The following is a 144179-nucleotide window of genomic DNA, read 5'->3' on the forward strand; positions in this document are numbered from 1 at the left end:
CTCCGGAGTGGGGGATAGCTGGCCACTCTCCGGATCGGATCGAGCCCCACGCGGTGTATCAGCTGCCTCCTTCCCCACCGCTGGCTTTGTTAACACACGCGCTCTGACAACAGGCCACCAGCTGGCACGACGCGGAGGGAAGCGTGAAGGTTCTGGCAGGCGAGTGACCGGAAGCATCCTGGTCCGCATCTCAGTCTCTGGACCATGTCAGGGAGAAGCCTAAAACACGCGGAGCCGCCAGCCGCATCACCAAGATGCGCCTCCCAACCGCTCCCAGCTGGCTTCCTTACCAGACATAGTCTGTCCTGAGGAACTCGACCCCTCGTATAGGAACTCAGCAGTTTCGGCGTTGTAAGGACACACACACACCCATATACACACATATGCATGTATGTATACACCAACACACACGTCCACATGCACACACGCCGACACGCCCACCCCTGCGCGAACACAAGTCCACGTACCCAGACACAGAGCCCTCTCCAGGGTTAGGATATACTCGGCCTCACTTGCCCCATGCCACCGTCCCTCTGTCCCTCCAATTTATCCATCCACTCATTTCTTGGTTTCTCAGTTTGTGTAACGATTCCGCCAAAACCACAGGCAGAAGGTGTGGGTGGTTGGGGAGGGGGTGTGGAAGCGGAGGGGCGGACCGAGGTCCAGGGCGCCGAGAAGGGGGCGGGGACGGGGCGGGCTCCGGGAGGCGGCGGGCGGCGCTCCCAGCACTCCAGCGCGCCCGGCGGCCGCGGCTCTCGGCAGATGCGCTCGCCCCAGCCAGGGGCAGCTGAACGCCTTTCCTCGGAATCTCCCGGACGTTCCGAGGAGGAGGCAGGGGCTGCGCCAGAGCGCAGCCAGAGGACAGCGCCCCCGGGATCCGGCGCCCAAAGGTGGGTGTCCAAGCTGGGGCGCGGCGGCCTCAGACACCTAGTCCCGGGGCGCCCTCCTGGTGTTGGGGCCTCTGGCGCGGGGATAGGGTGGCTCGGGAGGGACTGGTGATCTGGAAAGCCCTTGGATGCACCGAGGACTTTAAAGGGCTTTTATGGTCCTTGCCTAGTGGAGCGTGTGCGGAGAGGGGGCCTGCCTTTCTTGGAAAGGGCTGTGACCATGTGGCTTTGAATTCCTAGGTTTGGGGGAGGGCCAGCGTTTGGCTGCTTTATTCAATACTTATTCACTTATTTATGTTAAAAAAAAAATAATGTTAGGAATCCCTCCTCACACTCCCTCCGCCAAACACAAGCAGAGCCGCGCTGTACAGGAAAGGCAGAGAAAAATCAAAGGGCCGTAGCCGCCTCTCCAAACCTGGGAGCAGCGGTGGATGGAGCCGCTGGTTCCAGCTCGAGAGGAAGGCGCGGGTCCTGACTCCTTAGATGGCAGCACTGGGTGCGTTTTCGGAAGTCAGGAGCTTTGTAGCGAGACCGAGGCCGAAAACGGCCGGGTCTCCAACCAGCCGGAGTCTTTGGGGCACGCCTTCTGGGAAGACGCTGCCGGAGAAGGGAGCAGCCGTCGGCGCGCGGAAGGAGGGGAATCGAGTCTGAGCTGAGCCTGGAAGTTTGGTCTGAGGCCAGGGCCCCAGCTATTAGGATGTGGTGTTTTATGCCGGATAAAGCTGGAGACTATGTCTTTGCCCCCTTCGTGGGGACACTGTGGGGGAGTCGTGGGGGCGGGTCGTGGTGGCGAGCGCTGGACAAAGTGTTCTGTTATCGCGGTGGAAAAGAGAAGGCGCGCCTCCCGGGATAGGAGCTAGGAGATACTGGCAGCCCTGAGAAATTCTAGAGAAACGTAGTGGAGAACATGGGACTGAATGGTAGTCTGGGAGAGCGGGCGGTCTGGGAGCCCGTGGCGGGAGGCGGGGCGGGCGGGGAGCGTCGGCTCTGGTGGTGGGTGAGCGCGGAAGACGAAGCGGTGGCTGCGGGTGGTGGGGGACCAGGCGGCGGGTGGACCAGCGGGAGCAGACCTCGCAAGGTGGTTTCTGAGCTTCCCCTGCTCGGATGCCACATGAGCAGCCTTGGGGAATCTCTCCCCAATCCGCAAAAATGGAGCATCTGGGAGCGAAGTGACTCGTTTGGAGCGATTGTGGATTATTTCTCCAGACCCAGTAAAGCCAGTTTCCGCGTGAGTCAATAATTGGTACTGATAGGCTTTGTGGTGAGACATTGGCAAATCTGTACCCTTGCCTGGAGCAGTTTTAAGTGCAGCACCGTTAATTTGGGCGAACTTGCAGACCCTCCCCCCCCCCCCCGCCCGCCCGCTTCCAGGTCAAAGTATGTACCTTCGAAAAGACTGCGCGCACTCACAGATATACGCATCTATATGGTATAGACGAGTCAGCAAACAACTCCTAGGGAGCACCCTTCCATCTTAACCCCCGGTCACTGGCACCTGGTGGCTGAATTAGTACAAACCCACCACTCACTGGTGTAATCTCAGGGGATTTGTTTATTTGGTTTGCTCTAGTTGAAGGGAGTTCATTTAAGCATCACATTTTTCTTCCTGGAAATGTTCCCAATTTAATTAAACACTCTCCTACTTCTGGCAGCCTCCTCAAATTTGATCAATAAAATTTCAGAGTAACAGGTCTAGAAATGAGGCATATTTAGTAAATGAGACATATTTAGTAAGGAGTCCACTGCTTCTTTAAACATAGAGTCTTATAAGAATTGAAACTGCCTTAAAGCCCCTTCTTAATGACTGTTCGCTGCCAGCCCCCTCCCGAGTTTTGACATAGATTCTTTGCTTAAAGGGCATCTTCTCCTTTGAGTGGGCACACCATGGGTCTTGAGGGCCCAGCAGTTACTCTGAGCTGCACCAATAAAATTAGTCATGAGCCAGGAGAAACGAAAGTAATAGGACTTGAGTCTCTAGATTCCTTACTAACAGTCTGGGCAGTTAAGTGTTGAGATGTTTCTCTGGCAGTGGAATTCATTTTCAACTTCTTTCTGGGATGCCAAGATGCTAGTGTGAGATTGGGCTTTGAGATGGGACAAATATTTTGAAATACCCATTATCTCATAGTTCTGGCATGACAGTTGAAACGGCTTCCTGCCTGCAGAATTTAGGGTAGTGTTGTCAGAATTTATTTCACTTTCATAAGTGGCTCCTTCTGACTCACTAGCCTCAGGATCTCTGGCTAATAAAATCAGAACAGATTGTCTTAATTTAGTTATCAAGTGAGGGGGAAGTGATCCACTGGTGGTTTTATTTCTAAACCTTTCAGTATTTTAATGTAGAAATTACACTATTAAATGTTATTTTTAAAAAAATGCTAATACCCCAGACTTTCTAATTAATTATTACAATTATTGTCTAGATTCTACTGTCTTTATAGATTTGGTGGACTCTTAAAGCACCCATGTCCTAGATTTCTATCAAGGTTGTCATCACAAGTCTCTACTTAACAGGACAATGAGAAATGTTTCAGATAAAGATGAAATTGAACTTGGATGGGAGTTGTGTTGAGGGATTTTAATGATGAAAACAGGAGCATGTTGAAAAACAGTTCTAGTTTTTAATTTTATCCATTTATCAACTCTGGTATGATCTCACATGAATTAGCCTCTGGAATGGCTGTCCTTTGGATCTTGAGACACGTGGGAGGCACCATTTGCTTAGATTATTGGTCTGACATCCTGTGCAAGCTATTGAAAATTTCAAGGAATTGATTAATACACTTAGCAGTTTCAACAAGTTTAATAAGTTTTGCTAAAAGATTGATTTTTTTTTTTTACTGTGTAAACTTGACACCCAGAGGCAGATTTTTTGTGATGCTAAAAAAGCTTAAGCTTCGGCCGCACTAGCACCAGCCTCATCCAGGAGCACTTTGGGTGGCTTGGGCCTGACAAAGGCAGTGTCTCCTTGAACCATCATGGGAAACAGATGGAGGAGAGGGAGAGACAGAAATATCTTTGTTAGAGAATCACCTCCTAAGAATTTATGACTGTTGTTGAGTTTTGGACATATGTCCTTCAAACACATTTTCCAGAAATGTATCATAGAAAGTGGAAAGCATCTCTTTTCTAACAGGAAAAACAACTACAGGTTTCTCCCACTTTCTGAAAGTTGGAATTATTACCACTTAGCTTTTACCCAGGATCTACATCTCACTCACTGAAAGAAATCCAAAGATTTTCATTTTTATGAAAAAACTATTATCAAATTAGAACATGAGTCTTTCATAGAAGTGAAATGCCTGCTGTAATGTGAAGTCAGGGATTCTCTTTACTTTATGCCATTTCAGTTTACCAAAAGTTTCATAGGAATAATCTACTTTCAGATATTGGGGCAAACCTATATTTTGCTCAAAAAGAAAGTTATAGAGTATGTTTATGTGATTTAAATAGGACTTGATTAATAAGAATACTTATTAATATTAACTAATAGGTAACTAAAGTTTAAAACCAAGTCTTAAAAATTTTTTCCAACTGTTGTTGATGAAGATGTTTGTAGGATGTATTAAATGACTACCCCACTTTGACCACTTTCTGCCTTAATGAGTTTACCTTGGTGCATATACTGTTGTCTTCCTTTTGACCATTCAGGATTTTGTAGTCTTGGTGTGATGTTAGCATAGATATGAATTATAATTTATAGGAGGGCAGAAGTATAATTGCCAAACCTAGTCCATGACAGGCTCTAGAGGCTGGCTTTTGGGAAAAAAAACAAAACAAAACAGAAATCCCAATACAAATATAATTCCTGTTCTTTGCCCCAGTCTATGAAAGCTGAGCACCAGAACAATGAGTTAATCAAGACCTTGCCTTCTTCCTACAGTAAAGCAGGATGCGCTTTTTCCAGGGTTCAGCCAGAGGTTCTTTTTGCCTTTTGAAGTGAATTCTGAGATTGAGGAGGTCCAGAAGAGGACAGACAGCATAGGCAGAGGGACTGAGAGCATCCTTGGGCCCATTGACTTCTTTCTCTTTGGAACTTATCTTCCAAATCTAAGAACAAGGAGTGTTACCAGGATGTGGGGGGACATGTTGGAGTAGGATCAAAGGACATGTAAGTGGCATTTGTTCCCTTCTTGGTTGGAATCTCAGAAAGACCCCATGGGCCATGTGATTGGAAAAGATACCCTTGGGAGGTAGCATGCTGAGGGTTTCCTTATTCAGGCAGAGGATGGGGTGGGGATGAAATGATGGAGCTTCCCATAGGTGGTTTCTTTGCCTTGGAGGATCCGTGTCTGAGTTGAGGCAGTCATGGCATGAATGCCAGGGAAGGGGACAAAGCCGTAGAACTTGGTAGGGATTTCACTGTCCTTTGAGCTCCTCCTTTCAGGGATTTCATGGTTGGTTTGATGTTTGACTAGAGCAGATGGGGTGAGCAGAGCCAAATATTCATATACTACACCACCCCAGTTATCCAGAGTCATGGCAGGGCTCACATTCATTGGGTGGTGGTGGTGGTGTAATCGCTAAGTTGCATCCGACTCTTGCAGCCCTGTGCACTGTAGCCCCCCAGGCTCCTCTCTGTCCAAGGGATTTTTCAGGCAAGAATACTGGTGTGGGATGCCATTTCCTTCTCCAGCGGATCTTCCCCACAGGGATTGAACCTTCATTTTCTGCATTGCTGGAGGATTCTTTACCACTGAGTCACCAGGGATTCATTAGTGTGTTGGCCAAATTCTCTGTGAGATCTAGAGCATATCACATAAACTGAGTCTTAGTTCTTCATCTATAAAATATGAGGGTACCCAAACCTACCTACCTCAAAACTTGCGTTAAATGAGATAGAAATGGAAGCACCTTGCACGTGTATTCCTCCCCAAGTTGGTTGTTTTCTTAAATTAACCAGAGTCGTCTTTCATTTTTGTGGCAGATACAAATAAGTAAACAGTTTTTAAAGTTAACTTTAAAACTTCCAGCAATTGTGTAGCAGATCAATTGTTCATCCCTTACACTGATCAGATAAAGAATGTTTACCTCCATGCCACCCACAGCCCCTCCTTTTGACTTGGAGAATCTCACTGACATCCCTCTCCTTCCCTTCCCCACAAAGCACTTGCACTATTGTATTGAGACTTCTTCCAGTCATCTTGGCTTGCTCCCTTGTGATGTTTTGAGTAGATCAGAAGTTGTTTCTCAATCGGAAAATGGACCCAAATGTTTAGGACCAGAATCCTAGGCTTTCAGCTTACCCGGTGACTAGCAGTGGGATGCGGGTCACTGAGATCCCCCTTCACCAACTCCTGGAAGATTTTTTGTCAGCTCTAATGAGCTTACTCTGTCATATGGAGGAATGTGGATGAATGTATTAAGTAAAGATTTGCCATGAGGGTTAAAATAAAAAAGGTTTTCAGAAGAGTCTGGGAAGCCGAGTAAATTCAGTCCTTTTTGTCTTACCATTGAACTTCTCATGGTTTGCAGTAGAGTTGGCTGTTTGGATAGATGATTATCTAGTACCTGGAAGAGGTGGACACACCAGAGACATCATTTTGAGTTAATTCTTAAGTGCTACGAATCGTTCTTTGAAACAAACCCACATAAAAGGTGGGTTCCTTTCCCAGGGCAAAGGAAACCATAAACAAAATGAGAAGACAACCCATGGAATGGGAGAAAGTATTTGCAGATGAAGGAACTGACAAATAATTCATCTCCAAAATATACAAACACCTCATGCAGCTCAATAACAACAACAACAGAAAACAACCCAATTAAAAAAAAATGTGTATATGTGCTGTGTGCTAAGTTGCTCAGTTGTGCCTGACTCTTTGCAGCCCCCTGGACTGTAGCCCACCAGGTTCATCTGTCCATGCGGTTCTCTAGGCAAGAATACTGGAATGGGTTGCCATTTCCTCCTCCAGGAAATCTTCCCAAGTCAGGGATCAAACCCACGTCGCTTATACCTCATGCATTGTCAGGCAGGTTCTTTATCACTAGGGCCACCTTGGAAGTCCCAATCAAAAAAATTGGCAGCTCTACATAGATATTTCTTTAAAAAAAAATGCAGATGGTTAAAAAAGCACATGAAAAGATGCTCAACATCACTAATTATTAGAGAAATATAGATCAAAACTAGAATGAGATATCACTTCACACAAGTCCAAATGGCCATCATCAAAAGATCTACAAACAGTAAATGCTAGAGAGGGTGTGGAAAAAAGGGACCGCTCCTATGTTGTTGGTGGGAATGTAAATTGGTACAGCCACTATGGAGAACAGCATGGAGATTCCTTAAAAAACTAAAAATAGAGCTGTCATATGATCTAGCAATCCCACTTCTAGGTATATTTCTGGAGAAAATCATCATTCCCAAACATCCATGCACCCCAGTATTCATAGCAGCACTGTTGACTATCCAGGACATGGAAGCAACCTAAATATCCATTGACAGATGAATGGATAAAGAAGATGTGTTATGTATGCAGAATGGAATACTCAGTTCAGTTCATTTGCTCAGTCGTGTCCAACTCTTTGCGACCCCATGAACTGCAGCACTCCAGGCCTCCCTGTCCATCACCAAGTCCCAGAGCCTACCCAAACTGATGTCCATTGAGTCAGTGAGGCCATCCAACCATCTCATCCTCTGTTGTCCCGTTCTCCTGCCCTCCATCTTTCCAGCATCAGGGTCTTTTCAAATGAGTCAGCTCTTCGCATCAGGTGGCCAAAGTGTTGGAGTTTCAGCTTCAACATCAGTCCTTCCAGTGAACACCCAGGACTGATCTCCTTTAGGATGGACTGGTTGGATCTCCTTGCAATCCAAGGGACTCTCAAGAGTCTTCTCCAACACCACGGTTCAAAAGCATCAATTCTTCAGCACTCAGCTTTCTTTATAGTCCAGCTCTCACATCCATACATGACTACTGGAAAAACCATAGCCTTGACTAGACAGACCTTTTGTTGGCAAAGTAATGTCTCTGTTTTTTAATATGCTGTCTAGGTTAGTCATAACTTTCCTCCCAAGGAGTAAGCGTCTTTTAATTTCATGGCTGCAATCACCATCTGCAATGATTTTGGAGCCCCAGAAGATAAAGCCAGCCACTGTTTCCACTGTTTCCCCATTTATTTGCCATGAAGTGATGGGACTGGATGCATGATCTTAGTTTTCTGAATGTTGAGCTTTAAGCCAACTTTTTCACTCTCCTCTCACTTTCATCAAGAGGCTCTTTAGTTCTTCTTCACTTTCTGCCATAAGGGTGGTGTCATCTCCATATCTGAGGTTATTGATATTTCTCCCGGCAATCTTGATTCCAGCTTGGGCTTCTTCCAGCCCAGCGTTTCTCATGATGTACTCTGCATATAAGTTAAATAAGCAGGGTGACAATATACAGCCTTGACGGACTCCTTTTCCTATTTGGAACCAGTCTGTTGTTCCATGTCCAGTTCTAACTGTTGCTTCCTGACCTGCATATAGGTTTCTAAAGAGGCAGGTCAGGTGGTCTGGAATTCCCATCTCTTTAAGAATTTTCCACAGTTTATTGTGATCCAGAGAGTCAAAGGCTTTGGCACAGTCAATAAAGCAGAAATAGATGTTTTTCTGGAACTCTCTTGCTTTTTCAATGATCCAGCAGATGTTGGCAATTTGATCTCTGGTTCTCTTGTCTTTTTTAAAACCAGCTTGAACATCTGGAAGTTCACGGTTCATGTATTGCTAAAGCCTGGCTTGGAGAATTTTGAGCATTACTTTACTAGCGTGTGAGATGAGTACAATTGTGCAGTAGTTTGAGCATTCTTCGGCATTGCCTTTCTTTGGAATTGGAATGAAAACTGACCTTTTCTAGTCCTGTGGCCACAGCTGAGTTTTCCAAATTTGCTGACATATTGAGTGCAGCACTTTCACACCATCATCTTTTAGGATCTGAAATAGCTCAATTGGAATTCCATCACTTCCACTAGCTTTGTTCATAGTGATGCTTCCTACGGCCCACTTGACTTCACATTCCAAGATGTCTGGCTCTAGATGAGTGATCACACCATCGTGATTATCTGGGTCATGAAGCTCTTTTTTATACAGTTCTTCTGTGTATTCTTGCCAACTCTTCTTAATATCTTCTGCTTCTGTTAGGTCCATACCTTTATCGAGCCCATCTTTGCATGAAATGTTCCCTTGGTATCTCTAATCTTCTTGAAGAGATCTCTAGTCTTTCCCATTCTGTTGTTTTCCTCTATTTCTTTGCATTGATCACTGAAGAAGGCTTTCTTATCTCTCCTTGCTATTCTTTGGAACTCTGCATTCAGATGGAACACTACTCAGTCATAAAAAAGAAAGAAACAACGCCATCTACTACAACATAGATGAGCTTAGAGACTGTCATGCTGAGTGAAGTAAGGCAGGCAGAGAAGGACAAATGTGCTGCTAATATGTGGGTTCTTAGAAAAAAAAATGGTACAAATGAACTTATTTACAAAACAGAATAGAGTCACAGATGTAGAAAACAATCTTGTGGTTACCAGGAGTGAAAGGGTAGGGAGGGATAATTTGGAAAATTGGGATTGACATATACACACTACTATATAAAACAGATAACTAATAAGGACCTACTACATAGTACAGGGAATTCTACTCAGCACTCTATAATGACCTATATGGGAAAAGAGTGGATATATGTTTATGTATAGCTAATTCACTTTGCTCTACACGCCAAACTAACACAACATTGTAAGTCAACTAGACTCCAATAAGAGTTGTAAAATAAATAAAAGGTAACCTTCACCCTTGGTCCAGACTTTTCTACCAAATTCAGGGTGCCAGCCAGCATTGGGGGCCTGGACTGGAATAAGCCTGTATGTATTTAAGGAAGTGAATCAGTTAGAAAAAAGCAGTTGGGGATTCACAAAAAACATGATTAAAAAAGCAGAACATTGTAGCACCTAACCCAGTTTACAGTGCCCCTGTGAAGTTTGGTTTTTAGTCACTGTCTACTGGAGGGAAGTCCCTCCTCAAAACATCTCTGGAGTTGGGGACTGTCCACCTCAGGGCCAGTGACTGTCCAGTGTCTATCCTTTGCCTAGGGGCCTCAGCCCTGCATAAAGGCCGTTTCCTAGGAATTTGCCTGTTACACTTGAGCAGTATATCTGGACGTGTGATTCCTTAGCCAGGTGTCCATGGAGGGGCAGAGAGTGTCTATGTGATACAAACTGTCAGCATCATCCCTGTGGGAGGAGCCTGGATGCTGCCTTTTAAACCGGTTCCGCTGGTGATGCCAAGAGCAGATGATGATGGCAGTCCTGGGGCTCCATCAACAGAATTCTACGTGAGCATTCTATTCTGGTGAGTGCCCCAAACTCGGTATCTGCTAGATAGGCTTGGTGAGCAATCAAATCAGTGTATACCAGTGCCAGCCCGGAACTGTTAAGCTCTCGTCTCAGATGTTTTTTTCATAAGCTCTATCTATGATTTAGTGAGGAAGCCTTGGAAAGGATGATTACTGTGCTGAGCAAGGATTAACGGTGATGCTAGTTTTTCCTGGGTTGTCAAAGGAGACTGGGTTGAACGTTACCCCATGGGTCTTAGAATGCCCTGGGTTAGCGAGGTTTAGAGAATTTTGCCAGGCCTTCCAGGGGGTTTTCGTTTTTTCTTGGTTAGAAGGAGCGCATGTGTGTGGACCGGGTTGCCCATACCATTCCAAGTTCTGTGAAGAGAGAGGAGTTCTTTAGGTGGCTGTCTGTCCATCCCTGTGATTTCTCCAAGGTGTGCGTGCTGATCCTGGGGGTCCAGGGCTGAAGCTGGGGTTTCCTTTAGCAGAGACCAGCCCTGCAGACTCTGGGGGAAGCCCTAACCCCCAGATAGAAGAGAGGGAAGGACGCCTGCTTGCCTTTCTTCCCCACCAGCCTGACCAGGCTCGAATGCAGAGCTATGCCAGGGCTGACTAAGCCCTGCACCTGGGTGTAAGTATGAGGAAGGCCAAACCACACTTTCCTGTAGGCAGTTAACTACCGGGGCAGCTGACTTTCTCAGCTTCTATTTGCATGATGTCATTTGTACAGTGGAATAATGCAGAAACTTACTTTGTTTGGAGTGATGCCTCACATACTTTTTTTTTTTTTTTTATACAGCCTACAAATAGAGAGACACTATTGTTGAGACTTTTTCATATGTGTGGGGGGCAGGAGGGTGGTTGAGGGAATGATTTTCCCAAAGGAATTCATCTTAGTTAATATTCTAGAAAAATCTACACAACTCTGAATTCAAAAGCTCTCTCTGTATGTGTGTTAAAATCAAGGTCCATGTGCCATGTGCTCTGTGAACCCAAAAGGCTATATTTAGCCTGGTAGAGTAGTATTTTTGCATCAGAACATTTTATCCTTACTAAGGATAGCAAGGATTCTCCCTGGACACAATTACAGATGAGTAGACTTCATTCATTTGGGGAGGAATATGCACAAATGGTTTTGGAAATTTTGATCCGATCCAAAGCACATTCCTGTTTGAGATCAATTTTTCCTTTTGAGAAGAGTTTAAATCAGTGTTAAATGCAGCTCGGAGATGGGCCCAGAGAGTGGGAGAGATTGCTTTTGCATGAAATCACAATGTGTACATTGTTTTTAAATATTCTTTTCATCGTATGCTTCATTACGAAAACAGTTCAACAATTCACAGCCTCCTAAGGGTGACAGATGTTATGGTGTAACCAACAGAGAGAGTGTAAGCTGGAAGAAAGAAAAGGGAAGAAGTCCCTCCCTCGCCAACCACCACTCAGGATGGAATTGAGTTTTTTCTTCTAGGGGAATTCCCTGTAATCCCCAGGGATGCCTTGACCTTGAGGTTTCTAGGCACGGTGCTGGGAGGAGCTCAGAGAAAGGGGGAGGGAATTCACATTTTCCGAGTGCCAGATGCCAAACCAGTTGCTTTGTCTGCACTCTGTTACTTAATGCTTGCAGTCACCCTGGCTTTTCAAGTGAGGGTGCTGAGGCACTGAGAGGTTACCCAGTAACCAGCCAAGTTATGGGATGTCAGCCAGTTTTCCTATGCTGCTCCCTCCTCCTGTGACTAAACCAGTGCTAAGGGGCCTGGGTGCTCTGAGTGTGGTTTGAGGACCTGAAGCATCAGCACCACCCAGGGGCTATGTTGAAACTAGAGTATCCTTAGCTCCATCCCAGACCTGCCAGTCGGAATCTGCATTTGTAACAAAAACCCCAGGGATTTGTGTGCACATTACAGTGTATGAAGCTCTGCAACCCTGGACCTGGGGGAGGAAGGTCTGGTGGATACCATTGTGAAAACTAACCAAGCCTCAGGACAGCAATCAGGAGGCTGACTTGAGGGCTTGTCTCTCTGGAGGGGGAATGGGTGCAACTAGAATCTAGCAGGATGCATTGTAAACATTGTAAACCACGCAGGACGCTCCACCTCCCCTCGCAAGGAGGAATTATCCTGCCCCACCCGGCCATAGTGCTGATGCTGAGAAACTCCGATCTAGTTGTCCAGATCTGGAATTCACGTCCTATAGAGATGTTTTCATAGCCTCAGAGGCACAGTGGAGCTTTCTAGCAAGCCTAACTTAAATGAGATGATACTGATTGCATTTTGCTTTGCAGATGTGATTCTCTTCACTGGCATTTGCAAAGAGTGAATTTCATGCTGCAATTGCAGCATGATAGATTTCCATTAGGGTTTTGACAGTGGTACCCAGGATGCAGTGGAAATGTTTCTGAACAGGTGTTGAGTGTGCCGTACTGGGGGTCACACTCCCACTCCCCAGTCCTGCCTGGCAACTGCGTTTTGCTTCTTTGTTTTACAGGCCTCTGTTCTAGCTCACAGCCCCCAGGCGTGCTGTGTTTGTTCTGCTGTGCCACCTGGAGGCCAGGGGAGGAAAGGGAATAAACAGCAAGATTGGTGAAGGGAGGCAAAGCCTCTTGCCCATCACCTTGCCTCCCAGCCTCCTGAGATTTACTCACCTCCCCCATTCCTGGGTTCTGTCCCTGGGTTGGGGAGATCCCCTGAAGGATGGCAGTAGCAACCCACTTCAGTATTCTTGCCTGGAGAATCCCTTGGGCAAAGGAGCCTGGCGGGCTACAGTCCATAGGGTTGAAAAGAGTTAGACACCATTGAAGCAACTCATTTCTTATATTCGCCCTCAGCTCCTGTAATTCCAGCACCTCCACTGACAAACTGTCCCCTCTCCTCCCCTTTCTCTCTCTCCCTCTCTAGATTCTTGGCCCAGAACATCTGGAACTCTTTCCCCTCCATCCCCTCTGCCTCCCTTCCTTCTTTTCTCTCTGTTCTCCATTTATCAGCTGAAAATCAGCCTGAACCATGACTGGGGAAGTGAAACTAGCATGTCCAATGTGTAATAAGGGGGAAATAAGTTATGAATTGGAGTTCTATCCAGTAACGAATCCCTGTCATTCATCTCCTTCAGAATAGCTATGAACACCTCTACCTACTCTCTTGTTTTATGCTCATTAAACTTGCTTTTTTTTTGAGCTCTAGAATTGGAAAACAGAGTTCTTTATGGGTTTTGGTGTGTTTTCCAATTTTCTTTCACTGTTGGTATTATAACACTCATTTTCCTGTTCTTTTTAATAAACATAATCCATGAGGTAGGTTGTTTTCTACAAGTTTTGGAACCAAACTGGAGTTATCACCAAGGCATTCCAAGGAGAAGACAACATCTTTGCAACTTCTGTGTGCCTTCTTTTTGTGACTCTTGTGATCCTTTGCAAATGAAAAGGCAGAGGGCCTTGGGGAGTGACCAGTGGGCTACACAGAATGTCCAGCTCCAGCATTTGGACCCAGACGCCAGGGCAGATGAAGCTGGGCCTCCAACCAGAGTGGAATGCATCTTCCCAGTATTGGGATGCCTGTGTTTTTTCCAGTAGACCACCTGATCTGCTCCAGCAGGCTTTAAATTGGGAAATGTGGAATTACAGGGAATACTGGAAATCAGAGAACAGGAGATCAGTTTACTGTGGAGGATTATCAGTTATGTCACAAAAAGGGGAGATCTGACACTTGGTAACTGATTCCTAGCAATTGTTTTGAGGAAATGATTGGGAAATCAGCATTAGAAACAAACTTGTCTTTAAGACCAGTCTTAAAGGTATATAATTGAGAGGAAGAAAACCGTAGAGTCCTTTGTCCTCTGAGCTGCCCCTCCTGACTCCAGCACACACCCTCTTAGTGTGCGGTCACATCTCATGAACGCCTCCAGTGCCCTCTTGGGTTTGATAATGTATGCCATCTTTTGCAAGAAACTCTTTGGGCTACAGTTTACGCCTTTCACAAATTGATCTGGAAACTGCTAGTAAGAATCATCACAGAATTGACTACTGCAAATCCTTGGACCCTTTCAAAGTAACAGTTACTGGCACTTTATGAAGAATAGCTCCAAACCAAGGGCAGAGTTGGTAAGAACAGAGGAAGACATAATTCACGTACAATTGAATAAAACCTTCAACCTTTAACATGGACCCATTTTCATCCACAAATTGGAACGAACCTTCTTTCCAAAGAGTATAACTTTAAAAAGCTCAAATTTTCGTATTTCTTTAGTGAGTTGAATCTTCCATAAGAGCAGCTACTCTGAGATCATGATCATGAATATTTAATCTTGTCAGTAGCTTGTTGTTGTTGTTCACTCACTAATTCCCATCTGACTCTTTGCAACCTCATGAACTGCAGCATGTCAGGCTTCCCTGCCCTTCACTGTCTCCCAGAGTCTGCTCAAACTCATGTCCATTTAGTCAGTGATGCCATCCAACTATCTCAACCTCTGTCGCTCCCTTCTCCTGCTGCCCTCAATCTTTCTCAGCATCAGGGTCTTTTCCAGTGAGTTGGCTCTTTGCACCAAGTGGCCAAAATATTGGAGCTTCAGCTGCTGCATCAGTTCTTCCAGTGAATATTCAGGGTTGATTTCCTTTAGGATTGACTGGTTTGCTCTCCTTGCAGTCGAAGGGACTCCCAAGAGTCTCCTTCAACACCACAGTTGGAAAGCATCAGTTCTTCGACACTCAGCCTTCCTTATGGTCTAACTCTCACATCCATACATGACTATTGGAAAAACCATAGCTTTGACTAGATAGACCTTCGTCGGCCATGTAATGTCTCTGCTTTTAATATGTTGAGTTTGTTACAGCCTTTTTACAAAAGCCAGGAAGAACCTTGACTCCTTGACACCAGATCCCCAAAGCAAAGCATCCTCCTGGCAGCCTGCCTGCCTAAGCGGAAGGAAGGTGGAGAGAAAGTAAAAGGAGAAGCTATTTGTTAAGATCTTAGAAATATGACTAGAGTGGTGGTTGCCAGGAGCTGGGAGCTAGAAGGAAGGAGGAATGGAGAGTTAGTGTTAAATGGGTACAATTTCATTTTTGAAAAATGAAAAGTGTTCTCTGGAGGGATGGTGGTGTTGGTAGCTAAAAATGTGAGTATACTTAGTGCCCCTGACTGTACAGTTAAAAATGGTTAAAATGGTAAATTTTATGTTTGTATATTTTACCACAGTAAATCAGGCATCCACAGAGAAATTTTGTTTCATTTGTATTAACTTTACCTTAAAAAAAAAAAGTCAAAAAATAAATCCAAATGGCAGAAATAGAAGATAAATGTCACCACCACCACCACCACCAAAAAGATTGTGAAAATCTGTCTTTTGAAAGCCAAAGGAGAACCTTGGTCTTGAAGACAGTGGGACCTAAACACTCAGTGAGTTGACTCAGGGAGGGTTGGAAGGTCCACGTGGTTTGAGGGTCCAAGCATTTCCTTGGTGAACACTCTGGGATGGACCTGTGGTTCATGGCGCCCTCATCGGAGGCCACAGGACTGATTTGAAGAGGAAGACTTGAGCTGAGCTGTGTTTTCCTACTGTCTGGGCTGCCCTTTGGCCCTGGGACGAGGACACCTCCATAATTACCACCCCTCTGTCATCCAAGGAATCCCGAGCCGTCACATTTTTCAGTATTGTTTTCTTTGCAGTTTAACCCTGGCTTGTCACATTGCCAAGGTGAAAACTATGCCCGCCCCCCCCCCCCCCCTTATTTTTCCCACCCTGGCTCCACGTGGAGGGAAACGATGGATGCCTGGACTTGTCTTCCGGCATAAGGGCACCGCATGCCTGCGCCTACACCGGCCCCGTCTCTGAAACAGGAAGAGGTGCCTGCTGAGGTCTCAGAGACACATGTTCTTAGAGTTGCTGTTTCCTCACGCTTCCCTGGCTGTCGGAGGGGCATGTTCCAAGAGTGAGCCGGGGGTTGCGAGGCTGTGGAAACACTCTGGGGGCAGCCCTGGACGGCGCTTCCCTGTCAGTGGGCTTCAGTGTCACCCCAGCAGGGTGACTTCCAGGCGGAGGGCCAGCTCCCTGACGCTCATCACAGCACGTCCCTTCTGCCTGCCGGGCCCAGAAGTATATGCTGCAGGCGTTTCTGTGATGGACACTCCTAGCTCTTCCTCTTGTTTGCTTGTTTCTCATTTTCATGGTAGTAAAATACACAGAACATAAAATTGACCATCTTGGGATTTCCCTGGTGGTCCAGGGGCTAAGACTCCATGCTCCCAGTGCAGGCAGGCCGGTCTGAACCCTGGTCAGGGAACTAGGTCCCAAAGGCCACAACTAGGAATTCGCATGCTACAACTAAAGACCTCACATGCTGCAACTAAGACCCAGCACGACCAAGTAAATAAATTTCTTTAAACCTTAAAAAAAAATAAAAATACTAAAGTAAAAAGATTTAAAAAAAAAAATTGACCATCTTAACCATGTTCAGTGACAAGAAGTACATTCACATTGTTGTGATACTATCTTTATCCATCCATCCACAGAACTTTTTCATCTTGTAAAACTAAAAGCCTTTACCTGTTAAACACCAGCTTCTCTTTCCCCTCTACCTTCCAGCTTCTGACAACCACTGTCTACTTTCTGTCCCTCTTAGATTGACTGCTCTAGGTAACCCATCTAAGTGAAATAACACAGTATTTCTCCTTTGTGACTGGCAGTTTCACTTAGCATAATGTCCTTAATGGACATGAGTTTGAGCAAACTCCGGGAGACAGTGAAGGACAGGGAATCTCAGTGTGTGGCAGGCCATGAAGTTGTGAAGAGTTGGGCGTGACTCAGCAACTGAACAACAACAATGTCCTCAAGATTCCCCCATGTTGTGGCAGGTACTAGGATTTCCATCCTTTTTAATATCGGTGAATTATATTCCAGAATATGTCTATACTGCATTTTGTTGATCCACCATCCATTGATGGACACCTGGGGTCCTGCTTTCCCCTTTTCTCTCACTCTTGTTGTTGAGAAGCATTATCTACCTGTGAAGTCCTCTAGAGAGCAAAAGAATTCCCTAGTCCCTACTTTCAAGGAGTTCACTTCTCTAGCAAGTGCTGAAGTACAACTACAGGAAAAAGGAAATCAGAGAGCAAAAGTCATATAACATGAGACATCCGACTAGGATGTGTCGTAAGTGGATGTGGATTTGTACAACAGATGGCTTAGAGGGAGTATAAGCTAGAGTATGGATTCCAGAGGTAGATAGCCTGAGCCCCGATCCTGGCTTTGTCCATAGCAACCATGTCACCTCGGGTGAATTGTTGAATCTCTAAGCTTCTGTTTCCTATAAAACAGGGATAATAGTACTTTCCCCATAGAATTGTTGGGAGGATTACATGGGAAAACATTGAAAGAGAGTTTAACAGAGAGCATGACATGCGATTAGCATTCAAGACTAACATACGTGTTACCCACTAGTGCCAGTCAGTTATTTTTAATATATTGTTCTTGTTCTTTTAATATGACTAAATACTGGTATCTGCATTTGCCACAGTTTTGCAAATATTTGTGGTTCCTATCCTGTCTTTCCTCTTCACTTCCCTTTAAGATTATGATCGTTTGCATGGTAATTGATTTTAGAGATTCTCAGATTATTGAGTAAGAATAAACTGTTTTTATCAGATAACTGATAATAAAAGTGGATGTGGCCTGGCTTTCGTATCCACAGGAGGATATAGAATGAGGAAAGGAAAGACCGTTAGTAGATAACCTTCATCTAACTGGTGAGGAAGTTGGCTTTCTCTATCTCTGGACCTGTTAGAAGGGAAGGCTAGGTTCCATCTCTTGGTAATGTAGGTCTGATAGATAACGTTGCCCATGTAGATAATGCTATTGTGGCTATTTTCACAATTAAAAAATTCATGTTTAGATTATTTTCATCTTGAATATTGAAATGCTCTCATTTTTTCTAGTAATGCTTAAAATTTGGGAGCTTCCCACGTGGCACTAGTGGTAAAGAAACCTCCTGCCAATGCAGGAGATGGAAGAGATGCAGGCTCAAGATCCCTGGGTCGAGAAGATCCTCTGGAGAAAGAAACGGCAACTCACTCCAGTATTCTTGCCTAGGAAATCTCTGTGGACAGAGGAGCCTGGCGGGCTGCAGTCCATGGGGTAGCAAAGAGTTGGACACAGCTGAGCACAAGAAAACTTTAAAAAATCAAATTGATAGCTTTGCTAAGTTAAATATTTTTCTATACGGAGGTGCCCTAAGGTATTCTAGAATGTAGGTCTAGGACACATCTGGCTGCTGCATTACTCTGTTCCTGTTTGTCTGCTTGGTATTTCCTACCCAGAGGTCCATGGACTTCAAGGCAATTGAATCCATTATTACCCATGAGAAAAAAAAAAAACCTGAGTCTGCCTTGCTCCAACAATAGATTTCTCTTTTAAAAAAAAAAAAAGGCATTTGAGAGGAGTGGGTGCGAACATAGGAATTTCCTCCTCCACCCTCGCTGTTGCTAAGCTGTAAGCTAATATTGTGAGAGAGAAAAACAGTCAAGGTCTCAGCTTTCCTTGCCATGCCATTTTGTAGTTTTGTTTACTAGTGTTAATGAAGCTTTCCCTCCATCATATGCTGGGGTTAAAGCTGACCGGTTTGTCCTTAGGTTGCCGACTAGGGAGCTTTGCTTCAATTAGCTAAAGGTGCCCAGGCTTCTCCACCCCTCCTGGAGTTCTGTTTACTCCATGGTGTCTTTCGATCAGCTTTTCTGATCGAGAATTTATTTATTTACTCGGTCTGCTTATTTATTTACTTACTGATTTATTCAGTCTGCTGGGGTGGGTAAAGGAATATTGTGCTGCCTTTAAATGTACTCATCTATTTGCCATTACAAGTGAAAATCAAACTTGGAGATTGCTTTTCTTTATTTAAATTTGGAGGCTTTTCTTTTTGCCAAAATCTCTGGAGAAGGATAAGGCCGTGGTGGTTGAAATACTTTTGTGGCTTTTACCGAGGGAGGATTTAGCAAGTGCATTTCCCAGGTTGGGTTTAGAATCATATTTGTTTATGTTCCAAATTTTTCCCCCCTGTAATACCATAATTTTGAGTATCAGCAGAACTGGGGGCAGATTGTATTTCATGGAATGTGTAATCCTTTGGGGTTGTATATTTTACTCAAATAAACTTTCATGATGGGTTGTCCAAATAGGATGAAGTCTCCAGCAGGTTTCACTTGGCTAATTTTGTTCTTTTCTTGCTTTCCTGATCAGACTTCTGTCCAACACCCCTTGAAGTGGGCAACTGAATAGGGTGAAAGTAAAGATTTGGAGTGGTGGTGCAGTTACTGAGAGGTATTTTGGGCTTGATACTATCTGATGGTAATACTAAAGTGATATAGGAACCCCTACTCGAGCTGCCCCAGCTGTGGGTCTGGGGTTTTCTCCAGTGGTGGAGAGTACTCCTCTCTTGGCTGTCTCACTTCTGGGCACCAGAAATATCAGCCCTTGGTTAACAGAGTGTAGGACAGCCCACCATGGAAGGCCTTAGGGTACACAAACGAGAATAGAGTGTAGGAAGGAAGCTGACAGTTTTCAGGGACAGCTCAACCTAATTTGCAAACTGTTATGTTCTCTAAAGCCATAGAGTAATCCACAGACTAGTAATCCACTAGTAATCCTAGTCAAAGGGCTAGGTTGTAGGGAAAGAATCCTGTAGACCTGAGGCGTTCAGAACAACTTGATCAAGTTACTGTACCTCCCGAAGCCTTGGTTTTGCAAACTGCAAAATGGGGCTAGTGATACGTATGATTAGTGGTTTCTGTGCAGGAACCAGTCCAGAGTAGCTGGTGTATTGTCAATACTATGTTTTTAATAAATGTAAATTTCTCCCCTTCAATCATTCAGGATCAAGTAAGTTGCCATGTAGAAGTGTTTTGGAAACTGTGGATATTAATTATTATTTGACTCTTAGTTGACTTAAACATTTGTTTGTCCCAGGAATAGAGAAAAATGTCCTTTGATCATGAGACAGGTGCATTTTTAGTATGTTAAATCCACTGCCTGTCTTTCTTGTGGCTTATTAATGTGGGTGGTTTCAACCCTTCCATATTCTCAATGTCACAGAACCTTCAGCTCTTTTAATCAAGTAGGTTCTTAGATTATCTTTACGAGGTAATCATGTGAGTGGGTCTCTATCAGCTCCAAGTTAAATGATGTGTGCGTCTTCTTTCTGGCTTAACTCTAAAGCTGTAGGATGACTGGGAGGCACTGATGAACTCACAGCTTCCAAACAGCCTATTGGCCTCACAGAACCTGTGGCTCTGGGAAGGCAAGTGAGGCAGACCTAGAACCATAATGGCGTGACTCCCCGTGGTCCCCTCACACTCACTGCTTTCCACCTAGTCTGATTTATCAGGGATGATGTGAACATGATTCAGAAATGGTTTTATGAGAATTTTTTTTGTGGTTGAATCATACCTGGTGGCTTTTTCCATTTTTCTAATGTTATCTGATTAGCTCAGGGAAGCCAAACTTTATTGTCCTGACTCATTGAGGGAAGCTGCTTGCTCATGAATGGGGAGACCCTGGGGAGGAAGAGGATTGGCAGGCATTCCCACCTGATGGGTATCCTGGCAAATTCCAGGGAGGGGAGCATGTGACACGACTTCCAGCGAAGTCTTAATAAAACCTTGCAGGAGGCCCGTTGTGGAAACACTTTCACTTGCATTAATACACCTGCGTTAATACACTCCTCTTCCCCTGAGAGGAGGCCGAGCTGACATCACCCTGTCCCATTTTACACAATAAGAAACTGAGTCTCAGAGATGCTAAGGGAATGGGTTAGCATCCCACACTTAGATCTGATTATATTTCAGATGGATACAGAGCACCAAAGTTAGAGGAGAATGGGAAATTTAGAAAGAGGTTCTCTTTCTACTTTAAACTTTTCTCTATTGGCTGGATAGCTTCCAAAGAGTTACGATAATTGTTTTAAAAACTAAAAATGTGTTATGTTTATTAGTCAACTTTTAAGGCAATGAAAAAGGACCTAATCAATCCTTTAGTTCAGTTCAGTCGCTCAGTCATGTCCAACTCTTTGCAACCCCACGGACTGCCGCATGCCAGGCTTCCCTGTCCATTATGAACTCCCAGAGCTTACTCAAACTCGTGTCCATCGAGTTGGTGATGCCATCCAACCATTTCATCTTCTGTCGTCCCCTTCTCCTCCTGCCCTCAATCTTTCCCAGCATCAGGGTCTTTTCAAATGAGTCAGTTCTTCACATCAGGTGGCCAAAGTTTTGGAGTTTCAGCTTCAGCATCAGTCCTTCCAATGAATATTCAGGACTGATTTTCTTTAGGATTGACTGGCTAGATCTCCTTGCAGTCCAAGGGACTCTCCAGAGTCGTCTCCAACACCACAGTTCAAAAGCATCAATTCTTTGGCGCTCAGCTTTCTTTGCAGTCCAACTCTCACATCCATACATGACTATTGGAAAAACCATAGCTTTGACTAGATGGACCTTTGTCAGTAAAGTAATGTCTCTGCTTTTTAGTATGCTGTCTAGGTTGGTCATAGCTTTTCTTCGAAGGAGCAAGTGTCTTTTAATTTCATGGCTGCAATCACCATCTGCAGTGATTTTGGAGCCCTAAAAGAAAAAGTCTGTCACTGTTTCCATTGTTTCCCCATCTATTTGCCGTGAAGTGATGGGACCGAATGCCACGATCTTCGTTTTCTGAATGTTGAACTTGAAGCCAACTTTTTCACTCTCTTCTTTCACTTTCATCAAGAAGCTCTTTAGTTCCTCTTTGCTTTCTGCCACATAGGTGGTATCATGTGCATATCTGAGGTTATTGATATTTCTCCCGGCAATCTTGATTCCAGCTTTTGCTTTATCCAGCCTGGCATTTCTCATGATGTACTCTGCATATAGGTTAAATAAGCAGGGTGACAATATACAGCCTTGACGTACTCCTTTCCTAGTTTGAAACCAGTCTGTTCCATGTCTGGTTCTAACTGTTGCTTTGTGACCTGCATACAGATTTCTCAGGAGACAGGTAAAGTGGTCTGGTATTCCCATCTCTTTAACAATGTCCACAGTCAAAGGCTTTGGTGTATTCAATAAAGTAGAAATAAATGTTTTTCTGGAATTCTCTTGCTTTTTCAATGATCTAATGGATGTTGGGAATTTGATCTCTGGTTCCTCTGCCTTTTCTAAATCCCAGCTTGAACATCTGGAAGTTCATGGTTAACGTTCTGTTGAAGCCTGGCTTGGAGAATTTTGAGCATTACTTTGCAAGTGTGTGAGATGAGTGCAATTGTGTGGTAGTTTGAGCATTCTTTGGCATTGCCTTTCTTTGGGATTGCAATGAAAACTGACCTTTTCCAGTCCTGTGGCCACTGCTGAGTTTTCCAAATTTGCTGACATACTGAGTGCAGCACTTTCACAGCATCATCTTTTAGGATTTGAAATAGCTCAACTGGAATTGCATCACTCTCACTAGCTTTATTCTTAGGGATGCTTCCTAAGGCCCACTTGACTTTGCATTCCAGGATGTCTGCCTCTAGGTGAGTGATCACACCATCGTGGTTATCTGGGTCATGAGGATCTTTTTTGTATAGTTCTTTCGTGTATTGTTGCCGCCTCTTCTTGATATCTTCTGCTTCTATTAGGTCCATACCTTTTCTATCCTTTATGTGCCTTTATTAGTTCAGTCCTCTCATTTTTACAGATCAGAAGACTTGTGTTGTTAAGTAATTTGCTCAGGGTGTTTGTTACATAAACTGACATGTGGTACAAAGTATATTTCAAAAACTTGGTAGACTAAGTGTGATTATTTAAGCTCTGTGTTCTACTAAATGCATGTTTAACTGCCTGGACTAGCCCAGATAACTCTGGCTGTACTGTTGACAGAAGGCTCCTCACCTTTGGCTTTGGGGTCTGTGAGACCCGGGTGGGAACTTGGTGTTTCTTGGTACCCTCATGACCTTGGGGCACATGACCCTTCTTCCTTATATCTATTTCTTCATCTGCAAATGGGAATTATAATTCCCATCTTGCAAGGTTTGAATTAGATATTAGATGCAGTGAATTAGTAGAATCCACTGGAAATTACCATTTTTATAGATTAAGATGGTCAGGTATTAGAAATTTCATATAGTTTAATCTAAAATATAAAGGGGGCTTCGCTGATGGCTCAGTGGTGAATAACCTGCCTGCCAATGCAGGAGACTCGGGTTCAATCCCTGGATCGGGAAGATCCCCTGGAGAAGGAAATGGCAACTCACTGCAGTATGCTTGCCTGGGAAATCCAACGAACAGAGGAGCCTGGCAGACTACAATCCATGGGGTCACAAAAGAGTTGGACATGACTTAGAGACTGAAATACAACAAGAAAATATAAAGAGTCTAATAGATACTCGGTAAATAGTGTCTGTTCAACTTGCAATACAGGATGAAATAGAATTTTTATGGACATTATGGAGTGGTCCCAAATATTTTCTTTTCTCAAGGAAACTATAAAGATGAAAATGACTCTGCATTTTCTTAAATTTTACAAGTGCCTTTGGAAAGCCTTCTTACTTGAGCACCGCCCCCACCCCCAGCTCCCCCTCCCAGGACGTGTTTCATCTTTTGATGTCTTTGGCAGTTCATGGCTCAGTTGACTTTCTTCTGTTGCTCCTGGGGTCAGGTCCTATATAATTCCTCCTTCTGGTTTTCTTTCATTGATGATCAATTATTTTTAGGTTAGAAACTTTTCTGCACAACAACTGCCCCGCCTCACTGATGCATGGAAAATGAGTATACTCTCAGGGTTTTTGGTCCTGTTATTGTCTCTTATTGGGTAAATTTTGGCTAAAACTCTATAAAATTCACTCAGATGCAGTAGTATTATGGAGTTCTAAGAACCTGTGGATGACTTTTGGGATACCTGTGTTCTGGATATCACTGTGATATTGACTGTTTTGCCTTGGACTCCATATGATTCATTTAATAATATATAAGATCTATAAGATCATTGTAAGTAAGAAAATGCTTGCTTATGATTTTTTCTTGTCAGTATACATAGTGCAGAGAGTGGGTGGTAGGGAAACACTGAGGGCTGAGTTATTATTAGGTCATATTATTATTTCATTGTATTGTAGTCCAGTTTTTTATTATCATAAATTTTCTCTGAACCAATATAACACTACATTCAGGGAAGTGTATTGCTTAATCCAGTTGATAAAAGAACTTTTAACCATGTTTCATTATAAAACCATTGACATGGGTGTGGGGCGGGGTGTGTGGAGAAATAGAAAAGAAAAATGAGAAAATCTTAATCTTCATCATTTTCCATAGACTTCAACCCAGTTTTCTACTCCCTAAAGTGACAGGCTATGCCTTTTTGTTTATTGTCTTTTGGATGATTAAGAAAAAGGAAGCTGATATTTGTGTAAAATTTAACTCAGTCAACAACTTCAGATGCCTGGGTGATACACGTCACTCTGCACACATTTTCAAGATTTATCTTGTTTCATTAAAACTGTAGACATGTCATCTGTTTTACTTGTCTATGTAGTTTTTTTTTAATTTAAATTCATTTATTTTAATTGGAGGCCAATTACTTTACAATATTGTATTGGTTTTGCCATACGTCAACATAAATCCGCCATGGGTATACACATGTTCCTTATTATTAGGCAACTTAGTAGTCTTATAATCTAGGTAAAAACAAGAAATAGAAGAAGTGGGAAAATTGGAAGAATAAATTCCACCACCTCCAGTGCAGCAGTAGCTGTCAGTAATACTGAAATATGAAAGGATCAAGCTGATTGAGAGCAACATGGGTTGAGAGAGAATTAGGAAATTATCATCCTTATGTGCATGCATTTAGATGCCCTATTAAGAAACCACATCTAAGGTAGTAACATTCAAACTTTTTTCTAAAAGTTTCATCATTTAGTTACATTTCCCAGGTGGCCACTAGAGAATGGGTTTGGGGGTGCTTGCCGGTGGTCCAAGGCCAGTGAGGACTTCTGAGGGCAGTGGTGGAGGGGGCAACAAAGAAGAGACATCTGTTCTCCCCTGACCTTTCACGTGACCCCTCCTTGGCTCCCTTCCCACCCTTCCTCCTTTTGTCTTTTTCTCCGCTGTGAGCGAGGGCAGGATTCTATGGCAGTCTTTCAAGATATGCCCTTAGCTTATGCTCTGGGAATTAACCCAGTGAATTCTTGCTTCTCGTAAATAGTAACCCATGCCCATCAGCCAGGGTGGCACATAAGAGAAACAGGCTGGGATGTCCAGGACCAGGCTGCTAGCACTGAATCAGGGCTCATTGTAGCCCCGCACTTTCTGCCTGTGTGTGAAGGACGGAGGAGAGCTGAGCTTAGACCACGAGGGCCAAAGGAGCCTCTCCATACACCATGCAGCCATGCTGGGATGGTTTGGAGTGATGAACTCACTCTGGACCAGCTCCACATCTTGCCCGGTCACCAAGCAGAACGGGACAGTCCCTGATTGATCAGCGGTCTCCCAAAACTGTCTTCTGCTAATTTTGGACTGTTCTAAAATCATGCCGGTGACAGAATTTGCCTATGGTGTCATTTGTGAAAAAGGAAAAAAAAAAAAAAAAAACTGAACGTGGACCTGAGAGACGTGAGCTGTCCTGGGTCCTCCGTGGTCTGAGAATGGCACTAAGGGTTTGAAGGAAGGGAGGGGGATGAGGATGCGGAGGACATTGGTTGACAGAATTAGGAAACAGTCGTCCTTATGTGCAGGAGCCATGCCTTGTTTGGGGAAGCAGTGTTTATATAGCGTAAGTGCTCTAGAGGTATACGGACCACCAGGAGGCATAATCCTCCATGTTGATGCCTGCCCAGATAGCCCACCTCAGAGAGCAGCCAGCCCTTAGACCTACACTTTGATTCAATGACTCTTCCTTAAATCTTGCTCTCACCTCGTGGGCTGCTTAATTCAGTTCCCCTCTAGAGTTTGGCCCCAACTCCACCTTGGTCGATACCACAAATGACCCTCTTTCCTGGGCTCACCCAGCTGGCTTTCCGCTTTCATTCCTTGCTTAACTTAGCATGTCGACTTCAATGTGAGACTCTAGGAGCATTTCATTAGAAAATGGAAATCAGAGACAATCAGGAAGAGTAGAAATACATCCCTGTTTATCCTTAGGTCCAAGAATTCACACAGCAACCAATGCAAACTGTTAAGTATTGCCTTAGGAAAGATTCTACCACTGTGCTTGCCAGGTACAAGAAAGGAAAATTACAATTGATTCTGCATTGCTCTCAGAATATCCTCATTGTAAATTTTCAAGCACAGAGTGAGCCTTTGTGTAAAACTCCAAAACTTCTATCTCTATCTGCAAGTCCATCTTAATGACAGATTCTCTGTTCTGAGCAAGAATGCGTCATCGCTGGTCTTATGTCTTCAGATAAACACAAAGCTTTGGTGGGGGGACATGCTTAAGTAAAAAGACTAAGGGTTGATCTCCCATGGGAGTTCCTGAAGCCCCTCTCAACTGAAACATTTGAAACAAGTCTCGTGACCTGGCCTAAGCATTGCCATGGCTGACACATTTAGTGTGTTCTACAAAGACCTATTTGTGATCCACAGACTTCGGTCACGGTTAGCCTAGCCTGCTTTATCTCAGTTAAAAGACTTTTGTGGAAAGAACAAACAAGGAAGTTCACATGAGTCTAGAATGTATTTTAGTAAAGAAGATGTGGTACATGTATATAATGGAATACTCAGTTCAGTTGAGTTCAGTCACTCAGTCGTGATCAGTCGCTCAGTCGTGTCTGACTCTTTGCGACCCAATGGACTGCCAGGCCTCCCTGTCCATCACCACCTCCCAGAGCTTGCTCAAACTCACGTCCAGTCCACCGAGTGAGTGATGTCATCCAACCATCTCATCCTCTGTCGTACCCTTTTCCTCCCACCTTCAATCTTGGCCAGCATCAGGGTCTTTTCCAGTGACTCAGTTCTTCACATCAGGTGGCCAAAGTATTGGAGCTTCAGCATCAGTCCTTCCAATGAATACTCAGGACTGATTTCCTTTAGGATGGACTGGTTGGATCTCCTTGCAGTCCAAGGGACTCTCAAGAGTCTTCTCCAACATCACAGTTCAAAAGCATCAGTTCTTCAGCGCTCAGCTTTCTTTATGGTCCAACTCTCACATCCATACATGACAACTGGAAAAACCATTGCTTTGACTACATGGACCTTTGTCAGTAAAGTAATGTCTCTCTTTTTTAATATGCTGTGTTGGTTGGTCATAGCTTTTCTTCCAAGGAGCAAGCATCTTTTAATTTCATGGCTGCAGTCACCATCTGCAGTCATTTTGGAGCCCCCCCCCAAAATAAAGTGTGTCACTGTTTCCATTGTTTCCCCATCTATTTGCCCTGAAGTGATGGGGCCGGATGCCATGATCTTTTTTTAAAAATTAATTTATTTTTTAATTGAAAGATAATGACTGTACAGAATTTTGTGTTTTCTGTCAAACCTAGAAATGTGGAAAGCTTCACGAACTTGCATGTCATCTTTGTGCAGGGGCCTCACTAATCTTCTCTGTATTCCAATTTAGTATATGTGTTGCACGGTCTTCATTTTCTGAATGTTGAGCTTTAAGCCAACTTTTTCACTCTCCTCTTTCACTTTCATCAAGAGACTCTTTAGTTCCTCTTCACTTTCAGCTATAAGAGTGATATCACCTGCATATCTAAGGTTATTGATATTTCTCCCAGCAGTCTTGATTCCAGCTTGTGCTTCATTCAGTCGGACGTTTTGCATGATGTACTCTGCATATAAGTTAAATAAGCAAGGTGACAATATACAGCCTTGGTGTGCTCCTTTCCCAATGTGGAACCAGTCTGTTGTTCCATGTCTGGTTCTAACTGGAGTGGAATATTTCTCAGTTATTAAAGAGAGGGCTTTCCTGGTGGCTCAGATGGTAAAGAATCTATCTGCAATGCAGGAGACCCAGGTTTGATCCCTGGGTTGGGAAGATCTCCTGGAGAAGGGAATGGCTAACCACTCCAATATTTCTGCATGGAGAATTCCATGGACAGAGGAGCCTGGCAGGCTGTAGTCCATGGGGTCACAAAAAGCTGGACATGACTGAGCTACTAACACATTAAAAAGAATGAGGTAATGCTATTTGCATGCTGCATGGATGGACCTAGAGATCATCATACTAAATGAAATAAGTCAGAGGAGAAAAACAAATACCATATGATATCACTTATATGTGGAATCTAAAGTACAACACAAATTGAGCCTATCTATGAAACAAAAATAGACTCCCCGATGTAGAGAACAGATTTGTGCTTGCCGCTGGGGATGGAAATGGAGGAGGGAATGATTGGGACTTGGGATTCAGCTCAGTTCTGTTCAGTCGCTCAGTCGTGTCCAACTCTTTGCGACCCTATGAACCGCAGCATGCCAGGCCTCCCTGTCCATCACCAGCTCATGTCCATTGAGTCGGTGATGCCATCCAACCATCTCATCCTCTGTCTGGGATTAGCGGATGCAAACTATTATATATAGGAAGGATAAACAAGGTCCTAAAGTATAGCTCAGGGAATTATATTCAGTATTCTGTGATAAACTATAATGGAAAAGAATATGAAAAAGAATGTGTCTAACTGAGTCACTTTGCTGTGCAGCAGCATCAGAAATTAACACAGCATTGTAAATCAACTATATTTCAATAAAAAAATTTTTTTTTCAAAAAGAATGTATTTTAGATGCCAGCTCCAAGGATAAAACTAAAGGGCAAATAATATTAAGTATTCACAATTTCTCCAGGGACTCAGGTTCACAACCAGACATCATCACTTCTATATAAAAAATTTTCCTTAAAGGTCTTTTCTCTGTGTAGATCCTGTAAACAATTTGGGGGGCAGGTACTATATTTCTTAAATGTAACTAGCAAATATATTATATAGATGTATTAACTTTTTTCTGAAGGGAAAATTGATTGCTACTCAGCTTAAACTTTTAACTGTCCTATTGTTCCATCAAGATGTTGATATAGCTTCATGTATCTCTCCACAAAATACATATTAATTACAGAGGGAACAGAGTAAATACAAAGTGGAGGAACCTGGCAGACACCACCATAGTCACAAATTAAAATTTAACACCATCAGTAATTAGACAAGCTGACATTGATCACCATCCAATGAGATGAGCAAGAGAAAAACAGCATCCCTTCTGTGCTCTTCCTACAAAAACCAGTGATTTGGATCTAACCATGAGAAAATATCAGATAGTGTCAAACTGAAGAGCATTCAACAAGATAACTGGCTTGTAATTTTTTTTTAAGCATCAAGATTATGAAAAACCAAGAAAGTGCCCCGAATTGAAGGAGACTGAAGAAGCATGAGAATTAATGCCACATGGGACCCTAGATTGAACCATTTTGTTGATAACAACATCACTGAGATAACTGTTAAAGTTTAGATGGTGGGATTCTGTCAGTGTTGATTCCATGATTTGGAAGCTGTACTGTGGCTAGGTAGGTTAAAAAAAGACAAAGCCCTTATTTTTAGGAAATGTACACTGATGTATTAGGAATAATGAGCCTTAGGTTTACAATTGGCTCCAGTGGTTTAGAAAAAAAATTACATACACATGCATTCTAGTAATGTCTTAAGGTAACAGACATTATTGCAGGAGACGAGCTAGAAGGGGACAGTGATTTCTGCTGTCAGTCTCACAAGCTTGAGAAAGTTCTAGCTGACGCTGGGAGTGCCAGTGTTTGCATGTACCGATCCTGTAGTCTGCCCCCGCTTTTCTGAGATTTTGGTGGGAAGTAACTTCAAATATGTTGTGAAATTTACTAGTGTGAAATTGCTGCTGTAAACAGTATTTAATCTGTTTAGGTCTTATCTTCAAATTCCTCTGACATGAAGTATTAAGCCTGTACGTAGAAGTCTTTGAAGACTAAATTAGATGTGTATGTAATTCATATAAGCTTATAATTTACCTATAATACTTGTTCTCCTGATTATCAAAATACTACTATAAAAACTGTAGATACACAAGAAGTATAAAACAATAAGAAGAAAATAAAGTTCAGTACAATATCACCACTCAGAAACCACAGGCCACTGGTAATATTTAGGCTTATTGATTTCTAATATATATATTTTTTAACTGTACCCATTCTTGAGATGTCTTCCTGAATATATAGTTTTTACTACAAATTCAAAAATATTAAATACCAAAAAATACTAGTTTTATATCCTAGTGTTTTTATTCATTTTAGCATGAGCAATTTCTCATTAACAAAATTTCAGACATTTAAAAATTTTATTTATTTTTTAATTGAAGGATAATTGCTTTATAGAATTTTGTTGTTTTCTGTCAAAACTCAGGTTTGTCAGACATTTTTAAGTTTTTCATTTTAAAATAATTTTCAGCTTAGAAAATAGTTGCAAGACTAATATAAAGAGTTTTCATGTTGCACTCACCAGTTGTGAACATTTCTCATAGTTCAGTTCAGTTCAGTTGCTCAGTCGTGTCCAACTCTTTGTGACCCCATGAATCACAGCACGCCAGGGCTCCCTGTCCATCACCAGCTCCCAGAGTTTACTCAAACTCATGTCCATCAAGTTGGTGATGCCATCCAGCCATCTCGTCCTCTGTTGTTCCCTTCTCCTCCTTCCCCTGATCCCTCCCAGCATCAGGGTCTTTTCCAGTGAGTCAGCTCTTTGCATCAGGTGGCCAAAGTATTGGAGTTTCAGCTTCACCATCCATCCTTCCAATGAACACCCAGGACTAATCTCCTTTAGAATGGACTGGTTGGATCTCCTTGTAGTCCAGGGGACTCTCAAGAGTCTTCTCCAACACCACAGATCAAAAACATCAATTCTTCGGTGCTCAGCTTTCTTCACAGTCCAACTCTCACAACCATACGTGACCACTGGAAAAACCATAGCTTTAACTAGATGGACCTTTGTTGGCAAAATAATGTCTCTGCTTTTGAATATGCTGTCTAGGTTGGTCATAACTTTCCTTCCAAGGAGTAAGCACCTTTTAATTTCATGGCTGCAATCACCATCTGCAGTGATTTTGGAGCCCCCCCCAAAAAAGTCTGACACTGTTTCCCCATCTATTTGCCATGAAGTGATGGGACCAGATGCCATGATCTTAGTTTTCTGAATGTTGAGCTTTAAGCCAACTTTTTCCTAGTTACTTGGTCTTCATATTCATGTATATGTGAATTTACATATATAATGTATTATTATACATATTTGGGAGTTTGTGGCTTGGATGGTAAAGAATATGCCGGTCTATGGGGGAGATACAGGTTCTATTCCTGGATCAGGAAGATCCCTTGGAGAAGGAAATGGCAATCCACTCCAGTATTCTTGCCTAAAGAATTCCATGGACAGATCAGCCTGGTGGCTATAGTCCACGGGGTCGCAAAGAGACATGACTGAGTGACTATTTTTTTAACACAGATTTAGATATTAGTTTTAATATTCCTTTTTCTGAACCATTTAAAAATAAGTTGCAGACCTCATGCTCTTTTATGCTATTTTATATAATCAAAGTTTGAAAATTCAGGAAATTTGATATTGATACAAACTAATATATAAACTCCATTTTTATATATTCTTAATTTTTCCTCCAAAATGCCCTTAATAGCAATATTTTTTTTACCTCAAAACCAGGATCCAATTCAGGGTCATTTAGATGTCGTGTTGCCTTAGCCTCTTTTAATCAAGAAAAGTTTTTCAGCCCTTTGCTTGACATTGACACTTGTGAAGAGTACAGGCAGTATCCCCTACACATGGTCACAGTACAAAACATTCTGTTGAAATTTATTTAGATAATGGTTTATGTTGGGTGGTTTGGTGGCTTCCAGATGTTTGCCTTTATAAATAATATTGCAGTGAACAGCCTTATACGTAAAGCTTTTGTAAGCATTCCTCATTATTTTTGTCTAATGAAATCCTGGAAATGAACATGCTGGGTAAATTACCCTCTAATAAGAAAAAAAATAAAACTGCTTGGTTTCTTTTTTTAATAAATGAAAAGAAAATGCTGGGTAAATTGGCTTGGGTATGAACGTGTTTCCAAATTGCTTTTCAGAAGAGTGAAAAGGGCAATAAAAACCCACATGGGTACCTATGGAATATATTTTATGTTGTTAATGTTTTTTAAGTTTTCTCTTACATTTCTGTTAGATGGGCTGTGTTACATAAGAATGCAAGGTACTAAATTATGCGCACATGTTTAGAAGTATAGAGAAGACAGCGTCACCAAAGCTGCTTCTGAGTGTGTAGGCAAGCTGTTGTTCTGGGTTGCTTGTTCATTTGAAACTGATCATGGCTTCTGTTGAGGTAAGATACCTGTATCTTTGTTGGGCCTCCCTTCCACTACCTGTATAGATAAAGCTTGAATGTTTATTGTATGGGCAGTTCTTAACATTTAGCACATGAGTAAGGTGAAGAATCCGCCTGCAGTGTGGGAGATCTGGGTCTGATCCCTGGGTTGGGAAGATCTCTTAGAGAAAGGAAGGGCTACCCACTTCAGTATTCCGGCCTGGAGAATTCCATGGACTGGTGCATGGGGTCGCAGCGAGTCAGACACGACTGAGCTTCACTTGCACTTTCAAGGCAGTCCTACAGACAGTATGATGGCACTTGTCTCAGAAATAAGGCTGCTGGGCCTTTGTTCTGTGAAGTGGATAGATTTGGTGGCGAGCCCTCCATCAGTTTTGAGAAACAGTGTTCTTGGTAATTAACAACATAAACTCTGGAGTCTGATGCTTGGGTTTGAGTCTTACCTTACCACTTACTGTGTGACAATGGGCAATCCCTTAACCTCTCTGAGCCTTGATTCCTTTGTCTGTAAGGGGGATCATAGTGGTACCCATCTAATAGGGTTGTTGTGCGGACTAGATGAAATAACACATAGAAAGCTCCTAGCGGGGCTCATTCTAAGCCCGAATTCAGTGTTCACTTTTATGTTTATTGTGACCTTACGTTCACCTTGCGGCTGTGCTATGCAGTGGCAAAATCACTTTCACATCTTGTGAAGTAGGTAAGGCAGGTATTAATTCTTCCCTTAGATAGATGGGAAATCCCAGGCTTAGAAACTGAGCTGTGAGCTGCCAAAGCTGTGTGTGTGAGGCTGGGAGGACATCTCTGTTCTCTCACTCACAGTTCAGGGCCCTTGTTCCTGAGATCTGCTTACTGTTTCATAACTCTACCCGGAAGTCCAAACGTGTTTGGGCAAATGTTGAATCAACCCCAGGATATGTCTTGATATAGCCCAGGCACCAGCAAACGTTTCTGTAAAGAGCAGGCAGTAAATATTTTAGGTTTTGCTGGCCATGTGGTCCATGTTGCAATTACAGACCTCTGCTCTGCCTTTAGAACTTGAAAACTGCCACAGACAATATGTAAATAAAAGGGCGTGGCTTTGTTCCAATAAAATGGTGTTTACAAGAACCCGTGGCAGCCAGATTTAGTTCCTGCATGGGCAGTTTTTTCTTAATCAACCCCTGATTTAGACAGTCAGTATACTTCTGGAGATGGTGGTAGGGGAAGGGGATTTCATTATGTTGGCCACATAAGAATCTTCTTTGAATCCTTGGATATCTTGAGAAAGGCACCAGTGGCTTAGGCCTGGCACTTAGTAGGTACATGAGTGCATGTGTGCAAACGTGCTAAGTTGCTTCAGTTTTGTCTGACTCTTTGAGACCCCGTGGACTACAGCCCACCAGGCTCCTCTGTCCATGGGATTCTCCAAGGAAGAATACTGGAGTGGGTTGGCATGCCCTCCTCCAGGGGCCAGGGATGGCACCTGAGAGATCTTTACCACTAGGGCCACCACTGCTTGGCAAATACAATGAGAATTTCTTCTATCAGTTCATATTTCCTGTGGAGAGTTTTTTTAAAGTTGTATATGCCTATATTTTTAAAAAGATAATGGTATATTTAGCATCTGTGAATTTTTAATTTTGTTTTTGCAGCATGTCATTCTGAAATGACATAAAAAGCAGATTGGGAAAAGAATTCTTATCTGCAAATTTATACAAAAATTTTTTTAGATGTTCATAGTATTAGGTATCAGTTGGCTGTTTGATTTTCATTCTCTTGCAGTGATGGTGAGTTTTAATAAAAACTTTCCTTGGGGATTTAGACTGCTTTTGTTTTAATTAGAAGACTATCTCATTTGCACTATTGTTGACTCAAATAATTTAAAAAGTAAGGGCTGAAGACACATTTGTTCTTTCAAAAGTAAACAACTACTCTGTGACAGAGATAATGAACCAGCTTGTGGATACACATGGGGTTTGCTCCAAGAATATTTCTTGTGGTGTGGAAAATGGTAGTGGCGGCCTCTTGACCCTCAGGCCAGTGCATTTATTTGTATTTGATCCATGAAAGCAACCCCTTATGACAACTTGTTTTAGGAAATTTGCGTACTTAATTTGAAATATTTCCCTGGGCAGTCCAACCATGGCTGAATAAAGAGGTTTGCTTTTAAAATCAGTGCTTTGTTGCCTTCAATGATTATTCTGTATCAGCCTGCCAAGATTTATTATTTCCCGTCTGTAGAATTTGATGGCAGTCTCACAGAATCTCCTGGCTGCGGTCAGCATTTCATCTGAAAGGCAGCGAATAATACCTTCCTGTTGTATAGCAGGGAGTGAAAACATGTAGCTTTTTAAAATTTTATTTTTGGCCATGTGACTTGTGGGATCTTAGTTCCCTGACTGGGCTTAAACCTGTGCCCCCTGCAGTGGAAGCTTAAAGTCCTAGACTTTAAGCCACTAGACTGCCAGGAAATTCCTCTGTGTAGCTTATTTTAATCTTCACACTGAGATGTTAGGTTAATTATCAGTTTCTTTTGGTTTTCCCGCGAGGAATCGTATGGAAAAGACTTGGACAGAATCATTGTGGTCCGGCTGTTGGATGGACAGCTCGTCCTGCTCCATTTTAGGGGGACGCACAGCACTGATCTGTGCGTGTCTCTGTTCTTGTTGCCTACGGGGAGAGATAGATGGCGACTTGGATTGGGAGGTTGAGGTTCCCTATCTCAAAAGTCCCTTTCGTCTCCCTCTCTTCGTCATTCAGTTTCATGAACCTAACATTCTGACAGCTACCATATGGAAGGCATTGTGCTAGGCAGCCCTGGGGATAGAAGCACGTAATTCATCACTAGTGTTAACCTGCTGCGTCCCAGAAGGGAGACCAGTGGTAGTCACTGGCATACTGGCAGGCAAGGTCTTCAGCGGCTTCTGTTTTTAGAAAAGAAAAAGACAAGTGGGGGGGTGGGTGGGGAAGTCATGTAATCCATCAGTTTTCATTTTTACATTTTATACCATTAAGAAAAGGTTCTGTAGAAGTTGCCAAGAAGATTGACAGTTTCAGATAATCAAAATCATAGAGATGTGATGTCAGCTAGAGTAAGAGATGGGAGCGCAGTGTAGCCTGTCTGCTTAGCACACACAGTGGTTATGATTGCATGTGGGAAGCCTGTATTTAGAGCACTGTCTTCCCCAGTCATTTTTCTGATCCCTCTGTCTGCAAAAGCTGTGCTCGCTGGTAACTTAGATCAAATCGCATAGGCTGAATATTGAGAGTATTTTGAGCTCAGGAAACCAGTAAACAGAAAGTTTAAGAGTCTGTGGTTGTGTTATTTTGTATCTTTCCAGAGATGAAATGGAAGGTACATTGAAAAAAGAAGTGACTGCAACCTGCTGTATAGCACAAGGAATTATACTCAATATTTTATAACTTATAAGGGAAAAGAATCTGAAAGCTTTTATATTTATTTATGTATCTGAATCACTGCTGTACACCTGAAACTAACAGGACTTCGCAGTAGAAGTGCAGAGACCTAATCACTGAACTGCCAGGAAGTTCTTCGTATATAACACTGTAACTCAATTATACTTCAGTTTTTAAAAGGGATTAAAATTTAAAAAATAACTGAAAAATAAAGTGAATGCAGTAAGTAGAAAGAAATACTGCTTCAACCCGGTAACATGCAGAAAGTGCTTTGGGAGTGTTGCAGAAAGACTGTGTACCTTTTAATAAATAAGAAAAGGTGATTCTTGCGACACTCTATTTAGTTACTTTTCCAAAGCCTTCTAGAAGATATCTGTTTTGGAAAATCAACCATACTAGCTTAGGTTGAAGGTTTTCCTCTTGATGGAAAGTAATGAAGCCAGTGATACTTTTCTTAGGGGAAACATTGATTACTTGCATGAGAGAATTTCATCGAGAATTACTGTCATTTGCGTTTGGAGGTTCACATTGTCAAAAAGAGAAATTTTGGAAAGGCAAGGGTGGACTAGAACTGCGGCTTGTATGTTGCCTGTAATCATATATTCCTTTTCTTAGGAACCTGTTTTTCTTAGTGGATTATGTTCTTAAAATAGAGCACACCACATTTACTACCTGGCTTGGTGGGGCACAGCATTTGTTTACAGTTTGGGCTTATGGTCTGTGGACATGAACCTTTTCACAGACAATCCCAGGACTGAAAGGGCTCTTAAAGGTCAGCTAGTCCAGTCCCAGCATCCCCTTCCCAAGCGGTCTCTCTGCCAACAACCGGAGCCTGATTTTCCAGTGGTCATCCAGGCTTTATTTGGACAGTGCCCTGGTGACAGAAAATCCTCCCCTGTATGAACCGGAACCTCACATTGGCTTCTCTTCTTGTGCTTCATCAGTGTGGGGAGTTTCACCGAGTCTGTGCAGTTCGGGTATGAGAGATCTGAAGGAACGTTTTCACGTTCGCACTACCTCAACCCACCCAGCCTTCTCCATCATGGCCCCCTTCTTCCATCTGTATTTCATTTGGTAGCTAAAGCCCTCTGCCACCAACCTTAACCTTCTTAACATATGGAATCAAGAAAGGAACCTGTGTCCTACTCTCGAATATCACTTCTCTGGCTCTTGGTTTTACGCTTTTGTTAGTACGGCTGAAGGTAATATCATAATATGGGAGGGTCAGACTCTAAAGGGAGGAGCATTGTGTGGTAAATAAGGAACCCCTGGAATCACTCATGAAGTACAATCTATAGAAGAAACACCAGGCTTTGTGTCTGTAGCCCTTAAAATAATTCTTATTATCCTAAGGTTTGAAACTGCTGATCTGCCCTAAAGAATGGAATTGTTAAAAAAAAAAAAAAAAATCTTATCTGCAAAAGACTTCTGCATAACAAGAGGGGATTGAACTCCCGCATCGCCTTTGCTCCCAACCAAACAAAACCTTTCAAAGGGAGATATTATTGTACTTTATTGTGGTAAAATGTGTAACATCAAATTTCCCATGTTAACCATTTTGAAGTGTACAGTTTAGTAGTAAATACATTCTCATTGTTATACAAGCATCACTACCATCCTTTTCTAGAACTTTCTCATCTATTCAAACTGAAGCTCTGTATCCATTATATTCAGATTCCCCATCCCTCTCTCCCTCCAGCCCCTGGCAACCATCAGCTCCTTTCTGTGCCCTATGAGTTTGACTCCTCCAAGTCCCTCGTGTAGCTAGAATCACTGGTATTTGTCCTTTTGTGGCTGGCTTCTTTAACTTAAGGCAATTTTTGTGAAGGCATAAATCCACAAGCATGAGGACAACAGGGAAGGAAACGATAGAAATACAGTTTTGGGCACCAAGGTGAAGGAGACGTATAGTTAAAATAGGAGGCCTGGTCTGTTTTGCAGTCTTCATATGAATTGTTTGGCTCTCAGCCTTCCCCAAAGACAGCTTAGGATCCTGTCAGGTCTGCAGAGTTTTGTGTTTTTTTACTACTTATGTGTCTGCTTTCGGTCCTCCAGAGTTTTATTTAAGAATTCATTGGTGGCAAAGAGAATCCTATCGTCTTCCAGGGGTTAAAAAAAAGTTGATCACACGCAAAGATCAGGGATGGGTCTTCGCATTTCAACAGCAATGCTGGCAGTTAGAAGGCTATGGAGCACTGCCTTCAATAGTCTGGAGGAAAATAAAAGCTAGAACTGTCTATCCAGCCAAACTCTGAATCAAGTGTGAGAGTAGAATAATGACATTGTCAGACACACATGTTTTTCAGGAACCAGCTGGAGGGAGGTGGTTCACTGCAATAAAAGAGTAAACCAGGATAGAAAACTACAAGTGAAGCAGGAAATAGGAGATCCGGCATGAACGAGGCAAAGGAAGTTTCTAGAAGCTGCCTGTGGGAACTCGCAGCTCTGCTCCCAAAATGTGTCAGCAGACTCAGGAAGTGATTTCTTTCTCAAGGTGGAATTAATAGAATATCTGATAAAGATATGGTTAAAATTTGGGGCTTGAACTACTGAGAAATATATAAAATACTAAGTAAAGGGGGCAAAGGATTATTATCAATTTTGGAGAAAATGGTAAGATATTCAGAAAAGTCAGCATACTTTACCACATGGCTCACCTAAAAGTAGTGTTATGTAATCATGATAATATTGACCTTTAAAATTTTCAGTATAATTATACTGGAAGGATGGGCTTCCCTGATGGCTTAGATGGTAAAAAATCCACATGCCAATGCAGGAGAGACAGGAGACATGGGTTTGACCCCTGGGTCTCGGGAAGATCCCCTGGAGAAGGTAAGGGCAACCCACTCCCGTATTCTCACCTATAAAATCCCATAGATAGAGGAGCCTGGCAGGCTGTAGTTCATGAGGTCGCAAAGAGTCAGACACCGACTGATCAACTGAGCGCATAGTAGGAAAGCAGGGACATGGGAAAGGTACACTTATGTGGTGGGGACATAGATCCTTATTTTCTATGTCGGGAAGTCAATAAATAGTGCCAGCAACTGAGAAACTGCAAAGAAGCTGTCTAAAATTGTTACCGAAAATTATCTAAAAGAAGTTAAAACATTTACTTCTTGGGAGAAAGAATTAGAGGGGAGTGGAGGGATGGAGTTAAGGCATTGAATAAAATCCATAGAACTATTAGGCACTTTAAATCATGTGCTTATATAACTGTAATAAAATAGTGACTAAAATTATAGTGAGTATGGAGAGAGGTACGGGAGGATATGCTCCAGTAAAACGAGGGAGCAAATTAAAAAAGCGGGCAGCGTACAAAAAACCAGGGATCCTGCAAGGTGAAGTCTAGCCATCAACCAGGCAAGAGAGGAGCAGGAGGTTGAAGAGCTGTGGAACACAGTGAAGTGGATACATTTTCTGATCCACTCAGCTGTTTAGCAGATGCTATTGGGAGGCTTTACAGAACTTCTGGAATTGTGGGAAGAGTTCCACATTTCACATGACTCTAGTAATGTGAAGACTGAGGAAGGATTAAACAAAATTTGTGAAGTAAATAAAAATATCGGGAGACCAAGTACGAGGGAAGTCAATGGATGTTTAAAACTGATAAATAAGCAAACTAAGGGGTGGGATATGGGAGGGAAATTCAAGAGGGAGGGGGCACATGTATACCTATGGCTGATGCATAGTAATGTAAAGCAGAGGCCAACACAATATTGTCAAGCAGTTATCCTCCAACTGAAAATAAATTTAAATATAAAACAGCAACATAAGATAAACATAGAGAAAAGTTTGGCAAATAACGTAAGAAATAACTCTAAAGAGTTGACAGTCATACAAGACTAAGGGATGGGAGGCAGTGAATCAACTTTTTGAACTTTAAAAACCATGTGCCTGCTCTGTGCCTTTTTATCTAATGAAGATAAAAAATATTTAAAAATAGCAAAAAGGAAAGCAATCACTATGCAGCTGTGTGGGCAGTATAAAGGATCTTTAGTCTTGTTAAGAGGTGTGTTTATTATTGTGACTATTGAAGGAGATTGTGTTTGGAAGAGTACCTAGCACACAGTCAGCTCTCAATAAGTAGATCTATTTATCTACGTAGACGAATTTGCATCTGAAGCAACCAGTCCCACTTAGAGACAGTCCCTTGCAAAGCTCTAGAGAATAACTTGGCCATTTCTTGACCTTCCAAGGTGGTGCTTCTTGCTGGGCGGATTATCCCTGTCGTACCATGGTCAGGCCCGTGACCCCCTTAGATGTGTGTGTTTGCATGCACATGCGTTAGGCTGTAAAGTCAGTCCAAAGGCTGTGACTGCATCAGCCTGCCTTGGCCGCCTGTCTTTTGGCCCACTAGACAGTATCAGGCTTCTGGACACACTGGCAGTATTTTCCATACCCTGTGCTACATAGTATATATGTATCAAGTGTCGCACTCCTTTCCGATTCCTTCACTACCAATACATCTCTAGGATCATGAAGATCATTAAAGAGCAGATAGTCATTTCATCCTTCTCCTTGAAGTCCCTTGCCCATTGCCCTAAGAATAAAACCCAATCCTGGGCATTCAAGGCCTGTGTGATCTGTGATGTCATCCTCCACCCATTTCTCTAGTCTTATTTCTTGTTACCCTTTACACACCAGTAAAACTAGAGTGTTTACAGCTCTGTAACAATAGTTTGCCATTGCACACCGAAGTATCTTGGCTCTTGCTATTCTTCCTGCCTGGAATAGCCATTCCCCAGTAACCTGTTACATCTAACTAACCCATACCACTATGGCACCCCTAACTCTATCCCCCTCAAGATTTAGATTAATCAAATCTTCTTCCAGGAAGCCTTCCCTGACTACCCCAGACTGAGTGAAGTGTCTCCTTTCCTTCTGTGCTTTCATCCAAGCCCCCTCACGGAGTCTCAGAGGTAATGCATCATCTTAGTATTGCTGATGTGTCCTTCTCTTCCAGAGGAGGTGAGCACCCACAGGATGGGGGATCCTGTCTGTCTTGATCAGCACCCTATGCTCAGTAGCTGACACAGCTCGTTCCCACAAGAACTGGCGCTAATGATGTGGGTCTTCAGGGTTGTCGACATTTCGTCAGAGGTGGCTCTTCTCCTCCGTGGGAGGAGCTTCCTGTCTGTTCTTGAAGGATCCCAAGACTGTGGCCTCCAAGTCTCCAAACTTGTGATCCTGGTTGGAGGCTCCTTTACCTCCTTGTCGTTTGAATGCACAGCTGGCTGCTCTGGATGATCTGTGTAACGTGGTTCCATAGGTCAAAGTTCTGATAAAACAATTCACAATTCACTCACCAAGGTGGGTGGGCTTCCTTCTTTTTCCATTCCCTCAAGGAAGGAAGCACCTGGGCCAGTGCATTGATTCATTCATTCATTGACTCAGCACATATTTACAGAGTGTGCGCTCTATGCCACGCACTGTTCTGGGTAGTCTGGAGAGGCAGCAGAGAATCAGAGAGGCAAGGTTTCTGCCATCAGGGACCTTGCATTTTAAGGAGGGACACAAACAATACAAAGCAAACAGGCAGAATCATTTCAGGTGTTAATAAGTGCTGAGAAGAGAAGAAAAGGGAGTGTGGGGTGATCAGGGGAGGCCACCCCAGCCTTTGGGCTGAGGTTGCTCAAGTGAAGAGCTATAGCTGCGCAGTCTTATCTGATTGCCACTGACCACATGTAGCTATTCAAATTTGCATTTAAATTAGTTAAATGCCATTAAAAGGTCAGTTCCTCAGTCACACTGGCCACATTTCAGTAGTCAATAGCCAGAATATGGCTAGTGGCTACCATATTGGACAGAGTGGATATAGAACTTTTCCATCATTGCAGAAACACTGGGCAGAGCTGAGCTAGAGCAAGAACATTCAGGGGAAAGGGGCTGTTAGTCTTAGAAGGAAGAAGAATTGAGATCAGAAGAATTGAGATGCTGGAGTAGGACCACCATGGGTTGGGTATGGCATTGAACTAGCCCATCTCTGAGTCTTCCCCTCCCCCCAGCCAGCTTAAATGTGTTGATAGAACATTAGTCAAACAAGCCCCTCAAATCAGTGAACCTGTGATGTCTAAGGAGAAAGAGAAAAGAGATTACTGGCAGAAGAGCATGTGTATCTGTTTCAAAGAACTGCCTCTTTTAATTTCACTTGTTGAAATTGGAGCTGAAGTCAAGATGGGATTTGTCTGATAGAATTTTTAAAGGAGAATGACAATGATCTTAGAGATGTTATAAAGCAGGTAAAACTGCTTGAGAAAAGACCTGTTGAAGAATAAGGCAAGGTATTGAGAGGTGAATGGATACAGAAGTTGTGGTACATGTATACAATGGAATATTACTCAGGCATAAAAAGGAACAAATTTGAGTCAGTTTGTTCAGGTAGATGAAACTAGAGCCTCTTATACAAAGTGAAGGAAGTCAGAAAGAGAAAAACAGATATTGTATATTAACACATGTATATGGAATCTGGAAAGACGATACTGATGAACCTATTTGCAGGGCAGGTACAGAGATTCAGACATAGAGCACAGACTTGTGAACACAGATCAGGATGGAGAGGATGGGATAAATTGAGAGAGTAGCACTGAAACAGATATTTTGCCATATGTAAACTAGATAGCTAGTGGAAAACTGGTGTTTAACACAGGGGGCTTAAGCTGGGGCTCTGTGACAACCTAGAAGGGGTGAGGAGGAGGTTCAAGAGGAAGGGGACATATGTCTACTTCTGGCTGATTCATATTGTTGTATGGCAGAAACCAACACAACACTGTAAGGAAATTATCCTCCAATTAAAAAAAATAGGGCAAGAATATAGCAAGTCCTGACTCGGTGAGAAGTACTGATTGACTCTGGTGGCCAGTGGGTGAGGGGCTGCCGCTGGCCTTAGAAGCAGGGCGTTAGCCATTCTGACTGAGGCTGAGACTATAACTTCCCATGTTGCTCTCCCAAATCTCTTAAAAACAGGATGATGGTATTTTTTGGTTTGTTGTTTATTTTTAATCCTCCTTAATAGTAGTTCTCAGTAAAAGTAGGATTTTGAAATTTTTATTTCACTTTTTTTAATACCGAAAGCATTTTGTATTGGAGTATTGAATTAAAACGTAGGATTTTTGATTCTCATGTCTTAGTTGGCAAGAATACTATTCCTGTCCCATTAACAGGAGCATCTGTGTCTTGACTTCATTTTGTCTCACTTTTCATGAAGGGCTTGTCTCTTTTTGTGCCTGCCACTTTGCTAAACGAGTTTTCTTCCTCTCTTTGTAAAGGTTCCTTTGTTTGAATTAATAGAGTTACTTGTCTTTACTGTAAACAAGTGTCCAGTGACTCTTCTTACTGTGCAGAGCCAGTGGCTTTGCAAGAGGGAAACCGTCTTAAAGGTCACTTTCTGGTGTCTGTATTATAAAATAAGCCATCAGAACTTAAAAAACCAAAACAAAACAGTGGAACTATCCCCTGCCTCTCCAGGGCTCTGTTACCCCATTACCTTTGAATGCAACTCACAGCTCGAATTTTTCGAATCATAATTGATCTGATAAAGTGTAATCCGATAATTAGTAGCTGTGTACAAATAAATACACTCCTGTTTCATTTGCCCTTGAAGGCTCTAACATGGTTCCAAACGGTACCTTTGAACCGGAGAAGTCGGGCCGGTTCACGTTGCAGTGTGTACGCTTCTTCTGGGGCGGTGTCTGCCAGGTACGTGTATACACAGGTTGCCAGCTCTGTGCCGCTTCACCTGAAATGCTGTGACCTTGCAGAGGGCTGTGTCCTTACGTCGGACGTTTGACTGAGGACAGGGAAACTGGGGGTGAAGCTTTAGAAGCAGCTGGTTCCCAAGATCAGGTCGTAACTGAGGGAGAGTCAAGGTCATGATTGCCACCTGGATGTTCTTTTCTCTCTTTACGGTAGGTCTCCTGGGTTGCCTGCTTTGACTGTGGAATTCTGCTGGGTGCCTGCCCAGGGAACTTACACCTTTAGGGCTTCAGACTCACTAAGGCACATTTCCTGTTATTCTTTAGGAAAATTACCTTTCTGAACTCCAGGCACTAGAGTCATCCGGAAAGAAAAAGGCACATCTCTGACGTTTCAGACACTGGAAAGTTCTAAATAGCTGAAGGTGTGTTTCTCTGGGCGACTTTAAGAAAACCAAATCAAAACAGCTGCAAAAATGCTATTTGGTGTCAAGTTCCAATTTTGCTGTGAATTATTTCTCTTTCTCTCGTAATTACTGTAATACCTTAGGACTTTCCATTTATATAGCACTTTTCTTCTCAGGGAGGCATGCTTAAGTGGGAACATTCTCTGGGCTTTTAACCTGATGATTTAATGCTATAATTAGTTCTAAACTAGTTAGTAATGACTGTGGATGCATTGCCAGAAAGCTAAGTATACAGCTCATGAGCTTTGGATAAAGGAAAGCTATACAGGCCCGGCTTTCAAATCTGATCAAATTATTTGCCACTGACCTTGAACCTGTTGGCAAGGTAGGTCAACATAGGGGTCAAGTGGAAGAATACACTTTACGGTTTGAAAACTTAGGGTTTGAAAACTATTAGAGGAGCTTCTTTTCAGAACCACTTCTGGCGAGGCATCGTGTCCCCTGCAGGGCTTGGGGGTACAGTTTCCGTATTTGTGTGCTGCTCCTAGTCCAAGTCAAAAAGTGGAGGGAAATATCTGTATATTGCCTCTAGTGAGAGTGAAGTAAAAAGAGGAAGCGTGGCGTTACACACAAGTTCACAAAGATCAGGTATTGTCCGTGATTAATACAGACTTCCTCTAAAATATCCTCTTAATTCTAGACAGATGACTTCATTTTCAGAACTCTTTCAGATTCATGTGTGCTGATTTATAAAGTAATGGGTGTGATCCTTGTGGTTTTTCGGATCCTGGACAGTTTGTGTTGTTGATATATAAAAATATATATATTGTTTAAGATTCATTCACTTTTTATTTACACACAGTGAAAACTCTGTTTTTGCTGTATCGTTGAGTTTGGACAAATGCATACAGTTACGGACAAGGTACAGAACAGTTCAGTTATCTCTGTATTTTGTTTTGAATTTCTATTGGCCTGTTTTGGTATTGAGTTTACTCTTACTTCTGAAGATGGAGCCAAACCATTTTGTAACAAATAACACAGCTGTATCTGACACTTTCCAGGCTTCAGGTTGAGTGAGATATTAGAAGCAAGGTCTCATTTCCTGATTATTTCCTCAAAGACTTATAAATAGGAAAATTGCACTATCTAATTAGTTGCTTCTTCCTGTTATAATGAATGGATTAGAATGTCATAATGAATTGTACAATATATTAAAAATAACTGAAAATTATAATAAGCACTGTAATTAGTCAAAGTAATATAGTAAAAATGAAAAAAGTTCATGTTTTTTGCAGTTTAGGTTTTTTTTTAATGTAAATTGAGTTCTGTGTGTGTGTGTCTTTTTTTTTTTTTTTTAAGGGAAGTGAAATGCTACTACTAGAAGCCAAGGACTTCATAACTCAAACTGGCTTATGAAGGGGCTCAAAAGCTCAGATCACTGAAAAGTTCAAGGATGGGTTTCAGGCAGGGCAGAATCCAGGGTTTCAGATGACATCATCAGTGTCCTGCCATCCCCATTCAGCTGTGTTTTCCTCTGTGTTCGCGCTGTTCTTGGCAGGCTCTTTTCCCTGTGGTATCATGATGACAGCAGCTCCAGCCTTTTATCCCATTTTCTCAATTCCTTTCAGTCCCAACCAGTCTCAGGATGGAGTCTCTTTGGCTCTGATTGGTTCTCTTAACCTGTCATGGCTCCAGAGGGAGGATGTGGGGGGAAGACAGAGTGTTCTGTTGGCCAGGTTGGGTCACACACTCTCTTGGAGCCAAAGGGAGGTCAGCGCCTCTGGACTACAGGGCAGAAGGAGGCAGTGGCAGAAGGTGTGTTTCTTTAAGGGGAACCATGGGGCAGACAAGGGCGGCTCCTGCCAATGCAGGAGATGCTGGAGACGCCAGTTCAGTCCCTGGGTCTGGAAGATCCCCTGGAGGAGGAAGTGGCAGCCTACCCCGGTATTCTTGTTGGGCCAGTCCCATGGACAGAGGAGCCTGGCAGGCTACAGTCCATGGGGTCACCAAGAGTCAGATATGACTGAGCAACTGAGTGTGCGCTCACACACACACACACACACACACACACACACACACGGGGCAGACAAATCAAGACAACACATGTATGTAATAGAACTTCCATAAAAACCACTAAGACAGGGTTCTGAGAGTTTCTGGGTTGGTGAACGCATGGAGATTCAAAGGAGTAGTCACTTGGACATGGCGTGGAAGCGCCTTGCCCTTTCCTGTGCATCTCTGCCATCCACCTGTTCCCAAGTTAGATCCTTTTATAACGAGTCAGTAATCTAGGGCATAGTTAGATTTCCTGGGTTCTTTAAGCTGCCTTAGCAAGCTAATTGAGCGCAAGGGTGGGGGGTCGTGGAATCTCAGATCCATAGCTGGTTGGTCAAAAGCACAGATAATAGTCTGGGCTTGCAGTTGGCATTTGAAATGGAGCAGGGACTGTCTTGTAGGACTGAGCCCTTAATATGTGGGATCTGATGCTCTCTCCAGGTAGATAATGGCAGAACGGAATTGCAGGATGTCTAGCTGGGGTCCTAGAGTTGCTTGTTGGGTGGGGAGGGTGGTGGTGGAAGGGCCCTCTGCTCCCTGCTCAAACACACACACACATTGGAACTGGTGAGCAGAACGTTTTTTTAAAAGTAATATGTCTTCTGGCCAGGAATGATTTAGAAATGAACTAACTGTTCAGATTGATTGTCACAGTTTGAGAATCTGAGAAAATCCACTAAACACCACATCCTTGAATGGTGGGCACCTAGCATCTCAGTTGGTAAAGAGTCTGCCTGCAGTGCAGGAGACCTGGGTTCGTTTCCTGGGTCGGGAGGATCCCCTGGAGAAGGAAACGGCAGCCCACTCCAGGGTTCTTGCCTGGAGAATCCTGTGGACAGAGGAGCCTGCCAGGCTACAGTCTATGGGGTCGCAAGAGTCGGACACGACTGAGCGACTAAGCACATGCATAGCATAGATTAGGTGTTGAGTAAATATGTGTTGAATAAATGCAGTCCTTGTGCTTTAGTTTAGGCTTGTGAGGAAACGTACTCAATAGACCTCTTCCAAATCTGTGCATTTTTGCACAGGTGACTTTCAAATCTTATCAAGAGCTGCCTCTGTCTTACGCCAAGTAGATGTGGGTCTGGGGCCATTTCAATGTTACTGTTAATGACCTGGAATATAATGCCAATGTTCACCTCTGTGGGATGAGAAATAAAATCTCTGAATTTGTATAGAATCACTATGGACATAAAGCTTTTGGAGAAATATAGCTGGATGAATTTTTATTTCTGCAAATGAGATCATTTTGTGAATTCTTGGAATGATAGCTCTGATATGGTTTGGACCCTGAGATGTCAGAGACCTGGGTCGGCGTGCCTCATAAACTGCTATAGCATTAACTTTAAAACCATTCTACTGTGTATGTGGTCTGTTTGGCAGACGTCTGTGAAGTTGCCCCTCTGAGCTTGGAATATACTAGATGCTAGAGGTGCAGAGATGGCTAAGACAGAATCTCAGCTTCTGAGAGTCTTACCATCTAATTAAAACAAAATTATGGTAAAATATACATAACATAAAATTTCATCATTTAAACCACCTGTTAGTGCAAAACTCAGTACCGTTAAGTACATTCACAATGTTATACAACCATCACCACCATCTTTCCAAACCCTTTTAATCATCCCAAACAAAATCAAAGAGTAATTGTCCTTTTCTGCCTGGCTCCTTCTATATAGCAAAATGTTTTCAAGTTTGCCGTATTGTAGCATGTTTTGGAATTAAGTCCCATGGACAGAGGAGCCTGGCAGGCTGTGGGGTCGAAAAGAGTCAGAGACGACTGAGCATGCATGCATGCATTGGAGATTCATAACTTCTTGTGATTGAATAATACTCGTGTGTGTGTATACCACGTTTTGTTTATCCAGTCACCTTTTGATGGACACTTGGGATGTTTCCACCTTTTGGCTATTGTGACTATTTCATAATAGCTATGAATATTAATGTACAAATATCAGTGTGGGTTCCCTTTCAATTCTTTTGGGTAACCTGGATTACTGTTCAGTTTTATATCTTGCCTGACCACATCCTTTAGCTACTTCTGGCCAAGATTTCTGCTGATGTTTACTTCTGACAGTTACAGTTTTTCCTACCATGTGTGGGGATCTGAATTGATGAACTTCAATAGGAAAGCAGAGAAATCAGAAAGTAACAGTCCTGAGAACAGAAATAGTGACTCTTCAGTGTTCTGACTGCTGGCTCTCTATAAGCATGATTGTAAGGTAGCAGCTCCGCTTTTCCCTGGAACTTGTACTGAGGGGCAAAGAGATGTCAGGAAGCCCCATAACATCTTCCCAGAGACCTTTCTGAAAGCCATTGTAAATGGAGGACATTGTCTAAGTGGGTCATCCCGAATAGATGATGTAGGATGGAAACCTAGTTATTAAATCCTGCAGACTTAGAGGACTCCGGCAGTCTTCCTTTGCACAGACTTGCTAGCTCTGAGTTTCGTCGGGGGAGAATCCCACGAGGAGGCCTGCTTTGAACTCCAGCTGCTTGTGTTTGGGTTGGTGGCATGCCTTAGAAACAGAAAGGAGCCAGCTCTCCCTTCAGCCACCCCAGGCTTTCCGGCTGAGTTTCCTTTTCACCCTGGGATTTCACATGGACCCTGAGCTCTGAAAGCAGATCACATATGGCCAGCCATCACGCACAAGAATAGCCCTTTGTTCGTGAGAAGTTTCATAAAGCAAGTGGGAGAGGGGGAAGAAAACCTTTTTTTAAGCATGAAAATGCATTACTGTAATTCTTCCCTCCCGTCACCCCATCCCCATTTTGTGCTATTTACTGACATCAGGACATTTGCTTTTTTCTTAGGGCTGAATCACAGCAGCTAGCCATAGCAATGGCAAAGTGATGGCTGTTATAGTCTTAGAAGGAAGGAGAATTGAGATCCTCGAGTAGGGCTGGGCATGGCATCGAACTAGCCCATCTCTGAGTCTTCCCCTCCTCCCAGCCAGCTTAAATGTATTGATAGAACATTATTCAAACAAGCCCCTTAAATCAGTGAACGTGTGATGTCTGAAATCAAACACTCAAATCTGATTTCAGTTAGAGTGGAGAGAGCCAGGCAGTCTCATGGTACTCTTTCTGTGTATGGAGGGTGATATGATTCTCCTTGGTTTATCCAGACTGATTCATTCTTACTGCTCCAAAAAAAAAAAAAAAAACACAACAAAAACTCTGCAGCATTAATGCCAATTTGAGGTCCCAGGGTCTCTGGGCACCAGTTGGTGATGGCTAATGTGATTTGGGTTTGGTTATTAAGCCTGCCATAGGCACCTGACTCTTCCTTCTGACTAGCTTCAATGGAAACTTCTAGGTGGTCCCTGTATAATGCATGGCAGGCACAGTTCTTAACCCATCTGCCAGTCATTTATTGAGATTTCACTAAGTGCCAAATGTAGAGACCCCAGAATCAGTCAGATGCACCCCTGTATCCAGGGGTGTAGCCACCCTCCTGCCGTTTCCTGGGAAAGAGATATTTTTGGGGTTCAGGACAGCAAATTTGTCATAAACATGAAAAAGGAAGGCTGTTATTTTTATTTATAGTGTTCATGATGTAAAGAGCTTTCCAGGTGGCGTTAGTGGTAAAGAACCCACCTGCCAACGCAAGGGACATAAGATGCTCGGGTTTGATCCCTGGGTCAGGAAGATCCCCTGAAGAGGGCGTGGCAACCCACTCCAGTATCCCTGGAGAATCCCGTGGATAGAGGAGCCTGGTGGGCTACAGTCCATGGGGTTGCGAAGAGTCAGACATGACTGAAGTGACTCAGCACCCACACAGTAATGTAATAAATAAGAAACTTCACTATGTCAGACTCTTATAATAGGATCGTAGGATTTTCAAACTGGTTCAGAATGCTGGCTCTCCAGCTGGACTGCCTGGGCACAAGCCTCAGTTGACTTTACTATACAGTGGGGGTCGTCATAGGACCAGAGTCATAGATTTGTTGGGGAGATCACATAATTATTTTACAACATGTGCTCAGAATACAGCCTGCACTTAAAGCCATGTTACCTTTAAATCTCTGATTCACGCTTCATCAAAAAATGAGTCGTGGTGATGGTTGCCCAAGTCTGTAAATATACTGAAACTCCCTGAACTGTAGGCTTTAAAAGAGTGAATTTTATGCTGTGTGAATTGCATCTCAATGAAGCTGTTATAAAAATAAAATAAATTGAGTACCTAACTATATGCAGCCTCAAGCTAAGTGGTGCCTGACCCTTTGTGACCCATGGACTGTAGCCTGCCAGGTTCCTCTGTCCCTGGAATTTCCCAGGCAAGAATACTGGAGTGGGTTGCCATTTCCTTCTCCAGGGGATCTTCCCAACCCAGGAATCGAGCCCACGTCTCCTGCATTGCCTTTTAAAACTGAGTAGGTCAGTGACCTGCTGAAGGTGAGTGGCAGAGATGGTTCTAGAGCTCAGGTTCCTGGCACACAAGCCAAGCTTTTTTCAAACTACTGTCAGGAATGACATGAAGATCACAATTCAGATTAGAAGCTGAATTTCTGTCCTTTTGCAAAACCAGACCAAGAAAATAACATTGTTAAAAAATATATAAATAAATAAATCACTGCTGTATAGCAGAAATTAAGATAACATTGTAAATCAACTATACTTTAGTTTAAAAGAAAAAAGAAAGTAGTATGACCTTAGACCATGTACAGTCACCAGATCTTTGCAGCAATTCCCCTTCCCTGCTGCACACACCTCTGTGCTTCCCAAGAGTTCAGCCAGGTTTAAATACCTATATACACTATGGAAAAGATGCCCACATTCTCCCCACCCCAGCTCTGGATATATAGAACAGAGACTGTTCAGTTAGGCTTTTCAATGAGCTATTGCTTGGCTTTCATAACCACTTTTTGACATTTAACAATTAGATCTTCCTCTTAAAAAAAAAAAAAGAAAGAAGGAAAGGAAGGAAGGATAAGAGGAGGAGAGAAGGAGAAAACAAAAAAGAGGAAAGAAGGAAAAGAAGGAAGGCAGGCAGGAAGGAATGCTGTCCCTGCCTTGCTTGTCTCATTGCAGGACAAGGACAGCATTTAAAAATTACCCCCACTTACCACCACTAACAAAAACTAACAACAAATTTATCCCCATGGTGAAGAAAGCTTTACTCATTCTTGAGATTTCCGAGCTAAGTCTAAAGATCCAGACAGTTTAAGAAGTTTAAGAAGAGAGGGGTGTTTTAAAATAACATAGGTTTCATAGACATATAGACACTACCATGTGTAAGATAGATAGCTGGTGAAAAGTTGCTGTATAACACAGGGAACCCAGCTGGGTTCTCTGTGATGACCTGGATTGGGGGAGAGGAGGGAGGCTTAGGGAGGTGATATATGTATAATTATGGCTGATTTTAACTTGTTATAGGGCAGAAACCATCACAACATTGTAAAGCAATTTTCCTCCAATTAAAAAATAAATATAAAAAAAAAGAAAAGAAAAAAGATAGTTTTGTTTTTTCCTGCAGAATCCATTTATAAAGTAAATAGAAACTACCGTAGATCCGGATCCGCCCCGCAGCCCTCGGCTCACATCAGCCTCCTGCTTTTTCTGCCATCTGCTTTGTTCTGAGATCTCTTCCTTCTCCTGACATCTGGTTTGCAGGATAAGGGAAAGTCACTTCCTCTGAACTAGTGAAATGACTATCAGGAAAAAAAAATGGCTCAAGTTTCCAGGCAGTTATGAATGAGATGTTTTTCTGAGTGTCCCGAGAAACTATCTTGAGGAAGGAAACCTGAGAAGGTGCAAGCCTTCAGCGCCCCCACTTCAAGCCCTTCTTCCTTTAGTGGCTCGGAGGGCACCCGGCTTTCCCGAGAGCAGATGGGCGGCATTACCTCACCCCACGGTTCGTGAATAGGTTTGCTCCCAGGGGGTGGAATTGTCCCAGAGTCTATTATGAAATCTCATTTGCTTTGCATGAATCAATTCAGGAGTTCTGAGAAAACAAAATCTGAAAGACGAAAAATGGTAAAATAGGCCTGTCATGTGGGGCTACCCAGCTAATCAGGTTCGCTCTGAGGTTGCTCTGACTTGGCAGGTGATGGGCAGAGTAATTTTGCATTTTTGTGATGGAGAGGCCTTTTAACTGAATTCCATTTCTTATGGGGAGGAGCAAAACCAATTATAAATACCTTTCACCTTCCCCATCTCCCTTTTCTGTTTTTTTTTTTTTTTATCCTAGGACTGTAGCCTCCGAGGCATATGATTAGCCCTGAAAGCTGAGAGCTGGAGGAAAAGAGTGAAGGGGGTGGGAATGAGGATGATAGCGGAGAATCATCCAAACAACAACACACAGCACCCTTTTTTTCTAACTTAAGCTATTTTATCAAGAAAGGTCCAGAGAACTGGGTTTCCCTTCAGCCAGCAATCCCAGGCCTTTTATAAATCTGATTTTCCAAGGGTTGGGCTTCCCTGGCAACTCAAACAGTAAAGAATTTGCCTGCAATACAAGAGACCTGGGTTCGATCTCTGGGTCGAGAAGATCCCCTGGAGAAGGGAATGGCTACCCACTCAAGTATTCTTGCCTAGAGAATCCCATGGACAGAGGAGCCTGGCAGGCTACAGTCCATAAGGTCGCAAAGACTAACACTTCCTTCCTTCCTTTTTTTTTTTTATTAACACTTTCTTTCTTTTCCAAGTGTTAGACATTTGACCTTTACTTAAGCTGAGGTTTGAAAGAGCGGGCTTGATATCTTTGGGCCCAGAAGGAGGCAGAGGTTGCCTTGCTGCTGTTTTAGAAAGATGAACAAAGTCATGCAGCAGACCCCCACCCATGTAGAAGAAGCTGATAATTGTCTACTTGCTTCTCTGTTTGTCTCTGGATCTAGTCTCTTCTCAGTCACATGGAGGAAACTGAGGCAGTTTATCATAGGACTCTGCAGAATCATTTTATAAGAAATGGGCTGAGGTTTCTGTTCAGAGAACAGGGTGATTCCCTTCAAGAGTGCATGGGCAGGAGTGGGTAGCCTGAGAAAGGCCTGGGAATGGATGGCTTAGTTTTCATTCTTTTACTGTGTCCCACATAGAAGCTTACTTATGCCCCAAACGGGCAGAAGACCATGTCACCTAGCCCCTGATATGTGGACACCCTAAATTGCTCCCTGGCCCCTTGAAGGCCACCCAGGCACTCTTACAGAAGGAGGGATGGTTTTTAGAATTTATCTCAAGGAACGTTTTTAGAGAGCCTGAATAATTCCAAAGATTCCTATGATGTCCTTATCTTGGACTCATGATAAAAACACGTGAGGCTGACGCAGGCCCATCTCAGCCTAGAAAAGGAGTGTATTTTCACAGGTGACTTGAAGGCGCTAGTCTGAGGATTTTCCATGAGGCAGAAGCGCTCTGCCGAGTGAGCCAAGGGTGGCTGTGCCCAGAAACCGAGTCATGCTGCCTCCTGACGTCAAATGATGTTCCAACAGACCTTGTCTGGAAATCTAGAATGGAAGAAATGGGAATAGAGGTTATGAAAAACATCTTACAGGAGTTGAAGCTTTTGAGAGCCAACAAACTTTCATCAAGCAACTGAAGGTCCCTAATGTGACTAGGTGACTTTTCAGGCCCTTCTGTCAAATTAGGGATCAAACCTTGCCAAAGCAGAGATCTTAAAACCGGGCAGGGCTTCCCTGGTGGCCCAGTGGTTAAGAATTGGCCTTTCAGTGCTGAGGATGTGGGTTCAATCATTGGTCGGGGAACTAAGATTCCACATCCTCGGAGCTGCTGAGCAGGGGAACACAACTAGAGAGCTGGCGAGGCCCAACAAGAGATCCCACATGATGCAACTGTGATCCCACACAGCCAAATAAAATAAGGAAATAAACAGGTAAACCAAAACAAAAACCAGGCCGGCAGGATGCAGGGTTGCCCCTGGGAGTCACAGTCCTGCACGCCCCAGTCCCAGAGTGCCCCCGGGAGGCTGTAGGTCTGGAAATGGCGTACCTCACTGTATCCTGAACATTGGCCCGTGGGAATCATCTCTCGTGGCCACTTTCTGGGTCTGTTTGAAAAAGAAATCGAGAGTAGGAAAATCTCTCAGTGCCTTTCAAGGTCACGGGCCAGAGCGGGGCCAACGGAGGCAGCCACACTTGCCCTTGGCCACTTTTGGATGTGAGTGGCTCTCCACGTGAAACCCCTGGCAGCTGCTCTTATCATTCCCACCGGCCTCCCCAGAGAGAGAACATGGGCGACTTCTGCAGGCCTGCCTGAAATCATCTGCAGCTGCTTGCATGCTTTCAAGATGAGAATAAAGGCGTTTCAGCAGAGGTTAAGCTGGGAAACCCTCTGTATGAAATATTTTCCTTTTCATGGTTCCGGTTCCCTTGGGATATAATATATAAGCTACTTACTAGGCAGCTGGGTGGGTTGCTGGCCCACAGGGAGCTGTGGCTGTCCTCTCCAGATTATTCTACCAGCACCAGCCTTCTTGCCACCATGACAGTCTTGCTAGCCAAACCCCTGCCCCGTGCATGTTATGTATGGGATCTCCTTGGATACAACATCTCTCTAAGGACCATAGCCCATTTTCAGATAAGGAAGCCGAGGCTCAGAGAGGCCCAGTGGCTTCTTCTTCAGCAAGCAGGTACAGAACCAGGATCGAAAACTTTTCTGTTTATTGCTGAACCCCATGCTCTTTCTAGGGCTTCCTTGGTGGCTGAGACTGTAAAGACTCTGCCTGTGATGCGGGAGACCCAGGTTCAATCCCTAGGTCGAGAAGATCCCCTGGAGAAGGGACTGGCTACGCCACTCCAGTATTCTTGCCTGGAGAATCCCATAGACAGAGGAGCCTGGCGATCTGCAGTCCATGGGGTCACAGAGTCAGATATGACTCAGCAACTAACACTTTCACACTCTTTCTGCCTCTGAAGTTAATTTGCTTTGTATCAGCACTTTCAGCCTCAGCTGCTCATCTAGCACCATCTGAGGGCAGGAATATTTTTATTAACAGAGTAGTGCCTAAAGGCTTACTTCAAGACAATGTTTACTGAACTGATAGAAAAATGCAGCGTGTTTGGAAATAATACAGAGATTTATTATTCTGTATTAGAGTATAAATTTTATCAAATGAGAGTAAATTTGCCATCCAGTGTTATTGGCCATCACATAGTTTTTGTTTGTATTATCTTCAGGGCTGGATCACAAAGATTAAGTTAAGAAAACAAGATCAAACATTTAACAGTAAATGTGTTAGTTCACGCCTGGCTTCAAATTTATTGGTTTTATGGGACCACGGGATTGAAATCCTGAAGTCCTTGGACCACTGCCTCTCGGAGGCTCAGGACAGCATGGCCACCGCTGGGATTCCATTCCCTCCCCAGACTCCTGGCTTGGTTGGTTGGGGGTTAGTCAGAAAGCAGGCCTCTATCAGGACAGAAAATCAAGGCTGGCTAACCAAATGGTACATCATAAACCACTCCTATGCTCCATGCATTTGTCTTTTCAATGGCACCTGAACTTAAGACCCAAATCCTGTATGGTATGGCCAATCCACCTCTCTAGACCTCTTTTCCAACATAAAACCCCTACTCCATCCCAAGGCAGGGAAGGGGTAAAGGGGGGACTTTTCCTCTATGCAGCTTAGGTTCCTTGGCTGGAGTCTTGCAAATTAGACTGAAAAAAGACAGGGTAACAAGAGAAAAGGAACCATATTTTTTAGTGCATGCATTCCAGGCAATACACGTGGGAGTACTCAGTGACGAGTAATTCAAAGGGGTGGTTAGACCTTGAATTTCTGTATTATCTCAGCAAAGAACAGTTCTTTGCAGAGAAGTGACAAGACAAAAGAAAAGGACTTTGAGCTTTGAGGGTTAGCAGATTGTGAGATGGCAACTAGGAAAGTGAAAGTGAAGTTGCTCAGTCGTGTCCGACTCTGCGACCCCGTGGACTGTAGCCTACCAGGCTCCTCCGTCCATGGGATTCTCCAGGCAAGAGTACTGGAGTGGGGTGCCATTTCCTTCTCCAGGGGATCTTCCTGACCCAGGGATTGAACCCGGGTCTCCCGCATCGCGGGCAGATGCTTTAACCTCTGATTATGACAGATTGGGCTTCCCAGGTGGTGCTAGTGGTAAAGAACCCACCTGCCAATACAGGAGACATAAGAGACATGGGTTCAATCCCTGGGTCAGGGGCATCAGGAAGATCCCCTGGAGGAAGGCATGGCAACCTACTCCAGTATTCTTGCCTGGCGAATCCCATGGACAGAGGAGCCTGGTGGGTTACGGTCCATAGGGTCGCATAGAGTTGGACATGACTGAAGTGACTGACCGTACACACTGGTAGATCAGGGCTAAGAATTAAGGGCCATCTCTGAGCTGATGAGGGTCTAGGGTTGCCTCTGGTAATTAACTTCTGTGCTTCCTGGTAGAGAGAAGGGGGACGCCTTTGCAAATGATGTCCTGCTGCTGCTGTTGATAGGTGTTCAGTCATGTCTGACTTTTCCTCTTCTGGGGTATCCTCCTAACCCAGGGATAGAACCTGAGTCTCTTGCATCTCCTGGTTAGCAGGAGGATTCTTTACCATTAGCACCAGTTGGGAAGACCTTGATGTTCTGCTTCTGGACAAATAAGGGAAAAGCAGAGTTTTTTTTTTTTTTTCACATCTGCTTTTTCACAGTTGCATTCAGTTCAAAGTAAGCCCATGCCAAAGGACCATGCTTCAGGGTGGCAATTCTAATACCATTTATCAGCTGCTGATGTTTGCTACCGTTTCCTGTCTTTGCTTCTCTTGCCCCTACCCCAGGGCCTTTCACATCTTCCTGGAACAAGCTTCGGTTCTCGCCATGGCTTAGTCAACTTGTCATCTTTCAGATGGCAGCTCAGTTGTCACTTCCTCACCAAGGCCTCCCCTAGCCCCCCTGACTAGCTCAGTTACCCTGTTAGAGAGTGTCAAAGAACCCAGTGCCTTTTTCCCCAAGCATTTATAACAGATGCGACTTCACATGCATTTGTGGAGGAAAAACATCTTGCTTTACCACTCCCATTAATTTCCAGAGGGCAGCTCCATACCTGGTTCTCCCCATGTGTCTCAGTGCCCAGCCCAGCACCTGAGACGCAGAAGGTACCCGTTTGCCAGAGCAAGTGAATGGGTGCAGCTCAGCACCCCCCAACACACACTGGGCCCTCCCCTCCCCGCGGTACCCAGCTCTCCTGCTCATGGAGACTATGGAGCCTATAATAAAGCTGCAGCCAGGGAGGCAGTAAGTAAATGAACAGCTCACATGTCTTAATAGTAAGTGTTAGTCGCTCAGTCATGCCCGACTCTTTGCAACCCCGTGGACTGCAGACCCCCAGGCTCTTCTGTCCATGAGATTTTCCAGGCAAGGATACTGGAGTAGGTTGCCATTTCCTTCTCCAGGGGATCTTCCCAACCCAGGGATCAAACCCGGGTCTCTTGCACTGCAGGCAGATTCCTTACCGACTGAGCTGCAAGGGAAGCCCTACATGTCTTAAGAGTGGTGCTAAATTTAGAAACAGAGCTTCAACCATAAAAAAAAGAATGTAATCATGCCATTTGCAGCAACATGGATAGACCTAGAGATTATTATAGTAAGAGATTATCATAGTAAGAATCATATCACTTACATGTGGGATCTAAAAAAAAAAATGATACAAATGAATTTATTTACAAAACAGAACAGACTCACAGACAGAAAACAAATTCATGGTTTCCAAAGGGGAGAAGCAGTGGGGGAGGGACAAACTAGGAGTTGGGGATTAGCAGATACAGCTATTATATATAAAATACACACCAAGGTCTCAGTATATAGCACAAGAAACTATATTTAATATCCGGTAATAAGCCATAATGGAAAAGAATATGAAAGGAGAGCTAGCCATGTCTCACTTCAAATTTCCAGACTTCTAGACCTCAGCTTAAATAGCTCCTCTAGGGCAGAAGGGAATTCCAAAGATGCAGCTTTTGATAAAGCCTTGATCTTTCACCTCATGCAAATTCTGCTTAGAAAGGAATTAGAACCTAGAGTATGGTTGTTGCAGAGATTCTTCTTTGCAGTTTTCCCTCTGGCTGTTTTTTCTACTTTGTCTTGAATTTTTATCTTGACGGCAAATGTCTCTTATGAATCCATGTTGTGTATGTAAGTTGCCCTAACAGGTTTATATTTTTGTTTGAAATTTGATCTGCTGTCTGTAGAGGCACTAGAACCAAGACCTCCGTGGTTAGAACTGAACCCCTTTGAATGGAGAGAAAATTATTCCCTTTTTTGGCAAGAGATCCATTTTTAATTTCGATTTCTGTCTTGCTCAGCTTTCTTTCTTGGCCTTATGAACTTGGATCCATTGTTCCCATCTCCTTTATGGCTGTGCCGTGATCCCTTGAACATCTAAAGGGGTGCCATCTTGTAGGATTTCTCAAGGGTCTCATCCTGAATCAGTAGAACCTCTTGAATTGCCCCCTGGAAGCTCCCATGTTTCTCTCTGTTTGTCACTTAGACACAATTCTCCTTTTTTCTCCTTGCTTGTAATCTAAATGCGGCCTAGGAAATTTACAAGAGTTCAACTGTTTTTTTTTTTAAACAGTAAGGTGTCATATCTTGAGTTCAGTTCAGTCTCAAACTGGATTCTGTCCAGATTTCTTGTTTGGGTTTCAGAAGTTTAGCCCCAAACAAACGGAGAACTATATTGAAACAGGTCCAGATCTGCTAATGTTTGAGATTCCTCCCAGAGCACAAATGGTCCCTCACTTGAAGCTCCCCTAAGTGCAGTTCTTGAATCTTCCATCTCTGTGTTCCCAGTAAACACTCATGGTAGAAACAGTTAATAGTTAATCTGCTTGTGTTCTAGTGACTTGAAAACTAAGCATCAACACTTCTGAAGCCTCTTTTTATCAAGGTCTGAAGGTTGGTTTTCATAGCTGATACAAGGCCTTGGTTTATCAGCTCCAATGGTCTGGAAATGCCTTAGACCTGAATATTTGGGATGAGCAGAGTGTGCTCAGCTTAGGAATTCCGAGAAGGCAGAATCAAGACAGAGAGCAGCCAAGGCTCCCAGGTGTGAAATGAAACCAGTTTCTAAACCTGATTCTTCTGCTTAGTCATAATATTTAACACTTGGACTCCCTTGAGATTTTTGCACCTGGTTCGAATATTTTGAACCTTGGAATAATGCTTCTTTGTGGATTTACCTGTGAAACATAACATAGTTCCAAGCTATCTCATAAGGCTGCTGTTGAGATCTTCAAAATGTTGATTTTATCTTCTGGTGCTTCAGAAGTATGAAATGGTATCCTGAGACTATCTGGGCCCTTTCTCTCTATTGAGATCTTCGTTGACGGATGGATCAACGAGCTCAAGTCAGTGATACTGTCTCTTAAGTGATGTACTGCGTCATACTACCCAGCATCCCCAGTTTACAGGAGGAGAAACAAAGATGGCGGAAGGAGCAAGGCTAGAATCCCTTCTTTCTACACTGTAAATTCAGGCCAGGGTCTGTATACCTCTTGATGGTTAGTTTTCTGGAGTTTCACCTCGAAAGATAGTAAGTCAGAAGCTTGAATACACGTGTATCCTGTGGCTCTTTTGAGACTGGCTTGCAGTAAACCCTTTGGGTTACTTACACCAGGAAAGGGCACACAGCATGAATGTGTGATGTAAATGCTTGCATTGTGGTTCCCATGCAATAGCAATAATATATGCTCGTGGTTCCCTTACAGCATCTAAGTGTTGATATTATTGCAACTTAAAATTTGGTTGCTTTGTAACTCCTACATGGGAGTTGAATCAACTTCAGTGCACTTGACCAAGGTTTCTGCTTTTTCTATAGTTTTGGAGAGGTTTTGTCATTAATGGCAACCCACTCCAGTATTATTGCTTGGAAAATCCCATGGACAGAGAAGCTTGGCAGGCTGCAGTCCATAGGTTTGCAAGAATCAGACATGACTTAGCACTGTCTTTCTTTGTCATTAACAGATGGCAGTCGTTTTAAAGGACTCAGTCGTTAAAAAAAATAATTAGGAGTTAATTTTTAATAATGTCCATTTGGTGGCTACAAATTAATATGTTTTAAACCCCCTGTTATTTGACCCCTATTCATTTCCTGCTCTTGATTGGTGGTGAACAGCAAGGCTAATGAAATGCCTAAGTACTGCTATGTTTCACAGCTCATTACTCTAGGGAGTTGGTCCTTTTTTTTTTTTTTTTAATGTAGGTAGACATAAAATTTATCAGCAGGCAAATCCATGAGGAACTAACTTTATTACAAGGATCCTTTTAGACTTGCAAATTCCCTCAGCTAGTTAATTAATTTTGCACAATCATCTATTTCGTTTTTATTCCAAAGCTTCTTGCCTAATGCAGTAAGAAGGCTCTGCTTGATGAAGCGGTGTGGTCCAGTTGTTTTTTTATTTCTATATTTCCCTCTCTAGTCTAATGCTCTTTTTTACCTCTCCCTCAAACTCCCTTATCCCTCTTATGTACAATATAAACACACAAATTATTACAAGTCACCAAGAGCCTTAGTGATTTGAGAAATTATCAAGTGGCTACATTGCATATTTTTGCATTGACGACTGTGTTTCTTTGGCAAGCATGGTTTAGATTTTTTTGAAGAGGTACACCTCGGGTCCATCAGGCTGGTTTTCTCTGTGGTCGAGGTGCTGGTGGAATCCTCTGGGTCACAGCAGGCTCACAACTCTGACCCCCAGATGGTGAGACCTTGTGATTAAGGTCTGAGAGAGTTGACTACAAAGGAAACCAGAAGTCCTGAGAGCCAGATCCAGAGGTGGCTGGCAGGAAGAAGATTCTAATCCAGAAAGGCAGCTTCTGGGAGTGTGAAGTGAGGTTTAAAGGGGAGGGACTGCATGTCTGACCACCTCAAGGCTCCTCCCAGCATCACCTCTGGTGGACATGTAAGCCTGCAACCTCTTTTATGGGAGAAGGGAAGCCTCCCTTTGGGCTTGTGCTAAAGGAAAGCTACTGGGAAGACAGGCGATGGGATGGGAGCTCAGTGCTTTTTCAGTCCCAGCGCAGGTGCCCCGAGGCTCGTGTTGCTTTGTGTGTGAGCACAAGCACGTGTGCTCCCAGACATCCATCAACAGCCCAGAAATTGGTTGCCATTCAGCTCTCAAACAAATGGTGAGTTCATTAAACCGCAAACTGCTATCTCCACTAGGAAATATTCAATTCCAGCCATTAGCCCTGAGGGTTAAAGAGCCCCCTCTCTTTTCCTGTCTGCCTTGCTCTGTCCCTAAACAATGCTTTGATGTGCCTGGTGCTCCTAGTGGAAGATAAGTCATCAATTAACCCAACTGGAAGGTCCACCTGAAAACAGACTTTTCAAAGAAGGGATTATCTCTGAGTTGTTAACCGCTGATTGACGTTATCTGTCTGGGATATGTTCTTATGCCAAGGCTTAATCTCCACCTATATAACAAAGGTGCAAAAGTACTCTAGTTATTTGGTTTGTTTTTAAAGTCACTGTAGAAATTGGATCTTAGATCACTTGAGGCTGGGGTAGAGGTGGCCATAGTCTTTCCCAAAGAAGTTAGCATTTTAATGCCTTCAAGAATCGGTCCTAATACAATTAAGTTATTAGGGTGTTGTTTTTTAAAAAAACAAACTATAACAGAACCATCTATTTTTAGAATTCTATTAGCAATATTGTGAATTTAAGCATCGTACAGATGCAACAAACCTGTAATTGTGTGCTTGGGATTTGCAAGTCAGAACAAGGCTTTTTTTTCTCCTTCCCCCAAATACTTTTGAACGCTGACAAACTGGCGTTGATTTATAACTTTTCAGGAAAATATCATTTAAATAAGTTAAGCTATTTCACTGTTATATTTTTCATTCTGCCTTTAGTTTTCTAGCATGCTTATGAGACCAGCAAGGGGCTATAAATTTAATTGCAAATATTTAGAAAGCAAAATAGGGTGGTCACTCCACTATCTTGATATTAATGCAATTAATAGTTATTTTATTTTCTTCTAATCTTTTTCCCCCTATGTTTGCTACAAAGATATAATCTGTCTACCTAGATTCTGCTTCCAAGGTGGTTAGCTTCACAGAATGTTTTAAAAATTATACTCCCTAACTGCTTAGTGGGTACAGAGTTTCTCTTCGGGGTGATGAAAAAAATCTGTGGTCATGGTTGTATGATATTGTGAATGCCAATGCTTTGTACCCTTAAAATAGTAAAAATGGCAACTTATAAATATTTTACCACCAAAAAAAAGGTATATGAAAGATTTGAAGATATGCCTCCAGATTGATTTTTCTTTGTCTTTTTTTTTCTGTTTTGAGAACTAAGGCATTGACAGATTTCAGAGTTTGCTATGGGCTGGAAGGAAATTTTAGTGTGAAGTTTATTTTTCACAGAAGTCAAAAACTTCAACTTTTCGGTACTGCTTAGGGTTTGCAATAAACCTGTCATTTGGAGGGAAAGTTTCAGCAGTGGGGTGGCATGTTATTATAACATCAGAAACCTTGGAGGCTGCGAGGTGTTGTTTCAGGTCGAGGTCATTAAAACCCTCCCAGGGACACAGAAGCCTCTGAGGGCAGTGCCGACAGTCTTTGATTGACAGTGGCTGATGGCGAGGTTCACAGGCTCAGGTGAGGAGAACCCTGCCCTCAGGGAGCCCCAACAGTGACCCAGCAAGTCCTCTAGAAGGAAGCGGAGATTCATAGAGCCATTTATTCTGCAAGGCTGTTTCTCACACCCAGAGACTTGGGATGGATCGGGAAGCAGGTTGGACGTGAGGGAGGGAAGGGCCAAGTCTGAGGGGCCAGCCAGGGATAGACTTAGGAAAGTAGGGGACTTCCCTGGTGGCCCAATGGTTAAGACTGCGCTTCCAACGTAGGGGGCGCAGCTTCAGTGCTTGGTCAGGGAACTGAGATCCCACGTACTAAGCAACGTTGCCCCCCAAAAAATAGGGAAAGCAGATCAGGTTTGTGAAGGGTGGCGGGCCCTTAATTCCAGACTCAAAGGTTTCTATTAAGGAAATAGTCCAAGTGACACTGATCACTTGGCCCTAGTTGGGCCAAGCTGCGGTGGGGGCAGGAGGAGCCAGACGCAAACCCCAGTGGCAGTCCTGACCTCCAGCACCCACTGGGTGGGGCTCAGATCACTGACCAGGGGTGCCTTTCTGGACCACACACCTGACTTCCTTTGCCCCTGGGAACCTCCAGTCCCAGAAGTGGTTGTTATGGTACATTTATGTTCCTGAATTCTTAAGTACTGCATAGAAGGACCCAGGCTTACAAAGAGGAAGGCAAGCTAGTTGTGTGAACCTAACTGGGCTCCGTGTTTTAAACGGCGCATGCTCTCTCAAGTGCTTCCTTTGTGTTCTTATCCCAATCTCTGAGATTAACTGGCCTAGTACCTGATTTGTTAAACATGAATTAGAGAGTGAAATCAAGCAGTGATTTTAAAGAATACTTCTTATAGCAGGCTCAGCCACATTACTGAAAGGAAGCATTTCAGCACTGCATGCTGACATGGAGGGGGGCTGACTTGGTGAGGAGGTCACAAACCTCTTGGTGCCACTGCAGTTTTTTGCAGGTAAAGCCTTGCTCTCTCTCCCTTCCCCATCCTCTTAATGGCCACCATGCCCTGCCAAGATGAGATACAGGATTTTATTTTATTTTATTTTTTGCAGGTCCTCTATTAACTCTTAAAAAATTTTTTTTTAATTGAAATATTGATTTACAGTGTTATGTTAGTTTTGTGTACAGCAAAGTGATTCAGTTTTATAAATAAATAAGTGAATTCTTTTTCAGATTCTTTTTCTGTACAGCTCATTACAAAATACCGAGTAGAGTTCCGTATGCTATATAGTAAGTCCTTGTTGTTTATCTGTTTTATATATAGTCGTGTACATATGTTACTTCCAGATGCCTAGTTTATCCCCCCGCCCTTCCCCCTTTGGCAACCATAAGTTTGTTTTCTATGTCTGTGAGTCTGTTTCTGTTTTGTAAGTAAGTTCATTTGGAGATACAGGAGTTTTCACTGTCTGCACCAATTCTGAGGTTCAGTCTGAAATCACAAACACAGGGAGTATGGCTTGATGTTATATTTGCTCAGTTTGTATAATATGTGCTCAGAAAAACTTAGGGGTAAAATATGGGAGATTGAATGTTTTAGAATACAGCAAAGCAACATCTTGGCTCAAGGCAACCTCTCTGTTCCATCAGCCTTGTAGCATCTCACAGCTTGAGATGTTTGTTGGTTGTGTTCCCAAGGCATTGAACACTCCTCCCACCCCAAGCCTAGTCCCTGTTATTTCCTGACTTGGAGCCCCAGCTTCTGCCCTGCTCGCTTTGGGGGGGTCCACATCCGGAATGGACTGGCTGTTCTCAGATCCTTGCTATTGTGGTCCAAACTGTGTACCAGACAAAAGAGACATTCTTGGGAGTGGCCAGACATTATCTAGAGAATTCCAACCACTCCACTGAAGAGAAAGTCATTCACCTTGAGCCTTTAGAAGAGAAGTCCAGGCATCTGAAGTGGGGGCAGAGGGCAGACACAGTTAAGACTACAGCTGAGACATACCTAAGAACTCAGAGGGAATTCTTAGATTCAGTGAGCCGTGGAACATCCTGTGTCTTGGGACGCAAAAAGGATGTCAATATTTGCTTCTTTATAGTGAACTTAAAAGAGGTGGATGAACCAGGGCTTAGAGCTCAACCCTGTCACTTAGTTGTTTTGTGTCCTTGGGCAAGTTGTTGAAGCTCTGAGCCTCAATGTCTTTCTCTGCAAAACAGATTATACCCTACTTCAGGATTGCTGTGTGGATCTCTTGAGATAATGTATGTAAAGGGCATAGTGAAATGCCTAGACGTCGTAATGTTCAGTTAATGGTTGTGACCATTGTCATCCATATCAGTTCTATTTCCTGTAAAGGAAACTGGCACACAGCTGAGGCAGCGAGCTCATGAAAGTGTTCTAGGATTCATTTAGGGTATGTGGTGAGGTAGACAAAGAATCTTGGGGCTCATCTTTCTCATGTGATAAGTCCAGCTGTTCCAGCTTCTTCAAGAGGCAAGATGGTAGTTAAAATTCCTGAGACAAGCAGCTTCACCACTTACTGCTGTATGTCTGGGGGACAAGTCACTGAAAAGTCCCTGAGTCTCAGTTTCCTGAACTGTACAATAGTACTAGAAAGAGGCCTGGCCTCCAGGGTGGGTTTTGAGGAATAAACGTGATTCTGCTCTCAGATTGCTTAGTCCGATGCCTGGTATATGATAACTGCTCAGTGTAAGGTTTTGATGCTCTGATCATCGACCTTAGCCGACCCCTGAGGTCTCCTGGCCTCCCAGTTTGACAGGTGCATAAGCATCGCCAGCTCCAGGACTCTGCAGCTTCAGTCTTTGCTGATCACCAGCATTCCCGAGTGCTTCTGCCTGCAGCTGTGGTACCTGAGGATGCCGATTCCACAAGTATCTCTTTGCTCTCCCCAGTTTGTCCATCAATTTTCAAAAGTGCAAATATCCTGTGGCCACCCCTCTCTGGCAAAACGTGAAAACCCTATTATTGGCCTGCTGCCAGAGGACAGAGCAAGAGTGACCTGCCTGCCTTGTGTCCAGGGCCTCCCCTGCCCTGGGCAGGTGACAAGCTGCATTCACGTGCTATCTCTTAGGGAATCTGTGTTACAGCCTTAGAAGGGAGATGTGTTTGTTTCCCTTTGCTGCCATCGTAAATTACCATAAATTTAATCAGGGCTGATTCCTTCTAGTGGCACATGAGGACAATCTGTTTCACGTCTCCTCCTAGCTCCGAGTGTTGCCAGCAATCCTTGGCGCATTGTGGCTTGCAGATGAATCGCTCCAATTTCCGTCTCTGTCTTCACATGGAGTTTTCCTTTGAATATGTCTTTGTATGTTCTTTCCTCTTATCAGAACACCGCACCTGTCACTGGACTGAGGGCTCACCCTAATCCGATATGACGTCATCGTAATCAGTTACATCTGCAAAGACTTGATTTCCAGATAAGGTCATATTTTGAGGTTCCCAGTGAATGTGAATTTTAGGGGAGAAACCCTTTAAGCCACCGCAGTAATTAGTATACCTGTTTCTTGTCTGGTTGCTCAGTCATGTCTGACTCTTGGCAACCCATGGGCTGTAGCCTCCCAGGCTCCTCTGTTCGTGGGATTATTCTTGCAAGAATACTGAAGTGCGGGGCCATTTCCTCCTCCAGGGGGTCTTCCCAACCCAGGGATCTAACCCACATCTCCTGTGTCTCTTGCATTGGCAGGTGGGTTCTTTACCACCCAGCCACCTGGGAAGCCCATTATACACTGTTAATAAAGGAGTAACCCAAGTTTCAGAGAGGAGAAAATCCCTTACATAGCATCACACAGTTTGTGTGATACCAGAGGATTCAAACTGTGATCTTTTCTCTAGGCTTGAGTTCTCCTTATTGGATCATCTTGGCACTCACAAGAAAGTAGAAAATAAAATAAGGAGATTAAAAAAAAAACGAAGGCAGCAAACTGGTGAGCAGCAGTTGGCCACTGGATCAAAGGCAGGCTCTGGAGGGTAAACAGGATGAACGGAGGCTGTGCGAGTGAATGGAGACCCCTCCCCCCTTTTTTGTTTCTGGTTCTCAGACTTTATCCTGTTTCCATAGTCAGTATAACTTGTTGGCTTTCAAGCGCAGTTGCTTGCTCCTGGGATTCTGCAGCCCTGCAGAGAGAATCCTCAGAAATGGGACCTGAAGTGGTGACAGTAAGCCGAGGCAAGGAGCACATTTCTTTGTGCAAAGTCAAATACCTTCTGTGACTCCACCTTGCCCTGACTAACTGCTAGTCAACGTTTATCATGCATCCCCTTGGATGGAGAAATTCCATGCTTTCCTTCTGTTGGAGAGGTTCCTTGCTGGCACTCAGAGCCACAGAAGCAGTGGACAGAAGCAGGTGACTGGCCCTCAGCTGCCGGCAGAGCCAGGCTCAGGCTGCCCAAACCTTTCCCAGTATGTGGTCCAGCATAGCCAGCCCTGGGCAAGACTGGAGAAGCACAGAGCTGTGGGCAAGGTAGTGGTGGTGGGGGGTCATATCACAGGCTCTCCCTGTTTCTGGCTAAAGCATGGGACTAGAGCAGAGTCAGAACCAGGGTAGGTCCTCAGAGTCAAGGGGAAGTTTCTCTTGGTTTGGGCTCAGTATCCCATGGAATCAGTGGTATCAGTTCACTGCAGAAGGTGGAGTCAGAAGATTTTGTGGGCCTGGCTTGAGCTTTTCAAAGTGCTTCTTGGCTACCCACTTACACCCTGCTTTTCATCAGGCCAGTGTCCCCAGTGCATACGCCAATCCAGAGCAATAAACTCAAAATTGATCATCTGGACTGTCAGGGGGTCCTCTCTTCCTGCTCAAGCAAGTCAGAGTGAACTGGATCAGAGGTCTGTTTGCTGCAGAGCCTGACTTTGTGCTTTTGAAGAAGCCTAAGAAAGTACCGTTTGTGAGTTTTCAGACTGGCAGTTCATAGTGACACTGATAAGCATGATGATGAGGCCTATTGTGTGGATGAGAGTCTAAACCTTCTAGAGCCTTCCACTGGTTCCCTTGCAATCCACAGGTCTGACTCAATAGGATCAGACCTCTTTTCTGTTGGTAAGTGGTAGATCCTTTTGCTGAGTTTTCTTCGAGCTCATCAAGTATTTCATGGAAGGGGTACCTTTGATTGTTGGGCTCTTTGTTCTTCTCTAGAGTTGTGAGTGTTGTCTTGGGGAAGTAAAGCCTTCCTGTGGGACATCTCTTGCCTTTGAGCGGAGAAGAACTTGGTGGGTGAGCCTGTAAAGAGGACCTGGCTCCATGCTGAGTCCTCTTGCTGACCTCAGATGCTCAGGCCTGGCCTGAGGGCTGGAACTGGGTGACAGAAGGAGGGGATCCCAAGGCAGAAATGGCACTTGGGTCCAGGGTTCAGGATTGCTTTGCAGAATTATCATGCATCCCATCTTCCCAACACTCCCTGTGTTTATTTATTTATTAAAAAAAATTTTTTTTTTGGCCACACTCCATTGCATGTGAGATTTTGATTCCCTGACCAGGGATCGAACCCTTACCCCCTGCATTAGAAGCAGAGTCTTAAACTACTGTATCACCAGGGAAGTCCCAGCAGCATGTACTTTAAACATTAGTGAGATGTGGTGTTTCTGCTTACAGAAGACTAGACTTAGCAAACCCAAAATATTATTTTTAAAACTTGACTCAAAGCTTTGAACTACTTTTCAAGAACAGAAATAATAGATTCAAATTCACTGAGTTTGTGTATCTGTCCAGCTGTCTGTCTGATAGGTGGATGGGAAGCTACTTGATTGACTCCACTGCACAATTAAATTGAGTGCAATGCAAAAACAAACAAAAAAAAAACTTGTTTAGAATAACAAATCAGGTCAGCCTCCAATTCTTGTTCTCTGCTTGCTAATCAGAGCTAGGAAAACTTTTTAATGGGGTTTTCCTATGACATATCCTATCTGTGACACAGTTCATGAAACTCTATGACATTTGACTCCCAGAGAGGAATTCGGTTACTCATAGAGTGTTTCACAACTTTTCTGGGAATAGACAGCTCATGGAAGGAAAATGTCCATCTATAACAGATTACAGTGTCACACGATTGTGTAGTGTGAGCATATGATATATTATAGCACAAAAAGCATAACTTCCTCCAGGGAAGGTCACGTTCAAAGCACACTTGTCCATCTGGCTGAGTAAAGGCCTCCCTTCTCACCATGGAGATGGAAATTGAAGATTGAGAGGTGTTGCAATACCTAACAAGTAGACAAGATGGTCTTTTTTAAGTCTGCGTGTATTTAAAGGTCAAATTTATAACATTTATTGATGTATGATTACTTTCAGTGATTACTTTTCTAATTATAAAATTAATACATGCTCAATAATACAAACCTTTATAAAAGTTATAGGTTTCACTTCAGCTTATCACTGTGCCCTCAGCATTTGTGTTTCCCCATTCTCCAGAGTTAACCAGTTAATATATTGATGTGATTCTTTCAAATAATATGTGTATAAATGGTATCCTTGGCTTTGAGAAAGTGCTTAATCTTCAGGTGTATAATCTGCCATCATGGTCCCATATTTCCTTTTAGTTCTTGCCCATATCACTATTTATGTTTAATGTACTTAATTTTTTTACAAATTAATATAGGCACATGGTTCAAAATTCAAAAGGTGTAGAAGGGAACACAGTGAAAAAAAAAAAGTACTTATACATTATACATAACCTGGAAACTAATACAAATATGTGCATGTGTGCGTGCTAAGTCACTTAAGCCGTGTCCGATTCTATTCACCCTCATTTTTTTTGTTAACAGCTACCTCATATGTCCAGTCCACTCCATTCCAGAGAAAACCATTGTTGTCTCTTTCATAGTTATGCTTTCTGGGAAGATACCCTGGAGAAGGGAATAGCAACCCACTCCAGTATTCTTGCCTAGAGAATTCCGTGGATAGAGGAGCCTGGTGGGTTACAGTCCATGGGATTGCAAAGAGTTGGACACCACTGAGTAACTAACACACATATATACATCTATTACATATACATTATATACACCTAGAAACTAATGCAAATATATATAAGACTATATATTCACCTTCATTTTTTGTTAACAACTAAAGTAGCATGGCATAAACACTGTCCTGTACCACTTGTCACGTAATAGAAGATCTTTGAGATTGTCGATACCAATTCTCAGAGAGCTGGAAGCTGTACTAACTCTTAAAGGTTGCATATAATATTCCATTTTATGAATAGTCCAGGCCTCTAACTTAGATTATTTGTAGTCTTTTATTATTGCAAGAAATGTGGCATTGAAGATCTTTGGATAGATGTTTTATACACATGCCACTGTACCTGAGTATAAATTTTTGAAAGTAGAATTACTGGGTCGAGAACATTGCATATTTTAAAGCTGGACACATATGCCAAATTGCCAGGCAGCTTCATGGGATTGGATGAGGGTACCTTTTTCCTCCCATACTGATAACTAATTTTCTTGGTGAAAAATTTATCTCATAATTTAGCTTTTCTCTTATGTGAGTGGGATTAGGAATCTTTTTCTAAGAATAATGTATATATTCTTTGTGTGTCAGCTGTTTTCCATGTCTTTTGTCCATTTTTTGTGGTTGGGTTGTTAGTCTTTTACCTATGGTTTGTACAAATTCTTTATAAATCATGAATATTAAACTTTTGTGATATGTTGTAACTATTTTCTCAGTTTATTTCAATTTTAGCCGCCATTCACTGAGTCCTTTTATTGTAGGACAAACCCCCTAGTGGTCATCGTACTTCATGTCAGCTCCCTAAGGTAGCAGTAGTTTTGTGTCCTTTTTTTACAGAGATAGGGAGGCCCAGGTCTGTTGGATACCAAAGCCCATTCTTTACCAGAACTCTGCACCCCTCTATACACAATATATTAATACAGCATCATTCCAGGTTGCCAGGCACTTTTGGAACTATCCTTTCTAAAGTTTGACCAGCATTCCATCAGTTCAGCAAATTGCAGTTTTCAGGTGCTGATTTTAATGACCACACATTTTCACTGCCAGCAGGTTTTTACTTTTCTAGACAAAGTTGCAATCGATGCATTTCTCCTAAAGCTTTGCTCTCCAAGATGCACCATAATGGCACCAATATTCCTGCAAGAGATACAGTGTCTGAAGGAGCTAACAGAGGGACCTTTTGAATCTGTGATCCTTGATGGAGGGACCCAAAACAGACTCAGGGCAGAAATGAGGTTCCCAGCTTAGGGGTACTGTACTGGCCTTCTAGACTTCTCAGCCCCTTTCCCATGCATGGTTACCAGTAAGTAGCTTCCTCTGGTTGTGGAATGAAGCATACCATATATTACAATTCCAGATTCTCCTCCATTCTAAAGCCTTCTCTCTGATCTGTATTGGAGGCGGGTTAGAGGGTGCAGTGGAAAGGCGAAGGGCATGGAAGTTGGTGAGCGATTCCTTTTTCTGTAGAATAATATTTCTTCCAGGAATAAATGCGATCGTGGAACATAACATAGCTGGGTGGTCTGTACATCTCGTGTGTTCTTCCACACCCCCTGCTCTGTGGCTTTCAGGGTCCTGAACTGACGATGTGCCACTGAGTCTAGATTTCCTGCAGCCTTTGGAGGGAAGTTACTGTTCAGTTCCCGTATCATCCCTTTTCTCTTGATAAATTAAGGTCTGGTTATGTTAGCTTCCTGTGTGCCTGTGCTTAGTTGTGTCCAACTCTGCGACCCTGTGGACGGTAACCAGCCAGGCCCTTCTGTCCGTGGGATTATCCTGGCAAGAATACTGGAGTGGATTGCCATTTCCTCCTCTAGGGGATCTTCCCAACCCAGGAATGAACCTGCATTTGTTGTTGTTTTTTAACTGCTGAGTTCATCTCCGACTCTGCGACCCCCATCAACTGTAGTCCACCAGCTCTTCTGTCCATGGGATTTCCCAGACAAGAATACTGGAGTGGATTGCCATTTCCTCCTCCAGGGGAATCTTCCCAACCCAGGGCCAGGGCTAGAACCCGCATCTCCTGCATTGGCAGGTGGATTCTTTCAGCACTGAGCCTCCTGGGAAGCCCCTTAGTTCCCTATACTTCAAGCCAATTAGAGATTCTTCTGGGTAAACAAGCTCCTATTTTAAATTGTAAGTATTCCCATCAAATTTACGTCTAAGTGCAAATTCCTTTAAACCCCTTGGCTCCATGCTGAGATGTGGCACCTTTTGGAGGTGGGACTGGAAGGAGGCACCCCCCTGAAGGGGGGAGGGCAGCCGCCCAGAAAGGAGGAGGTGGCCCTGGCCATTTAGAAAGGACATGTGGCGATGCCCCAGCTGACATCTGAGGAAGCTGAGGCCTAAGCTTCCTTCAGCGTGTTGCTTGAATTAGGTCTTGGAGCAATTTGAAAAGCTTCAAACTTCTATCTTCTCTGCACCGTGGAGAGGGTGCCTACCCCGTGCTGACCTCACCCCTCCCTATTTTACAGTTCAGGCAGCAGGCTGGGTAGCACCATTCGAAGCCAGCCTCTCCCTCCATTGTCTGCTGCATCTCAGCAAGTCCATTTGGGACATTCTGTCACACTGAAGGTACATAAATGGGATGGCTCTATTCAGCAGAATAAACTCCATCAACTAAAGAGATAAAGTTCTGACCAGGGGAATGTCAGAGACAGAGCGGAGTTCCTTCCCGGAATCCTTGAAATCTCTTGGCAAAGGTTTTGAGCAGTTTCAAAGGAAGCAGCTGCCCCCATCTGCTATCTGGCTTTCTCTTGACTCTGCCTGCATGCTCACCAGACTCAGAACGATCCTGGGCTTCACCTCTGTCCAGGGGCCATGCCAGTATCACAGAACAACAAGTTTATGGGCAGAAAGGCGATGTGGGTGGAGGGGTGCATCTAGCTTGGCTCCTTTATTTTACAGAGCAGAAAACAGACCCAGAAAATAAGCCTGGTCTTCCTAGGGTCACGGAGAAGCAGGCACGTGGTTTCAAAGGCAGTCTGTTACTGCCTGCAATTCGGTGTTTAATTCTTCCCCTTTGATTCTTAGCGTACTTGCTGGGTCTGCTCCATCCTGAACTGCTACGGGTGCCTTCCAGGGGACCAAGCCCTGCCTGATGGGTGGGATTTGTGGATTCCAGCCAGATATCTGTTCCCAACCAGCTGTGTGACCCTGGGGAGGGCATGGCTCCCGAGGCTGAGGCCCGCCCCTTGGTGGAATGGGTGAGGATCCCCACCTTGCAGCTGGTCAAAGGAGGGTAGAGAGAAATTATGTGAGCGTGGGTGTCCCAGGGCGGCCCCCAGGAGGCAGGCTACCTTCGCTGAGTGACGATCGCAGTAGCATTGATGACCTTCCCACCCCAGCTGCTCGGTCCTCACAAATTGCACAGTGCTTCCCAGACAACCAGGACCAAGTTTCCAAAGCGATTCCTTGCTCCCAGTGCAAGGCACCTCAGAGACTAAAACAGATCAGGCTACAGCAGCTGCAGAACCAAACTGGCAGTACACAGTTTTCATAGACTCAGAAAACCACCCCCCAGACTCGGAGTCTGGGATGCGAGGGAGGAGGATGGACATGTAGCCTCGAAGTGTGGATACTGCTGGATTCTGCTCTGTCCCTTCCCATCGGGAGACACCCCCCCCCACCCCACCCACCTCGCTGCCTCTCGAATCATCCCCTGCCAACAACTCAGGTGACTGCGTCTGTACTTTTGTGGTCTCCATCTAGCTTGCCGACTTCATTTCTTCCTCTGCCTCTGAGAACAATCCATTTTTTTCTGGAGCATCTTGCCACAGAACATTTTTCCTAATTTTACCATATTTTTGCAGCCAGAGGGAGGGGTATGTGGTGTGTACACATATGAGTGATACATGTGCATATGTGTGAGCATGGGTGTTGCTTTGCTGGGCTTGTTGTGACAGCATACCACAAAGTGGGCAGCTGAAGCAACAGAAATGTATTGTTGCACAGTTTGGAGACAAGACGTGTCAAACCAAGGTGTTGGTGGAGGTGGCTTCTTCGAGGGCTACGGGGAAGGCTTGTTCAAACCCCTCTTCTTGGTTGACGGACCCGTCTTCTCTCCCGGCCTCTTCACATTCTTTCTAGGCACGCCTCTGTGTCTAAAGCTCCTCCTTTTATAAGGCACTAGTCACATTGGATTAGGACCCACCTGAATGACATCACTTGAGTTGATGATCTCTGTGAAGACCTTCATCTCCGAATAAGGTCATATTTTGAGGTCCTGAATGTTAAGACTTCAACTTACAAAGTTGGGTTTGAGGGAACGCAATTCAGCTCATAACAGTGTGCATGTATATCTGTGTGTTTGTGTAATACACCGTGACATCTCAGACTCCAGTCAAGAATGTATCTATTACTTAGGTACCAGCACTTTAAGAGCACGTGCAGTACTCCCTGGTGGTACAGTGGTTGAGAATACGCCTGCCAGTGCAGGGGATATGGGTTTAATCCCCGGTCCAGGAAGATTCCACGTGCCCTGGAGCATCCAAGCCCGCACATCACAACCGCCGAAGCCCACTTGCTCTTGAGGCTGCAAGAGCACATATGATTTCCTCTTTTGCCAACAGGGCAGATTTAAAACATTTTTTTACACACCTCCTCGTGGGTACACTGGGGCAGGTGTGAGTATGTAGTGGGTCCTGGGTACCACTCCTGCCTCTTGGCTCGAAATCACCTCTTTGTGGAGGGCTGTGCCTTGCTCTCTCAATCCTGAGCAGAGCAGTGGCACTCTGGGTATGGGATGTCCTCTCCACACTTTACTTTAGACCCTAAATAGCATCTTGAAATGCATTTGGCCCTACAGTAGAACATTCCAGTTATTCCAAAGGGCAGGGCAGCCTAACATCAGAGTTTCCATAGCATAGCACTCCCTGGAGACTTGGGTATCACCCAGTCAGTCACCGAGAAACTCCTGGATATTTCTAAATAAAGTTCAGCTCATTAAAAATGTCATTTGGATGTTGTAAACAGCTGTAAAGTACACTATACGTTTAGCTTCCCTGGTGGCTCAGAGGGTAACGTGTCTGCCTGCAATGCGGGAGACCCGGGTTTGATCCTTGGGTCGGGAAGATCCCCTGGAGAAGGAAATGGCAACCCACTTCAGTATTCTTGCCTGGAAAATCCCATGGACGGAGAAGCCTGATAGGCTACAGTCCACGGCGTTGTAAAAAGTCAGACACGACTGAGCAACTTCACTTCATATTTAGCTTCCTTGTCAAAAGAGACTGCCTGGGCTTCATCCACGCTGGTGATTCCTTCCCAGACTTGTGTTCGCGGGAGAGTCGCAGGGATCTGCGATCCTGACCTGCCACCATCTTTGGACCGTTCGCTGCTTCGCCAGGATGACTGCTCCCAAACTGACCCCAAATAGATGGCCCCACAGGACTATCCTTGGTATCTGTCCTCCTCTTTCTACTTAGTTCACTGTGAATCTCTGTGCTCTTTGTCTCTTCTAAAATCTTAACTGAAGAAAATGAATTCTACATGGCCCTGATAGCCCTGGAATTCTGATTGACTTTCCAGTCAGCCAAAACCCTAAATTATGCCCCAAACTTCCCAGGTTAACCCAGGGTTCTGGGTGACCAGGTGAGTGGAAACGTGTCCACCCTGAGGCAGTGCTGGGAACCAGTCATTAACGAAGCATGAGCCTTCGTGTGTGGTGCTAAGGGTCTGCTTCTCTGGTGAAGGAGCGAGGGATGTATGTGAGGCAGTTGTGTCTCCCCAAGGCACACGTGGATCTTTTCTCTTTTCCTTCGTGGCAGAAGATACTAGTTAGCCCTGAGAAAGGGGAAACCACTCCCCCCAGACATCCCATGAATTTAGCACTCATCCCTGTCTTCAAATTCTGTCCCATTTCAACATGGGATATAATGTAACCACTGAAAATATATCAGGCCCTGACCCTTAAACGACATAGAAAGTGCTTGTGAGATAATGTGAAGTGAAAAAAAAAATTGGCTACAAGACTGCCTATAGTGTGGTCTCAACTCTATGAAATACCTATTTCTAAAAAGGAGACTGCATGATTAGCTCCCTTCCTCTCAGTGGAGGGAAGATGAATGACTTTTATTTTCCAAATTTTCTGCAGGGAGCATTTATTATTTTATAGACACATATGTAAACCCTAAAGCGAAGTTGCTCAGTCTTCCGACTCTTTGTGACCCCGTGGACTGTAGCCTACGAGGTTCCTCCATCCATGGAATTTCCCAGGCAAGAATATCAGAGTGGGTTGCCATTTCCTTCTCAAACACACATATATAAGCTGTCCTAAAAAGTTCCTTTAACTGGATGCAGTCTGTTTAACCTGGATCTTCAGAATCTGTGAGGTTTTTTTTTGTTTTTTTTTGTTTTTTGCTTTGCTGCCTTTAACATCACTGAGATATTCATTCCCTGGCTCCCCAAGGCCCATCTCTAACTTGCCAAGAAGACAGCCCTAACTGGCTCCTTTGAGCATCACTAGCCTCCCACCTTCCCACTCAGCCCTGGACGTAGGGAGTGGACGAGCGAGGCTTCTGGCTGACTGGCTGCTGCCCTCTAGGCTCGGGCCTGGTAGGGAGGGGCCAGGCCTCTTTGAAGGGGGTTAAAGTTCTTCTTTGTGTGAATGGCCTTTGAAGGAGCAGAGGGAGGGCCAGCCGTGACCTCACAGTCTTCTGTCAGGAGACTCAGAAGGAATTTGTCCAGCTTGAGCCAGGGCGCAGGAAACCGCCTGGAAAAAGAGGCAGTTCTGAGCGGGGACGTGTGAAGCGGGCACTCTGGGCAGGGTAAGCCGAGTCTGCTGACCTAACTTACTGTCCTTTGCTTTCTGATCTGCAAGGAGAGGGTTCCCTCATGAGGCCAGAGTCTCTATGGAGGAGGGACTCAGGGCGGGGACTGTGGCGCTGTGCTGTGGACGCCTTTCCTGCTGGAGAGAGAGTGGGCAGCCGGGCTTGGACAGGAGACTTGCTTCTTTTCTTACTAATCTTGTCAGACTCCCGGCTTTCCGAGCAGGAGCTCCGAGCCACACATACAGCGCGGGCAAAGGCACCTACCCCCTCTTTGCCAGATAGTGCTTTGAAGATGGCGCATGAGTGTGTGCATGTGTGTGCCTGAGTGTGTGTGTGTGTGTCCCCCTTTCCATATCAGAACCAAGTGGCCCACCAGTCCTGGTGACTGTTTCTCTTATTTAATCTACAAGCCCACGTTGTAGAATGTGCCACATTCATAGTGACTTGAGCCTTCGCAGGGGAACATGTACGCCCATCTGCCTGTGGGACCCAGGGCTATGGGAAGAAAACTGCATCAGCTCTCTTCCTAAGTGCAGGACTCATCTGTGGACAAAGAGTTAATCTCAAAAGCCTCTGGCACCGTTTTCTCCTGGCTCTGTGTTCACACAGTGGATTTTTTGCCGGGTCCACGGTGGAGCCCAGCTTTTGCTCTCTGCCATTACTGGTTGGCCAGGCCTGAATCCAAGATCCTGAACTATTTTAAAACTAAGAAGGACGCAGCTAAGTTATACAGGACTGAAGCCAGGGACTTGCTTTCAGCAGAATCAGTTACCCTAGAAATTTCAGGCTGCAGGAGCCAAAGTTCCCTCTGTGGCCTTGACCTTGGTTTATTCTGGAGGTGGGGGACTGTTCTATGAGATAGTTTCATAGTGAAAAGGGTCTTCTGCAGGAAGAGCATCTGAGGACTCCTTGATAAAGAGCTTGAAGTGTATCCCATCAAGGAAGAAGCGAAACTTGCCTTTCTTGGAGCTGAAATAAGGCATCTTGCCTCATTCAGGGGAAATTTCCCAGTGCTTCTCAATCCCTTTGGTAGGGAATGGGTCTCCAAAGAAAATAAGCCTTTCACCAGCGGCTGCAGAAGAGGCAACAGCTTCTTTGCTCGCCTCCTCTCATCACACCCCCTTCACACACACACTCTTTCGTTTCTTTCAGAGAGAGCCCAAGCTGTAAATGTGTTCATCAAACCACACCTTGACATCTTCCAGATGTGCAGCCCGACATCTGAGCCACTGACTTTTCAGCAGGGTGAAGGGGATGCTATTAATAGGGCAGGCTGCAGTGGTGGGAGACTCCCTTTACATTACAAAGGGCCCGCTGCTTTATCAGGATTGTCGTCAGCCCGGCCTTGTTTCCAATGGAAGGGGCTTCCAGAAGTGTTTTCATGCCGTCGTCTGCAAGCCTGGACCTGAGACCTGAGCCAGAGAGAATAGCAGGAGGGTGACTGCTAAGTTGACCAAGACCAGAGAAGCTCTCAGAAAGAAAAGCTGAGCCTGTAGGAACAGAAAGTTCTTTTTCGGACTGTCAGAGTCACATTTAGCCATAATGGCTTCATGGCAGGAGGTCGGTGGGGGGATGGGGGGTAGGGGGAGGAAACCCCAGAGGCAGAGTTAGTGTTAGCCCCCTCTATTAGGGGTCATGTCATTATCTCTGAGCCCATCCAGTCTAAATTTAGCTGTAAGTACCCTGGAATGCCAGGGGTCTGAGATCTGCCTCTTGTCAGCCAGGAGCTGGGTCTCTGGCCTCCTTGGGGAGTGGCCCGTCTCCTGGCTTCCCACGGCCAGCACCAGCCTTTGGTGTTACAGGCCGGAAGACGCTCTGCTGGGGTGGGAGGCGGGGGTGGGAGAGGAAGTTCTGCCTGGGACTGGAATGGGGTCCAGGTTAACTCCAGGGTCGCTCCCCTCCACTTCCTGGCCCAGAAGCCTGGAGCCCAACCCAGGAAGCAAGCCATCCTCGGACATTCCCACTCTCCGTACCTTCACAGGGGTGGGTGGAAGGGGCCACTCAGAGTCCCAGCGGCTTCTCTAGTGGGGGTGGGGGTGGGGGTGGGGGTGGGAGAGGAGGTGCAGGCCAGCTACTGAGGAACCCTGGTGCTTCCAGCTTCCTTCATCTGTTCTTCTCAGCCTGCCCATCTGCCACCTTGAACAGACCAGCCAGTTGCCTTCTAGTTACTGTTGTAGCAGTCTCTCCAGTTGTTATCTCTGCTAACACATCTGTTTATGTGAATCTGCCCTCTCTCTCTCTCTCCAAGGCTGTTGCTCCCTGCTGCAGCGTGAGGCGCACTCCAGAGCCCTAGGGTCCTCCCAGGGCCCCGGCACAGGGCTTGTCACTCTACAGGTTCTCAGGACGTGCCGTAGAGATCCACCGTTACCTCTTCAGCCTCTGTGCTCCCCTTCCATGCTCCTTGGGTTCCCTCGGGCGTCAGTCTGTCTCCCCCAGACCTCCCAACTGGGGCTCCACCCCATGCCTCCAAGGCTGATGAACCTCAGCAGCCCCGGGCGGACATCTTACCAGTGTCTGGGCATCCTCCCCCTGCCAGGTCGCACCTTCTCCTCCCATTTGCCGTCCTGATGGAAACTTTGGCCAGAAAATAAAGAGCCCTGAATAAACCATTAAAGACAGCCACTCATGGCCTATGGAACACAGCAGTTGTGCCCTGTGTCTTAAAAACTCAACTCAGGAAAGAGAGGCAGGACAAGAAAAGCAAACAGATGCCCTCTGGTTTCACAGCCATGAGGAAGTTTTTCTTTGTACCGTGCCCCTCTTCCTAGGCCAAGAACGAGTTCATGCTTTTGGTGGAACTTTAAAATAACTAGATTAAAGGATCAGGTCACTTATTACCTGGGGAAACGTGTTTCTAATTTAAATATCGTGGCTTTAGTAGGAAGTAATCTGGGTTATTCAGAGCAGAGAAACCTGCCTGTGCAGCAGGCGCCTGATGTTTGAGTGAATTTGGGTCACAGTGCATTCAGGCTAGGAGCCTGGGAAGCTGGTGACAGACATCGTTAACAGTAGGGTGTTGTGTTAGTTGCTCGGTCATGTCCAACTCTTTGCGACCCCATGGACTGTAGCCTGCCAGGCTCCTCTGTCCATAACATTCTCTGTCCATGGGATCCTCTAGGTAAGAATACTGGAGTGGGTTGCCACTCCCTTCTCCAGGGGATCTTCCCAACCCAGGGACCGAACCCAGGTCTTCTGCATTGCAGGGGGGTTCTTCACCATCTGAGCCACCAGGGAAGCTCAAGAGTAGGGGTAGGGAGGTAGAGAATCGACAGACACAACAGAGTGAGTAGAAGCAGCTGCTTCTCACTTGACCTTGTAGCAAAGGACACCTTTCTGGCGTCCCCCTGGGCCCAGCCAGACCTGCTAAGGACAATGCATTGCCTTCACAAGTGCTTTCTGTGCCTGATGCCCCCAGCCAGAGGCCCAGGTGTCCTGGGAAGAGAGAGCAGACAGTCATCCGTGGCCTAAGCTGAGCAGGCCGCAGGGCCCTGATGTGTCCCTCTGTGCAAGTCAAATGGCTCCTAGCACCTTACCTGTGCTGCCAACTGGTGCTGGGGAGAAGTCACAGCCTTGTCCACTGTTGTGACTGGGATGTGGGATTTCAAATTTTGCCTCTGAATGTCATCAGAGGAAGCAGAGGACCCGCCTCAGAGGCCAGATCCCCAGACTGAGCAGGAGGTCCGCATCCCAAACTCTATCCAGAGGGTCCTGCAGGTAGAGCAGAAGACGAGAACTGAAACTAGGTCTCCAGGGCATCCGGTTGGTTTTGAAAGGGGTCCTCGACTTGTGAAGCCAAGTTGTATACTGTGACTTCTAGAGATTCAGATGTCCAAACCATCAGCCTGAAAATCACACAAATGATCTTCAGATCCATACACTTTCCTAAGACTTCCCTTGTCATTTTGGAAGCTTCCAGTCATGGAGAACACCTTTTGAGGCACTGGGATAGAATTCAGAAGAACTGACCTTCCTTCAGGTCCTGGCTGTGCCATTTATTAGCCAGGGGATCCTGGGACAATCTCGCTAAACCTCTTTTTATTTTTTACTTTTTAAAATTATGAAAATATGATAACACATTTATATGAGACTTAGAAAATACAGAACAAGGTTACATATAGTTCCACTATGTGCATGCGTGCATTGCCACTTCAGTCGTGTGCGACCCTCTGGACTGTAGCCTGCCAGGCTCCTCTGTCCGTGGGATTCTCCAGGCAAGATACTGGAGTGGGTCGCCATGTCCTCCTCCAGGGGATCTTAGAACCTACATCTCTTATGTCTCCTGCATTGGCAGATGGGTTCTTTACCACTAGCACCACCTGGAAATTAGTTGGGAGTTTCAGTATCAAACTCTCAAAAATTAATAGGATGAATATACAGAGAAGTAGAAGGATACATAGTACACTTGGTCTAAACCTTTTATTCTCCCCTTAATTATGCCACTTAGCACAAGCCTCAGGGGCCCTTCAGAGAAGGCAATGGCACCCCACTGCAGTACTCTTACCTGGAAAATCCCATGGATGGAGGAGCCTGGTAGGCTGCAGTCCATGGGGTCGCTAAGAGTTGGACACGACTGAGCGGCTTCACTTTCACTTTTCACTTTCATGCATTGGAGAAGGAAATGGCAACCCAATTCAGTGTTCTTGCCTGGAGAATCCCAGGGACGGGGGAGCCTGGTGGGCTGCCGTCTATGGCGTCGCACAGAGTTGAATACGACTGAAGTGACTTAGCAGCAGGGGCCCTTGGGAGTTAAAGAGAGCTGAACTCCTGGAGGAGAGCAGGTGCCTATGGAACGAGGTATTTCTGATTAGATTCTGGCTGACGATTCTTGGCGTATGTGTTCCAGATTAGGGTGTCTGCTCCTGGAATGTAATTTAAGCTAACACTAGACACATACACACACAGCTATATTATATTGTGTCTGCCTGAGTATTTTTAAAGTAAATTGTAGACATCCTGACCAGCTGTTAGCTATTCTGGGAAACCAGGAGGCCAGCAGGGCAGGCAGATATTACATGCCAGATTGTTAGGTCTCCACCTAGAGATGGTGGTCCCCCTCCACCTGGGGAAATTCGATCCTTGGGTTGGGAAGATCCCCTGAGGAGAAATGGCACCCCACTCCAGTATTCTTGCCTGAGGAATCTCATGGACAGAGGAGCCTGGCAAGCTACAGTCCATGGGGCTCGAAAAGAGTCAGAACTGAGTGACTGAGCACACAGGTACACATGCATAGTCTATTTCAGAAAAGCTTAACAGTCCGTTTAATGAACGTTCATTTTATCGGAATTTGGAGTCAGGCTCACCTTATCTGAATGAAGCATGGAGAAAATTCTGGTCTTATCTTCAAAGGGAGCAGTGAGTATTTATTGGTTTAAATATGACATCATTTAATGATGTCAAACCCAGACTCCTGCCAGATCCTTGCACAGAGGGGTTCCTAGGCCACTTCCACTCACCTGGTATAATGACGTGGTGGCTTTGATCACATCAGGCCATCTAGCACAAAGGTAGATTCTGCCTGCTGAGACAGAACTCAGGAATTTGCTCTTTGGTTATAATTGTTCCCTAACTTTACAAAAACTCAGGAACTCTGAGGCAGAATTGTAAGCCAGCACTGCAGAGTTGTTTATCTCTTTAAGGACTTCTGCCCTGATTAGAGTTTAGAACTCTGCTCCCTGAGGTAGATAGAATCAAGTCTCAGGAAGAATTTTCTGAATTTGTGGAAAGGAGCTGAGGCCTCGTGTAACTAACAGGAAGGAGAGCCTCTTTCCTGTTTACACTCCACAGTGTCTAGATTTTTGTGGACAGTATTGGAAAGCAATCACCTCAGATTACACTGAGACTCCAAATTTGCCTATAATTAGCATTTTAAAAATGTTTGACACATCTCAGACATAACTGGTGAGACTCATTATTTCCAACTCAAGGCTAAAACTGTTTTGTTTTTGATATTGCAAAAATGTACTGTCAAATGATGTTCTCAAGATATTTAAACTTTTGAATTGGGACAGTTGTTGCTAGTTCAGAATATATCCTTGGAAAAAAGGATAGAGTTTTAAAAGTTCTTTAAAAAAAAAAGCTGTAGGGCATCTGCTCCGTCATTATCCGACATGAGAACCATGAAGCATCCAGGAGAAGGGGATGATGCTGACAAAGTGTTCCTGGGGATGCTGTGGAAACACGCTCAGTTAACTCCAATCTCTGTGATCAGCAACAAGAGGTTAATATAGGCAAGTGTTTCACTTCACCTGACCAGACTAAGTAAACCCCAAAATAGATTTATGACTTCCTAGGAAGTATGGGAAATCCAGTTTTTGTTAAGAAAAGGGTGTTGTCTCCTGGAACTTATTGTTGCTGCTAATTTCATCATGACCCTAAAGAATAAGCCTCCTGCATTTTAAATGAATGAATCTATGACTAACTGAACTATAGAATTAATTATATGCCTTTCTGCTTCTTTCAATGTCACAGTGCCCTTTTTCTTGTCATATCAACTATTGTAAAGTGTTTTCTGTTTTAATAGAGGAGTATTTTTTACCATATTTCAGTCCCAGCAGCTTCCTACTATTTTCCTACCTATTTTCCCTCCCCAAAGCCAAAGGGATAGAAGGAAAGCTCTACTTATTCCCATGAAAATATTAGCAGTGAATCGTTGGCCAAATGAAGCCACAGGTGGGAGCGTCATGGGCAGTCTCATTTTCACCATAGCAGTACTGTGTCTCTTTTTGTTGCTCAGCTTTCCATGGAGCAGGCTAATTTTGACCTAGGTTTTCCTGATGTTTGAATGGCAGCCAATAAGTTTCACGCATTCAAATTTCCTGTAATTCTTAAATGACGTAGAAGTTACTGACAATCACTTTAACAGAAGAATGTTTAATTAATGTTCTTTAAGGGACAGTAGCAGTTGTCTTTGTCATGTCTTTTTAGTTCATTCTAAAGGGTGGCTCAGGGGTAAAGCATCTGCCTGCTAATGCAGGAGATACAGGTTTGGGAAGGAGATACTGGGTTGGGAAGGTCTCCTGTTATGGCAACCCACTAACCCACTACAGTATTCTTGCCTTGAAGAATCTCATGCACAGAGGAACCTGATGGGCTCTAGTCCATGGGGTCACCAAGAGTCAGATAGGACTGAGTGAGTGAGCTAAGATAAGAGCCACTAGTTAACGGTGGTCCCAAATAAAGATAGTAGCGATCATAAATCTTAAGTATCAGACTTTGACAAAGACCAGATCAAGAGTAGAAGGTCCTTTGAAACCAGAAAGTTTCGACAAAGAAGGAATATTTATTATTATTGTCTGTTATTGAAGAAGGAATACATATTATTTGATTGATTAAGTGTAAAGAAGGTAGGAAACAGTGAAGGAAGCCCTCCTCAGTTTGTGGATAACCTTGGTTCATGGTTGACCAGTGAGTTTCTCAACCTTCTGACAGCAATGCAGAGAATATAGCATGAACTTCCATGTTTTTCTAGGTATTATGAACAAATCCATAATCATCACGTTTCTTGAAAGAATTCTGAGATGAATCCACTGAGGATTATCCTAGATGGTGTTTTAATAGTGTGTTCTAAGTCTTTAATAATGTTTAAATAAGGGAAAATTATATAATATTGCAATTTGCACTATATTATATCAATAATAGCAGGTACCCTCTAGACCTAAGACGTGAAACAGAGCTGACAAAAGTATTAGTGAAGTACTTGAGGGGAACTCAAATTAAGCTCACAACTTACCGCTGAATTTTCTGAGATAAACCAGAGACCTTTGGTATGAAAAAATATGATCCTACAGTTTGAAAATTAATCTTAACTAATGCCAAATAAACTGACATGCAATAGATAACTAATGAAAAATATGATGCATTTAAAAACATTAAAAAAGATACAGTTTTCTTATTTAACCACAAAACTGGAGCTGTCACATATAAAGCATTTTAGGAACTAGATGGGAGGTGGTGTTGTCTAGCCCTTCAAAGCAACATTCACTCCTTAACTAAGGAGCATTGTTTTGATGTTGTTCCAGGGAACAGAACTGTGTGAGTCAGTGGCTTTGGTTCCGTGTTTATAATGCACATGGTCAATTACTGCCATGCAGTGGGATACTGTAGCTCTTAAGGGGCCACTGAAGAGATTTACTGTTTTCCAGTATTTTATTTTGGAAAAATTTTCCTAAAAGTTTCCTGTCTACAGAATAATTGCATTACATCTGGCAGAGAATCATGTTTTCAAGATTGGTTCCTGCAAAAGGGCCTTCTTTTTTATAGTTGGGGACGTTACAAATAGTTTTATTAACATTTCTGCAGAAATCTGCCATGAAATATGTTGAAAAGTTCTGGTACAATTGATATTTAATCTCTTCCACTTCAGAAATTATTTGAGCAATGTCATCAGATGATCCAAATCCCAATTTACTTTTAAATGTAAAAATGGAACTAGCATTTAATGAAAATTTTCTGGACACCAGGTAAGCAAAATGGAACCTACAAAATTAAGAAAGTTTAGGTACTTGTTACTGTAACAAAATGAATATATGAAGAAGGCCTTTTTAGAAAAGAGAAACCTCTATTCAAAAGATTCTGCCATTGTTGTTCCGTTTTCCTTCCAGTTAATTATCAGCTCATGTCTCAGGTTCACATCGATAAGCAATGAGGTCGCTAACTCTGATTTCTGTTTTCTCTTTATTCCAGAAGCCTCCCGAGCTTTCTGAGGATGATACCCGGCTAAAACACGAGAGAGACAACTGTAGTGCCAAAGCCCTGGAGTCTATCACCAGCTCTCTTCCCCCAGATCACAAGAACATGGAAATTGAGGTCTCTGTGGCAGAATGTAAGAGTGTTCCCGGAATCACCTCGACTCCACATTCCATGGACCACCCCTCCCCTTTCTACTCCACCCCCCACAATGGGCTCCTTGCTGATCACCACGAATCTCTGGATAATGACGTGGCCAGAGAGATCCGATATCTAGACGAGGTGCTGGAGGCCAACTGCTGTGATTCCACTGTGGACGGAACCTACAACGGCACATCCTCCCCGGAGCCTCCAGCAGCCATCTTGGCCGGAAGCCCAAACCCGCCCGCCCCCGCGGCTGTCCAGCCGGAAGCCACCGAGAGGGCCGCTGGCAGACAGGCTCCTCCGCACCTGGAGCTCCATCAGAGCGACTCTGACACCATGGCCGAGGGCAGAAGAGCCAACGGCCACCCCCTTGAGCAGCCCCGAGACGTACTAGGGGACAGCCTGCAGGTGCCCGTAAGCCCCAGCTCCTCCACCAGCTCGCGGTGCTCCTCCCGCGACGGGGAGGTGACGCTCACCACGCTCAAGAAGGAAGCCAAGTTCGAGCTGCGTGCCTTCCATGAGGACAAGAAGCCCTCCAAGCTCTTCGAGGACGACGAGAGTGAGAAGGAACAGTACCGTGTCAGGAAAGTGAGGCCTTCGGAAGAGATGCTGGAGCTGGAAAAGGAGAGGCGGGAACTCATCCGGAGTCAGGCTGTGAAGAAGAACCCCGGCATCGCCGCAAAATGGTGGAATCCTCCGCAGGAGAAGACCATCGAGGAGCAACTGGATGAGGAACATCTGGAGTCACACAAAAAGTACAAGGAGCGCAAGGAGAGGAGGGCACAGCAGGAGCAGCTGCTGATGCAACAGCAGCAGCAGCAGCAGCAACAGCAGCAGCCCCCACCGCAGCTCTGCACGGCCCCCGCATCCTCACGGGAGCGTCCCTCTGTGACTGACCACCCAAAGGAGGACATCGTCACGGAGCAGATAGACTTCTCCGCCGCGCGCAAACAGTTCCAGCAGATGGAGAATTCCAGGCAGACAGTGGCCAGGGGCCAGAGTACACCCAGGCTCTTCTCCATCAAGCCCTTCTACAAACCTCTGGGGTCCATCAACTCAGACAAGACACTGACCATCTCCAGACCAGCTTCTATCGGGGCACCTCCTGAAGACTCCTCAGCAGCCAAGGGGCAGAAAGCCCACTGTGCCCCAGAGAGTCAGTCTTCTGGAGGAGGGGCCCAGGGCAGCACAGCTCCCCAGGGAAAGGAAGGGCCGTATAGTGAGCCCTCTAAACGCGGGCCCTTATCCAAACTGTGGTCAGACGATAGTGAGTTCACGAGTGTTCGGGCCGTCCTCACCGTGGTCAAGGATGACGATCCTGGGATCTTGGATCAGTTTTCAAGGTCAGTCAATGTCTCTTTGACTCAAGAGGAGCTGGACTCTGGTTTGGATGAGCTGTCGGTGAGATCCCAGGACACCACAGTCCTGGAGACCCTGTCCAATGACTTCAGCATGGACAATATCAGTGACAGTGGGGCCTCCAATGAGACAACCAATGCCCTGCAGGAGAATTCACTGGCCGATTTTTCTCTGCCCCAGACACCACAGACTGACAACCCCTCAGAGGGCCGAGGAGAAGGGGTCTCCAAGTCATTCAGTGATCATGGTTTCTATTCCCCTTTGTCTACACTGGGAGACTCTGCGTCTGTTGATGACCCCTTGGAATATCAGGCTGGTCTCCTGGTGCAGAATGCCATTCAACAAGCCATCGCCGAGCAAGTGGACAGAGCTGGGTCTGAAACCACCAAAGGCGGACCAGAACAACAGGGACCTCAAGCAAGTCAAGAGAAAGCTAGCCCCAGGGCTCCCAGCTCAGAGAAGCCTCAGAGCATGTTTGAACCACCTCAGGTGTCCTCCCCTGTTCAAGAGAAAAGGGATGTATTGCCAAAGATTCTGTCTACTGAAGACAGGGCGCTCAGGGAAAGGGGGCCCTCCCAGCCACTGCCGGTGGTACAGCCCAGTGGCCCAATAAACATGGAGGAGACCAGACCAGAAGGGAGCTACTTCAGCAAGTACTCGGAAGCAGCTGAGTTAAGAAGCACAGCCTCGCTCCTGGCCACTCAGGAGTCCGATGTGATGGTTGGGCCCTTCAAGCTGAGGTCCAGAAAGCAGCGGACTTTGTCCATGATTGAAGAAGAGATCCGAGCAGCCCAGGAAAGGGAAGAGGAGCTGAAACGGCAGAGACAAGTCTTGCAGAGTACCCAGAGCCCCAAGGCAAAGAACGCCCCATCACTGCCCTCCCGAACGTCGTGCTACAAAACTGCTCCAGGTAAGTGAAGTGTCGCAGACCAGAGACAGTTGCTGCAGAAATCGGTGGTGTTGATTCCAGCTCACGGTGTTCTGTGTGGAGCCACCTCTGTGCATGGCTATCTCAGTGTCAGGGAGACACTGGTCTGGGGATCCCAGTGTTCAGAGACACACAATGGGGATGTCAGAGTGTCTTCTGGAAGACCCTTGAGCCTGGATGGTGTTCGCCGTTTCCCAGAGGGTGTAATGGTTCCTTTCTTGTCCTTCTGCTCTGGTTTTCCTGTAATATGGAGAATTGTTCTCTGTTTATTGTTCTCTCTTGGTTGAGCTAGACTATGTGTGGTGCCGACCTAGAGTTGGCCATTGTGTGGACTGTGTTGACATTAGTAACTTGACCCTCTGTATCTGCAGTTAAATCAAGCCTATCTGGTTTGGGAATGTCTTCTCCTAACTCCTTCTGGATGCTGAGTCTCTTCCCAGCAATGACAGTTAAGGGTTGGTATTGCAGATTGACCCATAGAAGATATTTCTGTCCATCTTCTGTATAATGGGATTTGTCTTTCCTTAAATCACTATAAAGCAATTACTTTGGAATCAAGGTCATCACATCTATTTGTGTCCTGTGACCCTTTTGGAGGAGTTGAGTTCTCTGTGTAAAAGACAAGCCTCTAATCTCCTTCCATTGCTTGGACAGTTCCCTATCTTGAATATTTTGTATAGATGGTTGATGTTAATTTCAGTGATAACTATTGTTGCTACCATTATGGATAACTGTGATTTTTATTTTATTTTACAGTAATTTTAATTTCCCATTTGGATATGATGTTACGTGGGGCACCACACATCCTGCCACAGAGAAGGGCTGCTCAAAGTGTGGTCTGAGCTCATTTGTGACTATTCTTGGTCCATGCTAAGATCAGTTCAAACATTGGTAAAGAGTTTGAAAATTCTTGGAGCAATTTGGTACTGTCTTCAAATCCAAGTGTAGGATTTTGTGGGTTTTTTTAAAGTATTGGTCCATAATGGATTGGGCAGAAAAACTATTCCTTCACTGGAGAGAATTTCAGAAGTGTTGCCTTGCCGTATAAGTATTGTATTTAGCTTGGTCTATTCAGACCTTGGGCTTCCCGCGTAGCTCAGTTGGTAAAGAATCTGCCTGCAGTGCTTGAGACCTGGGTTCGATTCCTGGGTTGGGAAGATCCCCTGGAGAACGAAATGGCAACCCACTGCAGTATTCTTGCTTGGAAAATCCCAAGGACAGAGGAGGCTGGCAGGCTACAGTCCATAAGGTCGCAAGAGTCGGACACGACTTAGCACTATCTTTCTCCTTTTCTTCTTTTTCCAGATGTTAATCCCATCTTGATTCCTTAATCGAGATCAAATCTATAATGACACAAGTTAACTTTGTCCATATTAACCTTTAAATTTTGAAACAATCTCGAAGCTAAAGGAAAGTCCCCTGGTGAAGTACCAATATCGTTTTTATTCAGAAATGTTTAAGCTGCCAACATGATGCTCGATCACCCCCAGTTTTGTAGAATGTCCCTCCGTTTGGGTTTGTCAGATATTTTCACGTGATTATGTTCGGGTTATGCATCTTGGGTAGGAATAACACAGAGCTGCTGCTTTTTCTTACAGTATTCAATCAGGTAGGACATCGTGTCAGTTTGTCCCATTACAGGGGCAGATGTTAATTTTTTTCACTTAATACTGATTTTGATGGCTTGACTGAGGGAGTGTTTCCCAGGCTTCTACACAGTAAAGTTACTTTTTCTTTTCGTGATTAACAAGTATTCTGTGGGGAAATACTTTGGTTCTATGTATGTAATCTTCATCCCTCTCTATAACAGATGGTCTCGTGGATTCCTGTTATATTTAGTAGGTTATAATCCATTTCTGTTATTATTGTTATCCTTAATTACTCAAATATAGTTCACAGGAGCCCTTTCAAGCTAACCTCAGTGTCCTTTTGACATGTCTCCATGATTCTTTGGGCATATCTTTACTTTCTGGTGCTGCAAAATGTTCCAGTCTCATTTTATACTTTCCTGACCCTGAAATCAACCCTTTCGATTAAGAGCACTAGTTCTTGTTAGTGGAGAATGGTGGTATTTCTACTGGTATTTAGAAACCAAGATCTGGGTGCTTGGTGTGCTCACTGCTATTAGATAGGCACTGCTCCCAGGCACTCTGAATGGTCAGAATTCTATCTATTGATATATCAATTAATTGATCTATCTACCTACCTACCTATCTTACCTACCTATCTACCTGCCTACTGAAAACCATGACCTCACCCTGATACCTTTAATTTTAATCTAATACCACATGGTTCATTTTCTCTCTTTGCAGATTTGTAACCTTCTCCTTGACAACAAGATACCTGGTTCCTGTTATTCTTCATATATTTATTTGATCAGCTCCCCCTTGTGGAACCAATCTACTGTTTTCCTCACCAAACATCGACTCCAACACCACTTTTTAGGTAGCCACTGCTGTCCCCTGCATGTTCCTCACCCATCTTGGACCCCAACACCCTATATTGGGTCACCTGTCTCCCTGCCCACCTTGCTCTGGCTCCCACACAACACTCTGGGCCACTGTGGCTCCTCCCCTACTCCTTGCAGAAACCTGTCTCAATCAATTCCACCTAATGGCTTTTGGACTAAATTGTTCAGGAAGGAAAGGGGAGGGAGCAGGAAGAGGAATAGCGTGGTGACTCTCCTGATATGTTTTTAATTCCTTCAAGTTACAGGGTAATAGGCAACTGAGTGAGTGAGTGAGTGAGGCAAAGAAAACTTTCAGGGGAGGTTTTTTTGGTCTCTGCTTTATGGTGACTTGCTGGCTTTCCCTAAGGTCCTTACTTGTCAAGTTCACTTCAAAGTCTCGTGTGCTGGCTTGGCACAGAGATGGCAGTTGGGCATTCTATATGATATCTTGGAAAAAGCTTCGGCACCACTTGAATTCAGCCCAATCTAGGGAGCCTACCATCACAAGGGTGTGATTGTAAAGGACCTCCATAAGAGCCTGCAGTCTCACTAATGGAGGACGTCTTTGCAGGCACCTCAGCAACTTCTGCTCACATGGCAGGCAGATTCCATGGCTCTCTGATCAGTTACAGCTGTTGCACTTACCTAGAACCTTCTGTACATTGCATATGCTCAGTGGTATTTTCAATTGTCTCCTCTCCACCTCTTAACTGAACCCCTTACCGTATTCCTTCCATATTTTTCTAGCACACAAACAAAAATTAAGACATTTCAACACTTTCCTAACCTGCTGTGGTTTGTCAGGCTTCCAGCCAGACTTTAAACAAGACGGAATCCTAAGGTATGCCCCCTGCAGCCCCATATTGATTTCCTTGTACTTCCCCCTATGCTAATGTTAATCTCCTCCCCCCATATTCCATCCCCGCAGGGTTGATTCCTGCTCCTTTAGTAAGATGGTAATTCATCCCTGCAAGCCTGCTTGGGTCTGTTTGTCACACTGAGCACAGTCATGATAATGACCTGATTCGCAGCTCATTTCTTCACGTTTATCTCTAGAACACTGAAAGTAGATGGCAGGACTTCCCAGGATTACAACATGGATTGAAAGAAACTGAAGGCAAAAGGCAATTTTTTTCTATCTGTGCCTGGAAATGTTTAGATTGTTTGGCCAGCCAGCTTTTTAATTCGTGATCAGGAAGGAGGCTGACACGTCACTCTCAGCCGCCAAACTGGACCATTCATGGTCAGGATCAGAACTATCGGCTCCAGTTTTGGTTTTGTGAATGGAGATGTTGCTGAGTCTCTGCTCTACTACTCTATGTTTCATGCCATTAGAGGTGATTCAGCCAGTTCATTGCATGACTCATAGTGACAATTTGATATTAAGTGATGAAAAATAACACTTTTTAACATCTCCTATAGGCTGGTGACATGTTGGAATCCTAAAATCTTAAGGCAAGTAAAATTCACTGAGAGCCAAAATGTGATAAGGAAAGAGAAGTGCTTTCCAAATATTTCCCGGGTGTTGAAAAGATACTTGTTATTGCATTTGGTTCTCTTCCCTTTTGAGACTGGAATATGATGGGATTGTGTTTTCAAAAGTATATAATCACTTTCAAAGATGAATTATTAGGAGAAATTTTACGGAAATTTAATCTCATTGGTTCTTATGTGATTTTTTTATTTAAAGCTTTTTTTTTTTTTTAATGTGGACCATTTTTCAAGTCTTTTGAATTTGTTACAATATCATTTCTGTGTTGGGGGTTGTTGACCATGAGGCCTATAGAATCTAGCTCCTCAACCAGAGATGGAGCTCCCACCCCCTGCATTGGAAGTCGAAGTCTTAACCACTGGACTGCTAGGAAAGTCCCTCTTGTGTGATTTTTAAAGGAAGAAGAGTTTAAATAGGGTTTGTGTGCCATTTGTTCATACAGAAATGAAAAAGGCAGATAAAGTCCCCAGTCTCAGGGATCTTAGTTCAGTAATAGAAGCATCCAACAAAGAAGCGTGGAGACCTGTGTTAGCATGGGGCAAGGAAGACCACCTAATAGGGAAGGCAACGAAAGTCTTCCTTTCTCTAGAAACTACCATCTAAGCTTTGAACTGAAGGCCTGGAAGTTTTGTTCAGGGAATGGGAGAGGATGTTCCAGTCACAAGGAAGGGCCCTTAGGGAGGCCCCAAAGGAAGAGCACATTTGAGGTGCTTAAATAAAGCTAGGGGGGTTAAAGGAAGAGATATAAAGGAAAACAAAAGAAAGTTGATTTGGAGCCAGACAGTGAAGATACGCTTTATCCTGTGGTCAGTGGGAAGCCAGGGAGGATTTTTCAAAGGGGTGATTATCCCTACACCACTAAAGCTGTCCTGCCTTCATCCGGGAATTGATGGACTTTAAACGTCATTCCGCTCTCCTGAGTCTGTCTCACCGGCTTCTTTTCTACGTAGGTCTAAAGGCCTGCCACCGTTTTGACGAGTGCCCTGGGTTATGAGAGAAGCTATGCTCCCAAGATGAGGGGTGGTACTTAGAGAATAAAGGAAGCTCTTCAGCAGGTACTCAAGCCTGATTTGAAGGTGTAACCCCCACACTGCCGTAAAACACCCTTGAGGAATGAGTTTGGGAGGGAAACCCAAACATTTTACTCAAGTTACAATCAGGACCTTTTCAAAATGTCTTTTCATAGGAAGGGTGTTAACAGACAGTTCTCTCTTTAGGGCTATGCCTATTATTAGATATCCTGATTTCACTTCCCAGTTCTTGGCAGGCCAGAGAAACCCAGTTAGTTAGGTGATGATTAGCATAGTTTTTTGAACTAGTTTGCATTTTCATGCCAGGTATTGAATTGATTTACCAAGTCAGACAGTTTGCCCGGTAGGACATTCTGGATAGCGGTCACGGCAAAGATATGAATATGGAGTCCCACAACTTGTCTGTTGAGGTCTTTTAATATGTGGAAAGATGTAATAGTTATACATCTTATAAAAATAAGATTTACGAGGGTTTTTACTTCTATGGTCAGTTTGAATTAAGATTGCATGTGTGATTATCATTATATTATTATAAAGTTTTTAGATTGGGTATTTTTCTTTTTCCTTCATTATCTTCCACTGTCACAAAGAAAATGTCCAAGGTGGAAAAAAGTATTTATATCAGCACAGTATTCATGTAGCAGAGCTTGGTGGCCTTGTTCCACGATAAACAGAGCTGGATTAGGTTGAGTCTCACTTGTTGTTCAGTTGCGAAGTCATGTCTCTTTGCAACCCTATAGACTACAGTGCTCCAGGCTTCCCTGTCCATCATTATCTCCTGGAGTTGCTCAAATTCATGTCCATTGGGTTGGTGATGCTATCTAACCTTCTCATCCTCTGCCACCCTCTCTTCTCCTCCTGCTCTCAATCTTTCCCAGCATGAGTCTTTTCTAGAGAGTTGACTCTACACATCAGGTGACCAGAGTATTGGAGCTTCAGCATCAGTCCTTCCGCTGAATATTCAGGGTGGATTTCCTTTAGGATTGACTCATTTGATCTTCTTGTATGAGCCTCACTTGAGATGCCCCCAGTCCTCCACAGAGTAGAAGATCTTGTGTGGGTGACTGATGGAAGTATTCCCCACCAGGTCCAGCTAAGAGAGAGGGCTGTCCTTCAGGAGCGCCTAGTATTTCCCTGTCCTGCTGGCAAGTACAAATTGTGCCACTTGCAGGGGCCCAGCTGACTGTGTAAAGGTTCTTTTTTTGTTTTGTTTTACAATTTTATTTGTTTATTTGACCTTGCCACAAAGTATATGGGATCTTTACTCCCCAACCAGCGATCAAACCCATGTCCCCGGCGGTGGAAGTGCCTTAACTACTGGACTTCCAGGGAAGTCCTTGTATAAAGGTTCTAAAGCTGAACGTAGTGTCCTACAGACAGTTATATCTACCAACATGTTCCCTGAACACTCGTTGGTGACACAAGCCTAATCATGGTAGCTACAACTCACCAAGACCTTAACGTTGAGTACTATTCTAACTCCTTCATACACAGTTTACTCCTTTTCATTTTCACATTTAATCCTCCCAACAGCCCTCTAAGATAGAATCCAAATTATCCAAACTCTTGAGAGTATATTCCATATTTTTCCAGATATAATCCACATTTTTCTTATTTTAGAAAGGCCGCAAAGTGTACATACTATTACTTAGAAAAGCAGTTCAATGCATGTAATAATATTTAACATACCCAGTAAGGTCCAAGGCAGCACCTGTCATCAAATTCAATTTCTGTTGTGAAACTTAGGAACTGAGTTAGTTCTGTTAAGTGGAATCAGTAAAGACCAAGAAGAAGCTCATGCTGGTTCACATCAGGTTTTGTTGCCAAAGAAGTTATGATAAAATTTTTTGGGTGGGGGAGGCGGGGCCGGGGAGGGGGTTGGAATTGTCTCTTAAGAGGTCATTAAGCTGTAGTATTATTCCCTTTGCAGTAACAAAGCCCAGAGAGATTAGGCCACTTGCCTGAGGTCACCCAGCTAGCAAGTAGAAAAGCCAGGTTCAAGCTCAGGCTTGTTGGACTTAGAGGCCTTAGTCTTTGTATACCTCTTGCCCTCTGCTGGACCTGCTCGGCTGCCTCTGGGGTCTGTTAGGTGCATGGTAACAGTCCCTCTCTCTACTCAAGTCTCCTCTACCCTCTCCCAGGCTCAGGGCTAACCCCTGCTTTCTCTTGGGTCCTCCGGCCTCTCCTTTTGGAGCCACGATTGCTCTGGAGCCCTCTGCTCCCAGTGGTCTAGGTGGATGAATTTTCTTGCAGAGGCCATGAGACAGTGCTACCCTAGTGACCTAGGATGGTTCCTTTGTGCTTTCAGTACTTAATTCCAGTGCTTCAGATTACAGTAGGGAAAACTGCTGCTTCTGTCCCAGGATCTAAGCACATGGCCTAGGGACTAACATCGTCCATGTCAGCTATCTAACCTGGCTGCTCTTGTGAGTTCTTCCTGAACGTTTATGCCCAGGAGAAAACTCAGTCATTCACTCCAGAGAGAGGCTCATTGCCTGAAAGGAACGGGAACTCAAGCAAGGAATCTATTTCTTAATCTGAGGATGAGTGGGAATAAGAGTTCACTCCATTGCTTGAACCAGAGAAGGCAATGGCACCCCACTCCAGTACTCTTGCCTGGAAAATCCCATGGATGGAGGAGCCTGGTAGGCTGCAGTCCATGGAGTCGCTAAGAGTCGGACACAACTGAGTGACTTCACTTTCATTTTTCACTTTCATGCATTGGAGAAGGAAATGGCAGCCCACTCCAGTGTTCTTGCCTGGAGGATCCCAGGGATGGGGGAGCCTGGTGGGCTGCCGTCTATGGGGTCGCACACAGTTGGATACGACTGAAGTGACTTAGCAGCAGCAGCCATTGCTTGAACACTTCTGGCAAAGTGGGGCCAGAGCTGACCAAATTCATTTACTAGTGTTCGTTGAACACCATGTCTGCTCTCTGCTTTTGTTCTCTTTTACTCATTCATGTCAACATATGGCAAAACCAATACAGTATTGTAAAGTTAAAAAAAAAAATATTGTTCCTTCTGCCTTGAACCAGAAACTCCTTGTATTTTTTTGTATCTGAACCCAGCAGATAGATTCATTAAAAAAAAAAAAAAAAGCATGCCATTTGGGAAGGAATTGGTAAGAAAGTTTAGATCAAAATAGTGTTAGGCAAGGGATGAAGGTATGCGGTGAAATCAGGACTTCTCAAGTTACAGAATTCAGAGTTCTTTTTGGACATTGCCTTCAGTGGTTTAAAAAGGCCACTGCCATGGTTAAACCCGTCAGCCTCACTTCTGAGAAGATACAGACTCTGGTCTTTGTTCTGTGACAAGCCTGTGGTCATGGCTTCTGGATCGTAGAACTTTGGAAAAGAACAACACTTCCTGCCACTCCCTTCCACAGCAGGTTCTGCTGTCACCACTGATTGTGCCGGGACTTCTGGTATACTCAGCGTTGTCTGGGTTGTCCCCTGCCTTGCTGGGGACACCACGTGGTGGTCCTTTTCCTGAGTCTGGCTACTCTGTGCTCCAAGTTAGGAGAGCTGCTTCCAAAGATTCAGACTCAGTCACATGCAAATCAATATGCAGTCATGAGCTGAGAATGAAGAGATGAATCAAAGGACCTAATTCTTGTAAAACTCCTGCTCTAATGCCTCATAAGAAATGTGAGCTAGATTTCATCTCAGCCAGGCCTGGGAGCAAGATAGCTGTCATGACGGTTGGCTTTTAGGGCAGGATATGACAGTTTCATACTAACTGTGGCGACTTGCCATGGGCTTCCGTAGGGAGACTGGCATTTTGGATCCAGTTCATCTTTGTGAATAAACTACTTACTACTTACAGGATGGAGGACCAGGGGCGGTCATGGAAAGTGTGTGCAGGACAGGCCATTAGAGCCCTGGGGAATACATCCATATCACCTGTAATGGTGTTTTATTTCTCATGGCTTGGTAAACATCAAAGGTTTCCCCAAAAGTTGTATGCATCTGACATCACAGTGTCCTCAGTCTGTCTTTTATTTCTCATTACTCAAATATAAATTCATACTAAAGATGGGCAAGGCGAATTATGTGCCTAAGTGTAACAGTCATTTCTCTGGATTCATCTCTAAAGGTTAAATCCTGATTCCACTTCTTGTTAGCTGTGTAACTTACTTACTTCATCTCTCTAAATCTCAGTTTCTTCACCAGTAAAATGGGAATAAAATAGCATCAGCCTCATCAATAAGTTCATACAGTCAGTGCACAAAAGGCTTCCCATTAGGGTTATTATTATTTTTGTTGTTATTGCAGTTTTTATGTTTTAGGAAAAGACTTAGAAAACTTTTAACAGAGTTACTTAAGAATTATTCAGTAGCTATTGGGAGCCTGACATAAATGGCACAGCATGCTTTATAAAATTGCTTTCTAGTCCTGAGAAGTATTCATCATTATTTCCTTAGATTTAGTTTCTCTCATAACGTCTGAGTTCACAATTAGCTTTCAATAGTCACCTGTGATTTCAAAAAACAAAGGCCATTATTAAGCATGTTGGGTGAGAATGAAATTACAAATCACCATGAAAATATTTTCCTTCAGGGGGTGGTTGTCATCTTCATAGAGCCAGGCTCACCATGTTGGTAGAAATGTGTTTAACCAAAAGATCTTGGTCCAGGAATCGCTACTTACCATGATTTTCATTCTTACTGGTTTAGTTAAATTTTTTTTCTTTTTTTTGGTCTTAAACTATATTTGCCCTGGAGATGCAAAACTCTTTCCTTCTCCAGTTTTCCTTTTCCAGCTCCATTCAGAGAAATGACAGCTCATCGCAACTCATCCCTCCTTACCTTGAAGTAGTAATATTTGGAAGTTTCTGAGACACGTGTCAGCAGATAGGGATATTTCTCATTTCTGAGCTAGACTTCTAGTATGAAGATGCATATCATCGCATTCTCACACTCCTGGGGCCTTCAAAGGAGGAGATGAAAGGAGCAAGGGTGTGTGGGTCACAGCTGAAACCATACAAGCCAGTGGGATCCAACAGGCAGGATATTCCCCTGTACTGGGAGGAAATGGAATTGCAGAACATAAGTCTGGACTCCTTTCTTTCTGGTGATCTGTGAGTCGTTTAGATGTTTGCAAGCGCACCCCAAGGCTCCATGAAGAAAGGAGATCATTGAAGGAGGCTTGGGCCAAGGCATGTTATTTGGTGGGCGTCTTTGTTCGGTTTGATTTTTAAATAAGAGTGGGTGATGGCTTTCTCTTTTCTTTTGAGAAATGTAGAAACAAAGGATCTTTGATTTTTAAGACGTCAGATGCCATGTATATAGAATATGATACTCACCAGAATGCTAATATTTGACCGAAATAATTTTCTAAACATTAGGACTCCACCCTCGTGGCTTCATAGAAGTTAGTCCTGAAGTTAGTTCCTGAAGAGGGAGAGTGTGGGCCATCAGGAAAGGCAGCACCTGTGTACCCAGGAGATGCAGCCTCCACTCTGGTTCCCTTAAGGGGGAGGAACTGTGGGATTTTCTCTCTTCTCCCATCAGCACAGGGAAATCCATCTTTGGAAAAGCCAGAAGCGAGTCAAGACGTGGCTCGCTCTCTCTGGACCAGAAAGTGTCTTAACTATTTATAGTAAACAGAAACACAAATTCATGGTTCCTGGTTTTTTTCTTCCACGCATCATGGGAGACAGCATTTACCAATTGGGAGTGACATTCTGCTGCCCCCTCTGCTCCTCACTCTGCCTCCCCATGTCATGCAGACAAGACCAGGGCTTCTCTGAGGCCTCCAGGAGGGGTTAGCCCAGGGCTTCCCCTGGGCCTGTGCTGCCTGGTGAGACACAAGAGCTCCTGGATCTGCCTCGTCCATGAAGGTTAAAGCCTCAACTTTACCTACTTTTCTTAGCATGGGTAGTAATACCTAAAGGAAAAAAATTCTGGCTTGTTGTATAATTTAAAATTAATTCATGCTTATTGCAGAAAAAATTTGGAGAACAAAGGATAAAAGTAAAAGTGATTTGTAATCCTAACCACTACCTATCTAATTATTCTCATGCACTTAACGTGCGTGGAAGATAACAGTAGGTCTGTATGTGTATTAGTCTCCTATTGCCGTAGCAGATCACAAATATAGTGACTTAACAGGCTTCCCAGGTAGCACTAGCGGTAAAGAATCCCCCTGCCAATGCTGGAGATGCAAGAGATAGTTTTCAATCCCTGGGTTTGGAAGATGCTCTGGAGTAGGAAATAGCAACGTGCTCCAATATTCTTGCCTGGAAAATTCCATGGACAGAGGATCTTGGCAGGCTACTGTCCGTGGGTCCACAGAGAGTCAGACATGACTGAGCACAGCACAGAACATAGTGACTTAACACACATTTATTATCTTATAGTTCTCGAGCTCAGAAATCTGAAATGTGTCAGCTGTGGACTGAATTTTGCCCCCCTCAAGTTGTTGAGGGCCTAAACCCTGATGTGATGGTACTTGGAGACAGGGCCCTTGTGAATAATTAGAGTTAGATGAGGTCATGAGGGTGAGGCCACCTAGGATGTATTAATGCCCTTATACAGAAAGACCAGAGAGCCTGGGATGGGTGGTCACGGCAAGAAGGTTAGCCACCTGCACGATAGGAGGGATACTGTCACTAGAACCTGAGCATGCTGGTACCCATGCTGATCTCACACTTCCAGCCTCCAGAAGGATGAGAAAATCATTTGTGCTGTTAAAGCCACAAAATCTGTGGTATTAGCTTTTAGCATTTCAAGCAGATTAAAATATAGTCATTCTGGGGTACAGTCAAGATGTTAGTGGGGCTGTGTTTCTTCTAGAGGCTCTTAGGGAGGATCATTTCCCTCCCTTTTCCCGTTCTGCAGGCTGCTTGCATTCCTTGGCTTGTGATCTCTTCCTTCATCTTCAAAGCCAACCGCATAGCATCTCCAGATCTCGCTCTCTGATCCTCCTCCATCTCTTTTATGAGGACCCTTGTGATTACATTTCACCAAACTGGATAATCTGTAATAGTCTTCCCATCTCAAAGTCCTTAACTTAATCACACCTTCAAAGTCCTTTTGCCATCTAAAGTAATATATTCACAAGTTTGGGAAATTAGGGCTTGGATATGCTTGTGGAAGCCTTTATTCTGCCCACCATAGACTGTTCATCTTACCCTGGTTTAGTTTTTACTATGTGTCATGTGTGCACTTTTTTTTTTTAACTTTTACACAGCTAATAAGTAGTGAGCTAGGATTTAAACCAGGCACTCCAGCTCTAGAGCCTGCACACTTAAACCCCTGCCGTATTTCTGCTTCTGTAATCCGCTTTTTGTCTTAATGTATTTTGAGTTTCTTTCCATGACTGTAACTATTCCTTTAAATTTGAGAGACTAAAACATGATTTATTATGGCTAAATAATACACCAACATCTGGATAAGCCATAACTAAGTTAACCCTTGTCCCACAGTCAGATGCTTCTGTTGTTCCACATATGTAATTATAAACAAACAGTAATAAAAGTTCTTACACATAAGCTTTGTGCCCATACTTAATTGTTAGCTGAACTTGTGCCTACAATTGGTGGTTAATGGTTAACTAGTATAGAATGGTAATTTCCCAAACTGTTTTCCTTGAGATGTTAATAGGGATTCTGTGAAATGAGGTTCTCTAATTAAATAAATTTGAGAAGTGCTGTACACCCATCCATAAACTAGAGATTCACAATCATATTAGCACTAAAACTTTAGAGAAGTCCTCTGGTAAAGAAAATCTATCTTGTTTTATCTTTAAAACTTCCTTTAGTATGTTTCAAATTTATTTGACCAATGACTTTTTGGCTGTTTGCAGCATTGAGTACTATCTTACAAAGCTAAGGTAATGGGAAATGATTTTAGAAACACAGCTTTGGCATCATCCTGCCAAGTGAAGCTGCTTATCCTCAAACACCTTGAAATGCTTAAATCTAAAATCACTCTAGATGGAATAGTTTGGACAAAATCATGTGTATGACATAAACTTGAGAACATTTTCTACCCTCCACTCCGAATTGCAATCTAGCTTTGTTCTTTTGGTTCCTATGTCAGTCGTAAAACTCACATTACCCCTGCTCTGTAAATGTCAGGTATCAGCTCTTGGCCAAGACCAACACAGGTCTGCCCTGAGGTCTGCATGACATTCCAGGGATGCTCACTGGGCTCCTTTAAGAGAAATGTTTTGTAGAGTATTCTGCCCAGGTAAGAAACTAGATAGCAGAATGTTTATCGTTGAAATAGAGGACACTTCAGCTCCTGTCAGCTATTCAGTCCTTCTTCAGTTGACAACAGACTGCGAACAAGTTTTGGTGAGACAAGTGGAGATGGAGCCTGAGGGTAGTGGAATCTGGTACATGCCAGCACACACCAGAGATAACCATCACTGTTTGAAGATCCTGATGAATTGTGTCCTAAGGGCCAAGGAATTTCAAGAGGCCTTCCAGGGCTGTAGACCAGGATGAGAGAGACTTCTCAGGCCTGTACTACAAATTACTTGCATCACTTGTTACTTGTTGTGTCATGAGGCCCAAACGGTGGTGTCTGCAGTGTCTCCTACTGGGGGATGAGCATGAGACATTTTTCATGATCCTGATCAAAGGGAAAAAGGGCCTTCCCTGGTAGCTCAGTGGTTAAGAATCTCCTGCCAGTGCAGGAGACATGGGTTCAATCCCTGGTCTGGGAAGATCCCCTGAAGGAAATGGCAACCCATTGTAGTATTGTTGTCTGGAGAACCCTGTGAACAGAGGAGCCTGGTTTACTACAGTCCATGGGGTCCCAAAGCTTCGGACATGACTTAGCAACTGAACAACAACAAATCAAGGGGAAAACTTGGTTGAGCTGCAAACTAGGTTTTTGGTGACCTGTATGATTCCTAAGATGGTGTGAGAATTCCAGGCTTAGTTGGAACCATACTGGAGGCAGGGTGGTTGGAGACCACAGCAGAGAAGCCCCACCAAGCTGACTTCCCCCGATATCAACCAGACCAGAGGTCTAGGGATGGGGTGCAGTGTCTCCTGACCTGTGACTGCTTCTCCTGAGGCTCAGACACGAGCTTGGTTATCTGAAACCTGTTGTCTCCCAGATGTCCCAGCCACCTTCTCTGGAAGCCGCCACTGCAGACCTGCTAAGGCAGTCTTTTCTTCTTGTTAGCCATGTGACCTCTAGTGGTTGTAACCGGTAAAACTAGCTTCAGGGATGGATTTGCTGGAATACTAAGAAATAAACTGGAGAAGGAAGTGGCACCCCACTCCAGTACTCTTGCCTGGAAAGTCCCATGGACAGAGGAGCAGGAAATGGCTTTAATGTTTAATAGCCGGCCACTTCTCTGTAGTAACTTTTTACCTCTGTTATTCTCTTTCAGCACACACCCAATTATATAATTTAGCAACAATCAACACAATTTGGGTTCCAGACCTAACCTTGACTGTTGCTAGCTAATATAATTTGGACTGATGTTAAGCATCTGAGCCTCCAGGGTCTATACTGTTCAGAGATGTCATGACAGCCACCCTGATTACTACATCCTGGGGTTGTTTTAAGGATCAAATGACATGAAGAAACCTATCATTGAAATGCTGTATAAATGTGTTTGTTGTTACTCCAAAGCTGTTGGTGTCTGTGGTTCTGTAGACCACAATTGTTTTATTTCATGTGCTTTGGTGAAGACATTTAAACTCTTTGTTCAGATTCTGTACTGGGAATTCTGTCCCAGTCCACAAGTTATTAAATTAGTGGCCGCTATGTGTGTTTCACAGTGGACTTGCTGGTTCATTCAAGAGCCATGAACTCCTGCCTCTGCCAGATGCCGCAGTTGGTGCTGGGATCTGGCGGAGACCAGGGCAGACAAGGTCCTGCTCTAGTTGAGTGTATGTTCAGATGAGTCAGGGGGATCCTTAGCCCCCGACTGAAATGGTTCCTATCTTCAGGTGACTTTATAGCTTAACTGAGAAGGAAAGCTTAAAGAACCAGATGTGACACTAGTCAGGGTGTGAAAAAGGCTTTCACAGAAGTATAAACAAAGTGTTCTGAGTCAGGGGTCCTATCGTGGTGTGTGTGGAGGGTGAAGTTTGAGGCAGTGAATAGAGACTGTCTTTCTAGGAGTTTAGTACTGGCGGAATGGCTAGTAGATGATTGGGACCTCTTGAGAGGTCAGTTGGAAAGTAACCAACCTGATCTTTTGGTATCTGTTTCTAGTTTTAAAAGAGCTGCAAAATTTTTATGCAGAATTTCCTGGGAAATTGCTCATTCTTACTCCATAGACGTAATTATTCCTTAAGATTCCAAATAAATAACAGCTAGACTCATTGGATGCTTTCTGTTCCAAAGATTAACTTTATAAATATTAATTTGCTTCTTTTACCAACTGTATGAGGTAGGTACTTCTACCAACATGCCAGTTTTATAGATTAGGAAACTGAGATAGAAAAACTTCAAAAAAACCAAAGTAACTTGCCCAAGGGTATTTTGCTGCTCAGTAATGAACTCAAGCCCAAGCACACTGGCCCTAGAACTGTGTGCTGGCCACTGGGCTGTATTATTTCTCAAAGCTTCATTATAAAAGTTAATCAAAATTTTTAGAAATACATGCTAAGTATTCCAGAATTACATTGCCTGAGGTCTGAGATTGCGTCAAATATTTTCGTACAGAGGGATGTGAGTAAGGCAGGAAGGTAGCATAGATGAAACAGGAGTGGTAAAATCTTGATAAATGTTAATACAGTTGATAAGTCCATTGGCATCATGATAGTATTCCCTGATTTTCATAATGAAAAATAGAAACCATTTCCAGAGGATTTCAAGACCTTCAAATATTTGTACCCTTACTGTTAATATCAAAAGACTTTTTACCAATGATCTGGGTAATTGAGATCAAAGCAGTGAGTTTCATTAAGTTACTAATGTAATGGTGCCCATGTAGTAAAAATCATTTCCTACATAATTGCCACATGGGCTGGTCATATACTTTTTCTTTAAACTGGTAAAGGTTGATCTTCTTGCCAAATATATTTGATAGAATAGCAAAACGTTTGCGTTAGAGTGGACTTCCAAGAAGGACTTCCAAGACAGCGTCTCCCTGTATTCTCATTTCCTTGCTAGGGAAGTTGAAACTTGGAGAACCTAAGTGATCAGTCCAAGGTTAAAGTGGAAATATAACATGGTTGTCCACAGCCAACCTCGTGGCTGACTCATGGGAGAGCAGAAATTAAAACCCAAGCTTCTTGAACTCTGAGGGGCTTCCTGCCTCCCATCAAAGGAGCTCTGCCTGGTAAAGTCTTATAGCCACCCACATAGAGACACAGACCCCAGGCTTCACTTGTGATTCTGGCTGGCTCCATCAGGCATTCTGGGGAGTAAGGCAAAGAAAGATGACCTACCTTCATCCTGAGTCTGCAGGAGGTGGGTCAAGTGGGTCTTGAACCTCCCCTGGTCGTTTCCAAACTTTTGTGCTTAAAATAGGCCCATATATTTTGTGTGTTTTCTCTACGTTCCTTGTTTACAGTCCCTGTGTCTCCCACAAGGGGCATAGTTGGGAACATCATGACTGTTGAACCTGAAGCTACTTCTCAGAGGTGTGTTTGGGGCTCTGGCAATAAAACCCACTCCTACCTGGGCCAGAAGTCAGGGCCAGGCTTTTCCCAAGAGGGTGGGATGCGGGCAGTCTTAGTGGCAGTGCCTGACATCAGCACACCACTGTGACTGTGGCCCTGATCTCATCCTGAGAATTCCTGTTTGGCATCTCAAAAGCTGAAACCTCACCTTTCCCAAGTCTGTCACACCCCTTTCCTACAACACTGAACCTGCGGTTGTTGGCATTCATTCTTTAAGATCTGGGAACTCAAACCTAAATGCTTTCAAGACCATGACAGGTAAGGTAAAAAGTGAAGCTGGCAGATTGATGTAAGACCAGGAAGAACAGCCTTAGTTCTCACTCAGGGATTTTACAACCCCTGCTCTCCATACAAAAATCTCGGGCTGGTCATCTGACCATCGGTGACCTTTGATAGAAGAGAAAGAGCCTGGGAAGGAAACCAGGAGACCTGGTTACCATCGCCAGCATCCTGGTGACTCAGCAGAGCCTTCCCTTTGCAGAGCCTCAGTTTTCCTTATCTGTAAGAAATGGGTCTTTAAGATTCGAATAGAATACATGTACCCCAAAACAACCAGAGCCAATGTCTGTCTGTCTGTCTGTCTGTCTGCCTGACATATATTTGCGAAATGCTTGACAGGTCTAGGTCTCTTTGGCCTAACTGACTTTAGAACCAGTTTCCTTGAGGTCTTTGTTGGATGCATTTGTGACATTAATCCTTAAGCACTTGGATCCTTGTAATAAAATGATCTGCACTTAACCATCGTTCTGGTGCCACGCTCTATGTCACAGGTTGCTTTTTTGCCAGCGTTCTCTTCTTTCCGAAAGCCGTCATGAGCAGACAAGCTTATTAGAAAGGGTGTTCTCTTCGTGTTGTTTGTTTCAGGGAAAATAGAGAAAGTCAAACCTCCTCCATCCCCCACACCTGAAGGTCCCAGCTTGCAGCCTGACTTAGCCCCCGAAGAGGCTGCCGGATCGCAGCGGCCCAAGAATCTGATGCAGACCCTCATGGAAGACTATGAGACACACAAATCTAAAAGGCGCGAGAGAATGGATGATAGTAGTGTAAGTTTCTCCTCCTTTCCTCTTTCCTGCATCCAGGGGTGAACGTCGGCCTGGTGTATGGTACCGTGGATCAGGCTCTGATGTGTGTGCGGTTGTCTGGCCAACATCATGGTGCCAGCACCAATTTTCAGATGTGTGGTTTTAACGTGCCTGGAGTTGGGTTGGGGTTTGTCTTGTTTCTCAGAAACATTGATCATGCCAAGAGTGGGTCTTTTTACTGCCAAGTTCTGGTCTGAATCTACTGGCACAGCTTGTACATGAGCTATGGGATGTGTAGAAAGATACCACGCAGGGGGAACACAGAAAGAAGGACATAAGCTCCTCCTCGAAATCACCCACAGACACCAGGGAGCTGACCACAGCCATTGCTCACCTGCTTGTATAGATGTTATTTCTCTAGGCAGGAGTCCCCAACCTCTGGGATCTAATGACTGATGATCTGAGATGGAGTTAATGTCATAATAATCAAAATAAAGTACACAATAAATGTAATACACTTGAATCATCCTGAAACCATCCCCCCAGCCCGACCCTGGTCCATGGAAAAAGTGTCTTCTGTGAAGCTGGTCCCTGGTGCCAAAAAGGTCAGGGATGCTGCAGAGAACTATGACAAGGCTGATCCTTCAGTGTCTGCTCCGGGCAATCCCTATAAATGGTACATAGTGCTCAGAAGACTCAGTATGTTTTGGGCTGTTACCAAGCCCGTGTGTACAGTTTGTCAGGAAAGAGCTTTTTAAAATGACAGTTAAAAACCACACAGCTACCCTGCTACCCTCAGCTCCGAAAACTTTGCATGTGACGTTCCCATCAACCGCAAAGGAAGTCGTCAGCTCTGTGGGTTCTTTCTCTAGTAAGGGACTTAAGAGCCCTTGTTCCCCACAGTCTGCACAGCCAGGAGCCTGGGGATCAGCCTCAGGGGTCCATGTCAACTTCCTCGGAGTCTGCTGGCTTCTGTCTCTTAGCATTTATTGAGGTAACCACCTCCTCCCCTGAAATAGCTCAGGTCGGTTGAGGATATGCCCCAGTTGACCCAGGACAGTCCTGGTTTCTGCCTCTTATCCTTGTGTAATTATTAATAGCATCCCCTTTCCCTCTTAAAAGTGCCCCAGTTTGGATGATAAATTCTTTGCTCACCTTAAACTTGAACACGATGGGGCTCACAGTAGGAGTTCCATGCTGATTAACTGCCTTTCATATTCTAGGTGGCTGAGTGAAAGGATTTCTGGGGTTGAAGCCAGATACTGAACATTTTAGTGGTAAAGAAAGAAAGTGAATGTGCCTGTGGCAGCCGAATGACCCACTTGGTGTCTCTCAGCCTCCTCTTACCTGGGCTTGTACCTCAGTTGCTTGGAAGGCTAACCCAGCTCCTCTATGGGGCTGGAATATTTCTGGGCTGTTCCTGTATTGTACAGTGGGATGGGCCTGGCCCTTGTTGGCTGCTGCTGAGGTTTCCACCACTGGGGCTCCTTCTCTGAGCCTGGAAGACCCTTTCTGCCCTTCTTCGAGCCCTCCTTAAAATTATGGAGTTAACCTTTAGGTATTTTCTGGAGCCTGTGACCGTCTTGAAGCTTAGGGCTGTATGTACAATTTCACACTGTCTATCGGCAGCCTTGGTGGAAGTTGGCTGGGATGTGGGGATACGGAGGAACTAAGGGATCACTTTGCATGTGACCCAGACGAGTGATTTTGAAGCACCCTCTCTGTTTCTCCTGTGCATGCCTTTTGTGTTGAAGGGCAGGTGTCAGGGGAAAACACCATACCTGGAAGTAAAGAGCCTGCTCGCGCTCATGTCATAGGCAGAGACGAACAGACTCTGACACTTAGGCAGCCACCTGACATATACCACTCAGGTTGGATTTTCCCCCTTTGCATGAAGGAAGGTGCTTGCAATCAGCCTTTTAACACTGGTTGCCCTTTACTTACACACTCCTGTCTCTTTTTTTTTTTTAAGTATATCAACATTTTAGAAAAGGAATAAACCTACTAAGCAAACTGTTCATATTCCCAGATCTCAAAGTCAAGGCCAAGTGCTCTCCACTGTCTTTGATACTGCAAGAGAACCAAGTTTTTCGCTGTTGAAAGTTCTTAGGGTTAGAAAAAAAATCTATCCAACCTACTGGATCTCTTTTAAGAGACCCAAATCTGGAAGAAACAAAAGAACAGTATACTACAGTTGCTTCTAAAGCGAATGAGTGATCATCAGTGAGACTTCATCTCAGAGCCGCCTGTTAACCTGTCTTCGTCCTTTTGATTCAGGGAATCTTTCTATTGTGTTACCATCAATCACTGCAGAATATGTTGAAGTTTACCTGTAGGAATGAACAAGCCTTCATCTCTTTTCCTAGCTGATCTGTGGCCCTTCTTTAATTGTCTCTCATACCAAAATATTAACCATAGGGAGCAGATGGATGGCTTGAAGCCCGAATTTTGTCACTGGCTTCCCTGCCCCAGAAGCTGGTAATTCTTTTCTCCTTGCTCCATCCACATACATGATCCTTGGGGTAAGATGTGGCTTCTTAGCTCCTCCAGCTTCTATCATCCAAACTCATCTGGGCCACTGTGACTCAGCACTTGGGCCTGCCACCATCTCTTCCCCAAAGCCACTCGGCAGCTATGAGTCGCTCACGTGTGATCAGGACCCAACCACGTGTTCACCCTTAGGAAGTAGCAAGCTCTTTCTGAACTGAATGAAGAGAATTCTTACATACTGTACTTCCCAAGGAGGAAGCAGGCTTAAAAGCAAAATTGGAATGTGTGCGTGGTGATGCGCTAGGTACAATGATGTTAATGAGGGTGGGAGGAGAGAAGAAAGAGAAGACAAGTGTAGCTATCCCTGGAGTTTGCATGAGTAGTTTCTGCCAACCTATCTGGGGAAAAAAAACTGATCCTTATCATCAAAACAGGTATAGCAACGCTCCACCCCAGAGTAGCGCTGGCATCTGGAGACCTGTCCGTAGTTCAGGCCCTTCCATTCCCCCACTTGATAGGATATCATGTGTGGGGTAAGAGGGAAGCCTCTGGCTCAAGGAGTCCCTGGCAGGCGGTGGCACTGAGGCAGCTGCGCAGTACATAGTGCTCTTTGTCATACTCTTCAGCTAGCCTCCCTCCTGCTCGAACCAAAGTGAGGGCTCAGAGAATGACAGACGGTGAAATAGGAGATCACGAATCTCTCTCTGGGAACGTCTGCCCAGGAGTCACTGTTTTGGTGACGTGAAAGTCATCTGTGGATGTTCTGCTTCATTTTGCAGTTGGGGGTGAAATCAGTGACAAGGAACCAGCACAAACCCTCTTCTGAAAAAATGACCCCCAAATGGCCATCCTTGTTCCCCAGCTCAAACGTGGGGCACATTAACACTTCAGTCGCAACGGTCTTCATCCGCCTGGGCTGGGGCCTTCTGCTTGGTGTGGTCACTGATGAGTGTCACCATGCTTCAGGTTCAGCCAAGCTGTACCTCTTAGTGGCCCCCTTGGCTAATTTAGGGGTAGGAGGATTGCTAACCCCAACCCTACCCACTTACCTTGGGCTGTTTACCAGCCTGTAAGGACTCTTGTGAGAATTAGGAAAAGGCACGCTTTTCCAAAACTCTGTGAGAAGGCAGTCCTAGTCGGCTGCGCAGCTGGGGAGGAGACCGGGGCACTGAGCTCAGCCTCATCCATCCCCCACCTGGTATTTCTGTGCAGAGCAGCTGTCCTGCTCGCAGTATAGGTTTCTCTTATCTGGAAATGCCATCTTACATGGAGATATCCCCTTATCTGGGCCTGATGCTGTGTCTGGTCAGTCATGCAACTCGTAAGGTCCTAATGAATCATCATTTCCCGTAGGGTTTCTTGGTACCTTGCAAAGGAAGGATATTGAGGCAACACTGTTTTTCTGGCCAGTTTTTCCTCCAGCCTGACCTGAGTCTTGGAAGGCTATGAGTTCTTGAGTCAGGAGTGCTCTTGAACTTGTTTGGTAGACTTGCTTTCCCTTTCTCAGTGAAAGGGATGCTATGCTGAGTCCAAAGTACAGCCTCCTGGGCTTTTAGCCCCATCCTCAGGCCTCGCACAGAATCTACCCTTGGTGGGTTTTCCTGTGTTCTCTTTCTTTCTCCTTTGCCCCCAAGGTAGTTACTGAGAGGGCTTTCAGCCTTTCCTGCCTGTCTTGGAATAAGAGAAGGCCTCTTTGATTCCTGGGTTAAACCAAGGTCTCTTTGATTCCTGGGTTAATTCCTGGGCTAGAAGTCACTACTTTTCCGAGAATTCCTGACACACACTTCCTTCCAGACCAAGACATCTTTGGCGAATTCTAGCTGAACTCTCACTGGGTGGGCGGAGGAAGCTCGTCTGCCTCCAGTGCCCCTACACCACAGGCTGAAAGCTCCGTCACCTTCAGTGATGCTTCAGGCCCCCAGCTCGCTCAGGTTCTCACACACACCCTGGGAACGTGCAGAGGAGGGGAACACTCCCCATTCATCAGCCCCTGGCCATCAGTCTGATCGTGATGCAACATGGTTTTCCAAATGCAACACCTAAGAAGCAGTCGGTGATCACAGTCATATGATCCTCCATCCAGCCTGTGGCCACCCTGCCAGAAACCAGTCAATGCCTTCAGGGTCCTGTGCGGTGTAAATGCAAGGTCAGGACCACACGTCTGGAAGGAGCTGTCAGAAGTCGCTCCTTTTAACTCATCACCCACAGCCAGGATCTTTTTTAGCTGAGCTTTCTTTACAGTGACTTTTCGTTTCCCGGAGGAACTAAAGGATTATTCTAGTTCCGACATAATCACCCTATTCTCAGGAACCTATCTAGGCCTCCCAAGGTAGAGATTAAGCAGGCCTGCTTGCTGTCTCATGGCAGTGCCATCCTTAGATTAGGTTCAGAGAATCTGCCTCCACAAACCCGCATTCAAACCATTCTTTGTGATTAGGGTCTTCTTTTCATGGGACAACAGATGACAAGACTACTTTGGGCTCAGAGAGGCCTACAGGAAGAGGAAAGGGCCGTTTGTCTACAGATTCTAACAAGTCCAACACGACCCTTAAAGATCTTGCTGGGGGGCAGCTGGTTGCATCAACAACAGGGGAAAGAATCTTGTTAATTCAGATCATAGCAAATGGAAATGACACATCTTGAATTAACAAAGCCTGGCTTATCTGATATTTTATGAAGGAATAGTAGGGTATCTGCTTGCTACAAAAGATACACTTTTAAATAAACTGATATCAGATGAAGCAAGCCTTGGTGTGGGTGTGTCCTGGTCTCCTGACGTCACTTCCCCTCCTGTCCCTCCCCAAACCCCGCTCCCCACGTGGTCCCCAGCTGAGGGGTGTTCCCTGTGTCTCTGCTATTTACTAACCCTGGTTTTTCCCTCTCTGCCAGTACACCTCTAAGTTACTGTCTTGCAAGGTGACTTCCGAGGTACTTTTCCACTTGTTTGTCTTGGTCTTCCTGCATGCCTGACCCAAGTGCATGCTGTCGTGGTTTGCCATTTCCTGATGGTTGTTTTTCCCTCCCTTCCTTTTCTGAATGGGATGATTGCCTTGAAATGTTGGCGTCTATGCAACAGTGGTATACGAGACTGTGCTTTGCTGTGCTGTGTGCTGGGCTGGACAAGGCCTCGCTATGCTCGTGGATCTGGAAGATGTTTGGACTAGAGGGCACAACCAATGGGCTATTTGGGTTTTTGTTTGTTTGTTTTTTTAGAAGCTGATAACAAATCTGCTCTGGTTTGGTTAGAAAATCATGTAGCTCAAGAGGACAGGGGCTGTTGGGTTGGATCAGTCCTTGGTTTGGCTTAACACAAACCCAGAGAGCTCCACGCCATCACTTTAGGATAACTTATTCCAACTGTGAACCAATCCAGTTCCCCCTCCCTGCCATCTTTAAACCTGTGTTTTTGTTTTGGACGCTCCTGCAAGCATTAAATTTCCCCTCCGCCTCCTTGTCCCTACGACTTCCTTCTACACAAATTTCTCAAACCTGTACTATGAAAAAGCACATTTTAAAATGTTTTCCATTTTTGGAAATATATATTGACTTATTTATGTGCTATGAGAAAGCATATTGGTTTTTATATTTTTTATTCCTGTAGCATTATTTTTATTTTAAAAGCATTATTGCAGATGTACAGAATTGTAGAGAATCATTTATTCGTTCACCTGATGAACAATTTATCCAGGACCTATTTCACATCAGGCACTTTCTAGGTTCTGAGAAGATAGTAGTCACCTGAACAATGTCCGTGATCCCATGGAGCAAGAAGGTGCCAGTGTGCCAAGTATATGACCGAGTAAAATAATGAAGCCAGCTTTGTCCATTCTTGTCATTTTGTAATATTTGCTTAATATTTTATAAAGAAATTAATGTTACCAATACCGTTCAAGCCCTCTTGTTACTTCTCCCAGCTCTCATTTCTTTCTCTCTGGAGAGAGAACGCCTCTGGAGTTTGGCATTGATTGTTTCCGTGCATGTTTTTATCCTTATCCTATATACTATATATGTCTGTATACATAAATTGTATCTAATGGTTTTGCATGTTTTAGAACTTTCCATAAATATATCATATTTTAGCATCCAGTAATCTTTATTCTGTCTGCATTATTTTTTAATGTGTCCATGTTGATACTTACAGCTCTGTTTTACTCATCATAGCTGCCGTCTATAGTGTTCCATTGAATGAGCACAGATGTATTGATTCATCCTTCTAGTGAGGGAAATGTAGGTTGTGTCTTTTCTTTGCCATTACAAACAATGAATCAGTGAATGTTACTGTACATAGCTCTTTGTGTGACCCATGGAAGAAGGTCTGCAAATATATCTAGAAGTAAAAGTACCTGTTCTGGGGCTTATACAGACTCACATTCACTACCTATAGCAAATTGTTCTTCAAATTGGCTGTGCTAACCTATAGCACTATATATTGGGTTGACCCAAAATGTCTGTTTGGGTTTTCTATTCCATCTTACAGAAAACCTGAATAATCTTCTTGGCCAACACAATATATTTTACATATCCATGTTTAGCAAAATAAATGTAGTTAACTGTAGATATGAATTGATGATTATCAGTGGTATTTTTTTTTTCCAGAAAGTATAAAAAGAATACTGCAGATACCTTTTTCAGTGTCTAACTGTGGTTCTCAGTGAGGGGAAGGTAGTTTAAGAATTAGACCCTAAGCCCACATTCCTTTGGAGTCAAGATAAGATTGATGCAAATCTGGTCTCATCCATCCAAGGGAGATAAAACTGGGCCCTGTCTACCTTCTGTGGAAGAGATGGGGGATAAAATATTAATATAAACATTACTTAACACATCTGTCTTTTGTTTCACATCCCCAAAATAAAATTGTCTACGCTGATTGCTACTCAAAGTGAAGTGATTCACTTGAATTCCCTAAGCATTGGCGAGAAAAATTAATATTAGAGGACTGTTCAGAGAGAATTGATTTTTTTCTTTCTCCCACCAGACCTAAATCTGAATTAATTTGTGGAAGATAAAACCTTAAATCAGGTCTTTCTATGTTTTTTTTTTTTTCTCTGTTTCTATGGAGAATGTATATTGTCCTTTCTGATTCTTCCTCCTTCAGATTCCTCCCAGCCACTGAGCAGCAGTGGAACATGGTATTCCAGACTACTGACTCCATACCCAGAGTTCTGGAGTCAAATGTTAACTTCTCCTTCTACTAGTCTGATTATTTAAACCTCCTTTTGGTTCAGTTTTTTCATATATGAAATGCAAGTAGTAATAGTATGAGTCCCATAGAACAGTAGCAAGAATTAAAACCCCACCTGGTTCATGGTACCTGTGATGTATGTGTTAATTATTATCAGAGCCCTGGAGGCAAGTGCTTTTCTTAAACCAGAAAGGAAAGGAACACATTTTAGGAAACAAAGTTAGCATGCAGAAATGTAGAACAAGAGCTCTAGATTTGCTAGAGCTTATTCACACACACACAGTGCTCTGTATTAATTGTGCAGCAGAGACTTATCTACATACCTTCCCCAAGGGCTTGGCCTTTGAATCTTCAAAAGGCCAGCTGTAGGATGGCTTCACTCCTGAGCCAGCCCTAGATCATAAGCCTCGTGGGCCTGAAGACGATTTTATAGCAAGGTCACTGGCTCTTTTATTTTGCTCTGCTGTTTATCTGATCTGTGCCTTCACTGACGACTTTAGATTTCCTCAGAAATCCAGGCTCATGATAAGTAGCATATACATTAGGGGAATGAAAGAAGAAAAGAGGGCTCATTATTGGTACGGATGAATTATTTGGGTTGCCACAAGTAGATGTTCAAACCCAAGCTGTGCTGAATGTTTCCATAATTATAAATATCATTTCTCTGCCCATTGCACTTTTTGGTGACTAAGTTCCAGAAAGGAAGACACTCTTCTGTCCTAAACTTGAAGTACTATGCCCAACACTTGGTAGAAACCCAAGAAATATCTATAAGATGGTTGGGTAGTTGGATTGATACGGGTTCCCAAAGAACAGAGTAAAGTAAATTTATTCAACATGATTGAGAATTAAAACGGGGCCTAAGTCCGTCTGAAATGGATGGGAACACTTTTTTTCAGAACCTTAGACTGATTTTTAGCTCTTATGTAAACCATTTGTTTTGTATATGCAGTCTGCAAGGCAAACATATGACTGTTTTACACAACGAGAGCGCCTTGTCAAAATGCCTTATGTTAGAATACCACTTGATTGCTTATAAAGCCCTTTCACATGATGCGAGAAATGCATAACTGCTGTTTGAGAACTTACTATGCCCTGGAAACTGTGCTAAATCCATTGCCTCCTTTATTCCTCAGACCAACTTGGTACTATAGGTTTTATTATACCCATTTTACATATAAGGAAACTGAGGCACAGAAATAATAAACCTTCCCAAGGTCATGTAGTTACTAGGATTTAACCTTAGACCTGCCTGGACTTCAGAGTCCACCCCTCTTCCTGAAAGAGCCTGTGAAATAGGGTAGGTGTTGTGTTTATAGATAAACTTTCTTTATACATAAAGTTTCAGAGACACAAGATGCCATGAACAGCAGCACCACGTTCCAGGTAGAGGGCTAGAAGTAAAGCTCAGCACTTGCCATTCCAGTCCCGCACTGCCTCCCGATACCATGTTACCATGCATGGACCTGAAGACTGCTATTTAACTCCACCAGACTTGGAAGCATCCTTCTACTGATGTCTTCTTCTTAGATATTGACTAAGTGACTATGATATGCTGATACACCAACACTTCAGGACATGGCTTCTGTTCTTCGTGATGAACATCCCTTCAGGAGACCTGACCGAGTTGTGTCCCATCATCCCTGCTAGGAGGACTAGAGAAGCCTTCCCGGAGAAAAGTGCTCTGCAGCTCTGAGAAGTCCATTAATCTATCAGAGGTGCAGAGAAGCAAACTGAGATTCACCCCCTGCTCCCCTTGCCCCTCCAAGACCTTTATCTGTCCAGAATCTGCTTATGTCTGGGCTCCCACCACTTTGTAAACCTTTATCTCCTTGCTTCTCTGAAGTTGCCAGCATCTCTGTCACTTGCCAGAATGATTGTTCTTCACGTAAACAAAAGCTTCATTCCATATTGGTTGGATAACCAACCAGTGTTGGCCCTACTGGACTTCTCTTTAAATTCAGAAACTGTGCATCCTAAGCCAGCGCCACAGTAGTTGAGCTGACTGGTGTGCATGGGCTTGCTTTTGGCATAGTATTGTGAAATTGAACCGTTTCTCCTGCGTTGGCAACCTAAATGTCCTTCACGTGGATGTCATCTGGATCAAACTCGAGCAGGAGCAGACTGGCCGAAGGTTTCCCCCGGAGTCCACAGGCTCTTCTAGGGAACCAGAGGGAGGGTGGCCTCACCCCGATGGTGGTGAGCCAATTTGTTCTCAATGTTGTCACCTTCCATTTCCTTGATGAGTATGTACAGCCCTGATGCCACGTCAGTATGCTCAGATTCCTTTATTATTGGCCCCAGAAGCTCTTTTTTTTTTCCACTTAATTCCTCTTGCAAGCTGAATTATACCAAAGTAGATTTTTGTGATATAAATAAGATCACAGCTTGCATAGGTCCATAAAGTTTGATGGAATGATTCCACACCGGTTCAGTTGTTTGGAATTCTTTTCTGGAGACTAAGACCAGGCATAGCTGTGCTAATGTGGTAGTCACTAGATCCAAGAGGGTCCTGAAATTGTATTTAGCCTCTCAGCCACACAAGCCATGTTCTAAGCACTCAGGAGCTGCATGTGGCTAGTGGCTGCCATACTGGCTAGTGCAGATGCAAAACATTGCCAACAGACTGCGCTCATCTGTGTAGCGATCGCTTTGTTATCAAAAAGCTCGATGCAGGGTCAAGTCTAGTTCAACGAAACTTGGAGAACATTTCAGGGAAATTAAATCTCTCTGTATTGAGAATGATGGGTCAGATGGCAAGTGAACTTTGGCTGTGAGATGAAGGCACCCCCAGGACCTCCCACCACCCACCTTTACTTTCATTCTCTCCAGTCTCCCAGCTGGTTCAGACACTTTCCCACTTTCCTCATTCATTAGATACTGTTGAGGGAGGGAAAGGAGTAAAAAAACAGAGAAGTCAGTTTGTGTGCATGATTGCTATCCATGAACTCTGTGTAATTTTTTTCCTTCTCTCTTAGGTCCTTGAGGCCACACGGGTTAATCGAAGAAAGAGCGCATTGGCTTTGCGCTGGGAGGCAGGGATCTATGCCAACCAAGAGGAAGAAGACAATGAGTAATCAATTTCCTTCCACCCAGGAAGCTTCTTTGGTGCTTGGGCTCCCAAGAAACCAAGAAATCAACACGTCAAAGCATTTTAATAGAATATTTATTAAAGTGCAAACAAACTCAGCAATCCTTATGCAGGCCAGAAGTTATAATTTACAGTGATGAAAAAATAAAGTGAAAAAGCAGTCCACCCATCAAACTCTTAACTCCTGGGAGTCAAAAGAAAAAGGATTTTGTGTGTGTGTGTGACTCAAAGGATCGCCTGGGTTTGGACCACCAGTTGATCCAAAAGGACAAAGAAATTATGAGCAAACCAACATGGTTGCTCCAGGCAGAAGAGACCGGGCTGCCTGGGTGATGAGGAAAACAACAGAGATGTGGCCATTTGGAGAATCTGAGAAGCTGGTGCCGTCCACCTGGCAAGAGGGTATTTCCCTGCGCCTGCACTGGTTTCCCACCCATGACCGCATCACAGGTGTCGGACCAACTCCAGCAGCCATGAAATAAGGTTTCTCTCCATTTGCCCAGAAGAGGCAACTATCGTCCCATATCTCTTTCATTTAATTGTTTTTAATTAGGAGCCATGAATGATCGCAATCCGTATTTTGAAGACAAGATTTCTTCCTGTTGCAAACACAATCTGTTCTACATTAGGGGGTTGAGAAAGTGGGGGCAGAAAGCCAAACCAAATAGGTTATTTTAGCTTTAGGATCTTGTCTGCTTATGATACTGACTGAGCTACAGTGTTTATGAGAACACATTTTCACAATTCTGTTTCTTTATATGAAGACTATATTTAGGGGGCAACAACTATTTTTATGATGGGGTGGGGGAATCTATCCATGTATAAAACCTGTACACGTTGAACATCATGGTTCAAGAGGGGAGGGGTATTTTTAGAATGGCAATAATTGAAAAAAGGGCGAACTCTGCCTTGGAGAGGTAGATGAGAAATAAAGAGGTGTTTATAACTATATTTTATATATAAAGTGAACCTTCAAGGGAGTAGGAAGATGATAGATTATTTTGGATCAGTCAGGAAGGAAAGGAAACAAAGCTCATGAAAGGTAGAGAATAAGAGAGGGAGAAAGAGTGGGAAAATGAGGAAGTAAGATTATTTTTGCTGAGCAACCAGTATTTTCAGGATGATAACAGAGAAAAATATAGAATAGAACTTTAAGTGCAGGCTTAGGATCAGCTACAAATCCTAAAGATGGGTGTGTGTGTGCGTGCGCACGCACACGCGTGCCTGTGTGTCCACACATGCCTTTGTGTATTTTTGCAAAGCGCATGAGTGCTCACGAGTAAGGGTGCATGTGTGTGTGCATGTGTGAGGATTAAAATTCCAGAATGGTCATGGGACAGAGGTGTTCACTTACTTCCTCCAAAGCTGTTTGCCAGCGTCAGGAGTGAGCGAGAATTTCTTTTTTATGAAAAGGATATAGAGGCTCCGAGCTGATACAGTATTTGTAATATTAAGTTGACCTAACATGGTATTTGCATGAGTCACGATGGCAAAGTTTTGAGCAGTTTTGTAATCTGACATTTAGGAAAGTTTCATATTTATTCTCATGCTTTGTATTCATGCTTAGTATAGGCTAAAGGATGCCAGCTTTACTCTTTCTGTCTTTTAAAGCAATATGATAAGGGTATTCAATCATGGAATGCCCTCAATTTCTGGATGAGAAATTTTTTAACTCTGGCCATGAGAAAAATACTGACCAGCATTCTTTTTTTTTTTTTTTTTGGTCCCTTTTGTGTTTTTTTTTTTAAATTAGAGGATAATCACTTTACAATATTGTACCCTTTGTTTTAAAACTATGGGTTTTTTTTTTTTTAATAAAAAGCAATAAGTAAGTTAGACCTCACTAAAATTCCTTTTTGTTTTATATTGCTCTGTCATAAGCGCTAATAGGTTATTCTGACAAGTAGCAGTTCCACAAAATTTGTATGTAGATGTGATGCACACTATCTTTGCTTCTTTTATTAGACTAATGTCGACTTTAGGGGAAAGTTTATTCATAAACAAGTCGTGGACACAAAGTAGAAATGGAACTGTCGGATAACTTACAACTTTGAAACTGCCAAGGGAACCTGCAATTTGAAGCCAAATTCTACAGATGGGTAATTAGCGCCATCTTCAAATGGTTCATGCCCCTGAGCATTCCGAAGGAAGAGTCAGCAAAATGTGCTAGCCACTGGAGATGCGTGACAAATAAGATGCCTGCTGTTAGGAATTCTTTTTTCAAGTGGGAGAGGCTGGCGCAGAGACAGACGTTCCCAGGAAAATGAGATGAGGAGTCCTGACCGGTGACACGAGAGTACCCTGAGGATTTCCAGCATTGTTCTCAAGACAGGCACGGGGATGACCGCTGATGCAACAGTAGCATCGTGTGGCCCAGGGACGCGGGCTGCTCGGATGCCTGGAGAGCAGTGTTCTATGCTTCATGATTTCTGGGCTAACTCTGGATCTGGTCGTGGCCGTAGACTAGATGGTCTCCCCATCTTTCGAAAGAGGAAACAATCCTCAGGACTTGCCTCAAGTGTTTGGTTCTGTTTTGAAGGAAGCTGGGTACCCACCTTAAACCTCCATTTGAGAAGAGAACGGGCAGCTGAGAAGGAAGTTTGGAAGGCCACGCAATTCCTGCAGTTGCTGTGGAGGCAGATGAATCGGTCTTTGACTACAGTTGATTGAACCAGACACGCTTACTGTGTAGAGGTACAGAGTTGGGATCCTTTGGTCCATGCTTTGAGTAGGTAACAAATGCAGCGTTTCCGAGACCCGCTCACAGTCACAAAGCCGTTTAACTGTGGCCCCCACATCTCCAGCCTTTGCTTGTTCCCTTCTGCTGCCTTCTGATGGCTGCTGTTCCACTCAGTTACAACCCTGTTAAATGTCCATTACAGTTCCCTTGGGAGAGCCAGGCTTTCTCTGCGCTCTGGAGTTTTTTTACTCATGTAAGAAACACTGGGCCATGGCTTTGTACATACCACTATGCTAGGCTCTGGGATCCCAAATGAACCCCTTAAACTGTGTGAAGAAGCAGCAGATCTGGAGGAACATCACTCCTGCCTCAGCCATTGAGAGGAAGAGGCTTGTCCACACATTGGCCTCTGATGCTCATCCCTGCCCCCAAATAGCACGCAAGCTTGTTAATCTCAGCTAGAACAAATGTTTAGATTCCGTAGGTGTTAAAAGCTTTCCTGAAAGTATTCCATTCCACAGTGTTTATAGATGTCCACTTTCCTCCGGAACTGATTACCTACTGACATTCCTTGGCTTTCTCATCCAGAAATTATGGAAACAGGGTCTGTCAGTGGCAGGAGGCTGGGCTGTGTCCAACGTGAAGGACACATGCAGCTTCCTTGCCTTTTTACACCTGTGCATGCTGCCCACCGTAGACAGTAATGTATAAACCATATATAGCTCAGTGTCCACATATATACACAACACACACACACAGCATAACAAGGAACACTGAAACAGTGTTGACTCTTGTTTCTGAAGACAATTTAACATTTTCCAACTAAAGAATGGATGTCATTAAACTATGTATTGAAAAAAATAATAACCTACGTGTTTAGAGATGGTGACTATATCCAGTTTTAGTGACAGAACCAATTTCCTGAATTTTAAGCATTCAGTGAGTGAGCTGCCAATTTTGATTTTGTGTTGCTCTTTACCCAAATGATGTTTTTTTTTTCTTTCCCCATTTTTGGAGGAGGGGGCAAAAAGCAGCAATACTGTGTTTGAAAATGATACTCTGGCTCTCCTGTGTATGTTAACCACTTCAATGTTATTATCCTGCTTTGGTTTTATAGTGATTGTGAGGCATTCAATGCAAGTATACAATTATTTTCTCATTAAAACCCTGTGTCTGTTGTGTTTTTATAAATGATGGCCACTTGTTTGACCGGGGTGGGGAGTTGGAGGACTGCACTGCTCGGGGGTGGCATGCCAGTGCCCTCACCTCTAATTCTATGGGGGAACATCTGCTTCTTGCGTATATGGAACCAAGAAAGCAGCATGCGCTGGTGGGGCAGACCTTTGACAGGCTGTTGGCAGTGCCCCTTTTGCCATGTTCAGTCCAGCTGCCCTGGCTAGACTGGAAACTGATGGGACCGACAGAAGTGACACGGTGCCTCCTGAGGAGGTAGGTAGATTCCAAGGTCGGAGATGATGGGCCAAAGGGCAGGATGAACAGCGACACTCACACTCTGCCCTTAGGCTCTAATTTTATTATCCATTCCATTCCCAGCACCCACATTTGGCTCTGCGTGGGGGCTAAGTCGCTTCTGCTGCTGCTAAGTCACTTCAGTCGTGTCCGACTCTGTGCAACCCCATAGACGGCAGCCCACCAGGCTCCCCCGTCCCTCGGATTCTCCAGATAAGAACACTGGAGTGGGTTGCCATTTCCTTCTCCAATGCATGAAAGTGAAGTCGCTCAGTCGTGTCCGACCCTCAGTGACCCCATGGGCTGCAGCCTTCCAGGCTCCTCCATCCATGGGATTTTCCAGGCAAGACTACTGGAGCGGGGTGCCATAAGTCGCTTCAGTCGTGTTCAGCTCTGATGCTACAGGCTCTCCTCTGAGGCATAGAGAATTTCAGACTTGACCAGGCATCTGAGACCACAGGTGAACCAGAAAGCTTCCTCCCCTGATCTCCTCCTGCCCTCCCTCCACGCCCTCACCCCCATCCGGAGTCTCCAGCCAAGCTAGGCCGGTTTTACACCTTAACCCCTGGAGCTAACTTGCACCCAGACCTTCAGTTGCCTGTTCTTCCTTAGCACCTTCTTGTCTTTGTCTCTTCCTGGGGCCTCCTTTCAGCTGCTTTCTTCATCTCTCCCCATTTATGTAACTTCTTCCAGTTTTCCCCCACCCCCACCCCACACCACCTAGGATTCCAGTCATATTCTCCTGTTCTTCATTACAACATCATGTCCAGTCTCTGTGTGCTGGGAGTTCTCAATTTTGAGGGGAAGGGAGTGGGATCAGGCCCCTTCGAAAATTTGATCAAACTCTATAAACAGTAACGTATTAACATTTTCAAAATGTATTTTTAATTGGAGGATAATTGCTTTACAATATGTTGGTTTCTGCCTTGCAATGACATGAATCAGCTATGAGGATACATGTACCCCTTCCCTCTTGAACCGCCTTTCCACCCCTCATCCCCCACTCCCAGGTCCTTACAAAGCACGGGGCTGAGATCCCTGTGTTACACAGCAGCTCCCCTCTGGCTGTCCATTTCACACTTGGTGGATGAATAGGCAGCATTTATGAAGCACTGAGAAAGTGACAGCCGTTTTCTACAATTTCCACAAATGTAATCTATTTCTTAGGACAATTCCATAGGGTATTCTGTTCTGGTTTTTGTTTGTTTGTCTTTTGGGGCTTTTTTTTTTTTTTTTTTTACTGAGCCACACAGCTTGCCGGATCTGAGTTCCCCGACCAGGTATCAAACCCAGGCCTCTGGCATTGAGAGTGAGAACTCCTAACTAGTAGATGCCTGGGAAATTCCGTGGGGTTAAACTATTTTGATATCCATTTGACATGTTAGAAAACAGAAGCCACAGAGCTCGTAAATAGTAGCGCTTGAATTTTAACCTGGGCACTCTGATTCAAGTGTTACTCTAACCCACTCTTCCCATAAAAATGCACATTGGCAACTTCACATTGCAAAATCCAGTAGATCTGATGCTGTGTGGGTCTGGGTGACCTTACCATACCTCCTCCTGCTGTGGGCTCTTGTGAACCAAAGCCAAGGCCATGATAGGGGCTGGAGTCTTGAGGGAGAGCAGAGTTTTGGTGGCAGCCACTTCATTCAGATAAAGTTTGTTTATTTGAATGAATTCCCTCTAGGCTCTTTCCTTTGGTATCAGCTCTCCGAGGAGATAGTGGGAAAGGATGACCCAGGCTTCCCATTGCCAAAAAGGAACCAGAAGTGACTGCAAATGGGTGATCAAAAGGTGCTAAAATTGAATTGTGATAGTTGCACCACGTTTATTAAAAATCTTTGAATCATACACTTGGAAATGAGTACATCTATAATGGTATGTAAGTTATACCACAGTGAAAGCCGTAGCAAAGAACAAAAGGATGGGGGACTCAAGGAACTGGAAGAAAAGTCCAGGCAAAGGAACCAAGGAGGCCATGCAGCCTGAGGTTGAAAAGAGGAGTTCTTGAGGCCAACATTCACCCACCAGCTAATGAGGAAGAAATTTGGCTGTCCTTGAGGTACCCCCAGGAACCAAGAGCAGAAGAGCTGTCATCATCCATGGATCAAGCATCCTGGTCCTCTTTCCATCCATCACTGCTAACACCTGAGGGCATCAGGCAGCGTCAGGTGAGTTCAGGTAAACAACTGAGATTCGGTGGGCAGGGCTGCTGAGCACTCAGGCTGTATAGCACCAGGGAGTGGGTGGAACTTGGAGCCTGATAACAGGCAGAGTAAAAGGAATTTGGGGTGATTTTTACTGACGAGGCTCTTCCCAAAAACCCACCGATGTGAGGGATTAACCTGTCACGAACAGAGGGCAGGTGTGCAGGCCTTTTGGTCCCCAATTAGGGCATCAGTGGGAAGCTGGAGGGGACCTATGGCCACTACCCTGGGCTCAACTCTATTTTTTTTTCTTCTTTTAAATAATTGAAGTAAAGCTGATGTACAATGTTGTGTTAGTTTTAGGTGTACTGCAAAGTGCTTCAGTTATACATACAACTCTATTTTTTTCAGATTCTCTTCCCTTCTAGCTTATTGCAAAATAGTATAGTTCCATGTGCTATACAGTAGGTTCTTGTTGATTATCTATTTTATATATAGTTGTGTGTATATGTAAATCCCACACTCCTAGTTTAACCACCCCCAACCCAGCCCCACCACACCCGTGCTTCCCCCTTGGTAACCAAAGCCATGTTTTCTGTGTCTGTGGGTCTGTTTTGTCTGTGAGTTCATTTGTATCGTTTGTTTTTTTTAGATTCCTCATCAGCTCCCCTGGTTTTATTGGTGCATAGAGACAAATAATGAGGTTCCTTTGGAGCATTGCCCCTTTTAATTATGAGCTCCTTCGGCCACAAGAGGGTTGTGACTATAGCCCTCTCTGCACACAACCCACTCAAAACTCAGAATTGGGCTCTTAGGGGGACAGAGAACAAGTGGGGAATTAAAGGGAAGAATTCAGAAAGTTTGAAGTGTACCCAATGACGCTAAGACAAACAAGGGACCTTGGGAAATTCCAAGGTCCCACCAGCAATTCCTAAATGTCACCCAAGCATCTCAGATACTTGCTCTCAGAGAAGAAATGTTTTCCTGGTAAGAGACTTTTAAAAAAATGTTCCACCAAGATACAGTGATCTCAGTGTCAATTCACCTTATGGGAGGATTAACCAGATGCTTTGCTCCAAGTCCACAGGTGGTGGGCTCTGAACAAGTGGAGTGGATCCACTGTTTCCTAGAGAAGTCAAGTTAAAAATCTTTCTTCCCCTTTTTGGTTTTTCCCTGCCCTCCCATTTAGAGAACATTCTGCCTCTGCCATGGTGTTCAAGTGGTAACTGTGATTCACCTCTGAGGAAGAGAGCTGTTTATCAAACTTCTGAGTGGACCTCCACAACACTTGGAGGGCTTGTCAATCAGAGACCTGGACTTGCATGCAGTTTCTGATTCTGAAGGGCTGGGTATGCAGCCTAGGAATTTTCTAACTAGTTTTCTGGAATGCTGCTGCTTGTCCAAAGAGCCTCACTTTGAAAATCACTGGTCTGGAGTGGAAGTAATGAATAGGGTCTGGGCAAACAATTTATATTTGAAAACTAGGGAATTGATGAAGGGTTTATAAGCTGCAGATACATGTGGTTTGGGGATGGTTTTGAATATTCTTGGGGCCACTGTTTGCCCAGCACAGCAACCTACCTCTTCATGGGTCTTGGTGAAGCAGGATCTGAATTTCACTTACACTGTTTGAGTGAGAACCTTCTAACCAGGGCTGATAACAAAGTGTATATGTTCCGACTTTAATTTCAGGGTGAGATCAAGGGATTCGTTAGAGCCTTGGAAGGTCTTACTTTGTAAAGAGCAACATCAGGACTCAGTGATGTGAATTTGTTTGAGTAACATGGTTGTGTAATTTAAGATGAGATGCAAGGTGAGGGGTCAGGATGACTTGATCTACTGCAGCTCTTCTCAATTCTGACTCCATCTGTATCACCTGGAGAACTTTAGCGTTTGGATTCAATTGGTAGGAGCTTCCCAGGTGGCGCTAGTGGTAAAGAACTTGCCTGCCTCTGTGTGTGTGTGTGTGTGTGTGTGTGTGTGTGTGTGTGTGTGTGTGTGTGTGTGTGTGTGTGTGTGTGTGTGTGTGTGTGTGTGTGTGTGTGTGTGTGTGTGTGTGTGTGTGTGTGTGTGTGTGTGTGTGTGTGTGTGTGTGTGTGTGTGTGTGTGTGTGTGTGTGTGTGTGTGTGTTAGTCACTCAGTCATGTCCAAGGGTCTTTGTGACCCCATGAACTGTAGCCCTCCAGGCTCCTCTGTCCATGGGATTCTCCAGGCAAGAATAGTGGATTGGATTGCCATTCCCTTCTCCAGAGGATCTTCCCAACCCAGAGATCAAACCTGGGTCTCCTGAATTGCTGGCAGATTCTTTGCAGTTCGAGCTACAGGGAAGTCCAAATTAAAACTGAAAAATAACTGCAGGAGACATGAGACACAGTTTCGATCCCTGGGTCGGGAAGCTCCCCTGGAGAAGGAAATGGCAACCCACTCCAGTATTCTTGCCTGGAGAATCCCATGGACTGAGGAGCCGGGTAGGCTACAGTTCATAGGGTTCCACAGGGTCAGACACGAATGAAGCAACTTAGTATGCTTGCACAAATGGTGTGGGCTGGAGTCCAGGCATCAGTAGAAATTAAAAGCATCCCAGGGGACTGTAACACAGAGCAAGCTTTGAGCATCATTGTCTGATGCTACGGTTCTTTCCAAGGTAAAGCAATGTTTCCACACCTGCCTACTAAATAGGGCCGCCCTGTGGTCACCTATAGTGCCTCCGATGCTTTTAATTTTCCTTCTCACGTTGAGGGGAACCCATATTCTATTCTGGGCAAGAGAGAACTATCCAAGTGATTAAGATGTGAGTCATCAGTGGAGACTCAGAGGGTTCTCGGAACTTACAAGGAGAGATTTAGGAAGGAATTTCGCAAGATGAACTTGGAAGTTGCAGAATCAGATCGTGGTGTTGGTGGAATTCCTCTCCGTATTCTCAATGTTTTCCATTCAATTCAAGACGCTCACTTTTGGCTGCAAGTATGCAAGGTGGCCACTAGGTGGCAGTGGTCTCTAAAAGCAGATTCCATAGCCAAGAACCTTCATAGGGGGTCAGGAGGAGCTTTCCTACTCGTCACACAAGACAGAAATCTGTGGAGATCTACATACAGCTACTCCAAAAGCACTGCAATCAAAACGCCACTTGCACAATACACGGAGGTCAGATGTGGCCTTTCATTTACATTTACACCTCAGTGGATAACTGATGCTTGCCACCAGATGGCAGCAGACTCCCGCATGCTTCCTCCACTCAGGGCCGGTAGTTCTTGTTTGTTTTACACTGGAGGCTAATTACTTTACAATATTGTAGTGGTTTTTGCCATACATTAACATGAATCAGCCATGGGTGTAGGGCCGGTAGTTCTTAAGGGCGAGCTCTGCACAGAGCACTGTACTGAGCACTTTACATGGATTATTTCCTGAAGTTTTTTAAAACACTTCCTTGAGGCACCTATTAATATTAGCTCCATTTTACAAATGAGTGGTCGAATAACTTGCTCTGGAGGATATGATCAAGGTGAGAGGAGAATTCAAACCCAAGCAGTCTGCACCAAAGTCTGAGTCTGACTGACCTCCCCAATTTTCCTTCTCACCGACTTGATTCAGTAGCAAACAGACCTCTGGTCTTGGTCCTGAGCTGGCTCTGCTTTCTAGGAGAGCCTGTCTTCAGCATCAAGGGGGAGATGGAACTCTGACAGCTGAAAATTGGGCTTTGAAGTGGCAGAAGTGTGGGGATATGAGTAGGACATGGACAGTCTCTGTTAAAGGCAGCCGCTGTCACTAAAAGCCAACACACAACAAAAATTTGGCCCTTCCCAGTTGCTTTCCTGAGCACTAGGCGAGTGGTCTGCCCTCCGAGTTATCACAAATACCTACTGAGTTATGTAAATATTTTGGAGTGTCATAGTAATAATCTCCAGCTCTCCAGCCTGAAGCATCTGTTTTCTTGGCTCACACATTTTATGGAATCAGCCCAGTTCTAAGCGTCTATTTCCCTATCGGGTAGGGTACAGGTAGACTGTCAACGAAGTGACCCAATAATTAATTCAGTGGCTGAAAGAAGATAGAAGGTTATTTCTCTCTCACAGTACAGTCCAAGGGGAGCGTTTAAAGTCCAAGGGCAATTTGTTTCAAGCCGTCTTTTAGAGTCAAACACTTCTTCGTATCCTCAGGACCTATTGTCACAGACGGTGTGGTCCAGCCTTCGGAACTGGTAAGATGCAGTAAAGCCATTTACTGAAAACCCAGGTGTGCCTATTCCCTGGATCCTCTGTAGGCACGGCTTCCCTGCATCTATTAAGACAGGACACCAGCTTCTAAGGATTGATTAATATAATTCTAGGATTTCCACCGCGACCACAGCTTAAATGAAGTCTAAGGGAATAAGGACTAAATAAATTGCTAAAACTTGCTTAAGTTTGCACATCTTCCTTCATGACACAGTCCACATCTAGTTTATCTCTTCCTATATTTATAATTGTACAAACCACAGGAAGAATAGTTAGCAGGTCAGGTTAACAGAGAACTACCCTTTAGTCCTGAAAAATCCTCTGGATGGCTTGAGATAGCCCCTCTATCTTAGCACAAATGCTAACGCACGTCTCCTTGCGCTCCCCAAATATCACATTGCATACCCACATTCCAGAGCCCTGCATATGATGGGAACAGAACTGGCATGCTTAAGGAGACTAAAGGGGTGTTTAGCCTAGGCTGTGAAGCCACAAGGACACACACAGATACAAATAAGTTAACAGCGTTCAGATGGCTGTCGGTCACATGACCAGCATCTCCCTCAAGGGCAGCTGAGGAGGGCTTTTCCGAGCCTCTCAGGGTCACGCAGCTGCTTACACTTGCGCTGGTTTCTCTGGCTTTGGTTGCAAGCCATACTGATTGACCTGAAGAAGTTTCTGGTGGCTGCCATGTTGATTAGTCTGGGTTAATCTCAGCTGATCTGGAATGACCTCATGCTTATCTCCAGGGCTGCTGGAGTATGGCGGTGACCGTTAGCTGCACTAACTCGAGATAAACGCCGTTCTTTTCCCATGGGTTCATGAGGTTGTTTCAGGGAAGGATGGACCAGCTGGCCAGCAGTGCTCAGTAATAATAACACTTGGGTTTATGATATGCATCTGGTGTTGATGGAATCTGGGACTTTGGACATTTAAGGCTGGTCGTGTAACTGGAATGTGCTTAGAGGACCAGGTAGCTCACGATAAGAAACCCCTGCCACAGGTAGACCGGGGCTTCTGGTTCTCAGGTGCTTTGCAGGTATGCTGATGGTGGTGATGTGAGACCTGTTCCACTCTGTGCCTGGGAGCGCCAGCCCCCTCCGCTGCACCTCTCTCCTGTGGCTGTATTGCTCCCTTGACCTGTAACAAGGTGGTCTGAGTATAAACTGAACTATGAGTCCTTTCAGCAGTAGAACATTTAAGGTAATTAATGTGTACTTTACACATATCTTCTTGATACAGCTTCATGCTCCTGATCTTTTTCATTATAGGGTTATCTATTTAGTTTTGGCTGCGTGGGCCTTTCTCTACTTGTGAGCAGGGGCTACTCTCGAGTTGCTGTGCGTGGGGTTCTCATTACAGTGACCTCTCCTGTTGCTGAGCTCTGGCTTTAGGGCGCATGGGCTTCAGTGGCTGTGGCTCCCGGGCTCTGGACCACAGGCTCGGTAGTTGTGGCCACGGAGGCTTAGTTGCTCTGCAGCATGTGGGATCCTCCTGGATCAGGGATTGAACTCACATCACCTGCATCAGCAGGCAGGCTCTCTACCACTGAGCCACCAGGGAGGCCCCATGCTCCTAATCTTGCTGTCACTTAGACCATGCTTGCCGGGTGCGCTTGGTCCTTAGCAATTGGTCCAGGAAAGGTAAAGGCTCCCTGTAAGGGGAATGAGGCGGGTTCTCAACAGTACTCTCTGGGCTTCGTAAATGTTACCAAACAATTCAGGTGATCTTTACTTGCAAGTGAGAGGTAAAGGCTCAAAGCCCCCTCCAGGAAGACAGAGGAAACTGAGGACTGGGCAGCTGGAGGCAAGTACAAGTTATCTGATGTCAGAACTTCTCTTTTCAAGTCCCATCCCTCAGAGACTTTGCCCAGGTCCCCTGAGCCTATTTTGAAAGTGGAGGAAAAAATAAGTTTGAGGAGCAAGAGCACAGAGAGGATTCTGCTCTCAGACTAAACTATAACGTTTCAGACTAAAATACCCCATTCCAGGAGCACATTTAGAATGAATCCTGGGCTTCAGGCGAGTAGGGCTAGACCACCCACAGGGACTGAAGCACCTGTGCAGAAGTGAGAAGGGATGCATGGGCTGGGCCAGCTCTCTGAGGAGGAAGGCAGCTCTGAAAAGGGCCGACTGCCCCGGGCAGAGCCATGTGGATGAGAGCGGGTCAGGATGAGAGGTCAAAGGGGAACCAGATGGTTGGCTGGACAAGCAATACATAAGTTAAAACGTTATATAACGTATTGAGGTGAAAGTCACATAATATAAAATTAACCACTTTAAATTGAACAAGTCAGCACGCTTGGGACATTCACAGTGCTGTAGACTCACAGCCTCTAGCTAGTTCCGAAACATTTTCCTCACCCCAAACAGAATCATCATGCCCAGAATCAAACTCTCTCTCTCCTCTCCCCAACCCCCTGGCAACCACTGATCTATGGATTTGCTTGTTGGACATTTCATATAAATGGAATCACACAACAGGTAACCTGCATGACTGGCTTCTCTCACTGAGCAGAATAAAATCAGCACTTCTTTCCTTTTTGAGGCTGAATAATAGTGCATTGTATGGATTGATCATATTTACTTTATCCATCCATTCACTGTCTGAACTGTTTCAGCATCTGACTTTTGTGACTTGTGCTGCTCTGAACATGCGTGTACAGGCACTTGTTTGAGTTTGTTTCCAATTACTTTGGGCACACACTTAGGACTGGAATTGCAGGGTCACATGGTAATTCTGGGTTTACTTTCATACTTTTTTTCCCTTTAAAAAAATTGAAACCTAGTTGATTTATAATATAGTTGTTTTTTTTCCAGGTGTATGGCAAAGTGATTTAGACATATGTGTATATATATATGGAGAAGGCAATGGCACCCCACTCCAGTCCTCTTGCCTGGAAAATCCCATGGATGGAGGGGCCTGGCAGGCTGCAGTCCATGGGGTCGCTAAGAGTAGGACACAACTTCACTTTCACTTTTCACTTTCATGCATTGGAGAAGGAAATGGCAACCCACTCCAGTGTTCTTGCCTGGAGAATCCCAGGGACGGGGAAGCCTGGTGGGCTGCCGTCTATGGGGTCGCACAGAGTCGGACACGACTGAAGCGACTTAGCAGCAGCAGTGTATATATATATAATTTTTTCAGATTTTTTTCCCCTTATAGGTTATTACAAAGTACTGAGTATAGTTCCCTGTGCTATACAGTAGGTCCTTTTTGGTCATCTGGGCTTCCCTTGTGGCTCAGCTGGTAAAGAATCCTCCTGCAAGGCAGGAGACCTGAGTTTGATCCCTAAATTGGGAAGATCCCCTGGAGAAGGGAAAGGCTACCCACTCCAGTATTCTGGCCTGAAGAATTCCATGGACTGTATAGTCCATGGGGTCGCAAAGAGTCAGACACGACTGAATGACTTTCACTTCATTTTTGGTCATCTGTTTTATACAATGTAGTGTGTATATGTTAACCCCCAACTCCTAATTTATTCTTCCCCATCTCTTTATCCTTTGGTAACCATAAATTTGTTTTCTATGTCTGTGGGTCTATTTCTGTTTGGTAAAAAAAGTTCATTTTTATCATTTTTTAAGATTCCACATATAAACAATATCATATGATCTTTGCCTTTTACTGTCTTACTTCACGTAATGTAATAATCTCTAGACCCATCCATGTTGCTGCAAATGAGATTGTTTCATTCTTTTTTATGGCTGAGTAATATTCCATTGTATTTATATCTAACTTTTAATTCCCTGAGTCAGTGATTAAAAGAGCTCAGAGTCCCACCCCCGACCAGAGAGGAGGGTAGGAGGGGCCTGCTTCTCCTCAAGGTGAGGGAAAGGGGATTTAAAAGAACCCTCAAACAGCTTGTTAAATATTTCCTGGGGAGCAAGGGAAACGTGAGCAGCACGCTGCACACCTGAGAACTCCAAAGGGCTCCATGTTGGAGCAGGCAGCTTCTCTAACATCACAGCAAAGAGGGGTCACTGTGAGTTTGTCCCCCGTTCCAGAACTGTGGGTATAAGATACGGTGCCCCTTTCCCCAGGAGCAGAGCTGGGCTTCCTGTGCAAGAGGGATGGCCAGTGAGATCTGCTTGGATCACATACCCGAGGGCTGCCTGCAGCGGGCAGGGGAAAGCGGCAGAAAGAAGGTGGAAACCTACCCGTGCGTGCGTGCCCTGCATGGGTGCGTGCCGTGCGTGGGTGATGAGCTGCTGATGGGTGGTAAGCAAACACTGGAGCAGAGATGTGCCTTCCAGGTCAGCGAAGATCCCCACGCTGAGAAGGTGAGTCTCCAAAACCAGAAAGAGAAAGTGTCCGCATTGAATTCCTTCCTGCTCATCTCACGACAATATTAATCAAGTAAGCTCATACTTCACCTTCCTGCCTCCCTCCCTCCCAGCCTCTGCTGCTGCTAAGTCGCTTCAGTCATGTCAGACTCTGTGCAGCCCCATAGACGGCAGCCCCCTAGGCTCCCCCGACCCTGGGATTCTCCAGGCAAGAACACTGGAGTGGGTTGCCATTTCCTCCTCCAATTCATGAAAGTGAAGAGTGAAAGTGAAGTCACTCAGTCGTGCCCGACTCTTCGCGACCCCATGGACTGCAGCCCACCAGGCCCCTCCATCCATGAGATTTTCCAGGCAAGAGTACTGGAGTGGGGTGCCATTCCCAGCCTCTGCTGCTGCTACTGCTGCTAAGTCACTTCAGTCGTGTCCGACTTTGTGCGACCCCATAGACGGAAGCCCACGAGGCTCCGCTGTCCCTGGGATTCTCCAGGCAAGAACACTGAAGTGGGTTGCCATTTGCTTTTCCAATGCATGAAAGTGGAAAGTGAAAGTGAAGTTGTTCAGTCGTGTCCAACTCTTAGCGACCCCATGGACTGCAGCCCACCAGGCTCCTCCATCCATGGGATTGTCCAGGCAAGAGTACTGGAGTGGGTTGCCAGGTGCCCAGCCTCTACCCACTCCCAACCCCGGAGAGGACAGACACTCTGATAGGGATTTTGGGACCGGGGCTAGAGCCCCAGTAGGAGAGCAGTTCGAAGAGCTTCCTACCTTTTCCCACTGTGGACATCCAACCCCGGGCCTGTGGAGGAAGACGTGTTACCTTTGAAAGAAGCCAGACATGTTTGTTTGTTTTGTAAATTACACCGGACAGGATGTATTCCATGTTTCGTGACTTTGGAGGAGGAGCGCTTTCCGTTTCTCTGAAGGTTTAGAAGAGCGACAGGCTTTCTTAAGAATATCAACCATGAAAATTCTGATGAGCGCAGCTGGCGCTCAACCCCCAGAAACCTCTGCCCCTTGAGCAGCTTAGTCTTCAGTCTCTGTGGTCTAAGGCAGTGGGTCTGACTGCTGCCCGCACCGATCCAGGGGACCCTTTCAAGGTCATTTTGAGGACCAGCCCACCTAGACAGGCAAATGTGAAAAGAAGAGGGGGGCAGGAAATGAGCCAAAGAAAACAAATGTCCACCCAAGGACCTGTAAAAGTAATACTGGCTTTATTCACAATGACAAAAAAAAAAAAAAGGAAAGAAACAGGGCAACGAAAAAATAAATTGTGACTAATTACTGGGGAAAGGCTAAAGGGAACTTTCTAGAATGTTGGAAATGGTATATTTTGATCTAAATCACATAAGTGTGTATGTATATTTATATCTGTGAAAATAAGTGTATATATACATGAAAGGGAACCTTTAAACGAAATACAAGATTAATTCACTTTCCATGCTTTTCATATTTTATGCCTGATCAAAATGTAAAATATTGATGACCAATGCTCAGGCCCTGCTCCAGAGATGGTAATTTAATGCAATGTTCTCCAAGTTTCCTGATGATTCTCTTGTGCAGTCAGGGTTGAGGAGCACTGTCTTGGAGGACAGGACCAACCTTGGTGTGAACCTCAGGCTAGAGGGAAGAGGAGTCACAGGGACTGCACAGTTAATGGAAGGCCCAACCCACTGGGGTTTGGCACTTGAGTTTCCTTGGCACACACACACTTTGGGGACTGGTGGTGATGGTTGACTGGTCCGGGGACCTTGCGTGAATCTTGCCAGCCTGTGGTGGGCAGTCAGCAGAGACAAGCCTGGTACTAAGGGGGCAGTTTGCCTCAGGTTGTGAGTTTAGCCTCACATATTGAGGGCAGCGTCATAACAGGACTGCAAGGCTCCTGAAGAATCTGATAGGTGGAGCCCGAGGCAGGGACAGGAACCCACGGCTGGGGCAGGAGTGAGGTCAGACTCTCTCATGCAAAAAGAAAATCAAAATGCAGTTCATATTGCTACAAGAGCTCTCTGAAGTGGACCTGGGAGGCCATGAAGGGAGTGTGACTGGTACAGGGCTCAGCTGTATGGAATCTGACCTTTTGACCTGATCATACAAATACCTGCCAGAAACTCAGGGTACATATCAGATTGTTACTCTAAAATAGCTCCTGTTGGTCTATTTATAGAACCCCTACCAAAAAGCAACTTGTGATTCCTTAAGGACAAATATTTTCTGACTTTTGACAGAGTTGATCACAATTCTTACCAGACAACTGGTAATTAGTTGACATAGAGTTCATTTACAGTGTTTTAGTATCTGCTATGTTAAAAAGCAGACACTTTACTTTGCCAACAAAGGTCCGTCTAGTCAAGACTATGATTTTTCCAGTGGTCATGTATGGATGTGAGAGTGGACTATAAAGAAAGCTGAGCACAGAAGAATTGATGCTTTTGAACTGTGTTGTTGGAGAAGACTCTTGAGAGTCCCTTGGACTGCAAAGAGATCCATCCTAAAGGAGATCAGTCCTGGGTGTTCATTGGTTGAAGCTGAAACTCCAATATTTTGGCCCCCTCATGCGAAGAGCTGACTCATTGGAAAAGACCCTGATGTTGGGAAAGATTGAAAGCAGGAGGAGAAGGGGAAGACAGAGGATGAGATGGTTGGATGGCATCACTGACTCAATGGACATGAGTTTGGGTGAACTCCAGGAGTTGGTGATAGAGAGGCCTGGCATGCTACCGTTCATGGGGTCACAAAGAGTAGGACATGACTGAGCAACTAACCTGAACTGACTGATACTTTCTAATATTCTTTTCCATCATGATTTCTTGAATATAGTTCCCTGTGTGATACAGTAGGACCTTGTTGTTTATCCATCCTATATATAATAGTTTATCCATCCCATGTATAATAGTTGTAATCCCCTACTCCCAATCCTTCCCTCCCCCTCTCCCCTGGACAACCACGAGTCTGTTCTCTGTGAGTCTATTTCTGTTCCATAGATAAGCTCATTTGTGTCATTAGTTTTTAATTTATTTAATTTTTGGTTGTGCTGAGTGTTTGTTGCTCTGCATGGGCTTTCTCTTGTTGTGCAGAGTGGGGGCTGCTCTTTGTGGGGGTGCCCAGGCCTCTCACTGTGGTGGTTTCTCTTGTTGCAGAGCATGTGCTGTAAGCTCATGGCCTTCAGTAGTTGCAACACACAAGGCTCAGTAGTTGTGCTCTAGAGCCCTAGGGCTCAGGATCAGTAGTTGGGGCGCACGGGCTTAGTTGCCCCACGGCATGTGGAATCTTCCTGGACCAGGGATCAACCCCTTGTTACCTGAACTGTCAGGCAGATTCTTATCCACTGTACCACCAGAGAAGTTCTGTATCATATTTTAGATGTCACATATATAAGGGATATAATATTCATCTTTCTCTTTCTGACTTTCTTCACTTAGCATATTAATCTCTATTTGCATCCATGTTATTGCAAATGGCATTAGTCCATTCTGTTTTATGATGAGTAGTATTCCATAAAGGTAGAGGTGAAAACAATACACAGAAGAACTGTACAAAAAAGATCTTCACAACCCAGATAATCATGATGGTGTGATCACTCACCTAGAGCCAGACATCATGGAATGAGAAGTCAAGTGGGCCTTAGGAAGCATCACTACGAACAAAGCTAGTGGAGGTGATGGAATTCCAGCTGAGCTATTTCAAATCCTGGAAGATGACACTGTGAAAGTGCTGCACTCAATACGCCAGCAAATTTGGAAAACTCAGCAGAGGCCACAGGACTGGAAAAGATCAGTTTTCATTCCAATCCCAAAGAAAGGCAATGCCAAAGAGTGTTCAAACTACTGCACAACTGCACTCATCTCACACGCTAGTAGAGTAATGCTCAAAATTCTCCAAGAGAGGCTTCAACAGTACATGAACCATGAAATTCCAGATGTTCAAGCTGGTTTTAGAAAAGGCAGAGGAACCAGAGATCAAATTGCCAACATCCACTGGATCATCAAAAAAGCACAGGAGTTACAGAAAAACATCTGCTTTATTAACTACACCAAAGCTTTTGACTGTGTGGATCACAACAAACGGTGGAAAATCCTTCAAGAGATGGGAATACCAGACCACCTTACCTGCCTCCTGAGAAATCTTTATGCAGGTCAAGAAGCAATAGTTAGAACTGGACATGAAACAACAGACTGGTTGCAAATCGGGAAAGGAGTATGTCAAGGCTACATATTGTTACCCTACTTATTTAACTTATATGCAGGGTATATCATGTGAACTGCCAGGCTGGATGAGCACAAGCTGGAATCAAGATTGCCAGGAGAAACATCAATAACCTTAGATATGCAGATGACACCACTCTTATGGCGAAAAGCAAAGAAGAACTAAAGAGCCTCTTGATGAAAGTTGGCTTAAAACTCAACATTCAGAAAACTAAGATCATGGCATTTGATCCCATCACTTCATGGGAAATAGATGGGGAAACGGTGGAATGTTTCCCCATTGTTTCCAAACAATGGAAACAGTGAGAGACTTTATTTTTCTTGGGCTCCAAAATCACTGCAGATGGTGACTGCAGCCATGAAATTAAAAGGCACTTGCTCCTTGGAAGAAAAGCTATGACTAACCTAGATGGCATATTAAAAAGCAGAGAGATTACTTTGCTAACAAAGGTCCGTCTAGTCAAAGCTATGGTTTTTCCAGTAGTCATGTATGGATGTGAGAGTTGAATGATAAAGAAAGCTGAGTGCTGAAGAATTGATGCTTTTGAACTGTGGTGTTGGAGAAGACTCTTTGCCGGGGTCCAGCCCTGGTGGAACCAGGGTGATTCAAAGGGGAGACGGATAGGCGAGGGAAAAACTTATTTAATTAGAAATATAAAGAGATTAAGAGGAAATAGTATAGTAGGAAATTTTAGTGGAGAAAGGAGGCTGAATAACTTGGCTTACGGGGAAGACCAATAAAATCTCAGGACAAGAGATCTGCACCATCTACGTTGGGCCACCGGCACCCACTTGAATATCGAAGAGTGCCTTGCCTTAGGCTCCCTTTCATGCGGGTCTTAGAAGTCAGGACAAGTAAGTAGACTTGGTGAGCCGCCCCGCTCCAGATGGGAATTCAACCTGAAATTAGAGTAAAGAGGGGAGGGAGTGAGAGGGAGAAAAAGAGAGAGAGACACGGGGGGAGCCAGATTCCCAAGAAACTAGGCCGAGACTAGTCCGAGAAACTGGTCCATCCTTTATTGTTCAGAAGGCCTTTTATACTTTTGATAATACATGGAGATCAATGGTAACACAAAATTATGCAGCGTTAGCAGCCCAGATTCTTATCAAAACCAGGCTTTTCTCTCTGCATACTTAGTTGTATACACAAATCTTAGGTAATTTACATCATCTTCTGGCCAAAAGGGCCAATTAACATTTTACAGTCCTTTTCTGATGTTTGTCAACCAGAAGGCTTATTTGTGTTGATCTTCCCGAAGTCTGGTGCCACTCTCAGAAAAACACTAAAGTTACATTCTTACATAGCAAAGATACAGCAATTTATAACAAGTAAAAGGAGTACAGTGATTTATAACAAAAGAAAAGTAATTAACTCAAAAGTCTAGTGTTGCTAACATCAAAACTACTATATATCTTTTTCCATATCCCGTTTACATTGATTAACATCCTCCCAGGTGCCTAAAAGATAAAGAATGTGGAGGCCTGGCAGCAATCATTGAGTCAACAGTGAAAACCCATCACCAATATGATTTTTAGCTCTTTAGAAAAGGCTCTGTATCTTTAAGATGCTTTTAAGCTTTGTGCCTCTCGCAGTTGGGGGGCTGTAAGCAATTCACAAGCTGTAAGAGGTCCGGGGGAACCTGTTAGGCAAGCTAGAGAGCTATCAGAGGGGTTTAACTGAAACATCCCTTTCAAATGCAGAAGACTAAAGCCCTGATTTGACTTTTTCCAGAGAATATTAGAAGAGTGGAAAAGCAGGCAGACTCTGGTCTTGGGGGGTGGATCCTCAGGAAATTCCAGGGGGAACACCTGAAGCCTGATCACGTCCTTGCATTTTGTCAGGCTTCCTTCCGCATGACCTTGTCACGGGCGGGATTCCTCACGCTGGCCCCCGGCAACTCTTGAGAGTCCCTTGGACTGCAAGGAGATCAGTCTTGGGTGTTCATTGGAAGGACTGATATTGAAGCTGAAACTCCAATACTTTGGCCACCTGATGCAAAGAACTGATACATTTGAAAAGACCCTGATGCTGGGAAAGATTGAGGGTGGGAGGAGAAGAGGACGACAGAGGATGAGATGGTTGGATGGCATCACTGACTCAATGGACATGGGTTTGGGTGGACTCTGGGAGTTGGTGATGGACAGGGAGGCCTGGCATGCTGCAGTTCATGGGGTCTCAAAGAATCTGACTTGACTGAGTGACTGAACTGAACTGAACATGAAAGTTCCCAGTCCATGGAGTTGCAAAGAGTCAGACACAGCTGAGTGACTAAACCTACCTGAACTGAACCATTCCATTGTATATAGGTATCACATCTTCTTTAGCCATTCATCTATCGACGGGCATTTAGATTGTTTCCATTTCTTGGCTATTGTAAATAGTGCTTCTATGAACATTGAGGGTGCATGTATCTTTTCAAATTATAGTTTTATCTGGATACATGCCCAGGAGTGGGATTGCTAAATTGTATGGTAGTTTTTGACTCGATGAACATGGGTTTGGGTGAACTCCAGGAGTTGGTGATGGACAGGGAGGCCTGGCATGCTGCGGTTCATGGCATCGCAGAGAGTCGGACATGACTGAGCGACTGAACTGAACCGAATGATAGTTTTAGGGGTTCCCAGATGGTGCTAGTGGTAAAGAACCCACCTGCCAGTACAGGAGATATAAGAGATGTGAGTTCAGTCCCTCAATCGGGAAGACCCCCTGGAGGAGGGCATGCAGCCCACACCAGTTTTCTTGCTTGGGAATTCCCATGCACAGAGGAGCCTGGCAGACTACAGTCCATGGAGTCACAAGAGTCAGACAGGACTGAGCACAACAATGTACCTAACACACTGGAATGTGGCTGCCTGAGGTTACTTCTCGTTTTGCAATTTCCTAGCTGTGCCACCTTGAGCAAGTTATATAACCGTGTTAGAACTATTGGCTTTAAATCTAGGGTACCCCACTCACTGCCAAGGAATGCTCAAACTACTGCGCAATTGCACTCATCTCACATGCGTGTAAAGTAATGCTCAAAATTCTCCAAGCCAGGCTTCAGCAATATGTGAACTGTGAACTTCCAGATGTTCAAGGTTTTAGAAAAGGCAGAGGAACCAGAGATCAAATTGCCAACATTCGCTGGATCATCGAAAAAGCAAGAGAGTTCCAGAAAAACATCTATTTCTGCTTTATTGACTATGCCAAAGCCTTTGACTGTGTGGGTCACAAGAAACTGGAAAATTCTGAAAGAGATGGGAATACCAGACCACTTGACCTGCCTCTTCAGAAACCTATATGCAGGTCAGGAAGCACCAGTTAGAACTGGACATGGAACAACAGACTGGTTCCAAATAGGAAAAGGAGTACATCAAGGCTGTATATTGTCACCCTGCTTATTTAACTTCTATGCAGAGTACATCATGAGAAACGCTGGGCTGGAAGAAGCCCAAGCTGGAATCAGGATTGCCGGGAGAAATATCAATAACCTCAGATATGCGGATGACACCACCCTTATGGCAGAAAGTGAAGAGAAACTAAAAAGCCGAAAGTGAAAGAGGAGAGTGAGAAAGTTGGTTTAAAGCTCAACATTCAGAAAACTAAGATCATGGCATCTGGTCCTATCACTTCATGGGAAATAGATGGGGAAACAGTGGAAACGGTGTCAGACTTTATTTTGGGGGGCTCCAAAATCACTACAGATGGTGATTGCAGCCATGAAATTAAAAGATGCTTACTCCTTGGAAGGAAAGTTATGACCAACCTAGACAGCATATTAAAAAGCAGAGATGTTACTTTGCCAACAAAGGCCTGTCTAGTCAAGGCTATGGTTTTTCCAGTGGTCATGTATGGATGTGAGAGTTGGACTATGAAGAAAGCTGAGCACTGAAGAATTGATGCTTTTAAACTGTGGTATTGGAGAAGACTCTTGAGAGTCCCTTGGACTGCAAGGAGATCAAACCAGACCATCCTAAAAGAGATCAGTCCTGGGTGTTCATTGGAAGGACTGATGCTAAAGCTGAAACTCCAATACTTTGGCCACCCCATGGGAAGAGTTGACTCATTGGAAAAGACCCTGATGCTGGGAGGGATTGGGGGCAGGAGGAGAAGCGGACGACAGAGGATGAGATGTCTGGATGGCATCATCGACTTGATGGACATGAGTTTGCGTGAACTCCGGGAGTTGGTGACGGACAAGGAGGCCTGGCTTGCTGCGATTCATGGGGTCTCAAAGAGTCAGACACAACTGAACTGAGCCCCACTTACAAATTGGGATGCAGAGGTCTTTATTTTTTTCTTTTATTGGGGTATCATTGCTTTGCAGTGTTACATTAGTTTCTGCTGTACAACAAAGTGATTCAGCTATATGTATACATATGCCCTCCCTCTTAGACCTCCCACCGCCACCCGCATCCCACCCCTCTAGATCATCACAGGGTGCCGAGCTGAGCTTCCTGTGCTGGGAGCGGCTCCGCACTAGCTTTCTGTTTTACCCATAGATGTCACTGCCACTCTCCCAGTTCGTCCCACCCTGCCCTTCCCACCCCGTGTCCACTGTTCCTTCTGTACGTCTGCATCTCTGTTCCCGCACTCGAAATGGGTTCATCTGTTCATTTCTCTAGATTCCACATATATGCCTTTAGTATATGGTTTTCGTGGGATGCAGAGATCTTAAACAGGATAGTCACTACCAAAGAAGAAAGATTCCCCCAGGAAGGACCTGATCCTAGAAGTAGCACCACAGAACATTTCTAATATTTCCAGAAACCCAAAAGAATGTTCGAATGCCTCTCTCAAAACCCAAGAAAAGCAAGTTTAAAACCCTTTTTTTCTTTTTCAAAATAATATATAAGGTCAAAAAAAGAGGCCAGGCATGAAGTATTAGGTAGTGGTCATGCGATGCCTCTCTGGGGCACTGTTGCTCACACAGCCGGTGGGGCACGTGGTGGAGGGTGACAATCAGAGGGAGTATTCGACTCTAGCTCCCAAGGATGGGAGCAGCCGGGCTCTCGGTGCATTTCCTTTATACCCATGAAGTGGAAATATGTCTATGTTACTTGTTTTGGACAATGAAACATAAGCAAAGTGGTTTGAGAGCTGGTTTGTGACTCTTTAATACACTTTCTTCTTCTGCTGCAGTAACTAGGGAAACCAGTGTTGATAAGGTGGTGCCACAAGATTGAAGAAGCTTGAATTAGTGGTAGTACTTATAAGAGAGCTGGGCTGGAAGTTTGCCCATATCCACAGTGAGATGTCTATGAGTGAACGAAAAGTAAGCTCCTATGGTGAGATTTGGAGCTTGTTTGTTACTCAGCAAAACATATCCTATCCTGATTACCGTGTTAGAAAGAGGACTGACTTGTGGGAAGCCTCTTTAAAATAAAAGCGAAGGATAAAGTTGTTTTGTTTTCAGCAAAATGTCTTGTTTTTTATTAGACTGTAAAAAATTAACAACTGACTCATTAATTACCCACAAAAGGAATCGAAATGAATCCCCAGGTTGGAGGGAGTTTCAGGGTGGCTCAAGAAGGCACATATGTGTTTTTAAGAGAAAATGACACTCCTAGCTAACAACTCTCCATGTGAGTGGGCAAGACTGAAGCACCATGGGGAAGAAGGAAGATGTGGGTAAAACTTTACAGAGAGAGAAGCTAGCGTGAGGAAATGTCACCTTAGGTGTGTTTAAGTGTGTTGATTAAAGTTGACCAGGTAAGATACTTTCTTCCCCACTAACCAAATAACAGTTGCTTCACTTTGGTTTAAAATATACCAGGAAGGATCTGAATGATTCAAATGTGGCTGAAAAGGGAGCGGTTTTTGAGGAACATATACTTTCCAAGCAGGAACATTGCTTTGTTTCCTTCTCCGAGGCTTCTGTTACTATATATCTGCAGGGATGGGCAATGTTTAATTCGGAGAGAGAGAGACTGAGAAAGGAAAGGAGAGAGAAGACAAATAGGAAAGAAGAAAGGATGGAGGGAAAAGGGGAAAAGGAAATAAATCTATAATGAGGCTGGAATGCGCAGTCTCAATGAGAGGGGAGAGATCACCAACTCTTCCTAAAGACCCTTAAACACACAGAACAGTAGGTAACCTTGTTTTGACCCTTTTTACCCAGGGTGACTATATTCTGGGAGGCCGGGGCTGAAATGCTGTGGTCACTATGAATGAAGGGAATGACTTCTAAGTGTGCTGGCCTCCAGGCATAGCGACCAGAAGGAGACAGTTCTAGGAGCTCCTCTTCTCCAGAACATGGGAGGAATCCTCAGAAGTTACTGAAATCATGGTTGCCCACGCCTGTTGACTCCAGGGCACTGCCGAGGCTTCCATTGACTAGGGTCTCTGTTTTATGTTTCAGAATTCTCTAGATCCAGGGACCGAGCCGATGTCCACAGCTCTGTCTTCTTTTGTGAGCAGAATGGGGCTGTGCTGATGGGACAGCACTCTTTCATCCTGAGCTGTGAGCAGTCTGGTCTGGGCAGTCTCTTTTCCTTTTTATTTTCTGAGGCACAAGACCCTGTGCCCACTGTGAAGTTCATTTCCCACAGTCTGACCCACAACTGATGCCATCCAGCTCCGCCCATAGCTCCAGGCCTTAGCTGCGCCTCTGCCTCCCAGCTTCCTTGATGAGGCCGTACGTGGCCTCAAAGTTGAGGCCTCTGAGTAGAGAGCTTCAGGCTGGACCGTATAAGCCCAGGTTCCGGGCAGCCTGGGAGATCCTGGGAGTTTTCCTCTGGGGAAATGGATAGTGAGCTGGTTTTCCAGCCCGGTGTGGCCTCTTTATGGCAGGAGGGCCCTGCGTGCCCACGTGGAAGCCAGATCCCACTGCCTTTGTCTGTGACTCGTCCGCTTGGCACTCAGGCTGGGCTGTTTCTGGGATGGTGGTTTCTTGCTGAGTCATCTGAGTGTCTTCAAACAAGCCTGGGAGCCTTTGCTCAGAGCCCGTGAACTTGTCCTTGTGTTTTACGTGAAGACCGGTTCCCTGGTGGAAGGTTTGGACCAGGCGGTGCATCTCTAGGTGCGTGTGCCACGGAGACTCGGGGGTCTGGAGACAGCCCCTGTCATCCTCTTCCAGCGTCTCCTCTGCCTCAGGAGCCGCCTCTTCTGGGGTCAGGGAATGCCTTTTCTCCTTGTTAATCCAAACTGCACTGACCAGGGACTCAGCTGGGGCGGGCAGGTTCCCTCCTGAGAAAGCAAGACACCAACAGGGTCACCGCTGGAAGGTACAGGGGCAGCCCTCGTTTGGGGGGGTTCTCAGAGCTTTCAAGCTGAGAAAGTCCATGCCCAGGACATCAAGGAGGCCAGATCCCCGGTGCACACACTGTCTCTAACACACACCCAGTCACGCATGACTATTCATTCAGTCCATTATTAAGTATTTATAATGTGCCAGGCATTATATATTTGAGGTCTTGAGACAAAATCTACCCCTTCATGATATGCTCTAGTGAAGTAGAAAGTGAAAGTGTTAGTTGCAGAGTCATGTCCGACTCTTTGTGACCCCATGGACCGTAGCCCACTAGGCTCCTCTGTGCATGGGATTTCCCAGGTAAAAATACTGGAGTGGGCTGCCATTCCCTTCTCTGGGGGACCTTCCCAACCCAGGGATCCAACCCTTTCACTTTCTACTCCACTAGACCACATCATAAAGGGGTAGTTTTTGTCTCGGTGTTCATTACTGTATTCCCAAGTCCTGGGATAAACAATGGAGTAGAAAAGGAATAAGCAAACAAACATATGGTAATAAAAGTTCCAATGGTAAGCAGTGCTGTGGAAAAAAATTCAAGAATGAGAGAGTTTAATAATAGAGTCCAGTCTTTGCGGTGAGGGAGTGAACCCTAGGGAGAGCTGGGAAACGCACATTTGAGGCTGAAAGACCAACCAGGAGCAAGGGCACGCACATGTCCACCCACAGGTCCACCCACAGGTGTGATTCATATACACTGGCCAGTGGAAAGGGGTTATTCTTTGGTGTTATGGGGTCTGATGGTGGGTTTAGCATCCAAGGCAGAGGAGGAGGGGCTGTGTTCGAAGCAGCTCCTTTAGGAGGACTGCTGCTAAGTCACTTCAGTCATGTCCGACTCTGTGCGACCCCATAGACGGCAGCCCACCAGGCTCCCCCGTCCCTAGGATTCTCCAGGCAAGAGTACTGGAGTGGGTTGCCATTTCCTTCTCCAATGCATGAAAGTGAAAAGTGAAAGTGAAGTTGCTCAGTCGTGTCTGACCCTCAGCGACTCCATGGACTGCAGCCTTCCAGACTCCTCCGTCCAGGGGTTTTCCAGGCAAGAGTATTGGAGTGGGGTGCCATTGCCTCCTCCGTTGGAGGACTGGTCTTTATCTTTTGTCTCGTGGCCGCTGTCCTGGAAACATGTTTGCAGCACCGTCTGCTCTCCTGCCCTGGCTTCAGGGATGAGCAGCTGGGCTGATGCCTCTGTTCCTTCTCAGGGACATCTTTTTACCACCTTGTGGAACGTGGCAGTTTCTTGTCAACTCTTGGTGGCGGCGAGGGTTGGAGGAATGACTGAATGTCATTTTCCTACAGAAAGGAGGCCTGTACCAAGCCTGGAATTGCCTCTGAAATGTCAGCAAAGCTCCCTTGAGCATTCTGATATTTGTCGCTGCAGAAGGCCCTGTAGGTGACAGCGTCCACAGTGGGAGCAGAGAGATGCTGTTGAAGGAGGAAAGCCAGGAGGAGCCCTTGGACTCCAGTACTAGGAATCCAAAACACCTGCCATTTCTAGAACCTGAATACATCCCATGATGTTAAGAGGAAAGCTAATTCCAGAGCCTGCCTGCCATTAATCAGCTCCCAGAATACCTGCCCCTCCAGATACAACTCCGTGTCTTCAGATGCTGAAATCTAGTTTTAGTAAGAGCCGGTCTCGATAATCAGTCTGTCTTCCTGGGTCTCAGATGTGCTGGACACAAGAGGACTCCTGTCTTCTAAATTCCCTCTACTTGCTTGGCTTCATGGCATTAATATTTCCTGGCTTTCTCCTCCATTTAAGAAAAATAAATTGTGGCAAGACCCATACAACATAAAACTTACCACCTTTAGCCATTTTGAAGTGTATTGTTCAATAGTGTTAAGTCCAGTCACTTGGTTGTACAACTGATCTCAAGAACTTTTTCATTTTCTCAGACTGACACTTGACCCATTAAACGACAATTCTTCATCTCCTTCACCCCCACCCTGGCAACCACCGTTCTACTTACTGTCTCTGGTTTGATAACTCCATGTACCTCATATGAGTAAATCACTACAGCATTTGTCTTTTTGTGACTGGCTTATTTCGCTAAGCGTAATGTCCTCAAGATTCATCTGGGTTCATCCAAGAGTCAGCATGTCTGAATTTTCTTCCTTTTTCAGGCTGGTGTTCATCTGCTACCATTTCAACTGCTGTCTTCTCTGACTTCTCTTCCTCTGCTTGTGCCTTCAATAATTTAGCATT

General features: G+C 44.4%; 2 protein-coding genes and 1 pseudogene across 4 annotated transcripts in view; 1 reads left to right on the forward strand and 2 right to left on the reverse strand.

Annotated features, from left to right (window-relative positions):
- Positions 1 to 797: 797 nt before the first annotated feature.
- On the forward strand, positions 798 to 119551 carry LOC138080891 (PALM2-AKAP2 fusion protein-like). Of its 3 annotated transcripts, none has more exons than XM_068973761.1 (4): positions 798 to 890; positions 84958 to 87373; positions 104831 to 105009; positions 115639 to 119551. In XM_068973761.1, exons 2-4 carry the CDS (start codon positions 85069 to 85071, stop codon positions 115735 to 115737), a joined length of 2583 nt encoding a protein of 860 aa, XP_068829862.1. In that variant the 5' UTR covers positions 798 to 890; positions 84958 to 85068; the 3' UTR covers positions 115738 to 119551. The 3 variants fall into 3 exon arrangements, with proteins under 3 accessions (XP_068829862.1, XP_068829859.1, XP_068829860.1); XM_068973758.1 differs by lacking the exon at positions 798 to 890 and adding an exon at positions 110368 to 110406 and having other exon boundaries at positions 84974 to 87373; XM_068973759.1 differs by lacking the exons at positions 798 to 890; positions 104831 to 105009 and having other exon boundaries at positions 84993 to 87373; positions 115639 to 115747.
- On the reverse strand, positions 27637 to 27729 carry LOC138081558 (U6 spliceosomal RNA; annotated as a pseudogene).
- A 21849-nt stretch (positions 119552 to 141400) lies between the features above and the next one.
- C6H9orf152 (chromosome 6 C9orf152 homolog) overlaps positions 141401 to 144179 on the reverse strand; it is a 5331-nt gene continuing 2552 nt past the window's right edge. Inside the window, exon 2 of the mRNA XM_068973548.1 lies at positions 141401 to 141912. Within this exon, the coding sequence (XP_068829649.1) occupies positions 141401 to 141912 (512 nt within the window). The remainder of the gene's footprint in view (positions 141913 to 144179) is intronic.

The sequence above is a fragment of the Capricornis sumatraensis genome, chromosome 6 (assembly GCF_032405125.1).
Source record: "Capricornis sumatraensis isolate serow.1 chromosome 6, serow.2, whole genome shotgun sequence".
Classification (NCBI taxonomy): domain Eukaryota; kingdom Metazoa; phylum Chordata; class Mammalia; order Artiodactyla; family Bovidae; genus Capricornis; species Capricornis sumatraensis.

Bases quoted from the DNA above. Each gene is read 5' to 3' on its own strand.
- LOC138080891 (XM_068973758.1), top strand. From the start codon at position 85,069: ATGGAAATTGAGGTCTCTGTGGCAGAATGTAAGAGTGTTCCCGGAATC. The intron at 87,374-104,830 runs GTAAGTGAAGTG...TGTTTGTTTCAG, and splicing joins GTGCTACAAAACTGCTCCAG to GGAAAATAGAGAAAGTCAAA. The intron at 110,407-115,638 runs GTACTTTTCCAC...CTTCTCTCTTAG, and splicing joins CTTGCAAGGTGACTTCCGAG to GTCCTTGAGGCCACACGGGT.